At 49.2% G+C, this 129,508-nt stretch overlaps 1 protein-coding gene and 1 non-coding gene across 2 annotated transcripts; one reads left to right on the top strand and one right to left on the bottom strand.

Annotated features, from left to right (window-relative positions):
* Positions 1 to 10,706: 10,706 nt before the first annotated feature.
* LOC113930031 lies at positions 10,707 to 10,811 on the bottom strand. The gene has a single exon (XR_003522410.2). It is a non-coding gene; the product is annotated as a U6 spliceosomal RNA (small nuclear RNA).
* Positions 10,812 to 50,822: 40,011 nt separating this feature from the next.
* Positions 50,823 to 97,418, top strand: TENT4A (terminal nucleotidyltransferase 4A). Its single transcript, XM_035727687.1, is given in 16 exon segments — positions 50,823 to 51,189; positions 51,192 to 51,283; positions 51,285 to 51,329; positions 51,331 to 51,536; positions 78,293 to 78,416; positions 79,475 to 79,521; positions 80,430 to 80,550; positions 82,674 to 82,781; positions 83,918 to 84,046; positions 86,431 to 86,644; positions 88,598 to 88,724; positions 89,704 to 89,804; positions 90,662 to 90,834; positions 91,259 to 91,417; positions 93,423 to 93,587; positions 95,076 to 97,418. Coding segments are annotated over 16 exon segments (2,373 nt in total). The 3' UTR covers positions 95,271 to 97,418.
* Positions 97,419 to 129,508: the final 32,090 nt, after the last annotated feature.

The following is a 129,508-nucleotide window of genomic DNA, read 5'->3' as shown; positions in this document are numbered from 1 at the left end:
AGTTTAGCTGAATTTCTCTCGAAACTTAGGAGGTTTTAGCTATAAACAATCATTGCATTTAAAAAAATTTTTTTGCATATTCTTCGAAGAACATTCAGTGTGAATTTAGTAAGTGCACCATTGCAAATTTTAGGAATTACATTTCTGATATTCATCATCCCTGGACTTATTATTACTGAAAGCTTTGCTTTATTGTCAAAACTCAGAAATGTTTATCCCATGGACTGAATTACAAGTGTGTTATTGGAGGATTTGGAGACAGTTTATCACACACTAAGTATAGACTGTAATACCGTAAGAAATTCCGGTTCAAGTTGGCAGGCAAAACATAACTCAGGCTTAAGAGTTCTGTATTTAAAAAGAAAGTAAAACTCAATTTGAATAAATAATAATAATTTCAGTAATGAATAAGTATTTTCATTCATAATATAATATTTGATGAATATTATATTTATGAGTAATATTTTTGTGATATATTTGAAAATATATCTGAAATACATTTGAAAATATGGGTATTTTCATTCATAAATTTCATTTATGAAAACATAATAATTTCATTCATAAAATAATGATTTCATTTTCAAAGGCTTGGCCCTGCAAAGAACAGAAGGCACACATGAGAACAATTCCTACACTGTTGTCCCACTTGGCTCTTTCTAGAGATGTCAAGCCATGAAGACATTCAATAATTCATAGCCCAAGAGTTCACAGGCTCCTACATCAGCCAGCTTTGCACAAAGCTCTTTGATGTGAAAAGTTGAAACCTATAAAATTTCATTCAAAATATGGTAGTCACCAAAATATGAACATTTTCCCAGTAACACTCAAAATTCATAAAATTCTATTATTCTACTATGTATACTGTAAGTTATACTACTGTACTATGTACATATACTACAGTTATATATGTGATACTAAGTTACAATACTTCATTAAATATTGTCACATTTACATCCAACATTTAAAAACTACAGATTTGCTCAAAGTGGAGGTTCTCCAGGTACAGTGCAAACTGGTTGGACCAAAAAAAAGCGACTATTATTAACTAAAAATACCATTTTTATTCACAAAATTTTAACCCAATTTTTTTCATTAAAAAAAAAAAAAACTAGTCCAAAAGTGGCCTCGTCCTATAAAGATGCACCTTTGCCTGACCACAGTGAGAGACGTGAGTGATTTCCTCTTTTATTTCCTACGGCCTGCCTTAGGATTCCTCACACCATTGCTCTGACACACCAGCACCACGTCTTGGGACACGTTACAGGGACGACACCGTGCGAGACTATCAGACACATACTCAACACAAGCAGGAGGTTGATTGTTAACGTGTTCAATTGTTCAGATGTTGAATGGTTCTCTGCTAATTATTTATTTATTGCCATTTCCCCAAGCTATTGCTAGCGGCTGTCCTGAATGGCTGATCCCCCAGAGTGTTCCATTCACGAGGGTTGGTCAGCGCCCAGGAGGCCGGGCGCCAAGGATCCGAGGTGAGCGCCGCACGACCTTGGTGGTTCACGCTTCATCCCACTGTCCACCGCAGTCCACATGAAGACCTAGCAGGGAGCCTGGAATAATGGGCAGGGCGCGTGAAACACTTGTTAAATACAGAAAATGACTTTCACTTTGCTTCTCAATGGAGTGAGAAGACCAAGGTAGAACAGCCCCGTGCTTCGGTGGAAGCCGGGACAGGGCACCAAAGCCCGAGGGTCTGGATCCCGAAGGAAGCATCGTGCAGAGGGTGGTGGCTTTCAGGAGGAGGGTCTGGAGCACCTCTATGGCTAGAGGCCCTCCAGTGTGCCGCCAAATACCACTAGCCAGTGTATTTTCAAACGCGTCACAGTCTTGGAACTCTGTCCCCTTGGAAGCAAGTTAGTGGTGTCTGTGGGCAGTGGCTTCCTCGGGGCAGAAGCAACTTCCAGAAGCTACAGCCCCTCCCTACATCTGCCTCTGGTCTGTTACCTGACCTCTTTCTCAAAGCTCTGCTCAAACCTGACTAGCTTCACCGAGGATGAGATTTGGGGAATCCCCAGGCTATCATGAAGTCCAAGATTGCCAAACAAATCATGACTTTAGAACCGGTAGTGTGAGTCAGTGGTTGCTGGTCCCTCCAGCTTCCTTCTACGCCCCTGGGGAGGACCCACTTCTTTTGTTTTTTCCTGTGTGTGAACATGGGTCCCCCACCCCACTGTGAGCAGCTCTTAGCTAGGATTCAGCATGGGACGCCGGCCCTGTCCACCAGTGCCCGCCGGGCAGGAGGCTGCTCTGCAGGGAAACAGCCCTGCTGCTGGGGCCACAGCCTCTCCTTGGGGAACCTGTGTTCCAGCCTTAATTGGTCAGGGTGGTGGCCCCTGGCCCTCTCCGCCCGGCCGCAGCCCTCCCTTGTGGTTGGGGATCCTCGGGGAAGCAGGCGCATCCAGGCACCCTGCTCACTGCTCTGCTCCCTTCAGAGCCACCCCTTCGAGTCTGGAGGCCCCTGTGAGCTCCTACGTCCCCACCCCTGGACTCCCTTAGCTGAAACTGCCAAGGCAATGGGCAGAGGCAAAGCCCTTTCCTACAGTGCTCTCCTGGCTTGTGTGCCCCTCTCCCCACTTGGAGCCAGGGTTTGAGAGCCACTTCTTCCCCAGTTCAGTGTCCCCAGCGTTGGAAGAGGCAGGCTCCCACGCTTATCCCCTGCAGCCCAGCCTGTCTCCAACCTCAGCCTTGAGATTTGGATGGCACCCAGGCTGCAGGGCAGAGAGAGGGGCTGGCCTGGCAGGAAGGGGTTGGAGTCAGGGGGCATTCCGCTGTCTTAACAACCACCACGGGAGCCTGCCTCTTCCAACTGGGCTTTTGCCCAGTTTTCCCATCGGGCCCTATGGCCTATCATCCACTGACTCAGAATCCCCTCCAGCATCCCTAGGGCTCACTTCTGAAGCCTCTCCCCACTTGACTTTGTGGCATCTGGCACTCTTCCTGGCCAGGGACTCCCCTCCCACCTTTCACCTGCTTTTTACAGAACCATCTGTGTCCCAGCTTCTCCCTCAGCAAGGCCGCCAGGCACAGCCTCCATCACACGTGATCTGGGAATGCTCGGTGGCTGCCAGCTGTGGGAAGACTATGCCCACTGGCCAACTTGCTTAAAATGGAAATGCACCGAGGCAGAGAACTTCTTGTACCCTTCTCAAAGGACGCTTCGCAGGGTCAGGTGTGCCTTCCAAACTGTTGAATGAGCTCGGACGGTGCCAAGCACAGTCAGAGGTGCGTCAGCTGCAGCTGAACCAGTCCCCACCCAGGTGCCGAGAAAGGCAGGAAACAGGTAAGTAGCTAAAATAACAGTGACAAAAATACACACAAGGCCATGTGAAGGGATTAGGACCCCTGGAGGGGCCGAGCCTCCATCCTGGGCCATCGTGGCGGCCAAACCCTGATTAGTCTGCTCCAGCCCTCTCCTGCTGTTGCCCTCCTGGGGACACCCTTCCCTGTGCCCGGCCGCAGCGAGCACAGGCTTCGTCCTGGTGCAGTCCTTTTTAAAATCCTCCAGCACTCTCCGTCTCTACTGGCTCCAGGGGCATTTTCTGCTCTGGGTTCCAAGGCGCTGCAGTCTGGGTGACTCTGCCGCACTGATTCCATCTGAGAATCAGGACCCTACATGACAGCACAGAGAAGAGAAATGTAGGAGGGGCTCAGCTCTACAGGGAAGCCTCACCCTCCCCTGGCCAGCCTGAAGGGGATGCAGACCAGTGGATCGAGCCCACCTCCCAGGCACACTTAGACCCTGTGCTCAGACTTGCAGTCACTGCTGGAAGTCAGGAAAAGCACTTTCAGCTCTAAAAAACTCAATTGAATGACATTTTTATACAATTTAGATTCAAATCCGTGGTTGAGAAGTCCAATTATATTTTAGAACAATTGGAGGGAAAAAAAACATGCAATATGATGCAAAGAGATGGAGAATTCATGAGAGCTTCTAACACAGGTTGTACCTCTTTATGTCGTTCCTCACTCCGGCTCAGCTGCCTCTCTCCCTGCCCTGATGTCAGCCCTCCCCTTCCCCCCGGATCCCTGCCTCGACTTCCATCATGGTCTGACCTGCCGGGTGAGTGTGAGTCTCAACGGGCATGAATGAGCTGATCACTAGAGGACACCTCTCCCCAGGCCAGGGCCCCAGCTCCAACTTAGGGAAGACTGGTAGGTGGACACACAGAGCAGTAGAAATCACTGGGCTGATTCCTGGCTCCACAGTTACCTACCCCTGTGACCTTGAACAAGTCACCCAAATTTTATGCCTCCACTTCCTCACTTGCAAAACAAGGGTGATAATAGCATTGGCCACCTGGCACAGGTGTGAGCATGAAGTGAAATAACATTTGGAAAGCTCTCAGACAGTCTGGCACATGGATGTATTTAAAAATATTAAAAAATAATGTTTGCATTATTGGAAGGTATCAATATGGTGCCTTCAGCTCTGTACCCAAATACTATTGAAATCACCTATTTATGAGAAAGACACTCTGCTGCCCCATGGTCTTAACTAGATTCCTTAAGTCCATGAGCACCGTCACCTCCTTGTGTTCTGAAAGTGACATTTTTCTATACAGGATTACAATATTTAATAACTTCAGAAGGTGTATGATTGTAGCAGAATGCATCTGCAGTGGTCCCCGAGGTCCCTCCTTCCTGGGGTTCACAGTCTAATAGGATCATAGGTATATAATTTATTACATGGAATTGGCTTAGGCAGTTATGAAGGCTGAGAAGTCCCACGACCAGCCTCTGCCAAACTGGGACTCAGAAAGTCAGGGGTGTAGTTCTAAGGAGTTTGAGTCCAAAGGCCTGAGAGCCAGGCAAGCCAATAGCAAGAGAGCCAGTCCAAGGGCAGGAGAAGACCCACATCCCAGCTCGAAAACAGCAGAGAAAAATACTTCCTTACTCTGCCTTTTGTTCTGCTCAGATCTCTGCCTGATTAGAAGAGGCCCACCTGCACTGGGGAGGAAAGTCTGCTTTGCTCCGTCCTTCGTTCAAATACTATCTCACCCAGGGACACCCTCATAGACATGCCCAGAATCATGTTTAACCAGATATCTCGGTACTCCATGTCCTAGGCCAGTTACCACAGAGAATTAACCATGACATCTCCAAGCAAAGGTTGCAGGGAGGTTGTGATTACATGTTTGTGGTTATGATACGCAAGATTGCAACACCCACACAGCTGGTGCTCCCCAGCTGGCTTCTTCCAAGCCACGAATGGAAACCCCCAGCCCCACGCCCGCCGGTACTGAACGCTGCCAACAACCACATGAGCTTAGAAGCGGATGCTTCCCGGTGGAGTCTCCAGTGGGAGCCCAGCCCCACTGACACCTTGTCTGCAGCCTGGAGAGACCCGTGCAGGGGCCCCTGCTCAGCTGTGCCCAGACTCCTGGCCCCAGAAGCCCCGAGGTCATAAACGTGCAGCGTTTTTCCACCTCTGCCTTTGTGGTCCCAGCACAAGGCGGCAACAGACACCTAATGCAATTGTAAGGCATAGGACGGTTCGCTTTTTTCGGAAACCACAACTGACTGGGGACGGGAAACTCAAAACGGCTAATAAGACAAATACGCATGTGTCGGGATGTCGGTTTTACCTGGCAAGGAACCAGACCTTTCCTATTAGAAGATGCCCTTTGGTCTGTCTGTCTGTCCTGACCCCACTCTCAGTAGAATGCCCTGGTCACCCTGCTCTAGCTGTTCTGGGTCATTTCCTTTTTTTTTTTTTTAAAGATTTTATTTATTTATGTGACAGAGAAAGACACAGTGAGAGAGGGAACACAAGCACGACGAGTGCGAGAGGGAGAAGCAGGCTTCCCGCTGAGCAGGGAGCCCGATGCGGGGCTCGATCCCAGGACCCCGGGATCATGACCTGAGCCGAAGGCAGACGCTTAACCGACTGAGCCACCCAGGCGCCCCTTTGTTTTGGGTCATTTCAACACCCAACGTGTCAGAAGAAAATAAACGGATTGCTAAGTCAGCAGAACCACTTCCCTGGACTCCTGGGGCCTCACTGCGGGGTGCTAGGATCTGATGAACACCGTCAGTCAACTGTGCTCCAGCCGAGACGTTGCTGGAAGTAGACCATTTTCCTGGGGCTTTATTTTTTTTTAATGACATTCTCCCCTTTTCCTTGAAGAAAATGGGGCTGGAAAGTCATATTTTTATCATTGCTGACTAAAGGAATCCAAGGATACTATGTCAGTGTTCACCTTTCATTTATAAAAGCCTCAATGCAGTCAAATATATAAACAAAACATTATATTGTTATTTCTTCAATGCCCGTTTCTGCTAAAGAAGTCAGTGTTTCTGTAAAATGAACAGATACCTAATGGAGCAGTGCAACAATCCCTCCCCGGGGGTGTGTCTGGACATCTGCGGGCAAATAGACAGGTATCCATCTGTGGGGCAGAGCATGAAGGCTTAGACAGCTTTCACCTGCATTCTGGAAGGATGGTGGGCCTCCTTCTCCCACCAGGGCGGAGACGAGACTGCCCACCTGGCCTGGAGCATAGATGCTTGAGGGAGGGTCTTGGGGAGACCGGACGTCCACACTGTCCATGCACTAGTCCTGTGATGAGCATTGTTTCTGCTCCAAGTGGGAAGGGGAAGGTGGAACCCACATCCTCCGAAGGCTGATGCAGCCCTCCCAGGAGGAGAAGAGCCCTGCCGTCGGTCGACCCTTTGCCAGAGTACCTCTCTAACTTGACATCTCATTTAGGAGGATGCTGGAAACCAGGTTGCTTTATGGGTCACACTGGAAGAATCGCTTCTTCACTATGTACAAAAGAGCTGGTGAAGAAAGAATGACTGAGATTGTTGAAACTCTATGCTCTGAAGAGAATATTTGGGAAAACTTTGTGTGATGCTCAGAGCTGATTGCAAAGCACCATCAGTGAAGGGTCCTTGGGTCAGACATGAACCCCAGACGACATGAAAAGACGTGTCACTTCCCCATCTTGCTTCTCAGAGCGATGCTCATCAGAGCTTGGCCAGGATGGCGCTGAGGAGCAGGAAGCTCATGGTCAAGCTGCACAAGTCCAGGTGTGCTAAGAAGAGTCGGGCCTGGATTCCTGGGCATAATGAATTAAAGAGAAATTTCAGAAAGCTAAGGGTTCATTAATTCCCAGTGCTCAAGGAGGAAAATAATCGAAGTCTCTAGGACCAGTGCTGCCTGCACACTGACTGTTGCAGGATCCCATTAAGGATCGTGGACCAACAGCCACTCAGCTGTCAGGCTGTCCCACATCGGGGGGTAAACCTGAGAGCACACAGTGTCAACGACCAATGTCCAACTAGAGATTGCTCCAGCCAAGCATCATAGTCAAGCCAGACACCGATACTCCCGGCTGTCATGTTCTTATCTGTAGACATTCGCTATCCCTGCTGATGTCTGCGTGTTATTGCTGTGCCCCATGATGGTGAGGACAGGGCCACCCCTCTGTGCATCCCTCACTGTAGCTGACAGGGTGGTCTTCAATGTTGCTGTCCTAGGAAGTAGCAGCCTATGGAGAGTATGCGGGAGCAAGCTCAGACACTAAACTTCCTCTGTTTGATAGAATTAAAAGCAAGCTGGTTCTGTCAGAGATAATGCTTTTCTTTCTCTCTTAAAATCCAGCTGGCCTGGCCTAAATTACGTATGTGGGAGGCAGGAATGTAGAAACAGCTCAAATCTATTAGTATCTTACTCTTTGTCAAGTATTCAACAGTCTGGATTGGTTACTTTCCTTCCATTGCAAAGCAGCAAAATCTGTTCTCCAAGGATCCATGTGTCTGAGACAGCTCCATCCCCAACCAGGACCCCCTAAAGCGGGCCCCAATTATTCCCTATTTTAGCGCTGATTGTCTAATTTGAAAGCATCTACAAAAGGAAATGATACTTGGTACTAGTACCCTTCTCCATCACTTTCCAAAAGATGTGTTAAGGGAATGTTTAGCCCAACCAGTCTAGAAACGTTTTTCCCCTCATAATGATAAACCAGTTCTTTCTGCTTGAAGGAAGAAATGTCTGCATTAGGCCCATGAAGGAAAAAAACACCTGGTAACAGGCATATGAAAAAATGCTCCATATCATATGTCATCAGGGAATCGCCAATTAAAACCACCACAAGATGCCATTACACTCCTATCAGAGTAGGCAAGTCCAGAACACTGACAACTCCAAATGCTGGCAAGGATGTGGAGCAGAAAGAACCCTCGTACATTGCTGGGGGGAAGGCAACATGATCACTTTGGGAGGCAGCGTGACAGTTTCTTACGGAATGAAACTCACTTTTAACCAAACGATCCAACATGTGTACGCACCTGATTGAAATGAGTTGAACATTTATTTATGTCCACACAAAAGCCTGCACATGAATGTCCATAGCAGCTTTACTTACAATTGCCAAAACAGACGCAACCAAGATGTCTTCCAATAGGCGAGTGGATAAAGAAACCGTGGCCCATCCAGACAGTGTGGTATTGTTCCGAGCTAAGAAGAAATGAGCTATGAAGCTGCAAACAGACCAGGAAGAAACTTGAAGGCATATCACTCAGTGAAAGGAGCCAAACCGAAAAGGCCACATGCTATATGATTCCAACTACACGACATTCTGGATCATTCTGGATAGCAGAACTATGAAGACAGTAAAAAGATCAGTTTGCTAGGGGTTGGGGGCAGGGGAAGGGATGAACAGGTGGAGCACAGAGGATTTTCAGGACAGGGAAACTACTCTGTATGGTACTAGAATGATGGATACACATCATTATGCGTTTGTCAAACCCATACAGGGTACAACATCAAGAGTGACCGCTAGTGTAAACCATGAACTTCAGTTAAGAATAATGTATTATTATAATAATATTAGGGCGCCTGGGTGGCTCAGTTGGTTCAGCGACTGCCTTCGGCTCAGGTCATGATCCCGGGGTCCTGGGATCGAGTCCCACATCGGGCTCCCTGCTTGGCGGAGAGCCTGCTTCTCCCTCTGACCTTCTCCCCTTCCGTGCTGTTTCTCTCTCGCTCGCTCTCTAATAAATAAACAAAATCTTTTAAAAAAATAAAAATAAAAAATATTATAATAATATTATTTCATTATAATCATTTCTTTTTATTCATCGTTTAAATATTAACCCATTTTAGTTATTCAATTTAAATGCTATTTACATTTTACTCTATTTGAATTATTACTGTATTATTAATATCTCCAATTATTACAAATGTAGCACGCTAACGGAAGACGTTAATAGTAGGGAAACCATGTCCAGGGAGGGAAAGGTAGATGGGAACCCTACTGTCCACTCAATTTCTGATGCTCTGGTTTTCATGGGGCTGTGTTCCAGTGCCCTCCTGTTAAAGGCAGCCAGGAAAGCGGCCAGGTGACTCTGTGAGCTCTTCAGAGAGCCGTCGTGCTGGACAGACTTCTCAAAGGCAGGTGTGTGAACGCCAGCCAGGGGCCAGGACAAGCGTGCCACCCATTTGCACAGCTAGTCCCTTCTGCAAACCAGGCACTGTGGAGGGAGAGTTAAGGAGAGGTGGGACGAGCCTGTCCCACGTGGCCACAGCTAGCTCAGGTGGCACTTTGGGGCAAGTTATAAAAAGGTGCCCTTCTTCAAGACACTTCACATCTACCTGTCAGAAAATTGTCACAACGTGCTGATTGTTTCAGAACAAGACACTTCCATCTGCTAGAAAACTGTTTTGAGAAATACAAGCCTGTACTGTTCACACCTCTGAGGGTGTCCCCTAAATGTGGTGCCCCGACACAGCCACCACCCATCAGCTCCTGGCACATCCTTCCCGGTGATGGGCTCCCTGGATGACAGACCAGGACCCTGAGAAGCTTCCTTCTCCACACTCAACACACCCCAGCCTAGGAGCAAGAGACATTTCAGATGATGGTCAGAATCCCTTTGTGCAGCCTCATCAGGGGCCCTTTGTTCTTAGATTAATAGCAAACAAATGGGCTATTGTTCCGTATTTCTGTGTATTTCAATCAGTTAGTTTAACTCAGTTCTGCCTGACTAGGAAGGTTTTCTACTTTGAGCTCCTTAAATAGAGAAGTCTTGGGGCACAATCCTAAATCTCCAGGGGACAGACTCCCCACACATCTCCCTCCAATACTGAGTGGCAACTTGAATCCTGAGAAAGTCCTGTGGCATATCTTATGTGCTTTTTTTTTTTCTTCATATTAGAAGTAACAGTTTAGTTTAGGACAAGAGATACTATTCAAAGAAATATAAATAATAGCCTCTACTGAGAGCTTTCATTGTGTTGAGACTAATCCGTTGGGAAATGCAAAATTACCAAGTGAATGCCCAGAAAGAGAAGGGGAAACAAGTTGCCCACTTAAATAAAAAAGAACATGATATTACATTCATTTTTATTAGGAAATATGTCTTATGATAGCCTCCGATTTTTCCCTTTCTACTAGAGCAACCCCAACCTGCTCTACAAGGAGGAACATCCTTTCAACATTTTCTCCTAGCCTGGCCTCCCTCTGGTCTCCTCATTCTCTTGACAAGCACTCAGCACCTGCGTGTGCCAGCCTCAGGTGCTTCGGAGATGTATACAGGACTTTCTTTCTTTCTTTCTTTCTTTCTTTCTTTCTTTCTTTCTTTCTTTCTTTCTTTCTTTCTTTCTTTCTTTCTTTCTTTCTTTCTCTTTCTTTCTTTCTTTCTTTCTTTCTTTCTTTCTTTCTTTCTTTCTTTCTTTCTTTCTTTCTTTCAACATGGAACGCTTCACGAATTTGCATGTCATCCTTGCATGGGGCCTCGCTCATCTTCTCTGTATCATTCCTGTTTTAGTACGTGTGCTGCCGAAAGAGCACTACGGGACAGTTCTTAACCTCAAGGCACTCCTTACCTGGCAGGGCTACAGACAATAAAATAATTTTTAATCAAAGTGGCAGGTGCAAATTAAGTACAAGACACAGTGTCAGTGGAGGAGAAATGCCTGATTCTGCAGAGATATCAGGTGACGTTTCAGACCAGTCTTTGTGCCAGAAATAATTCTAATTATTTTCAACCATTTAATTATCTTCCTGGACACCCAGGTGGATGACATTAACCATCCCTCTGTACCTGAGGCCGTAAAACTAATTCCGACTGACAGAATGCAGGCAGATGTGATGTATGACACATCCAGGCTGGCCCATAAAATATGTTGGACACCTGATCCCTTCCTCTCTTCTCCTGTGGCAAGGTGGAGCCCCATACTCGAAACAGCAGCATCCCAAGATGGAAGGCTCTGGATCACTGAGTCATTGTCAGAAGGAGGGTGCCCTACCTGGAGAATCCTCAGTGGATATGGGGAAGGTGGGAAATGAATTTATTTTGTGGAGCCACTGGAATTGGGGGTTGTTTGCAACAACTAGCATGATTTATTGAATGCTTTGGAAAGTGGTATCTTGCAGGAAGTTGCTACTGTAACAAAACTATGTGGCCATTTTCTTAGCAGTTGGGCAGGAGGCGAGGAAGACACATGGCTTGCTGGTGGCAGAACATCGATGCTTTGTATTGACAAAACATGGCAAGATGGCTGTCTGTGGGATCTGAGAAGGCAGACCCCATCACTGCAGGCTCATAGGAGTCCTTGGAAAATGGAATATTAGAAAGGTGTTTTAACTGGAAGTGGATCTGTTTGGAAAGGCAGTACAAGAAAGAGATGAACTCAGGAAGTAAATGGCTATTTGGTAAGCAGAAAATGAAAGGTAATAGGGTCCAGAAATTCAGGGCCTTGTAGGGTTGCAAAAGGTAACCTGCTTCTAGTCCCCAACCAGTAAGTATGGGAATAAAAAATAATTTGAACTGGTTAAGTGCTGGTGAACTTTCTAAGGTCCATAGAGTGACTCAGGGCCGACGTGTGAGTAAGCGCACGGACCTCCCACTCATTCCGGTGGCCTCGGACAGCTGCTGTTAAGTTGAGAGACAGATTGACAGCAGTGAGGAGGCAGGGAAATGAAGTAGGTTCCAGAATGACATCCAAGAAAGGGGTATAGTTACTGGTACAAATAGATCAGAAGTCAGTACGTTTTTGAGACGACTGCACTGCCAAGAATACCATGAGTCTGGACCCAGAAAATCCTTCAGTTGTTTGGGACTTAAAAACAAACTTTGAGTCCCCATCTTTGCTAAACAGGAAGTGAGCTCCCAAAGCTGTGTTGCCAACAGGAGAATGCACTCCCCGAAGCCCATTCTTATGTGGCCTTGCATAATAAGGAGCAAGGAGGAGCCCCCAGAAGGTGAGGTCTGTCACGGTGGGGTCTCAGCATCCAGAGCGGAGAAAATCACCACATCCATCCTGCAGGACTAAAGTACATCTATGGGCTAGTGATGGGTGTGAGACTTGCCTACTTCCTTTCTCCAAGAGGGAAGGGTCCATGCAGTTCCCTGGCCATGATCCACCACTATTGATTGGAAATCAGGGAAACCAGTGGCAAATCAAGTATCCCTCAGGTCACAGGAGACCAGACCAAAAGGGCTGTCCCTGTTCTTCACGGAGAGGCCAGATCCATTCAGAGATCCTGGGCCCTGAGTTGGCTACTGTAACTGAACGGGTGTGCGCATTCTCTCTCGGGAAGAGTGTGAGCAAGCTGTAGCATGTGGGAAGAAAAAGAAAGCTGTTGATGACCAGAAGGCTGGTCAGTGGCGGAGACAGTGGTCTAACTTGAATACCCTGCCTCATTTCCCTCCTGGGATACAGTAAACGGCATTTCCCTTTCTCCTGCATCTGGATTCACTCTGACCAATGTAACATGGGCAGCAGTGATGCAAGCCTGTGTTGGCTTGTGCTATTTAAAGAAACAATGAAAGCTTCCGCACATACTTCTCCTCTTTCTTCCTTTCTGTGCTGATCTTAGAGGCCACGAGGTGGGGACGGCAGTGTCCTAAGATGTCCCTACCACATGGAGGAGAGCTTCTCAGGAGAGTCACCCAACCTGGGACATCCACACAGGACTTGAGTAAGTGAGAGTGAATTGCTATTATGTTGAGGCACTGAGGCTTAGCATTACGTACCTAAATGATATTTTCTGGAGTACTGATTAGGAGTTCACATGGTAGATGAGGGGAAGGAAACAGGGTATTCAGCTATAGTGAGGACAGAGGCTGAAGTGCGTTCACCGGAGGGGGCCTGGGTTGGAGGTCATGAAAGACAAGACTGAGGATCTGTCATAGGCTGGAGGAGACGAAGGACACAACAAATTAAAAATGATGTGGGATCCTGGACAGTAAAAGGACGTTCGAAGAAAAACTGGTACAATTTCACAAGATCTATAGTTTAGTGTTGGTTTCCTGGTTTGACAATTGTATGAAGGGCATATGGGAACTATTTACCATTTTGCAACTTTTCTATGATTATCTAAACCTATGACAAAGTAAAAGAATTAAAAAATACATTTCAGGACATGGCATCAGATTGAACAGCTAAGCAGGAATTCAGGAGTTCTGTCAAAAGGGCCTCTGGAAAGAGGTGGGGGGGTGGGACAGCTGGTAAGGTAAGTAAGGCAGGTGGAGGAGGCAAATGGAACCCCCAGCCATCCACACAGACATTATTCTGTCAATGGCTCGGACTCGGATACCAGATGTCCATGAACGTGGCTGGGTCCTAACTCAAATGGATGTCCAGGGTGACTTGATACTCAGTCTCAGAGACTGAGCTGTTGTTTCATCCATCTTTTTCTGTCCAGCCAAGATTCATCCTTGGAGCTGAAACCTGGGTATGCCTGGAGGTGGAGAAAAGTGAAACAAGTAGGGAAAAGAGGTTATCTCCATCCAAAAAAAGAGGCTATCTCCAGTTGAGAGACAACTCAAGATTCAGTATTCTAATGCCTAGAACCCAAACTTTCCATTATGGACACGGTGCTACCTGACCCAGCAGCAAGTTGGGGTGAACGTATCTGCATTCATCATCAGGTGGGGGTTGCGTCGTATCACTGGCCTCCAGCAGGTACAGAAGGTATAAGCGAGTTGCACAAGCACGTGCTTCAGAGCCTGACACATGTGCCGGCTATGTTGCCTCTTTTTCCTTGTGGGGAGTTCTTCATGTCTCGTTGACTGGGGGAGAAAAGCCCTCATGTGTGTGCTTTATGGATGGTCTTGCACAACACGGAAGAGCCAACTGGAGGGGGTTGACTGCAGCATATCAACCCCATCAGGAAAGTTCCAGGAAGACCATACTGGAGGGAGAACTCCCCAAAAGCCAGAGGGCCAAGCAGTTCATTAGCTCTTCCACTCTGTCAGGACTGAGATTGACCAGGACAGATCTACACTCAGTGACGGGTGGCAGCTACTGATTTGTGCGGTTGCTCAGAGACTTACAAGGTCCTGGACTGGAAGACTGGTAACAAGGACGTGGGAGGGAGAGGTACATGCACGGTCCTCTCAGCATTTTATGTGAAATCTTTGGATTTCCAAATGTAACCAATTTAGAAGTTTCATAAACACTGCACAGCCCAAACAATGCATGTCCTTGGGCTTAACTTCAGCCTTGGGACACTTGTAAATTATAAAAACAAAATTGAACAAAACAAGTGTTAGAGACCTGCCATGTTCCTGCACTTCCCAACAAATCGGGACAAACAAAAAAATCAGAGATGAAAGGAGAAATGTGTAAGTCTCTTCATTTTGGGCTCCAAAGATTGAGGTTGGGAATTCAGGTGAGCAGAGGATGCTGTGCAATGTCCTTCATTATCAACGGAGCAGGGCAGCCACGCCCGACTATATCAGGGACACGATACATGGCGGATTTCTATGACGTCAGATGCAGCCCGAACTCGCTATTCACGTTATGTCTGCAAAGCTGCACCACACACCAAATTAGCGAATCCTGAACCGTGGCTCCTAAAGAAGATGCAGGGTTAGTTTCCTCTGAGTCTCTTGTCATAACATTTTCATCAACCAATCAATACATAATTCTGTTTTATTGTTAATTAATGAATTATGAAGACACCTTATTTAATGTATATAATTGATCAATTAACATTGGATTCACTGTCAATAGCACTACAGCGTATGCCTGAACCCGCACCTTCTCTGTAGGGGACAACACAGCCTTCTTGCCCTCAGGATCACTAGACAGCGCATGGGCACTGTTTGAGCCACTTGAAGCCGGGAAATCAACAAGAGGCCCCCAAGTGAGGAAAACATGGTACTATGTAGACTTGCATAAGGGACACTTGTTTGCAGTAGGGGGTGTTGAAACAAGAAGGCAGAGTCTGGCTTTGTTCTCTCTCAGCTGGAAATGAGCACATTGGGTGACATTTTTTCCCTCACTCTACACGTGCCCGTGATTGACCATGGCAGTGTTGCAAGTGCTGATTTGTGGGGGGGGGGGGGGGGATATACATTTTAGCAAGCAGGTGAATCGGGAATATGGAGTCCCTGAGCAAGGAGGATCGACTCTGTATGTGTATGTCCACATATGTGAAAATTCCTTGTGTATGAGATGGGGAGAGATCAGGAAGGCAGCACAGACAGGTAGCAAGAGTGGGGCGACAGACCTCTACCCTCCATGCCAGCTCCAGCACACCCATTACTCCAGCGCTGTTTGCAGACAGGGCTGGGAGGGCACAAGGTGTCACTGAAGTCAGGGACCACAAATCTCGGAAGCTTCCATCTTGTGACAATCCCAGGGGCTCCATGTGGTGTGTAGAACGTCCCAGGGGAAAAATGCTGGCTGACTGGAGATGGGTGACAGGTGCTGGGGAGCCAGGACAGCAGGTGTTTTTCCTTGCGGAGAGTTCTTCATGTCTCGTTGACTGGGGGAGAAAAGCCCTCATGTATGCTTTATGGATGGTCTTGCACAACACGGAAGAGCCAACTGGAGGTGGTTTCCAGTTGGCTCGGAGCAGGGCCACCATGCTGCCCACCCCGGGTGGGCAGCTCTGCGGCTACCCTCACCAGCCCTCCGGGTGGGTTCCTACCGCTCAGCGCAGGATCTGTGAAAGTAAGGATTTGATTTTGAAGGTCAGATGGCATTTCATTTGTCAATGGTCACTAAAGACAAACCTTTTAAGCATAAAAGTAAATAATGAAGTTTTTTTGTTATTTTGTTTCCACTTTTTGAAAAGAAGAAATCAATGTCTTTAATGGATAGAAAGCAGTGAAAAACAACCTCCCCCCCCCCCCTTAGGAGGAGTAATTCAGAAAAAGTACAAAGGTTCTTGCAATGCATGTTTCTATTCAGAGCAAAAAACAGTTTTAAGTCCCCCAGGAGTAAAATGCAGATTCCTGCAAACACATTGTCTATTCAGTGAATGTAAGAATATCACTGACCAAATAGCCAGTACATTTTAACTACAATATTTCTTGTTTAAGCACAATCGAGAAGTCACCAGAAAGAAGCAGGGTTCTAGGCTTTTGCCCTCCTGTTTGTCCCGTGTTTTATATGCTATCCGGTGTATGCACTATGCTTAGAAGTCTGCATGAGCTCAGTCTTGAACAGTGTGCCTCTGTATTTCAAACCTAGAAACCCGCCAGAACTGAGCCTTAAATAAACTTTCTTCTCTTCTTATTCTTCAAACCTCAGCAATATTTATATAACTGAGAACACTGCATTTTAGATGTGATAATTAAATATTAAACTATCATGCATAATATTAGGACTATCTTAGGATGAGTAATTCATGATAATGGTGAGAGCTTTCCCTGAAAATTAAATATAAAGAGAGGTTTGGAGTAATTATGATGAAAGAAGATGAAATGGAGGGAAAAGAGGAAAACTCTGTCTGACCACCCACGGCAGGGTTTGGCAAGCTTTTTCTAGCAAGATAGTAAATATTTTCAGCTTTGTGGGCCATAGGGTCTCAGTCACGATGACTCAACTCTGATGTGATAGCGCAAAAGCAGCCACAAACAGTATGGACCAAATAGACACGGACGTGTCCCAATAAAACTTTATTTATAAAGAAAGAGGGCTAGAACGGACAAGGGCGAAAGTTTTTGACCCCCAATCTATGGTAGACAGACTATGAAATTAATGATGAATAAGATGACTCACTGGCCATCACAGACCCTCCATAACTGCTCAGAGAATATTAAAAACCCCTTTGGGATTTAATAATATGCCTGAGGCATTTATTTGCTATGAATTATTTCATACCTGCACTTAAAAGGAAAACTCCAATTTACTTTTCATTTCTAAAAGGACTTTAAAAGACACGGAAGATATATTTTATTACAAGGTAAATTAGTATGCAGGATATTCACAGTAAATTGAACAGTAATTGTTCTCAAGGAATAAGTAATTCTGTGCTTTCCAAAAGAAATTGCTTTTGAATTTCTTTTAAATATTTATATCCCTTGTTGAATTTACTGTGTTGGATCTAGAAACTGGAATTTCCAATCAAGGTGATAAGTGGTGGGGGAACATTTTTAACCTGATGAGATATGATAGCTGATTTGTTTTAAAATAGTAGAAGGAGAGGACCAACCAGTGGAAGTGGGTGTGCTTGGCCCTGGAGTTGTGTGTGCACTTGTGTGCATGTCCTCGTGTGTGTTCACTCTTCCTCCCTCTGGCGTGTGTGGAGCCACGCGTCAAAGGGCCACAGGCCACTCCCCGTCCTGGATCTGGCCTTGGGTGCTGCTGCAGGCCATGCAGTGGGCCACAGACCCCTCTCCTGGGGAAGGGCGGCCACTAGTTAGAGCATCTGTGCTCCAGGCCCTGTTAGAACCCCTGGAGGAGGCCTGTGTCGTGCTGCAGAAAGAGCTAGAGCTCTGGACCGACTCCCAACCACCCCTCACCGGCTATGTGACTTCTCCTGCCCCTTACTGCTCCGAGCCTCGGTTTCTTTACCTGCAAGGTGAGAGCAGTTGAGTGTCCCTTGCAGAGGTGTTGCTCTGATTAAATGAGACTGTGTTTAAGCCCCCAAGATGGGGCCCCCAGGCAAGGCTTGCTCTTGGCCCAGCTCAGGGTCTGCGTCCTGCATTCCTTCTGCCTTCTTCGGTAAACAGGAGCTCGGGTCAACTTGCCTTCGTTAACACAACAGCACTTGTCCTTAGACAGGTGCACTTGTTTTGATACCAGCATCACATTTTAAATATGTACCTTGTCACTCAGAGTTTTCCAGAGAAATAGGACCAATGGGATGGATAGATGGATGGGTGGATCAATAGATAGATATTAAAGATATATTTTAAGTAATTAGCACACATGATTGTGAGGCTGGCAAGTCGACAATCCGTAGGGCAGACCCCCTGATACAATCAGCTGGAAGGCAGGCTGGAGACTCAGGCAGGAGTTGATCCTGCCACCTTGAGGCAGAATTCCTTATTCTCTGGGAAACTTTAGTGTTTGCTCTTAAGGCCTTCATCTGATTAGATGAGGCCCACCCACGTTATCAAGCATTCTCTCTTTGACTTAGTCCATTGAAGATAAACGTTCATGATATATACAAAATATTTTCACAGAACACCGGCAGTAGTGTTTGCCCAAACCACTGGACACCATGGCTTAGCCAGGTTAACCCATAAAGCCAACCATCCCTGTACCCTTTACAGGCAAGGGGACCACTCTTTTCAGAAAATTCCACCCTTGAAAATATCACCATACATGCAAAAGAAAAAAAAAATTACTAAGTTTTACTCAAGAGGGATTCATTAGAAGAGCTGATAACACTCTGGGGCAGGTTAAGGGCTCGGGCTGTGGAGGCTGCCCGGGAAGGCAAGCCCCGTTCCTCAAGCAGAGAAAAGTGCACAAGGCGCAGGCCTGCTCTGCTGTGTTCACCCCAGAGGCCCCAGGCTGCCGTCAAGCACGCAGGCTTTCCTGGGTTCTCACCTGCTGCCCATGTGCTTGGGGTCAGATCCCAGGGGAGCCAGGATGGCAGGCTCTTGCCCTCAAAACCCCTGCCTGTGTTGCCCTGCCTTTCACAGGGGATTTGTTCCAACCTTCATAGTCATCGAGGGCCCCTGGCCCTGCAGGACCAGGAAGCCACAACTCAGTCAGAGCGGGGAGGCTGCCAGGCTGACTGTGGAGGGGATAGGTTCACTGTGGGGTTGTCACGGGAGCTCGAGGTTGGGGGGAGGTAGGAGGGACGTTTCTACATCTTGAGAAGGTCAGGGAAGGATTCTTGGAAAAGGTGACCCTGAGCGGTCTTGAAAATCCTGTAACAATTTTGTAAAGATCGAAACCCAAACAGCCTGAGCCTGTTTGTTAGGATCAAAATGAAAGGGCAATGTCTTGAGAGAGATTTAAAACTTTCTCTATGACATGAATTATATAAATGGTCCGAGCTGAGTGTCACAAATTCCATATTCCCACCGCATACTCCTCTCCAATTCCTGTACGTCTGAATTGGGCTTATCAGAAGTTATCCCCAGGAATTTCATACAAATCTCTTCAAAACAACTTAAGCTCCTTTATATGCAGTGTATAAGGCAGCTTAAACCAGAGCAAGGTGGGAGAAAGTGACCAAAAACCAAACAAGCAACAATGGCCTTGAATGTTTCCAAAAAGGTTGACGATCCATTATAGGAGTAAAGCGGGTTGGAGGCCACCTAAATGAGCCGAGTGTCTTTGAAAAATCAATCCGGACAAATTCAGGAACCAGAGAACTGACAAACCCACAGGGACATCTGAATGTCCGTTTATGGTGTGAGCCTTTCTGCTTGCTGGACAATTAATGACTCATTAATATGCAACAGTGATTTATTGAGGGCCTTCTTCGCAGCAGTGGCCCCTATTCAGTGGAGTTCTTGGAGGGGAAAGTGAGCACAGAACCAAATGTGTGCTTAGAAGTCTAATTTATACGTTAATGAAAGTCAGGGGCTCAAGGGCAGGAAGAGCAGGGGTGACTGCTGTGAGCTTGGCCCCCAGAACAGTGCGCCACAGGCGGGGCTCACAGGCACTTATGGATGTGGGGCTGGTGAGCAAACAGTCAAGAAAGAATGCTTGAGAGGGCTTTGGTGCAAAAAAGTGCCTTTATTTAGGCACAGGGGCTGGAGCGTGGGTAGGAGGAGCTGCGCTGGGGCTGAGACGAGCAGCTGATTCTCTACTTTGTCGTTAGTGGGCGTCAGGGACGGCAAAGTCTCTGAGGAATTTGTGTCTGTTGAAAGTGAGGCTTGTAGGACCTGAGAGGGTTAGCTCTTGTCAAGACAGGTTACCCTTCATTATCTAGTAAAACGTTAGCCGTGAGACCCTTTAGCAATGCCACATCTGTATGTCTCAGATGCGCATCAGTGGGCCACATGTAACATGACTTTTTCTTTCTTTCTTCTTCTTCTTCTTCTTCTTTTTTTTTTTTTTTTTGGTTACATTTCTCTTGCCTTTGTTCTCCTCATTTCCCCCTGAACAATTCTGACCCTTAAACCTTTAGGGTTGCTGAGGGTGGAAGGTTTCATCTTCTCTAACCTCTTCTTGCTGAGTGAGGAGGGTAGAGACATCCTTTCTTATGGGTCAGCGTTGGTCAGTTGGGAATTTATATGTAGGAATTTTGAAAGAAAGAGGCAGCTGAATCCAAGGTAGACAACATATATGAATCTCCTTGAGTAGAAAGGATCATCCATCTGCTTGAAGTTATGGCAATGAAGGAGGCTAGGCACCAGGTGGAGAGATGTTGGAAAAAACAGCAAAACATGATTACAATTATTATGCAAAAGAAGCCCCAATAAGAGTCCTTTGATGACCAAAATCCCCCTCCAGTCCAGGAGTTTAATTATGAAAGGATTGGGAGGGATCCTTTGAAGCGCCAATTTGAGTATTCATATCTTTTAGCAACCCTGTTACATTTTTGTGATAATCTGGAATATATACACAACGTTCCATTTTAATAATGGCGCATGCACCTCCTTGTGCCACTGTCAAAACATCGAATGCCATTCTATTTTGTAGGACGGCTTTATGCATCTGTGTTACTTCAGTATCTAACAGGGCAACGCTATTTTGGGAGTCATTTAGGGTTTTGACCGTGTACTTATTAAGAGCTTCCGTGTGCCAAGCGACATCCCCCAGTCCTAAAGAGGGAACAAAGGTGGATGCTAGGTGGTCATACCAATGAAACATGGGATGTGTCCATGGTTGTTTTGGAATTTGGCTGCGTTAGTAATGGCTTTCATAGTGCGTTGGTGCATCCAGGCAAAACCCAGAGTACGGTGACCTAGCCAGCCTGGGGGAAGCCATGGCCATAGGTTAGAGCCGTGTAGCCATTGGGTCCCATTAGGAGCCAGCTGCCTAGTTCTGGGCCTCCCTGTCTAATCAGTAGCAAACTATTTGGTGGCCTGAAGAACAATGATTTGTGAACCTATTTCTGATGACAGGCATCTTAATTGCCCTGTGCTGTTGCCCACGTATCATAAGTATGGTTTTTCTGTTCCCAGCATAGAATTGTTTTCTGACTCAGCCATCCTATTGTGGGGGTGAGCCATACATATCTGTCCCAGATCTGATATATTCCATCCTGTGTATACCGATAAGTTGGGGTTTATCATTTAGGCATTCTCTGGTGTGTATTTATTTGTGGACGAGTAGATTCAGTCAGAACTTTACTGGTTTGGGATCTGATTATGGCCTGGGAGATTCCAGGTGGCACTGATCATAGGCCAGAGGGTAACATTTTGCTTTGTGATCGAGCTATCACGAAATATAGTAGTACTTGGGCCACAGGTCATATCTGAGACATAAGTACACGAGGAATGCCCCATGATGGGGGGGCCCACCAAGGCAGACCAGACATGACGAATACAGGCAGAATCCCATGTATCCAGCACGCCGTTTGATTTTGAAGTTCAGCATAATGCTGTGCCCATGTTACGAAGGAATTATCAGTATAAACTGGAAGAAAGAGAATGAGAAAGGGAGGTACAATGTTCGCTGTCATTTGAGGGGAAGTCTGAGGTCTTCTACATGATCGTGGAAGTAAGATAGCGTGTAAGCTGGTACCCTGGGGTCCTGTGAGGAAGATAGAGTTTGAATTCTTGATATACGCATCCACGAGGAACGTCCTTCTGATTGTGGCAGTGATACATGATATGACCAGTAGGGGCCCTTCCGTTGTGGAGTCAATCCCCTGCTGTATTAGACTTGAAATCCTTTATATAAACCACATGTCCTAGGTGGGTTATTAGTAACTGTCAGATCAGGTTTAAGGAGGATATGGTCTGCATATTGGTGTAGAGATTTATGGATTAACCCAGCCTCAAGTGAATAATTCAACAAAGCATTATCGTCTCCATCTCTTGACAGGTCTATAGTGAGAACCGGCATCTAGATAGTAATTCAAAGGGGCTTACCCCTGTTGGTTGCTCTGGGGCAATTCTCATTCTGAGAAGTCCTACTGGTAAACGAGTAACCCAGTTTTCTTGAGTGGCAATATTTACTTTGGCAAGATGTCGTTTTAAGGTGTGGTTGGCCTTTTCCACCTTTCCGGAACATTGTGGATGCCAGGCCGAATGCAAATAGTAGTTAATTTTTAAGTCCGGAGCTATTTACTCAGTTATTTGTACAATAGAAAATGGTCCAATGTCACTTTGTGTGGACCAAGGGAGTCCAGATCTAGGGGTAATTTCCCTTAATAAACTTTTTGTCATTTCAGTGGCCTTTTCCGTTTCGCAAGGGAAGGTTTCTATCCATCCAGGAAAGGTGTCTACATAGACCAGTAAATATTTATATCCTTTATAAGATGACATTTGTAAAATCCATCTTATGGGAGCTGCCAGTCCTCCCCAGGATATGCCCCCCCACTTTGGACTGGTTTTAAAGGGGGCGATAATTGCGCCCTCTGCATTTACTTGGGTGCAAACAGCACATGATTGGTAATGGTTAAGTTAATCCCATCAAAGTTGTTCATAATCATCTATCCCAGGGCCTTTTTACCCAAATGAGTAGCCTGATATATACCCTGCGTTGGTTTCCATTGGTTGCCTTTGGGTATAAAGGTTTTTCCTCTATCATTTATCAACCAGTCTTGTGCATTTTTGGAAAATCCCCATTCTGGGGCTACCTGGATTTCTTGGTCCGAGTAGACCGGGGCTATATTTGTTACTGGTGTTGACACTGGTACAGGACTTGCAGGCTCTGCACAGCTTGCTTGGCAGCTCCTCCGCCAAGTGATTCTCTTTAGAGTCCCTAGACGTGTCCTTCTGACGTCCCCTGAGGTGAACAACAGCCTCCGTCTTAGGTTTGTGTACAGCCTCTAAAAGGGCTATTATTTCAGATCCATATTTAATGGGAGAGTTATGACTTGTTATTAACCCTCTCTCTCTCCAAACTGCCCTGTGCGTGTAGGACTAGGAAAGCATATTTAGAGTCAGTATAGATATTTATCCTAAGACCTTTTGCCAATTGTAAAGCACGAAGGAGCGCTATTAGCTCCGCTTTCTGGGCAAATGTATTTGCTGGGAGGGCTGTGACCTCGATAGTCCGGGTTAGATGGGCCATAGCACACCCTTCACCATGAAATTGCTGCCATCTGTAAACCCATTGTCATCTGCATTACCAGTAGGAGAATCTTCTGAGTCCGATCTGCTGGAATAAACAAGATCAATAACTTCTGAACAGTTATGTTCTATAGGAGTACGATGGTCAAGTCTGGGCATAAGGGCAGCTGGGTTTGAAGTCTGGCGGGTCTCAAGGACCTCTGCAGGTATGTCTAAAAGCCTGACCTGGTACTTAGTAAGTCGGCATCCCCATCATCCATCGGTGGCCTTTAGTTTCTAAAACACGTGGACCTGATGTGACGTCATCACAGGAGACTGTCCCATAGGAAATTTTGAGGTCCTCTCCCAGGAGGGCGGTCCCAGCAGCTACCACTCGAAGACAAGCCGGCCACCCTTGTGCTACATTGTCAAGTGACTTTGAAAAATAGACCACCGGTCTCATTTCATTTCCTCATTTTTGGGTCAGAACTCGCAAAATTTGACCCTGTTTTTTTGCCACACGTAAAGCAAAAGGGTTTTTTCTAAGTTAGGTAGAACCAAAGCTGGGGCTGATAAAAGCTTAGCTTTTAATGCTTTGAAGGCTGTCTGCTGGGCTTTAGTCCAGAGTAAAGGCTCTTACCTTTAATTGAATCGTACAATCGCTTGGCTAAGAGCCCAAATCCAGGAATCCACAGGCGGCAAAAGCCTGCCATGCCTAGGAAAGTGTGGAGTTCTTTAGTTGGGGGCTCAAGATCGAATAGAATCTTTTTTCTAACAGTAGATAGAGTTCCATGACCTGGCGTTAGTTCATACCCCAAATATTGTACTTTCTGCTTAGATATTTGTGCCTTTTTAGGGGAGATGTGATAACCTCTTTCTGCCGAGAAAGTAAGTGAGGTTATAGAATTGCTATCCGACATTTCCTCTGTGGGACTACGGATTAAAATATCATCCACATATTGAATTATAGTCCCTTGAGGCAAGGATCCCTCATGGAGGTCTTTACTAAGGTCAGCCCCAAATAAGTGAGGATGGTCTCTAAATCCCTGTGGCAAGAGACTGTCCGAGTCATTTGGCAACCTGTGGGCTTAAAGGTGAGGCCCATTCAAAAGCAAATAGTGGCTGTGTTTCCTCACTTAGAGGGATTTTGTAAAGGAAGGTGTCTTTTAAATCAAGTAGTGTTATACTTAACCAATGAATCATTGAACACTACATCAAAAACTAATGATGTATGTTGGCTAATTGGATTTAAATAAAAAAAATAGATCACATACTGTAAACCAGTTGTCATCCCCAGGAACCTGGGTGAGAAAACTATATGGACTTGGTACCTTGGGATGAATACGGACCACTGCCTCATTTACAGCTCTTAAATCTTATGCCTTTTGACAGTTCCCATTTGGCTTCTGGTAAAATTGAAGTATTATAAGGAAATTGACAAGGCCCTAAAATACCATGTTTGAGAGACTTGTCTATAAGTGGTTGTAACCCAGCTTTTACTTTGCCTCTGGTTTTAAGGGATAGTGTCTCTGATGAGATATAGTGATTGGGTGTTTTAAGGTCCCTTTAACTGGTTGGGCTTTAAGAGTCCATCCTGGGACATCCCAATCCCAGACCTGTGGGTTTGCTACATTCCAGATACGAAAAGGGATATCAGGGTAAGGGTCTGGTTCTCCAGGTGCTAAAGAGGACAAGCTATACTTTTCTTTAGTAAGAGCAAACCTGCTCCCTAGTTTATATATTAAGTCTCATCCAGGGAATGGAGTGGAACAAGATGGAAGGACCAGAAAAACTAAACTTCAGCAGATGTAAGGTGCCGATTGATTTATGAAGTGCACGGTTAAAATAGTTAATCCCCCCTGTGTCTTAGGTCCAGGTTTGTGTATTTACAAATAGCTCCTATTAAGCCACCCTGAAACAGAGCCGGCTTGTCATCAGCAATTTGAGGGACTTTCCGAATTTTGTTCAAATTTACAGGTTTAGAAGATCCTTTTTTCATTCTTTCTATCAGGCAAGTGATCATAGGATCCCGTCCCTCTCTTCCTCCATTTTCCTGGTGGTTTCAGTGCGGCTCAGTCATTGGGACCGCAGTGCCCCCTACCAGATGACGTTCTCTATCTCTCGTGGCCAGTTGGACAGCAAACTCTGGAGCCCCTGTCCAGACATGGTTCCTTTCCTCCAGGGTGCAACAAAGAGTTAGCATGTATATATATAATATCATCCATATATACATATATATGTGTGTGCATAAATATATATATGACCTTGTCAGGTCAAATCAAACATAATGGCTCCTTGCTGAAAACCCTAACTAAATTGAGAAAGGTTCCGAGAATATCGACCTAAGAGTTGTTTTACGGAGAACTGGACATGGACTCTGATAGTGCCTATTTCTCCATTAGCAACCTCCCTCAGGGGATATTTAGGGGGAACTCCCAGGAGATAGGGAGTTCTGCTCCTGGTCTGTCCAGCTGGGCTGGGAGCAGAGGGGTCTTGAGGCTTATAAGGAGGAGGGATGGTGACCACATCAATGTCCTCTTTATGCGGAGAGGCTTGTGATTCCTCTGTTAGCCTAGGTTTATTAGGAGGAATGGGCCTATTGAGATAATCATCATCCAATATATCAGGAGGGGTTTATTCGCCTGGTTAGTGGCCAAACACATTCTGCAAGAGGCCCTTAGGTTGGGATCCTGCCCATTTGCCCTGTTTCCTGCAGAAGAGATCTAACTGATAGATCATATTCAAGTCTAATGTCCCATTAATGGGCCATTTTTCCTCATCTCCTAGGGAGTACCAAGGCGATGTAGTGTTACAGAAGAAGATCAGGCTTTTCTTTCTTATATCTTGCCATCTGAATTGATTCTAGTGGGTTAAAAGGCATCCCAAGAGAGAATCCTTGGGGACTGAAGAAGAACCCAAGTTCCTAGAAAAGTAGAGCAGGTCCATTACCAAGAAAATCCCCCCTGCCGGCTTCTGGGTGGAGTCCCATGCAGGATATGTCAGAGGCTCCTAGTGTCAAAGCAACCAGAGACATCCTCCAGCAAAGTTGCTATGAACACAGCTTTTCTGTGCCAGGATCCCTCCACTTCTCTAGTACGTCCTACGCTACAAACGGGGGCCAGTGAATGGACCTAAATAAGGTGTTGTGCCGGGAAGAACCCGCTGTTTTTAACCCAGGAAAACACTAGAAAAGTTTTACAAGGGGAAATTACCCAATGTTGTAAGCAGCTAGTAGAGAACATTGACAGAAAGCGGTAAAGATAGAAATCCATCATGATCTAAGCGATATTCCAACACATGTGGTCTTTCACAGCCAGCTTCCCTTGGAAACAGGTCCCTGCTTGGGTTTTAATTCAATCGGATATTGGTTTTGGCTGGCTCCAAGCGGAGGTCCCACGGCCAGAAGCGGCTAGAACAGGGATGTGTAGGGGATCACATTAGACCAATGAGGAGGAAACATCATCTGGGACTCTTAAGACTGGCAGCCGTCCTGGTGACTTAGGTGACTGTCTCTTGCCCTAAGATGGACAGCTTTGTAATAAGGATGGGAATAAAGAGAGGGCATCAAGTTTCTGGGTCTCATTACCATTCTGGCCAGGGCACTAATTTCCAGCCAAAAGGTAGGCTCTTGTTCCTCCCTGTAGACTAGCCCGGGCTAGGGGATTGCAGCCTGAGCAATCCATGTGAACGTGTGCCACTAAGACCACATTCCTTGAAGAGCCGCTGGAGTGAGAGTAAAGAGAGGGAGTCACTGACCAAGTTTAAAACGTGGCTCGGGGTCCAGATGAGAAGATAGGCCCAACATTGGGAGCCGAAATATGATGTGGGGTAGTGAGCGAATGGTCAAGAAAGAATTCTGGAGACATTTTCGGTGCAAAAGGGGCCTTTATTTAGGCACAGGGGCTGGAGCGTGGGTAGGAGGAGCTGCGCCGGGGCTGAGACGAGCAGCTGATTCTCTACTTTGTAGTTAGTGGGCGTCAGGGACGGCAAAGTCTCTGAGGAATTTGTGTCTGTTGAAAGTGAGGCTTGTAGGACCTGAGAGGGTTAGCTCTTGTCAAGACAGGTTACCCTTCATTATCTAGTAAAACTTTAGCCGTGAGACCCTTTAGCAATGCCACATCTGTATGTCTCAGATGCGCATCAGTGGGCCACACATAAGATGGTTCCGTTTTGGTTACATTTCTCCGGCTTTTGTTCTCCTCCTCGTTTATGTCTCCCAGTTCTGGAGACTCGAAGTCCAAGATCAAGATGTGGGCAGGTTCAGTTTCTCCTGAGGCCTCTGTCCGTGGTCTGCACAGAGCCGCTTTGCACTGTGGCCACCCATGGTCTTTTCTCTGTGGCGACATGCCATGTGTGTCCTAATCTCTTATAAGGACACCAGTCCTGTTGGACTAGGGCCACTCCAGTGGCCTCATTTTAGCTCAATCCCCTCTTTCAAGGCCCTACTTCCAAATATAGTCACATTCTGAGGTTCTGGGATTAGGGTTCAATGTAGGAATCTAGAGGGACACCCTTCATCCCACAGCACTTCTTTAGATGGTGGGGAAAGGGGGGGGTGGATATCCACCACCATCTCTCCAAGAAGATGATATGAAGGTGAAGGCAGGACAGGTGGGGAGTCAGCCATGGGGGGGGGGTGCTTCCAGACGCAGGAACTGGCCAGGCGCTCCAAGCATGGCCAGGAGGCCAAAGTGGCTGCAGATGGGTAGAGCGGGGTCAGAGTGGCTGGATGGGCTGGAGAGGGACCCAGGCTAGACCTGCAGGACCCAGGAAGAGGGTGGGCTTGATAGAAATGTAGAGACACGCTGGTATGATTTTAACCTGCAAATTGTCTTTACCTTCCTGGTAGCTAGTTGTCAGAGCTGGAGACCTGGAATGTTTTCTTCGTCAAGTAGTTTGGATAGGAATTCCTTTCTGTCCTCGGGGTCAGCCTCTATGCCCTCCCCCCATCACCCCCAAGGCCAGGTCAGCCTGACCAGTGCATTCAACTACTTGGCCCAACTATTTCCACCAAATTAAATTTCCGATTTGCAAAGGCTTTGCTCTGTCTTTCTGGCAGTTCTCTCTGAGCGGACAGCCCAGCGGGTGTATCACACCTGTGTCCTGACGGAGGGAGGAAAGTGGCTCTGAGGGCTCAGGGGTTCCCGACAGGAGTTATGTGTTAGAATCCCGACAGACATTAAGATGTTTGTATAAAGGGCCAGGACCACATGCAAACCTCCTTCCTGGGCTGTCCTGTCTCCAGCTGCCCTGCTCAAGCCCTGGTGTGTATAAAGAGAAGGGCCAAGGTCAACCAACATTGTACACCGACAGATGGCCAGATTTCTTCTAGGATACTAGACCGTTTCTTTTTTTTTTTTTTTTCTGGGAGTCTCAAATTATAAGCTGGAAGTTGTTCCGTGCTGTTCCCACACAGCCATTCTGAAAAGCAGAACTGTCTCAAGTGTCCAGCGAGGTGCTCTGACACATGGGCAGTGAGGCTGTGTCTGTGACCGGGAAAAGCCACCCGATAAAACCGTGTGACAGACTCTACAAAGCATTCAGTGGGATGGGATCAGTAAAAACCAAATTCAAGAGAATTGCTATTTTATGTGCCTACACTTGAGAACAGACCACACAGACTAACGACTGAAGTGCAGGGAACGGATGAAAGTGTGACCTTCACTTTTAAGTGCCATCCTCTGAGGCATTCATCCGCACACTCAGCACAGCTGAACAGCGCACAGCGAGCAGGGACTGCGCCTGGGGCACGGTGGCCGGGGGTCCCCCCGGCGCGGGAAACACACAGCCCACGCGGAGGCCACGCTGCAGAGGGGCAAGGAGTAGGCTTTGGGCTCAGACCGCCCAAGACTGGAATCTTGGGAAGGGTATTTAAGCCCTGAACCTCACTTTCTTACCTGTGAAATGGAGACGTTCCCATTATGGAGTTAGAGGTGACCAGGGACGCTGCATGTAAAGGCCTTTGCAGATGGGCCCCTGTGGCATCCGATCTTCCCTTCGCCACTCTGTTCCCGCTTTCTAAAAATAGAATGCTTCTCAGGGCACCTGGGTGGCTCAGTCGTTAAGCGTCTGCCTTCGGCTCATGTCATGGTCCCAGGGTCCTGGGATCGAGCCCCGCATCGGGCTCCCTGCTCCGTGGGGAGCCTGCTTCTCCCCCTGCTTGTGTTCCTGCTCTCACTTTCTCTCTCTCTCTCTGTCAAATAAAAATAAAATGCTTCTCAAAAGGCGGTTTCCTATGCTCCACAGACAACTGCATCCCCAAATACACACACACACACACACACACACACACACACTTATACACCACACCCCCCCACACACATTCACTCACACACCACACACTCCTACACATACGCTCACACACAATCGCTCACACACACTCACAAACTCATACACATTCACTCACACACCACACACTCACACAATTCACTCACACACCACACACACCACACGTTCATTCCACACACACACCACACATTCCCTCCCACACATATTCACGGCACCACAGACACACACGCAGTCTTGCACATGTGCCCACCCCACCACAGGCTCAGATAAGTGTTAACTGTGACTCTAACGCACCCGCTTCTCAGGGACCAAGCATAGAGCTGCCTGCATTGATGTTTCTGAAATCTGAGAACTCTCTGCTTCAAAGCCACATTTTTATCTTTTTTTTCCTCTAGGAAAAGCCAATGCTTCGTCTTTTCCCCAGGCATTTGAAATACCACATCTTTTCATTCACTAGACTCTACATCTGCCTGGCTCTGTTTTGGTGTTTGCTATTTTGCTTATTAATTTATTAGACACAAGATACTATGTTGTTGGAATATATTTAGTATTCAATATACTATACATGTGTGAATACTGTCCTCTTACATTATTGTTTGATATCTGGAAGGACAAGTTTCCTCCAATTGTTTTTCTTTCAAAATGTTTCACTTTTTAAAAATGTTAATGCTTTCAGACATTTTCCTCCTATTATTTCATGTCATTTTTACTTTATCCCACTTGAACTTTTAGTCAATGGAAGTGGCCAAAACAACCCATAATACACTTCGTCAAAGTATAGTGAAGACTCAAGTTTTTCCTAGCTCCAAACCCTGGGGTGCGTTAGGCGAAGATGTGTTCCTCCCAGCTAAGATGTAAGGCAAAAGCTGGGCCTGAAAAGAAAAGTTACCACATGGCTGATAGTGAGCACAGGACTCTTAGAACGTAAATAATGCATTTATTCATAAAAAAAGAGGATTTAGAATGTAAAAAACAGTGAAATTAAATGAGTGCATATAAGATGCCAGATTATATTTAAAATGTAGAAAAGCGGATAGAAGATAGTACTGCAATCACTGTGGGGGGTGTGTGTGAGTGTGTGTGTACTGGGAGGCTTGGGTGAGATGCGACAATAGATGATAAATCAAAAAGTCACATGTAGGGGCGCCTGGGTGGTTCAGTTGGTTAAGCATCTGACTTTGGCTCAGGTCATGATCTCAGGGTCCTGGGATGGAGCCGAGCTGTTTTTGTTCCATGCTCAGTGGGGCATTCATTTCTTCTTCCCTCTCTGCCCCTCCCCTGCTTGTGCTCTATTTTTCTCAAATAAATAAATAAATAAAATCTTTAAAAAAAGTGATATTCAAACCTTCACCCTGAGAATTAGAAAGGCTAGCACATAAGCTTGTATTAAAAATAATCAATATAATCATTGCTAGAATTAAAAAAGAGGATATGTAACTTTCAAAGACCAGAGAATATTATAAAGCACCTCCTCCATACCAGCCAAAAAATTAAGTTAAAGTAAATTAAATTTAAAAAACTAAAATGAAAAAACAACAAAGAAGTGGAAGATAAATCCAAAGAACAAGATAAGAGAAGTAAGCAGCAATGTAGCAACCGGAATAAAAAAATATAAATGATGTAATACCCCAGAGTGAGAAAGAAAACTTTCAGAAAGTTCCTTAAAACAAAATACAAGCATGTGCTCTTTATGAGTCGTGCCTACAAAAAGCTGATGTGCTTAGGTTAGACATTGAAGGAAGTCTTAGAGCAGAAGGAAGCCAACTTTGTTCTAATTCAAGATCCTCTCGGCTATTTTAGCATTTTGCATTTCCACTTTTGGAATCAGCTTGCCAAGCTTCAGGATGTTGGAATTTTGCTTAGGATTGGGTTCAACCCACAGATCAATCTGAGAAAATTGGCATCCTTACAATGCTGGAAATCTATGGAGATGAAAAGCCCTCCACTCACAGAGCACTTTTTTCTCCCAAGGATGCTTTGTAGCTTTCATGTAAAGGTCTTGCACATATTTTGATGTATCTATTTCTAGGTATTTGATTTTTACACTGTTGTAAATGATGCGTCTTTGAAATTTCATGTTCTCCTTGTTTATTGCTGGCATTTAGAAATACAATGGATGTTTTGGAGTTTTGGTTTTACATTCAGTGACCTCTCTAAATTTACTAATGTGAATACATTATGTAGATCTCATTGGCTTATCCAGGTACACAATCATGTCCTTGGCAAATAATGAGTTTTATATCTTTCTTTATAATTCTTCTGCCTTTTTTCCCCTTGGCTTGTCACACACATAGGACCCACAATATAATGGTGAATTGTGTGTTATCATTGGCTCATTCCTGATCTATGGGGAAAGCTTCAATATTCCATCATTAAGAGGTTTACTTAAAGTTCTTGTTTATGTTTTGTATTAGATCAAAGATGGGCCATTCTATTCCAGGTTTTCAAGAGTTTCGGTGTTTTTTAAAATGCATTAAATCTCATAAAATGTTTTACTTTTCTGCATCTATCTAGATGATATGGTTTTTATACTCTTGATGTTAATGTGGCAAATTACATAGACTTTTAAGTGTTAAATCAATCTTACATTGTAATAAACCCAAATTTGACCTGATGTATTATGATTTGTATATGTTGTTAAATTTCACTTATGTTTTATCTAGGATTTTTGCATTTGCCTTCAAAAGACTGGCCTACCATTTTCCTTTCTGTGACGTCCTTGATGGGTTTTGGTAATAATGTTAATGCTGGCCTCAAATCTGAGTGGGAAGCCATCCCTTTTTCATTCTTTGAAAGAGTGTGTAAAATGGATGGTTATGGGATGTGTAGTCATTTCCCTTTTTCCATTTATAATATTGGTTATACATATAGTCTTTCTTTTTTCTTTCCCTTTCCTTTTTTCAGTTAAAATTTTTTTGGTTTTATTTAAATTCAAGTTAGTTAACATCTAGTGTATTATTAATTTCGGGATAGTCTTTTTCCTTTTTTTGATCAATTTTATTGAGGTCTTCAAAGAAAGAGCTTTTTGCTTTTTCTCTATTGTAAATTTGTTTTCTATTTCGTGGATCTCTGCCCTTGTTTTTATTCATTCTTTCTTCTACATTTTCGATTTGTTATTCTTTTCCCAGTTTCTTGAGAGACCGACTTTCAGCTTGTCTTCTTTGTCAATAATTTCAGGCTTTGAATTTTTCTTTCACACTCAGCTTTAGCTTTCCAGCACAGGTTTTAATAGGTCATATCTTCATTATCCCTTACTTCCAGATATTCTTTAATATATTTTCTGATCTCTTCTTTTACCCATGGGTTATTTAGAATTGTATAGTTTAATTTTCAAACAGCCGGGGGATTTTCTAGATTCCCCCCACCCCACTTTACTTCCACTGTGGGAAGAATATTCTCTTTACTATTTTAACTTTGAAAAGTTTTTGGAGACTGGCTTTATTGCCCAGCCATGATCAGTTTTGGTAAATGCTTCATGTGTGATTCAAAACAATGTGCATATTGTGGGTTTAGAGGGCAGTACTCTATATATGTCAATTAAGTCATTTGCTAATTGTATTATTCACCTTTTTCCTTTTAATCATTTTGTAACACATTTGAAATGTGTTAAAATCTACCATTATAATTGTGAATTCATCTATCCTCTATGTCTTGTCAGTTTTTCTTTACATATATTTTAAAGCTGTGTTATCAGATGCATAGATTAAGATTTGTGATATCTTCTTAGTGAATTGACCCCTTTATCATATTCAGATGTTCATCTCTGGTAACACTCTTGCCTTAACATTGACTTTGTCTCGCATCAGTGTCGGTATATCAACTTCTTTTGGTTTGGTTACCTAGCATATCATTTTCCATCCTTTTACATTCAACCTTCCTGTGTCTTGATGTTTAAAGTCTGTTTTTTGTAAATGGTGTATAGTTGGGTTTTAAAAGCTATGAGTCACAGTCTTCATCTTTTTTCATGGAATATCTAGCTTGTTTACATTTAATGTAATTACTGATAGAGTTGTGTTTGTATCTACCATTTCACTGTTTGCCTTTTATTCCATCCCCCTGCTTTATGTTCCTTTTTTCTCTTTTCATGACTTCTTATGAATTAATCAATATTTGCATCATTTTATTTTCCCCACATTAATATCGGTTATACATTCTTGCAATATTCTTATAGTGGTTACCTAGAGAACTTTTTATTTTAAAATCAGGAAAAAAATCTATTTAAACAAGTGTCAAAGTATGCTTCAGAGTATATTGGGAAAATATATCAAAATGAAAATAGCAATTATAAATTAATGCCAGATAAACTATAACTCAATGTATGTTGGTTTGTATTATATAAACCGGGTGAAGACTAATGAAACCACATTTCCCAGAACCCCCTTTTCTGTATGGTTCTGTTTAGAGTTGAAAGGAGAAATGCACAAAACTTGGAAGGTGGGAATGCTCAGCCTTAGCCGCAGAAGTCATTAATCAGAGAAGGTTGTCATGGTCAGCTATAGTGATAGGCAAATGCAAAAACAACTGGTAGACCCTAGCTGTCTTTACTTTCCCCTGCTCTGGGTCCAACTCATCCTTCTGACTGCTGGCCCTGCTAACCAACCATGTCCCCAGGCCACCACCAGGCACCTGTAAGACAGGTGGCAGTTACTCAGAGGCAGTATCTCCCTTGAGGCAGAAGTTTTCCTAGATTTCACCACGGGCACTGCCCTTTGTGGTCCCACTGTGGAGGCTAGACCTGCAAGCTACCTTATGTCCACTAGCTCTGGGGCTTCAGTGAGCTGGTGAATAACTCCTCTGATCCTCCCCTTCCCTTTCTAGACCTTCATTCAATGAGCTCCTCCCACACCTGTAAGCCCTAATTCCCGGGATAAGTCCCTTATTCTCCTATTCTCATAGTACTAACAGCGGCTCTGTTTTTCTGATAGAATGCTGACTTCCATACAAGACAAAGAGGATTGACTAGAGACAGATGGCCATTTTATACTGTTAGATTGTACAGTTCAGAAAGATTACATAACTTTAATGAATCTTCAACTACCAAACAACAATACTTAAAAACAAAAGGCAAAACTATTCAGAAATACAAAAAAGAAATTGCTAGAAACGTGGCTTCATGCTATATCAACTTGAAAACACTGATGTTTTGCTAGAAAGATGCAAATAACTCAAGAGGACTTGATAAATAGGAAACCAGGAAAGAGCTCTTGAAATTTTAGAAGTTATAAAAAATCTGTCTTCAGCAGTGTTGTTGTGGTCAGATAATTTTACAAACCATTATCATGAAATCTTTAGGGAACAAATGCCAATATTTAAAATACATAAGACTCACAGATGCAAAAACTTCAATAAAATATTAATGCATATTGTCTAGTAGTCTATTCCAGTAATAATCCCCCCAGCCTAAGCATATCTTATTGCTGGAATGTAAAAATAATTTACATAAATGAAGCCATTTTATAATTCTTGAATGAATAACTAGGTCAAGGGAAAAGGCTAGAGGCATTCTTGATAAATATAAAATATAATGTATATTTAATACAAATATATAAAATATTTGATAATATGCATTTCTGAATTTTAAAAAACTTCTAGAAAAAGGAATATAATGCAATTTTCTTGTACTCTAATAACCTATTGGAAACCATCAATTAAAGTATATTTAGCCATTAAAAAATATGGGCACTCCCCTTAAAATCAAGAACACAAAATCCTGCAATCATTGGTATGGTTCATCATTGATTTGAAATTTTAGACAATGAAATAAGACGAGAAAAACATGAAGCTGCATACTGCAAAGTAGTAAAGCAGCATTATCTGTCTTTACAGACAATTTGATTGTTGACCTGAAGAGCCCAAAGGAATCAACTTCTTAAAACTGCTTTAATTAATAACAAGCTCAGATGGAGTGGCCGGTTAACAATCCCACATACAGACATCAGTATCTTTCTGACATAGTAGCAGTAACAAGGAAAGTTTAAAAAACCGTCTCTATATTTTTAATTAAAAAAAATTCCAGTGATAAACTTACAGAGACTCCGTAAAGTCACTAATAACATTTTATTCAGAGACACAATTTCTGAATAAGTGAAGTGACAAAATATCCTTCTGGGTAGGAAGACTTATATTAATTTTTATATATACTTAATACAATTTAGTAGAACTAATTCATAGAATCTAAAAATGTAATAGTTAATACATTTGAATCTATAGAATTCTATTTTTTAACCTTGAAAAATTATTCTAAGATTTACCTAGAACAACACATCTACTGGAATACAACGGTAATTTGTTTCTTGTAAAATAACATTCGCTTTTGGAGGAGGGAAACCAGCCCCCCTTACCAGACATTAAACAGATCAATTTACAATCTAATAATTAAAATGGTATTTTTCTGGTCACGGAATGGATAGACCATTGATGATCAGAGCAGAAAAAAACCTTTAGAAACACGCAAGTGTTTGTAAGAATTTAGTATGTCATAATCTCAATAATCAGAGAAATAGTAATTGGACTGAATGATTGTTTGAAAAAAAGTAAATTAGATTTCCTATCTCACATTTTATAGGAAAATCAATTCAAAATGCACTAAAGTTTTAAATGTAGGATATAAAGGCAGATGGTGGAAATATATGTATTTGACTGGGGGAGGAAATGCTAAGCATGACTCACAAAAAAAGCGTCCTATAAATAGCTCTTCTCTTTGCTTTGGTTGATCATTATTCTTAAAGTTTGGGCTATATTTTATTCTATATTTATTTATTTATTTTTAAGGAATTTCTACACCCAACATGGGGCTCGAACTCATGACCCTGATATCAGGAGTCGCATGCTCCGTAGACTGAGCCAGCCTGGTGCCTTCAATCATCGTTCTTAAAATATTATACTAACCCATCAAACTGTCATTTTATGTTTCATGACCCACTAGTTGAAAATAGTATATATGTTTTTCTCTCAAATTATTCTCCCATAAAAAAAAAAAAAAAAAAAAAAAAACCAAACCTCACAGAAGTAGAAAATATTGTCCAGTGCTGGGCTTAAATTTACCATAAATATTTTTTCTCCCATGAAATTATGTGTCACATTTTAGACATCAGGAGACTGGGTCCTAAGCTGTCCCAATTTGAATTTTAACTTTTCTACCTTTTAAAAACTAACCAGTAGACCGTAAAGAATGTAGCAGTGTTGGCAATAAGAGTTCACAGCTAGCTTCAAATCTCGGATTCTGGAAACGCCTTTGCCTGGCTGGAATGTTTCGTTTGCTTTGGGCATTCTGCAAATAAGATGCTTTGGGAACACCACTTTCTATCTCCCCCAAAATAATTTGAAAACACTCTTGACTAGCTCAATGGCACAGGCCACCAAACTGGTTTGTCATTTCATTGTTTAGACATGAAATAGATTCATCTGTCCATCACCAATCAAGCCTGTATTAACCTCCAACATAATTACAGCAATTATTTCCTATGACACTTCAAATTTCACTAACTCGCTCTTAGAAATCAGTGGTAACAATGGAATATTATGCAGCCATCAAAAGGAATGAGATCTTGCCATTTGCAACGACGTGGATGGAACTGGAGGGTGTTATGCTGAGTGAAACAAGTTAATCAGAGAAAGACATGTATCATATGACCTCACTGATATGAGGAATTCTTAATCTCAGGGTTGCTGGAGTAGTGGGGGGGTGGGAGGGATGAGGTGGCTGGGTGATAGACATTGGGGAGGGTATGTGCTATGGTGAGTGCTGTGAATTGTGCAAGTGTTGAATCACAGATCTGTACTTCTGAAACAAGTAATGCAATATATGTTAAGAAAAAAAAAAGAAGAAGAAGACAGCAGGAGGGGAAGAATGAAGGAGGGGAAATTCGAGGGGGAGACCAATCATGAGAGAGGATGGACTCTGAAAAACAAGCTGAGGGCTCTAGAGGGGAGGGGGGGTGGGGGGATGAGTTAGCCTGGTGATGGGTATTAAAGAGGGCACGTTCTGCGTGGAGCACTGGGTGTTATGCACAAACAATGAATCATGGAACACTACATCCAGAACTAATGACGTAGTGTATGGTGATTAACATAACAATAAAAAATAAAAAAAAAAAAGAAATCAGTGGTAAAAAAACACCACCAAAGTTCCTCCCATCCCTCTCCAACAGCTGTGTCTTGTGGAGAACACGAACTACGTTCTCTGTCTCTAAAATCGGCTGAGAGCATTGTCCTAAAAAGAGCCAGCTTCTCTGGGGAGAAAGCTTAGCTGACTCCAACTGTATGATAAAATGTAGTGTTCCAATTAATAAAGCACACCTTCCATTACAAAAAGAATGGAAGCGAATTTTAACCAACTGAGCCACCCAGGGGCCCCAGGAAGGGAATTTTAGAAATACTATTTGATGGAGCCAGAGAGGAAGACAAAATAAATTGCATATTTCCTTTTACCGTAAGTGACATTTTCTCTGCAAGTCCGCGCACCCAGATAATCCAACGGGTCAGCAATTGTGTTGAGTTCCTAAATATCACTTGACGAATTAAGCAAAGCGCTTCAGCCTCACAATGTTTACTTAGGAAGCGCTTCTACTTCCAGACCAGTGTCAAACCTGTGTCTCGTCCCCTTACTTGGGGTCTCCCGAGGACGGTGGCCGGCGCAGAGGCCGGCAGGCACCCCGGGGCTTGGGAGGGGAGACTCCTGAAACGTTTACAGATTCCAGTGCGGTTCTGCCCCCAGACTTATCCGTCCTGGCCTCGGTCCGGGGCGTCGGGAAGTGAATAGTGCGGGATTTTTCGGGTTCTTTGAAAAGACCAAGCGCAATCGCCTTGGGCCGGCGCGGAGCGGGGGTCCTAGGACGCCCCCTGTCCTTCGGTGAATCACACAGGCCAGGCGCGGAGGCGGCCGGCGGCTCCGGGTGGTCACCCACGGGCGCAGAGCGCCTCCCGCCGGCGGGCCTCGGGGCTGGGGCCGGCCAAGAGCTCTGATTCCCCGGGAGGTGAGGCTGGAATGAAAACACTCCTCCAATTCAAGGAAATCAGTGGGTGGACAAGAGCAGAGAAGAGCGTCTCCGCCTGGACTGTGTTCTTCGACATCAGTACTTGCCATTTCTTTGCTGCTGGGGAACCGCACGCCCTTTGCACAACCAGTGATCTGTTTACGGAGGCGGATTGCAGCATCTTTGACGGATTCGCAGCCTCAGAAATGGGTGCCCTTGATCACAGGCACACCCTCAGGGGTGCTGCCCTGGGTTTTTGCAGACTGTGGCCATCCCGTGCTTCTGCCCCCCCCCCCCCCCCCCCCCCCCCCCCCCCCCCGCCACGGCACCACACCGCCACCTTCGGCCGGCTGTGCCCCGCCCCCTTTGCGGAGGCCGTGGCTGGGGGGGAGGGGTTGCTCTGGCCACCGTCCTGCTGTGGCTCACATTCAGAAGGAAGGAGGCATTCCGATGAGCACTTTTTCTCAACACACGGCAGATTGGTGGGCTGGAGACAGCCCAGGCATCACTCCATCTGTTTTTCTGGCGGCACGGATTTCGCTGGAAAGCTCTCTGCCAGCAGGTCTCCGGGTCCAGCCTCTGACTGCGCTTGTAGAGGGGGCCCGCGCCTCCCCCGCGCTGCCTGGCTGGGCCCCGGAGGCCTCGCTGTCATGAGAAAAGAATCCACCGGTCCCGAAACTCGCTATTTTTAGGTGTTGGTGGATTTGAGCCAGTTTCCTGAGTGTAGTAATTACTCAAATATTTTTTTGAAAAGGCCTTGTAAAATTACAACACACATCTTAACTGTACTCGGAAATTCAAACGGGTTTAAAATGCCATGCAGCTAACTGGCGAAGACAAGTGATAGACGTCCTTGCGCTGCTCTCTTGGGCTGGCCCTGCCCCCTCCTCTGCTCCTGTCCATGCGCCCCCCTGATTCCTCAGCAGTGCCAGGGTCGCGCCCAGGCACGCCTTTCCAGAGCAGCTTCTCTACTAGATGCAGGACTTGTGTGTCCCACGGCTTCCTGGACATTTCCTCAGACCTGACCTTTCCAAAAGGGAATGCCTCCTGCTCCCGGCAAGGTGCTCCTCTGGGGAGAAAACTTGGTCAATGGCTCCCGCCACCGAACTGGGACCCGCCCTTTGCCCTGCCCTTTGCCCCACTCCCTATTGACCTTGATGATGCTACTTTCAGACTCTATGATGAATCGGCTTCTGGGTCCCCTGTGCCCCCACCAGTCTGGTCTCACTGTGTCTCTTCCCGTGGAACCAGTGCACCGACTGGCCCCCCAGCCTAGTTCACATAAACACAGACATAAACACGTACATCCACTTCGATAGCTCGCCTCAGAGCCCTGCAGGTCTCCACCTCTCCCCAGGGCCTGTGACAGTTGAGTCATGTGCCTGTGTGTCCTGAGGTGGATCCTATCTCTGGTTGCTTAATGTCGGGTACAGAAGCTCCTGACACCAGTGGTTTAGCAATGATGGCAAAGAGAGACGCCTCCAGCCGACCCACCCCCAAGTTTGTTCAACGGAACAAAACACTCACCCCAAAGTTCGGCTAGGAATGGAGAACGGTCAGAGAAACCGAAAAATTAATGAGGTCATTAGAATGGGGGGCAGTGAGCGGTTCCCTTCCATCAACAGGGAAGTTGGAGCCTGCCCACGAGCAGAAAGCAGGGAGCAGTGCTCCCTAGGCCACATCATCCCCTCATTAGAGAACCGAGCTCCAAGAAACAAAATTGAAAAGGAAATTCTAGCTTCTCTAAGAACCTCAGAGGGATGACATCATGAGCACACATCGGGCAGGTGCAACATACAGGTTGCTCTGGCAAGCATTTCATGTGTGCTGATCCTTTTAATCTTCACACAGTCTGAAGCCTACGTTACAACTCTTGTCCCCCTTCTGCAGGTGAGCAAACTGAGGCCACTGAGGTTAATCAGCTTGCCAGAGACCCCACAGTCAGGAAATGGCAGAGCCATTGCAAAGAAAACTGGCTCCATAGTCCCTGTTCCTAACCAAGGAACAGATCTGAGTTTGGGAGTGGGCTGTACGCCCTGCTGCAAGTCCTAAAACCGGGAAATTTCAGCAAATTCCATAGGCTAGACTGTCTCGGACTCATGTACCCAGAATGGCTGCCCCTTACAGAGCCACTGCTTCTGGCCATGGCAGTAAGGTTCGGACAGGACTGCCTCTGACCTCAGCCGGAGGGGGGCACGGCAGCGAGGGGCAACTCAGCTGCAGGTGTCCGGGATGAAGGAAGTAAGGATCTGGAGTATAACAGACACAGGAAGTGCTTCTTGTTGTAAAGGTTATAGCCAGGGAGCAAGGGGAATCAGGAAGTGGAGGGGCCTGCAGGAGGTAAGAATGATGCACAGAAACGGGAACATTCCTGTTTCACATTCCGGTTGTCTTTTTACACCCCAGTTTCGTATCCATTTATATATACATATGTATATACATATATATATACACAAGGAAGCACTGGTCCTATAAATGGAATGCAGGTCCCACTGTAAGACACGTGCACCATGTGAAGTGTCCTGAGGTGCCTTTAGAATAGACCCATTGTTTCACTTGCTAAGGCAGTGGCTTCTGTGTGCAGCACCAAAGCATCCACCCCAAGCTCCTTGGTGGGAACCTAGAAGCGCTCCCTTCCTCCATATGGGATCAATTATGAGGCCCGATGATGATTTTACCTCTGAAACATCCTGTGGCAGAGTCAGTACTGTCTGTTGGCCAGACCCGTTTCCTTTCTGCTCTGGGCTCAGCTTGACTACACTTTGGAGACTCCCTCATATGTGCTCGGACCACAGGCCCGAGTTCTGACAGCCGGGACGTGGGCAGGAGTCCCGTGTGGGCCACCGCAGGCCTGGCCCCCAACCTCCTGCAGGATCTCCCATCCTCTATGATCCCTCCCCGGCCGGCACTCTGCAGAGGACAGCCAGCCCCAGGGGAATGGACGGAGGGAGGCTGGGTCCCTGAATGACTACATGGAGTGGACCCACCCTGCCCCAGCCAGGCCCCATCGCAGACCCACACTGGGCTGGGATGTGAATAAGAAATAAACTGACTATTCCACGCACTGAGGTTTGAGGTTGCTTCCTACAGCAATGACAGCTACTTGACTAATCTCTCTTCTCCTAGGTAATCCTTCCAAAGCTGAGGCTGTACCCATCACTGCCTTTCTGCCTCTCTCCATGCCCTCCCCGCCTCCAGCCAGGCTCTCCAACACAATCCCAGCTGCTAAGGCAGAGTGAGCCTCCTAAAGCCCAAGTCGGTCCATCTGCTCCTTGGTGTATACCTGACAATGACACCTCCAAATGCAGCCTTTGAGGGGCTCTAATATGGCAGGTGATCTTCGCAGGCCTGCTTTTGTCTATGGTGCCCGCCTCAGGTTAGCTCTCTGTTGCCACTCACAGGGCTGGCCACAGGAGCTCTGGGCGTTTCTGTCCTCTGGGCTATTTCTCTCTCCACACTCTTCCTGGAATCTCCTTCCATCTCTCTGCTCTCTACTTCCCTCTGTCGGCTTAACTCCTCTGCATCTTGTGGGATCAGTCTGGCAACACCCCATCCGTGTCCCCCCAGGAACCTGCACACCACGCAGGTCACTGTGTTTTCTGCACGAGGACACTTGGCACAGGGACTGTGTTGCTTGTCTGTGTCGCTGACACACAGCAGGGCCTCAACAACTACCCCTCAGTGAGGACAATAAAAAATGTCTCCAGACATTGCCAAATGTCCCCCAGGAAACAAAATGGGCCCCACGTGAGAAGCCCTGCTCCAGGGTCATGTCAGAGGAGGAATCGTCTGCTAACCCTAACAAGAAATCAGAGGGCACATTATCTTGATGAGGTCACCCTAGTCAACGTTGATTCGAAACCAGATTTTGTCCAAACTGGCTCACAGAAACAGAGTTGTGGGGACCAAATTCAGAACAGATTCAGGGTGGCAGACATGGGGCCTACCGAATACCCGCCAGCTGCTGCTTCTTTGCTGACAGACCCAGGCTTTTTCAAGTTGGCAATATGCCCAGCACAAGCAGTATCTTGAGACTGGTCTAGGCCATTCTGGATCATTCCATATCTTCATATCCCAGCCTCTCATGCCGGTAAGGGTAGCCTTATAACCAGTTCTAGTCAAGGAACTACAAGGGGAAGTCTGGTGCGAGGGTTTCTTAGACATTTGTGCTTTTCTGATAGAAAGGGTCACAAGCAGCAGACACCACCCTCCTTCCACCTCCCTCCTTCCTTGACTGTAGGCATGAGGGCTAGTGCTGGGGGCAGGGCGGTGGGGGGGTGGTGGAGAGTCACAGATGGGCCAACTCAGGCCTCCTGGAGCGCATGCCAAGGCCCTCTACCAGCCGCTTCCTTATTATGAGAGGGAAAGAACACTTGGCTTTTGTTCGAGTTCCTGTAGTAGGTTGAATACTGGCCCCCCCATTCATGTCCACCTAGAACTTCAGAATATGACCTTATCTAGAAGTAAGGTCTTTGCAGATATAACTGATTAGGGATCTTGAGACGAAGTCATCCTGGATTTGGGGTGGGCCCGCAATCCCAAGACTGGGGTCCTTACAAGAAGAGAGGGCACAGAGATAGTCCTGGGGAGAAGGCCACATGAGGGCAAGAGGCACTGAGTGGAACCCCGCGGCCACATGCCCAGGGATGCCAGGAGCCACCAGGAGCCGCAGGAGGGACCCTCCCCTGGGGGCTCTGCAGGGCAGCTGGGCCTGCTGACAACTTGATCTCAGGCTTCTGGCCTCCAGAACCGTGAGTCAATTTCTATTGTTTTAATCCATCCAGTTTGTGGTCATTTGTTATGGGCAGCCCCAGGAAACAAATATAGCCACTTTTAGGAAGTCTTCTGTTCCTTTAGAAAAGAACCGACTCATGAGGACATGAACGGAGAGCCAGCTCAGAACGCAGATTGGGGGTTTTTATTTCCAGGTGCCCTCCTCTGAGGATAAGGTAAGGCAGCCAGTTTGAAGGTCACTGTGGGGAGAAATGAAGGCTGTCTCTTCTATTTCTTGGTGGGACCTTTTTTTTTTTTTTTTTTAATTTGGCTCCTAATATTTACCACTCATTTATTCTTTATTTTTTATCATTGAGATGTTTATAAGGTGGAAGATTTATACAATCTGAAGAGAAACCAGAGTATCATTGAGACTTTTAAAGTGGAGAATATGCATGATACTTCATTTATCTTATACTGTGAGGAAACACGACGTTCCACACAAATTGGTATCACAGAGAACGGAGGCTTACCATTTTCTGTGTTCACAAACTTCTAATATACTCTACTTTATACCTATTTAAAATTTAATATTAATTTGAAGCACTTTGAAATATCTATTTTCTGCTTTCTCAAACCAATATTTTTAAATGTGCTGTAATTTATGTAAGAATTTTTTAAAAATTCCATCTCATTTATATTAATAAAAATTGTATATATTTAAGGTATACAAGATGGTGACTTAATACACATATACACAGCAACAGGATTACTACAGTGAAGCTAATTAACATATCCACCTTGTCACATAGTTTACCCGCCTTTTTTTTTTTTAGGTGGGGCCTTTTGAAATCTGCCCCCTCCCACAGAGCTCACCTTCGAGTGAAGGACCATGTATGCCTACCAGGGTCAGGGAGTACCTCTTTGGACAAAAAGAGTCCAAGCATAATTTGGGGGCCCCTCTCTGTCTAGATTCCCTACAGACCATTTCCCCAATTCTTCCATGTTCCATTAGGTCATATTCCGTGTGACATACCAAAGTTAATGTTTTATGGGGTCTAATTCGTAGGATTTGCTTTCCTGAGCCCCCAACTTGGTCATCCCTATTGGGCCTTGGTTGTGGGCCAGCCTCAGAATCCTCATCTGAAAAGCAAAGAGTCTGACCTGACCATCTGCAGGACATCTGCTTCTCAAGTTCTGTGAGAGGGGCAGTCCTGGGATCCTGTGCTGTTTGAAGGGGACAATTCCACAGAAACACTGGAGTAGGGCTGGAGACAGTGCTCATCAAAGGAGGTCACACTCACGTCACCAAAGAGAGCACCAGAAGCTGGGAAAGGGACACAGCAGTACCTCGGCAGTGGGCTTGCCAATAAAAGACCGAACGAACCCGAATTCGATCAAGACCTTAGATTCAACGGCCAATTTACAGAAGAATATAGATGACAGGGAATGTGTTAAATGATACCACAGGGAGACATAAATGGCAAGATCCAGACTGTGGGACAAATGAACCATGTTCTTCAACAATAGATTCCCCGCCCCCCGCCAAAAAAAAAAAAAAAAAAAGATGACAGAGAAATCACAGATTAAAAGCATTAGAAGATACAAATCAATACATAGACCTTTTTTTTTTTGACAAAATCACCAATAAAAAACTTTATAAGATAATCAAAGATATTTATTATGGATCAGATATTTGGTGATATTAAGACATTAGTACTACTTTGATGTGGAAATATTGTAGTTATGTTTCAAAACACATATACTTATAACTTACTAATGCATACTGACTTATTTGTGGGTGAAAGGACATATTATCAGGGATTTGCTTCAAAATGATTGGAGAAGGAGAAAGCAGGAGAGGACACTGGTGAACAAGTTTGACCTTGAGTTGATAGTTATTGAAGGGGTTCGATATAGTCTCTCCAATGTTGTCAAGTTTGAAACTTTCCATAATTAAGGATAAAAGGAAGATAGTGTTGCAGAGAAACTCACTCTCAAGATTTCCTTTGAGTGGCACTGGTGCCTGAAACTTTCAAAGAGCTCAGCATCCGCCTTGCAGGCAGGCAGGAAAACTTCCTTCACGAATGAACACAGAATCAGTAGGGCACCACCTGCTGCACCCCATCATATTATTTGCCTTCTGGTGACCAGAGATTACCCACAAGGTAGACATTACTCACAGAGCCTTACAGGCTGCCCTCCATGGTACGTTAGCATTTTCTGAGTTGGTTGCAGTACCGGATGCTTTCTGCAGCAAATGACAGTGACCTGCCCAGAACACGAAGCAATTCGGGAGCGGTTATCACTGCAGATGCCGGGGCGGGGGGAGGGGGGCTGGATAAGGGCCTACGGTGTAGTATTGCTGGGGTTTGGGGCCATCTTTCCCATATTTGTCCTGGTTCCCAGGGCACTGGTCCCATCTCTCTTCTGGTCTCAAGGTGGCTGCAGTGGTACCAGGCATCCTACGCACATAGAACTGTGTCCGCTGGTGACACAGGAAGTGTATTCTGGTAGGTCTCTTCTTCTTCACCTGGAAGACTTTCCCAAGAGGGTCCTGGCAGCCTTCTTCTCTAGAATGGAGGTGTGTATGGAGCTTATGTTGGTACTGGCAGACAGAATGACAGCACCGGGAGCGACAGAGACCCTTTCTGCATACGTGGCCATGCAAATACCTGAGCAGGACCAGGGCTCCGCCAGCCAGAGCAGAAAGGTGCAGTGGGGACAAAGAACTTGCGTGGGCAACCAGCAGCATCTGCCTAGAGGTTGACATTTCAAACCAGGAGAATTCAGGCTCACGTCTGCATGTCCAAGTTCTCATGAGAATTGACATCGCTGGCCACCTGGGAGGGTCCTGCATTCCTGCTAGCTGTGGGGGAGTGCCCTTACACTCCTTCACACCAGGCAGGTGCTCTCCCGGACCCTACAGTTCCCACCACTCCTCATTCAGGTCACAGTGGGGCCCCCGTTATTCTCCTCCCAGCATCCCACGCCCCCTGCACTGTGACTGCGGCTTCTTCCATCAGGAGGTGGGGGCTATTTCCCCACCTCTTGAATCTTGTCAGTGCCTCATCACTTACTTGGGCTCACAGAATGGTGAGGAAATGAAGGCGTGCCAGTTCTTACTTCAGGCATGTCTGCTCGCTTTCTTGAAACCCTGTTCAGCCGCCCTGAGAACAAGCTGGGGCTAGCCTGCTGGATAATGAGAAACACATGGGCCAGTCAACCCTGGTGTCCCAGCTGCCAGCCAGCCGACTGCCTGCCATGTGAGTGTGGCCCAACTCTAGACCACCCAGCCTCAGCTCACCTGCTAGCTGACTGGAGCCTAGAAGTGATCTGTAAGCCAAGATCCGCTGTGTCTGACACAGCTCAGCAGAACCACACAGTTGATCTGCAGACTTGTGAGCAATACTAAACACTTTGAGCCTCTGTGTTTGGGAGTGGTTTGTTAGCCCGCAGTAGCTGACTAATGCACACACACCCTGATTTTTTTCATTTACTTACATAACCTATTCAGTTCCTGTGAGCAATTGAGTTTGGGAACACTGAATTAGGCAAAAATTTTCAAGCTTTACTGTGCTTGAAATTGCCCAGGGGATTTACTTAAGATACAGATTCCTGGACCTCACTCTGCGTAAGCTTCAGATCGGGTTAGTCCTGGCTATCTGCCTTTTAACCAGCATATCTGATTCTGGACCAGGAAGTCCGTGGTAGTCAAAGCTTCGGAAACTATTTGTTCGTGAGAATGAATCGCTAAAACCGTAGTATAATCTCTAATATTACCCCTCCTCTAACATCATGAGAGAGAGAGAGAGAAGAGCTGGTTTTGGCCACAGAAGGAAAAAGCTGGGCTTATCTGTGAAAACTGATAAGCAGTGAGAAAGACCTCCTCTGCCCAGAGTCACAGGGACTGCAACAGGAACTACATTTGACTTAGTATTAATTCTTTTTTTGCAGAAAGAAACATATTGCTTCTAATTTACATAAAAACCTATGATCAAATACGTACATAATGAAACCCTGGATCTAATTATAAACAGTTGGCTATGGCTGATGAATCAAGTTAGAGGGATTACCTAGAGACAAGCTGCAAAGATAGAGCAGGAGGCCATAGGGAAAAACAAACTTAAAATGTTGGAAAGAAGTAAACAGCAATCTGTGGATAGATCCTGGAAGCCAGGCAAGGCTTTCGTTCCATTGAGTTGGTCAACCGACTGTTGGTCATTTCACCGATGTCCATCCAGGACCTACCATGTGCCAGTCACAGTCTTCAAGGTCGCACACAGCAGGGAAAAGTACAGGTAAAAAGCCCTCTCCTTGTAGAACTTAGATTCTAATGGGGTGAGAGGACACAGATGATAAGCAAGGTAAATAGAATTCATGAGATGGCACAGTGGATTGAATTGTGCTCCCCGGCCCCTCCCACCGTATGAATTTCAAGTCTTAACCCAGGATATCAATAGAATATTAGCCTTATTTGGAAATAGGGTCTCGGCAGATGTCATCAAGGGAACATGAGGCCATTAGGGTGAACCCTAATGCAGTATGACAAGAAGAGGAGACAGACATGGGGAAAGCTCCATGCAATGATGGAAGCAAAGAATGGAGTGAGGCACCTACAGGCCAAAGAAGGCCAAGGAAAACAGCAGAAGCTAAGAGAAAGCTGTGGAGCAGATCCTCCCCTAGAGACCTCGGAGAGAGAGCACGGCCTGCCAACACCTTGATTTCAGGCATTAAGGCTCTAGAGAAAGAAAGAGAATACATTTCTGCTGTTATAAGCCACCTAGTTTGTGGTCCTAGGAAACCAACGGAGATAAATGCTAAGAGAACAATAAAGCAGGGAATGGAAGTGGGGAGTGCTGAGGGTTAAGTTTGTAGTTTAGATAGAATAACATCCTTACTAACGTGTGAGAGTGGGTAAGGTGTCACCCATGTGGGCATGTGGGGGAGGAGCATCCAAGCAGCTAGAACAGCAAGTGCGAAGGCCCTGAGGCCCATCTGCGCCTGCTTATGCTTCTGGCTGGAGCAGGCTGGGTTAGGGGATGAGCTGGAAGATGAAGTGGGAGAAAAAGGGAGAAGGACCAGACAGTGGAGGGACTTGCAGGTCATATTAAGCCTGAGTTTGAGAAAGGAAGCCACTGGAGAGTTTTGAGCAGGAGAATGACATAATCTGACTTTTTTTTTTTTTTTTTAAGTATCACTCACAAGCTCCTCTGTGGGGAAAATGCCAAAGAGGGCAAGAATGGAATGTGGGAAACTAGCTAGGAGGCACTGTTTTAAAATATGCTAGAAATAGTGGTGGCTTGAAAGGGCTATAGGTGAGAAGGTGGGAGTGTGGGGTAGCTGTGGGGTTTTGGATATTTCTGTTGGTTATGGAGAGGGGAGGCTGGGATGACCCCAGGGATTTTGGCCCTAGGCACTGGAAGATCCAGAGTAACCACTGTTTTGACTGGTTTGTGTGTGATTTTCTCCGGTTTATTTAATGCACACGTTCTAATAATTGCTCTAATATCCACATGTACAGTACAAAACGCCTGAACCAAAACAGTCATTTGTAGTTTTGTTACCACTTGCCAAAAAGCCTTAGTAGGCAAAACACGGATCCTTGTTACAAGGTCTTGAAGTGTCAAGCGCTTAGTAACGTGTACTCACCCATGATACAGTGAAGCCGGAGAGCACATTGAAAGGGTTTGTTTCAATGTTTAAAATGAACGCTGGCCCCAAGCACTGAGCTTCCTTAAGTTGCCTGGCCAGGGAGTGCATCCGCTGGGCAGGGACCAGGGCAGGCGGGGGCTCCCTCTGGGGCCTGGGCACTGGAGGGGCCGCGGTGTCCATCACCCTGGCTAGGCTCATGGGGCACACGCAGGTTTATATAATGACACTCTGGCATTTGCTCCGGACTTCATAGAACGCGTGGTTAGCGGCATAGTCCTGACAACACCATTGTCAATCCAGGCTTGGGGCATTCTCTGGACACCAGGGGACTCGCCCAGTGGACAGGATCGCTATGGAATCCTGCCAACCTTGTGCCAGCCGCGAGCCCAGACACCCAAGCACGTGGGCCGCTGCTCTGATGGGCAGCACTGCTGAGTCGGCCTCCGTAAGTCGCGCCAGCGAGCTAACTGTAAAGTTTTAACCTCATTCTATACATAGAAATCACTTTTAAAAAGGTAACAAAAATGCCTGTAAGAAGACCCACCAAGGAGGGTCCTGCTCCGGCCGGGGCAGCAGCTTAGCCGGCAGCGCCGCCCCGGCAGCGGGTGAGCGACCCCGCTCCTCCGGGAGGACGCGGGCGAGCACGTGGGGGGGGGGGCGCGGGCACGAGTGACCGCAGCGCGACCGGCTGCGCAGGGGCCCCCGAGGTTGGACAGCAGGGAGCTTGGGGCACTTTTGTCCTTTTCCTGGGAGAGCGGCCGGACCGCAGTCCGTGCTGGCCCGGCCCACACGTACCGCGAGCTGGCGGCCGCCGGGCCAGGCCCGGGGCGGGATCCCAGACCTCGCCCGGCGGTGCGGAAACTTCCACCCAGCCGCAGCGGCGGCGGCGGCGCGGACGCCGCCTCATCTCTGCGCACGCGCAGCGCGACCGGGCGCCTGCCGCGAACCCCGGTCCCAGCGCGCATGTCTTCACGCCTAGGCCTGCTCCCGGCGGCAGGAGGTGGGGCCAGCGGAGGAAGCCGTGGCGAAGGTGGCGGCGCAGCGGCCCCCGCACTTCTTCCTCGCCCCATCGCAGCCAAGTCTAGTCTAGAAGGACCCACGCCGCCGCCGCCGCCGCCGCCTCCCCTTCAGCCCCTCCCAGTCGCGTCTCCTTCCGACGCGGTGCCCTCCGGGGGAGCGTCCCACTGCGCAGGCGCGGTAACCAAGGCGGCGGTGTCTAGTGAGGATTTGAAATCGGCCGCGCGTGCGCACTGACGTCCCGGCCCCGGCGAGGGAGGCCGCGCTTCCTCCCCGCCCCGCTCCCTCCCCGCCCCTCATTGGAGCGGAGGCGGCGGCGCCCCCTCCTTCCCCCGCGCCCTGTCGCCGCCGAGAGTGTCTTTTCGCTGCCGCCGCCACCGCTGCAGGAGCAGGGAGCGAGCGGCGCGAGCGTGACCGAGGGCCCGGCGCACGGCGGCGGCCCTCCCGCGGGTCCCGGGCCGCGCGGCGCCTGGGCCCGCCCCCTCCGCCCGGCCGCCCGCCCCTCTCCGATGGCCTCTCCCCCCGGCCCGTGTGGAACGCCGCCGCCGCCGCGGCCCCCGCGCCCGCCCCGCGCCGCCTGAAGGGAGCCCGACAGGCCCGAGCCGCCCGCCGCGGCCTGTCCCGGGCCGGTCCCGCGCCGCGCCGGGACCCCGACGGGAGCCGCCGCCGCGAGCCGGCCGGAGTCGCGGGCTCAGGCCCGCGCTCCCCGTCTGCCCGTCCGCCCGCGGCCCGTCCGTCCGTCCGTCCGTCCGTCCGTGCGCCGCGCGGCCGGGGCTCGGGGCGCGGCGGGGGCGGGGCCGCGGCGGGGCGGGCGGGCGCGCGGGCCCGCGGGGCGGCGCGTGGATGGATCCGCGCGTGGCCTGGATCCAGCCGGAGCAGAAGGGGCCGGCCAATGCCCTGTGGATGCAGATCTGGGAGACCTCGCAGGGCGTGGGCCGCGGCGGCTCGGGCTTCGCGTCCTACTTCTGCCTCAACTCGCCCGCGCTGGACACGGCGGTCGCGGCGGGGGCGGCGGGGTTGGGCGGCGGCGGCCTGGCGGGGCCCGCGCTGCCCGCCGCGTCGCCCCCACCGCCCGCGCCCGGCCCCGCCGCGCTGCCCCCCGCGCTGCTGACGGCGCTCGGGCCCGCGGCCGAGGGCGCCCGGCGGCTGCACAAGTCGCCGTCGCTGTCGTCGTCGTCGTCGTCCTCGTCTAACGCCGAGTCGGGCACCGAGAGCCCGGCTGCTCGTCGTCGTCCTCGAGCAGCGCCTCGCTCGGCCGGGCGGGCGGCGGCCGCGGCGGCGCCTTCTTCCACTTCGCCGACGGCCCCGCCGAGCGCCCCCGGCGCGGCCAACGGGCATCCCGGGCCGCGCGGGCCCCGCGCCCGCCGGCTCCCCGCCGCAGCACCAGTTCCACCCGGGCCGCCGGAAACGCGAGAACAAGGCCAGCACCTATGGCCTCAACTACCTGCTGTCGGGCAGCCGCGCGGCCGCGCTGAGCGGAGGGGGCGGCCCCGGAGCCCAGGCGCCGCGGCCCGGCACGCCGTGGAAGAGCCGCGCGTACAGCCCCGGCATCCAGGGGTGAGTGCGGGCCCCGCGCGGGGCGGGCCGGGCTCCGGCTCCGGGCCGGAAGGCTTCCCCTGTTACCAAAAACGAAATCCCTCTTGGGAAGGAGCGATCCGCTGCTCGGATCCCCAAACTGACAGTGCAGCCACGGGGCCGCTGAACCCGACCTGTAATCCTGGAAGGGGGTGTCAGATGCTTCACCCTTTTCCCGCTCCCCAAGCTCTGTCAGGGACCCTTTGTCAAAGTGGGGTGCAGATGGGTGTGGAGGTTTATGTCAGCGGCAGACGGTTTTACTATTGCCGGGAACTTGAATCAAGTGGAAGGCAAATCTGGTGAAATAATAACTTTTTTCTTTTTGAGAAAATCTTTTTGGGAGATGATTCGTTTTTGTTTTTGTTTTGTGGGGTTTTTTTTTTTTTTTTTTTTTTTGGTACTGATGAACTTTAACCAACAGTGAATTTAGAAGTAATTTTTTTGGGTGAGGGCTTTAGGATTTAATTTTTTTGCAGAAATTAACATAGAATATCTTTTTCAGTTTTTAAAAAGTAGTTGATAGCCTTCAAAGAAGACAAAAACGTTTGTAGCATGTGTTCTTTGAAAGATGTTTATTTTAAATGCTTCCACGTTGGCCTAGAGGGGATTAGAAGTTCTGTTTTAAGTTTAGTGCAGTTACAAATGACAGGGACTGGTTGAAAGAACAAAAGGTGAGGGGTGGGGCGGGAGTGTGGGTTGAAGCACTCCCAGGTGAGGCTGCTCCGGTGGGAGAGCTACCTACCCAGCCCTTTGCCTTCCTGTGCTTTTCTGAGCACCTGGAAACAAAGCATTTGTACATAGATTTTATGTCAGTATTTCAAGACTTAAATCATAAACTTTCTTTGCAAGTTGCATCCTGATTTAAAAGCTGCCTAAGCATTTTCCAGGGTAGTAGGGTTGTTTACAAATACTATAGTTTTTCAAATCCAGCAATTGCTAGATACTGAGATGACTTCTTAAAGTAACTCATTTTTCTTATAAATCTGTTTATTCGACTTGGAAAATACTAAGTTGATACTGCTTTAAAGCAAGTGAGATACACCCTAAGAGCTTCTTGTCCTACAATTTGTTTCACCTGGTTTGGGTTAGAAGCGTTACTTTCTTAAATGTCCCGAAGCCCCAGAGTGTGCATTTCCGCCCCAGGTAGGAGTCTTCCTCTTCTTGCTTCTCTCCCTCCAGTCCCTACTTGTCTGGCTGTCCGAGACGAGGTGGTGGGGAGCTATTTCTGGATGTATAGCATCATACCTGAGTTCCTTGGTGGGGAGGCCGGGGGGTGGGGTGAGGCCTGCAGGTTTCCAGCCTGTCACGTCCCTGGGACTGACTGTGTCTTAGCACTAGGAAGATTGGAAGACATGTGGTCTTCACTTGTGGAGCATTTTGGGGTCCAGACGGTCCCAAGTCTTGCTTCCTCCGTGAGCGAGCGGCTGGCAGCGGCGGAACCATGCCCTTTTGCAGATTACTCAGGCCCTGGAGCCTGTTTTCAGTAAGCTTCAGTATGTACGTTACTCTTGTTTTTTTTTTTTTTTTTCTTTTTTTAAGATTTTATTTATTTGGGAGAGAGAGCGTGCATGCCCACGCCGGGGGGGGGGGGGGGGGAAGGACAGGGAGCTGAGGGAGAGGGAGAAGCAGGCTCCCCACTGAGCAGGGAGCCCAACTTGGTTGGGCTTGGTCCTAGGAGCCTGAGACCCTGACCTGAGCCCCCAGGCACCCCAGCTGCTGCTGCTTTTATTGAAGAATGAGCCCGCTAAGTACCAGTTCTTTGTTAGGGTCTGAGGCAGTGATTGCCTGCAACACGCCTGTCTCTTGATCCTGGCTCTGAACCCTGGAGCTCCATGTGAGTGCCCCTGCCCAGCACACACTAGCACAGCGTCCTGTCCAGCTGTGCAGACCTTCCCTCCTCCGCGTGCATCTCCCCAGTCTGGTCTTTCATCAGATCCTCTGCCCTTTCTCTTTACCCTCATGCAGATTTGTCACCTCTAGTGGAGATTGCTCCAGTGGCCCGAGGTGGTTCTCTTACACACACTGTTGCCGGCCTCTGGGCCTCTCCCAGAACTGCCAGTTGGGATAATCTCCTCCATCAGCAGGTTTGGTCAGGTCTGAGGCCTTTAGAACCATGTGATGGTGTCTGTGGGGTCCTTCTGAGGTTAAAGACTGAAGCCTGAGACTCTCAGCATGCCTCCAGGCGCTACTGTTCTGGGCCTTGCCCCTCGGAGGGTCCTCCCCCGCCACCCCCTGCTGGCCTGTGAGATTTCTGCTCGGAGGCCACGTGTAGGGTTCAAGAGTAGCTTCTGAAGCAGCGGGTTCCACATCATACCTTACCTGACTAGGAGCCGGTGCAGTCGTGCTCCTGGTAATGCTCCTTTTTTTCTCCTTGGCTGCCCACCCTTCCTCGCCTGCCTCTGTGGGTGATGTGTACCCCTCGGGGTCTGTCCACTTATTGCCGTTTCTGCCTGGAGGAGGCTGCTGGGATTGCCTGCCGGGCACCTAGAAGGGTGGGGTGCCTCTGCTTGGTTTGCTGCTCTGAATGCTTCTTGCAGGCTGTAGTTTCAGGAGGGACAGGGCAGAGGAGTAGTAAGCCAGAGGAGCACTTAACTGTGGAGCTCAGCCTGTGGTCAGAGGAGGGAGATGTTCCTCCTCGTGATCCTTTCCATGGAGGTCCGCTGGGCTTCTAGCAGCTACCTTTTTGGTATCAAGAAATTAGCCTGTCTAGAAGTTGGTGCTGTCCACCAGCTTACTCAGAGTGATGAGGAAGGCCACCACCATGTGTTTCATCTGTAGCTCAGAAGGGAAAAGAACTGTGATAAGACAGCCCTTGGCCTGGTCAGTAGAAAAGAGCCTTGTTGAAGAGCAGTGGCTCAGGCTTACTGTGCAGGCCCAGGACGGGCATTTCTGGAAGGACCGTGTCTGTAGTCCTTAAGAAAGGGTGAGCGGTTGCCTGATGCTGTGGGAGTGTGAGTAGTATCAGCCGAAGCCAGTCGGGCGTTTGCGTGGTAGCCCGTGGAGCAGCCTGTGCTGTTTGCTCTTTTCTGGGACGGAGGACTCTGCCCTTGGAAAGTGTACTGGTGGCCTGGCCCCACAAGGGTGCCAGTCTGCTTTCAGCCCTGAGCAAGGTGAAGAAGCTAGCCAGTGGAGGAGGGTGGGGGTCAGAACGGGAACCCTCAAAGCCTGGAAGGGAAGTGCTCGTTTTGGAGCTGCTCTACTTCTTGTTCCATGTTTCCGTTGAACTCTCAAACTTTTGTTTTGGGAACGGTATAAAATGTGCCCTCTACCTGGGCTTCTGACTTAGAGACGCCGGCAGCTGTGGACGGGCTTCTGGGCCCTGTGCTTCCCAGCCTCCGGTGCCTGTCACCTTCACATGCCCTCACCTCCACCCCCCTGGCCCAGCAAGCTGTTGATACTTTGCCCTGGTCAGTCCTGACAGCTTCAGAAACCTCGTCAGCTTACAGGCAGAGAAAAGTCCCAGGTGAGGAAGGGTGGGAGCTTGGAGCCCAGGTGCGTCGCTGCATCCTTTCTGGTGCCCTGTAGGGTCCCAGGGAGAGCGTAATGGAATGAGGGAAGGCCCCCAGCCTTGGGCAGGCACTTGAAGGCGGGCACTTGCAGGCTGGACCCTGGCCAGGCTTCCATGTGGGCTTTTGGCCTGCCTGCATCGCGCAGCCGTCATGCAGCATCCTTTCTGCAGGGCCCTCGACAGTGTTGAATTTTTTGACATCTTCTGTTCACTCAAAGTTCAGCTCTTCATCTGAAGTTGGTGAGAAACGGACCCGTGTCGTTCATAGGATGGTTAGCCACATCCCGCAGGACTCCATGTGTGTTGTCTTCACTTTGTTCGGAGAGTCAGAGCCTGGAGGGGTATCTGGGATTCCTCCTCTCCCTCCGCTTGCGGCCTGACTTGGCACAAAGTGGCGCACAGGTGACCCCCCTGCCCCAGCGCGTCCTGGTGGGGACCCAGCGGCAGGGCGCAGGTGAGAGCCCAGCGGGGCCCACGGCAGATGACAGCATGGTCACTCCTGTTGCCTCACTCTCAGTCCCGTCTCCGCCTGTACACGTCACGGGACACGTGGGAGAGGTTAGTGCAAGACCTGCGCTGCAAGGTGATGGTGGCACACACGGGCCTTGTTTCCTCAGTGTTCATCATCTGCAACCCCCCAGCTATAAGGTTGTTGTGGACGGAAGCTGTGCACATTTGTTGCTGCGCTGACCATATGAAATTAGCTCCTCCTCAAAGGTCCCCCCCCCCCCCCGCCCCGCCCCGGAACAGTATCGCTTGTTCCTGCCTGGTATGAGTGAGATCGAAAATCTAGTGTGGGTTGCAGGCCGTGATGAAGTTGGGGAAATTTGCGCCTGGTCGCTGAGAAGTGAAGCTGGACACAGTGAGGACTGCCGACACTCAAGGAGGGGTTGCCGAGGAGGAGGGCAGGACAGAGGCTCTGGGGAAGGATTGGAATATGAAGCAGGCCGCAGGAGTCCTTGAGGAAGACAGAGAAAGTGGCCTTGGTAATGCTCATGCTGCAAAAGTCACAGTGGGGTGGAGTGGACCCCAACTTGCTGCCGGCAGCTTGTGAAGGAAAAGCAGTACCACAGCAATGCCATTTGCTTCTTAGAAATAACATGGTTGTGATTGAGTGCCTTGGAAGGTAATTTTTCAGTAAATATTTTAAAGTACCAATTTTTCATAACTTTAGGATTTTCCAGACCTCCTTTGGGTCGCTATTTAGTAAGAAATTTTGGTCCCCATTGTAAATGGAGTCATGTACGTCCAATGGGAGGAGGCATCATGGTTATCCTGGAAATGAGGACTTTTTTATGTTGTTTAGGATCTGGTTTTTTTTTTTTAGTTACCGGATAAAGAGGGCTGTAAAAAACCAAGACAAAACAAGCGGCAGCCTGTGATGTTGAAGTTGAGAAACCTGGTGTTGATGCTGCACCAGAGCGCAGGCTGACAGGTGAGGGGTCACGGTGTCATGCTCACTGGCTCCCGAGGAGATTGCTGCTGGCCGTGGCTCTGGAGAGGCCCCTCTGGATGCTCTGTTCTTCTCCTAAGGCTGCTGAGTGAGTGTGGCACTGGAGTAAAGGCAGATAGGTGACCTTGGTGATTGAGACAGTTGCGCGAGACACCTGTCCCCCATGTCAGCATGTGTCCCAGGTGAGGTGGTCAGGGTGCATCTTCCTACAGTGTGGGATTTGCACTGCCAGTTAAATCTCTTACCCTAAGATTTCCATGCCACTGTTGTTCTTTGTTGCTGTGTGACATATGAGCACAAACTTAGCGGCTTAAACCAATACTCATTTACTGTCTCATGGACTGCGTGTCGGAGGTTGGGATGGCTGGGTTGGCTTCCTGTTCAGGCTCTCCACTAGGCTGCACGCAAGGTGTTGGCTGCTGCGTTCTTGGCTGCAGCTCAGGCTCCTCTTACAAACTTACTCCTATTGGCAGAATTCAGTTCCTTGCTGTTGCAGGACTTAGGTCCCCAGTTCCTTGCTAGCTGCCAGCCGGGTCCCTGTCTCAGCTCCTTAAAGCCGACTCTGCCTTCCTTGACTTGTGCTCCCTCCATCTTCACACAGGCCACAGAGCTTTGAATCTCTGACCATGGCTCTGCCCGCTGGAGGAAGCCCTCTGCTTTAAGGGCTTGTGTGTTTGGTTCAGGCCCACCCAGTAATTGTCTCTCTTAAGGGCATGTGATGATACGGCACGATCACAGGAGTGATGATTTCGTCTCAGCCACAGGTTCTGAGGATCGGGGCGTGGGATCTTCTGGAGGCTTCCTTCCATGTCTGGAGGCATGCTCCTGTAGGTAGACTTAACCATCTTAGGTGATGAGGAGGATGTGCTTTTCTTTTCCAGCACTTCTCTCCCTTGACTGGATTCCAGCCCATCGTGATGACTCTGATTAGATTGCTGGTCCTGTCCTGGCTCGGTTGTCACGACTGAACTCAGGCAACCAGAGTGACTAGCTCTCAGTGCCTTTCTGTGCCTCTCTCGTATGTCACGTAAGAGATGTGTATGTGAAAGCCATGCGAACGAATACACGAGAGCTACAGCGATTGAAAAGTTCTGTTCACAAGGCCCCCTGCGTTGGCCAGCTTAGGAAAGCTGCCATCCCTCTGGGGGAGGGGGCGTGGCGGGGAGGTGGGGACGCCAGGTGATTCACTCAAGTTGCCTCTGGAACTTAGGTCTAAGGATGTAGCAGTCCATCTTCACTTTGCACAGGACCCCGCACCACTTGTACGGCAGCTCAAGTTACTGGGAGTGGGCCCCCCCCCATGGGCTGTGACCCTCACTTCAGAGCAAGCATACGCCCATGCCGTTCATCCCTGGCCCTTCCTGTGGGGCGACCGCTGCTCTTCCAGAGCTGACCACTGACCGCTGGTCTCCCACATCCGCCTGGGGAGGAGGGCTTGGGTCGTGGCTGTATTCCCAGGCCCAGCTGGGTGCTACTAGCCACCTCCGAATGAGGGTCTGATGAATGGGTGAGGGAAAGAGTGAAAGCTTACATGAACAAATGAGGGCCAGTTAGATAGTTTAAATCAAATGCTAAAGGTAATCTTTCTTGTCTTAGAATCTTTGATGATTTGATTGTCAACTTTCAAGTTATTTAAACGCAGAATATTAAAGTAAAATTGATTGTAGTTTTCTTACCTTCCCCAAGAGTGTGGTTAAACCAGTTTTATAGCTTGTAATGTAGAACTGGAAAGCAGAAAGGTTTCAAAAAATTCTCTATTTGAAAGGCATCGCCACTTAGATTTAGCTGGTTTCTTGTTATAAAATTAATACCTCACCGTGGCAAAGTTGGAAGACTCAGGAAAGTATGGAGAGACATTGCCTGTCCCTCAGCCACCTGGTGAGTGTCCTGTGATCAGGCTGGGCCTGTCCTGAGCTTCGGGGCGCGTGCTCCGTGCACCGGCGGCAGAGAGGAGGTACGGGGTCTCGCTCCTGGCGCACCAGGTGTCTGCGCAGACCTTAGTCCGTCTGCACACCAACGGGGCGGACTTGGTGGGAGAGGCTCTGAGGTTCCCGTTGGCAGGGAGTGTCTTTCGTTGTCAGCAACATGCCTTTTTTGTTGTGGGTTTGTGCTCTTTTATTTCCCAGATCAGCTGCTCTGTGGAACCATTTAGCCCCTCCTGTGGTCTAAGATTGGAGTTAATTTCCTGAGTGATAACATGTGGATGTAGGTGGTTTCTATCTTTTCGTATTTGAGAGAGATTTCAGATGACCATCGTGTTCCTGGACTCCTGTGGATCTGCAGCAGTGGCTAGGATGCAGGAATGGAAGGGAAGTGAAAAAAATCCTTTCATTTTTGCTTGGAACCCTTTGGTTGGGATCTGTCTCTACCATTGGGAAGCATGTCTGTGGCCTTGAGCTCGCTCGGTTAGCCTGCGGCCTGCACACCTGGAGGCTCATTCACAGGCCTGGTTTCATCGTGGGTTCTGACTTCTGAGCCTCAGTTTCCCCACCCCATGAAGCTAGGTCTATGACATCCCCCTGGCAGGACGTGCTAAATAAAGGAGACTTGCAAGTGCTGTGTGAATTGTGACGTGGAGGATTGAGAAGGCCACTCCTTTCCTTCCCTTTTCTCCTCTCTTCTCTGAGGAAATTGAAACCAAAAATTAGGCGGGGCTCGTTGCCAACTGGACAGAAAAAGCCTTTGCTCCGGGTTTGAAAATACAAGTTTCTCTCTCAGGCCAGAACTTTTTTTCAGAGAAACTGCTAAAGCCTGAAGTTCCAAGTCTTCAGGGACCCATGTGATGTTGTGGAGACGCTTCTCCCTTTGAGTCAAGGCATTCTTTTCTGATTTTAAAAATTCACTTATTTTTAAAGATTTTATTTATTTGACAGAGAGACACAACGAGAGAGGGAACACAAGCAGGGGGAGTGGGAGAGGGAGAAGCAGGCTTCCCGTGGAGCGGGGAGCCCGACGCGGGGCTCGATCCCAGGACCCTGGGACCATGACCTGAGCCAAAGGCAGATGCTTAACAACTGAGCCACCCAGGTGCCCCTGATTCTAAAAATTTAAACAGCGCCTAAGTAATGTGTTCTGTAGGTTTTAAATTAAGCAGTTTTCCAGAGCTTTACGGGCACTGCTGTTCTGTTGTATCAGCTGTGTCTCCACATGAGACTTGTGGAAAGTTGTTTAGGGTTTTTAGTTCTGTGCACATAGTAGGAGTGGATGTTCTTTCTCTGAGCTCTTCGCAGCTTCTAACTTCGTCTGTGAACAGTGAAGAAAGCAAAGGTGAGGGGCGGGGCACTGTGGTGCTAGAGCGGACCGTCCAGTGGTCCCCTCTGGGAAAGATGGGAGGGCTCTGGTTTTGTGTGGCCCAGTGCAGTAGCTGCTGGCCCTGTGTGGCCACGGAGCGCTTGCCATGTGACTAATGCAACTGTGGAACTGAATTTTAATTGCATTTAATTTTAATGAAAACTTAAATAGCCTTATGTTTGGACAGCACCAACCTAGAGTAACTTTAGGCTCTTTATTCAAAACACAGTGTTTGATTCAGTAACTGCTGCCTAAATAAATCCAAAGTGGAACAACAGCAAAAGCTGTGGTGCTCAGCAAGCCACCACTGGAAAGCTCTAGAAATGGTGTTTCTGAGTTTCTGGCGGATATCCTTTTCAAAGGGCTGCCGTTTCAATAGCATACAAAGCATGATCTCGGTTCATGGCAGAGTGCACCACGGAACAGCTTGGTAAGGCTCCGAGCTTCTAGTCCAGCCTGGGGGTGGTGGTCTAGCGCTTCTGCTTGCTGGGTTAGTGACAGAAGTGGGCTGGTCTCTAGGCATGCAGTGGCCGCCGCGGCTCCCAGTACAGGGGCTTTGCGGGGCTCGGCTCTGTGCACGAGTTTCCACGGGTTTCGTGTGTTCTCAGAGCAGGCCTGGGAAATGGGTAACACCATTCCTCTTCAACAGACAGAAAACTGAAGCCTAGCCAGGCTAACATCTTTCCAGCGTTCATGTCAGGGAGCCCCCGACAGTGTTCTGTGAAGGAGACCTCTTCAAGACGGGCGGGAGAGGGCTTACTTAGCAGCTCACCCTGTGAACCCGGCTTCAGTGCGTCTGTAGAGGGCCATTTCCTTCTTTGCCCTTCTGAAGAGAGGGAGCAGATTGAGGGAGAGGGAGAGCCCAGGTCCTCCTGTAAGGACTTGGACAGTCAAATGACAGATGACAAAGATGCTGGAGGTGGGCTTGGGGGAGCTTTGGGGGGTAGGGCTTGGGAACCAGAAACCAGTCCTGCTGCTATAGTATGCTGAAAGTCCTGCTTTCTGCAGACACTCCAGGACTGGCCTGGAGGGAGGTTGTGCTGGAGGCAGCAGGGCTCCTCCCATCTGGATTTTTCTGGCAAGTTGCTGTCTAGGAGAAATGGAGCAGTGGATGAGTTGCTGTCTTAACTGAAGACTCCCGAAAGCCAGAAGCAGGACCAGTGAACCATTTGTTGACTCCCTCCCATTTCTTCTTGTCGGTAATTCATTTTGAAGAGAGTAAGCTTTAGTAGATGAAGCATCTTGCCCGTGTTGCAACGAGAAAATGGAGGAGAGCTGCAACCTCCCAGCAGGCGTGCTGGACAGGAAAGCCTGTGCACTTCACCCCTGCCTCCCCAGGAGGGGAACAGGTGTCTTCAAATCAAGAGCAAGAAGCAGGAACATAGTGAACTGGCAGAGATGGGAGCCATAGTGCAGTGCTACTGCACTCTAACTATTTTGGTTATAGACATTCTCTGTAAATTTAAGCAAACAGATTTTTAAAAATTGAAGACAACTCTGAAGTGACGGGATACCTTCCACATCCTGTGAAATGCGGAGGTCCTAAAGTATTGTGATAAGTTATCTCATGGAAGGAAGCTGATGATGAATCAGTCTAGAGAGCTTGTGGCTCCATCAAAGACTGACTCACAAGAGACTGATGTACAGCCCTACGTGCAAGCATCATGTAAACAAGAACACGGAACGGAGACCAAATTCCAAGCAATGGGAACCTGTGAGAACTGTCACAGGTTAAGGTTTGGAATGAACTGAAGCTTGCAAAATTGTTAAAGAGTAAAAATGGCCTTTTAGGAGTACTTTTGGGGTAAGACCATCGGAACTGAGAAGGTTGAGGTTGGGGAAGATGCCCCTTGTTCTCTGGACCTTCCTTCACAGGTGGGTGCTTCAGCTTTTGCTTTGCCCCCGTCAAGCAAGTGGTCTTCAGCACCTGTCACTGTAACGATCATCACTGGCGCTGTTGAGCCCTCATCCCTTCCTGCAGCGCCCCCAGCCACCGCTCAGGCCGGGAGGAGGGGTACAGCTGAGAGCGTAGGGGCCCGCTGGCTCACGGCCTGGTAGTGCAGTGCCGGCTTTGGGTCCCAGGCAGTCTGATTCCGCAGCACATCTTTTTAACCACTAGACATGCAGAGCAAAGACAAAGACGGGATTGTTCAAAGAGGTATGGTAATAGGAAGAAAAGAATTACATCGAGTTCCAGTCTCTGGGTAGAGAGACATGAGCTCCCAGGTTGCAGAGAGCATCATGAAACTCTGCCCGGGCTCTGAACGGTGCAGGCACCCCGAGATGGACATCTTTGTCTCGATCTCCCCAAAAGGAGTTGGAAGTAGTTTCCAGCCTGGTGCTGTCACCCTCCATTGCAGGAGTGACTCCTTGAAGTGGCCAGTGCCGCGTGTGACGCCGAGCCTCTTGCACTTCTCTGTGCTGATTGCTTTAGTTAGAGGCAGTGTCTAAGAGTGCTTTCTGCTGACTTCTAAATAATTAATTTTATTAAGTGGGTTTGCGTATGTGTGTGTGTTTTTTAAAAAAAGGAAGCTTAAAAATCATGAGTGCACCCCACAGAAATAACCAAAGTACAGTTAGGTGATTGCTGCTGCTCTCAGCCCATGGTGGACCGACATGTGGATTCATCAATGGAGTACTTCCAGTATAATTCACTTTAAACACACTTCTCTTTAAATACAGTTTACTAAGTTTTTAATTTTGCTTGAAAGTGAAAATAACGTGGAACCTCTCAGATGGAAATACTAGTTTCCAGGAGGTATTGCTGAGACCAAGAACATAAAAAAAATGATGAGGGACGGCTGGGGGGCTCAGTCAGTTAAGTGACCAACTCTTGGTTTCAGCTCAGGTCATGATCTCAGGGTGGTGAGACTGAGCCCCGCGTCCGGCTCTGCTCTGGGTGTGGAGTCGGAGAATCTCTCTCTCCCTCTGCCCCTCCCCCCCTTAAAAAAATGATGAAAACCTTAAGTGGCTGAGTGTAAAAAAAAGTAAAAGTTTTGATGAAATCTTGTCTGTTTGCTTACTGCTATGTAGGGTAGAGTTGTTAGTCCTTGCTGCGGACTGAATTGTGTCCCCCCAAATTCATCTGTTGAAGCTCCAGACCCCAATGGGATGATACTTGGGGAAAGGGCCCCTTGGGAGGTGATTAGGGTCAGATGAGGTCGTGAGGGCAGGGTCTTGTCCTGGGATTAGTGTCTTTCTGAGAAGAGGCCAGATTGCTCACTGGCTCTCACTGCACATAGAAGACAGCCATCTGCAAGCCAGGAGGAGGGCTCTCACCAGAACCTGACTGCGCCAGGGCCCTGATCTTGGACTTGTAGCCTCCAGAACTGTGAGAAATAAATGTCTGTTGTTGAAATTGCCCATTCTGTGGTGTCCTGTTACAGCGGCCTGAGCGGACTAAAATAGCCCTTTTATATGTCTTTACCTCTTGATTTGCATTGCATTATTTGTCACCATGAGTTAAGCGTCTGTATTTTGTTCTGTAATTATAATTGCTGCCATTTATTGAGCCTTTACAGAGTGCCAGGTCCTATTCTAAGTACTTTGGAGTCATTAAATCTTCATGACAACGCCATGCGGGGGCACCGTCCGCATCCTGCAAGTTCTGGTCGCTGGAAAGCAGCAGGGCCTCTGACCCCAGGTGGTCTGGGTTCCTGGTGACACTGCAGTCCTGCCTGGATGCGGGAGACCACAGTTTGCAGTAGATGAGTCTTGGTTTTTTATTTACGGAGACATCCCGCTCCCCACCAGCACTCTTCCCAGGACTCCTTCAGATTTCGGAGTTCTTTGCGTGGTCGCTGTGTCTGGTGGGCTTCGTGGAGGGTGTGTCCTTGCTGGCAGAACTTGCGGGAGCGGGGCCATCTTCCTGGCCCGTGTGTCCCGGAATGAGCTTTGCAGGAGCAGACTGTGCTCCTCTGGCCGTTACCCTGGCCTTACTCCCCATGGTGCTGGCCCTGAGCTCCGCTGAGCGCCCCGGGCCCCGGCGCCTGCCCTTGTGCTTATTCACCAGCTCTGCACATGGAAGCCTGTGTCAGTATCTTGTTGTTGTGTGTGTTCAGTCAGGTTTTTAAAGAGAGCTAATTGGTGTCACGTTCCCTGAGGCCTGCTGTGTGCCTGAATACCCGTCTCTCGGCCTCAGAACTGCCCCATGTCTCTGGCTGTGAATGTTGTCAGAAATTGGAGGCGAGACTCATTCCCCCTTTGGTGAAGGTGGTTCACGTTGGTTAATTTATTAGTTGCCTTTCCAAAGCTGCCTTCTGGTCCACGCGTGTCGGTCGGTGCAGCATCTGGCTCGGTGTGGGCCCCCAGCATCCGTCCTGCCCTTCCACCCACAGGACGGGCTCTGCCTTTGCTTTATGAGGGAGACCATCTCTTCCACGTGACTCTGCCAGGCTTTCTGGGTTCCTCTTCCCGTGGTTCGCAGCACCTCTGTCCCTCCAGGGAGACCTTTTCCGCTTGGATGACTTGAATCATTTTCTTTTTCCTCTGTGTTCATTTTGTTGAACTCGGCTTTTCTTGCTCTGGCTCTCAGTGTGTGTCCTTAGCACGGTAGCTCCCCTGTGCCCTCATTCTGCTCTTTGTCGTCGGGTCCGACGTTATTGACACGTTCTTACCAAGGTTGCTTTTCTTTTTTTGATTGTTTTTTTTTTTTTTTAAAGATTTTATTTATTTGACAGAGAAAGACACAGTGAGAGAGGGAACATAAGTGGGGGAGTGGGAGAGGGAGAAGCGGGCCTCCACCGAGCAGGGAGCCGGATGCGGGGCTCGATCCCAGGACCCTGAGATCATGACCTGAGCCGAAGGTAGACGCTTAACAACTGAGCCACCCAGGCGCCCCACCAAGGTTGCTTTTCTGTAGAACAAGGCCCCGGAGCAGGCTTTTCCCTATCTGAGCCTGTGTGTTCTTCGGTGCTGGGTGTTGGGTGTTGTTTCTTTGACAGACTGGGTTCCTCTCTGTCCTGTTTCTTTTTGTTTTCTGTGGCCTGTTGATGGGGTAGCTGCCAGGGCCGACCTCACAGGCTGCCTTTCTGCTGATGTGGGTATGTGTGTTCCTGCTGTGCCCTTTCCACCTCACTGAGAAATTTCCGCGCAGGCTGCAGGCTTGAAAGGCTGGCCGTGTTCTGGGCTGGTCTTTCTGACCTGGCAGCCCCGTGGGGAGAGGGGACAGCCTTGGGGCAGTCGGCGGGCACCTCTGTCAGGGCCCAAGTCTTCCCGAAGGACTCTGGCTTTCTCAGCCCTCTTCGGTCCTCTTCTTTCTGGCCACTGGGTTTCTTCCAAAGCCTGGCAGTCTTGTTTGCCCCAAAGTCGGCCCAGGGTTGCTGTGCCCCAGACTCAGGGTGTCTCTGTTCCCTAGGCCACGCAGGCTTCTTCCTGGTTCCCGAAGCCTCCCAAGCTCATCCTTGCTGTGGGGGGCCTTGGCCTGCTCTTCCTTTTCCCAGGATGCTGTCCCCTGACCTGTGCGAGTCTGGCTGCTGCTTGCTCTTCTGTCCAGGCTCCAGTACTGGCCCCTCACCATCCAACCTGGGGTAGCCACAGGGATGGCCCTGGGTCACCATTTGGAAGCTGCAGAGTGCACTCTACTTTTTCTGGTTTATTTTGGTTATCATGCCCCTCTCCATGCTGCCCTCGCCCTGCTCCCAACTCAGAGTGCGGGCCTTACTTACCTGGTCGCGCTCACTGCTCCCTAGCCAGTTATCAGGGGAGTGCCGGCTGTGTAGTAGGGCTGCAGGAAATACCTGTAGAAAGAAGGGTTGCGTCTGCTTTCCGCGCTTCCATACTGACTGCAACCTTTGGATCCGTTAAGTACTTTCTTTTCCTTTCAGTTTTTGGCAGTGTTCCAGTGGTGGTGTCCCTTTTTCTTAAAATATTTTTCTGGTCATCTTGGTGGGGCCTTGGGAGTCTGGTGAGTGCTGAACCCCTCTCCTGAGCCCTTCAGAAGTTGCCATGTCTAGTATGGGCCCAGGAGAATTGGTGCAAATGACTTGTTTCCTCCTTTAAACTAAATGGCGCCTGAGTGGCTCAGTTGGTTGGGCGACTGCCTTCGGCTCAGGTCATGATCCTGGAGTCCCGGGATCGAGTCCCGCATCGGGCTTCCTGCTTGGCGGGGAGTCTGCTTCTCCCTCTGACCCTCTTCCCTCTCGTGCTCTCTCTCTCTCATTCTCTCTCTCTCTCAAATAAATAAATAAAACCTTAAAAAAAAATAAACTAAATGGAAACAATCCTGGCTGATTGAATGAAAAGTAAGTGCATGAGAGTTAAAAGCTGTATTAGTTTTTACTCTTCTGATGGTGTAAATTGAACTTTATACACATTCTGGATACAGCGAAGTGAGATAGCTTCATTACAGTAGACTTCCCAGGTGTGTCAAGGCACCAGCGAGTGGGATGGCTGGCCCTGGCTTTTGTGAGGCGTCGGCGTCTGGCAGGTGATGAGTGCCTACCGTGTGCATGTCTGCGGATCCCACGGAACTGGCCACGGGTTCTCCAGGTGCTTTTCCAGTCTGGGTGATCTTCACGTCCTCTATCAGGGGCACTGGGACGACTTGTCCCGTTAGGACAACAGCACCGGAAGTGAGACTCCTCGTGTCTGGCATTGGATACCTACTGAGTGGTCAGGGCGAGGCAGGCAGCCGGTGGGAACGGAGCAGCTTGAGGAGGTGGCGGTGGAGTGTGGAGGTTCCAGAGGTCTGCAGGAAGCCCCCAGGGCGGGGTGGTTGGTGGGAAGTGGGAGGCTCTGGGGAGTGCTTTGAGCAGCGTGGGCAGACAGTAGAGGTGCTGCCCTGCCTGAGCTCTTCATGCAAGACTCACACCTCTGACTGGTGGTTTAACTGCTGAGCCTTCCATAAGAAGGGGTGGTGATGGTGCTTATCAGGGTCATGCTTGGTGAGGTGTGTCCTACAGTGCCTGGACGGAGCCAGCAGGTGGTAAATGTCAGCTAATAAGAAGAATACTGATATGATACACTCACCAACGAATCGTGGGCTTTTCCCTGTCGAGTTTAAATGTAGCCTCAGAATCTTAGCCCAGCTCTTTGGCAGCAGGGCCTATGATGAGAGCAGGCACCATAGAGAAGGTCTGTTCGCTGTACCTGGTGTGGTGTGGCCAGAGAGAGCTTGACAGAACACCCCCTTCCTCAGACAAGTCTCTGGGCTCATTCTTCCCCATCGTCAGAGGATTTTCTTGGATTGTGGGGGTAGTGTTTCTAGGAACCCTGTCTGGTGGGGGGGAGCATATGCCGCAGTCTGGAGTCACTTCCTGAACCAGTGGCTTGGGTGGCACTAGGGTCAGAACTTCAGGGCTGAAGGGGCCTGTAGCCTGCTAGACCTCGATGCTGAGCCGTCAGTAGGGTCCCCCAGGCCTCCACGGTGTGGGGCCTGGCTCACTCGTGGGCTGGGACGGAGCCAGAAGAAAATGCCCCTGCTGGTGTGCCCCTAATGTAGAGGCAGGAGACCAGAGACTTAACACAAGCATGGAGAGGTCTGCCCTGTGACCTTTGGAGGTAAAGTTGGTGTCAATTAACAAAGCTGAAGTGATGCTTTTTTTTGGGGGGGGGGGTTATGATTATAAAAGCAGTAATGTACTTATTGAAGAAATTTGGAAAATACAGAAGAGAAGTTACCCATAATTTTCCTGCTAACATTTGAGCATATTTCTTTCTATGGTTTTTAATGCTACTCTAAATAAAATTCACGGTTAGTGGTTTCTCTGGTCATTGAAAAGCTCTTTTAAACAATTTAAAAATATTATATGGATATACATGATTCTCTAAATAGAGTTCTATTTACAACTTTCCACTCTTTGTAAAGGGACCCACAATGAGTTTCTGCACATATTTCTTTATGTTGGGTCACTTGAGTGTGGCTTCCCAGCTTTGTGGCTAAACACTCAAGTTCCGGAGCTACACAGCTCTGGGTCTGAGTCTTGGCTACGTGATACTGGGCTGGTTACCATCTGCCTAAAGAATACTTAAGTTTTCTCATCTGCAAAATGGAGACAGTAGTATTTGCTTTGAAGACTGTTTGGGAGGCTCTAATGAAAATGCTGGTAATGTGGATATGGTACTGTTTAGCAGTCCCTAGAACATTAATGTTTTCAGACTCTTATTTTTTTTTATTTTTTTTAAAGATTTTATTTATTTATTTGAGAGAGAGAGAATGAGAGATAGAGAGCACGAGAGGGAAGAGGGTCAGAGGGAGAAGCAGACTCCCCGCTGAGCAGGGAGCCCGATGTGGGACTCGATCCCAGGACTCCAGGATCATGACCTGAGCCGAAGGCAGTCGCTTAACCAACTGAGCCACCCAGGCGCCCTCAGACTCTTATTAATCTTCCTCACAAGATTATCCCAGCTCACCTTCCCATCGAGGGTAGGGATCTCTGGAAAGATGACAGAACATACAGTTATTTTTATTTTGAAAATGATTCAGCTACTTGAGCTAGCAAACAAGGCTGGGGACCCTGGCTTTTCGATGTAGCCATGCGATTCCTGCTGAGCACCCTCCAGGTGGCTGCAGTGGTTGGTAGTTGTGCTGTGGCTGCCATGTGTGGCTTGGTGGCAGGTGGCCTGAGCCAGCGCAGGAGAGAGCATAGTGAAGTACCTTCTTGGCCCTTCCTTGCCCAAGCAGCTCTCCTGGCTGTGAGCTCATCCATAGGCTTGAAGGTTCTAGATTGCATTGTGGGCTCTCTAGGACGCCAGTGTCAGGAGACTGAGTCCTTTGGTCACTTTGCTTTGGTCATTTTGCCCCCTTGGTCGTGGGTTGTGGACGTGCTAAGCAAGCTGTTTTTCTCCAGCTGGTCCTTGCATCATGGGGTGGTTTTGGGGGTTATAATGCAAAATGGTTCTGAGTAGTACTAACTCCACCACTGGACTATTGACTCAGGTTGTGAAATGCTGGGTTAGGTTCATTCTGGTCTGTAGGATGCTCCCAGGTGCTTCACTAGAGTTTCTCTAGAAGCCATGTGTGAACGTCCTTTCTTCTCTAGCAGTAGATTCAGAAGAAATGAATTAAATTAAGGACGTTTGTTATAACTTTATTATAAGCTTCTTGTATCTAGTTCTTTCTGTTCTGAGTGGAAGAGAAGACTGCTGTGGTTCTCTGGCTTCTGAGTGGCCCCAGGGCCTTTTCTTGCACTTGCAGTGTGATTGGGTTTGCCTTGCTAAGGCAGAAGAGTGTCATTTCCTTTGCTGTCCTTCAGTTTAGGTTCTGAAACTCTCAAACATCTACCTGCACCAGGGTTCAAAGTGACTGATCCCAGGAGGGGTCTTAGAGGGAAGGGGACAGAGAGCTCACTTTTACTGGGAGCTGATTGTGCGTGGACCAGAGTTACAGTAGCATTGATGATTCCAAACTGTAGAGCCCTTCTGACCTGGCTGTTTTGTGAATGTTCAGATGGCTTTAGCCTCTTCAGCCCAGGTTGGCCTTGGCCTGCCCCACAGCAACTGTGCCCCCCCCCCGCCCAGCCCACCTTGCCTACTCCTCCCCCAAGGAGGTACCCTCCTCTTCCTCTCTGTGGCTCTCAGCCTCCTCCCCTTGTAGCAGCTTCTCCCAAGGGCCTCACTCTTCCAGTGACATGTTAAAAGCACTTGCAAGGGTAGCTTTGTTCAAAGCCTTCTGGAGGGAAACCTACACAGGGTCTCTGGAGCGGAGAGCTGCTCATGGGTAGGCCCTTAAAGCAGGCTGATGGGAGCCTGGCGGGGCAGCTGCCACATTAACAACATGAGGGAACTTTCTGGAAACACACTGGGTTCTAATTTACAGTTTCAGTTGTTTTCCTTCCATTTTTGGGCTTTTACTTAAAAAAAAAAAAAAAAACTTTTGAAGGTCTTCCTCAAGGTTTTCTAAGTAATTGGTGCAGGTATTAATTTCCTTGTAACATAATTAAAAATAAAGTGATTTGTAATTAGTTCATTAACTGTATCAATACATGGGTAATTTAAAGAGGATCGTTCATGCCTGAAAATAGAAATATCCTGCCATTCCCGCATGGATGTCTGCACTTGCCGTGGGCTTAGGACCCCATTCTTTCTAGTTAGGGTCTGAATCCGCACCTGCCTCTTCACAGTCTGTGCCTGTACCTCAGGGTGGGGTCTGAGTCCTTCGTCCCCCTGCACATCCATCAGCATGTGCCTTAATGTCCATACCACTCCAGTGGTTAACTCCGAAGGGTTTGACTAAGGCATTGTTTTGGGCAAAAATTTAGACTGTGAACATTGTGGAACCAAGGGGAAGAAGCTCCAATTTCTGAGAAACCACTGGCTTTTTAAGGCTTTTGAAAGGTTTTAAGAAGAGTGTGTGTGTGTGTGGGGGGGGAGGGATGGAATAAATTAACAGTGGAAGATAGTTTCTAGTATTTTCTATCGCATTTTGCATTGTAATGGAAAGCTTGGTTTTCCCCTAGCATTTGGAATTGACCAAGCTCCTGGGGGATGTTACAGATAAACTGGGACCTGTGGTTAATAGTGCGGACAGGGACCATGGGGACAGAGGCCCTGGGAACCAGTGTTTAGGGTTTACGATCTCAGGGAGCTGGGAAAGTCCAACATGGTGACTCTTCAGAGCACAGGTCGTATTTAGAGGTTCAGGTGCTGAAAACTGGAGGCTGTGTTGGAGGCCATGCACGTGTTCATCTGCCTTCCCTGTTCCTCTAAGAAAATGATGCATAAAATCTGCCCTATCACTTTCCTTAGAAGAAACAATGGGATTTAAAATCTAGGGGAGCAGACACGCACCTGTGCTTCTCCCCTCAGGACAGCATCATTCACCGTCAGGCGTGTTTCCTCTGCCCCCTTTCTTCCCACGCTATGTTATTTAAAGTACATTTCATTGTCTTCGCTTTGGGCCCCTTGTCTCTTTGTATCCCTTTCCCTGCTATAGCTCATCCTCCCGTCTTCCTTGGTGAGTGCAGAGAAGTCACCTTTGGGCCACTTGCAGATGGTTCTGGGGCTGGGAGAAGGGTAGGGGGCCGGCTCTACCTAGGGCTGGACACCCAAGTCCTGCGCTCACCTGTGGCGCCTGCAGAACCAGCCCCCCCTCCCTGGCTCTGATTCAGAGTTAGACAAAGTTGAGACCCGTGGAAGTCCACCAGCTCAGCTTCTAAAATCAAAAATCATCCTCCTGCAGTGTATTCATCAATAGCTCTATTCGCTGTGAATCAGATAGTTTGGTTTGCTAACTGAATAATACATCTTTCACCTTCTAAAATAGCCCATGGAGTTGGGTTTCATAAATATTTATAGCAACCATATACCGGGTGCTGGTATAGACACTGAAATGTTGCTGACCTTCATTATTTGATACTAAAAGCAGAAATTAATTTGGGAAATGTACTAAAAATTGAGCTGTCATTACCTTTTGAATGGGATTGGGCTCTTGTAAGAGCAATTGTAGATGAGAAACGTCTTTCTCATTTATCACAGAGCTTTAGTATTCTATTTAGTTTAAAGATACACTGGGAAATAATGCTTCAGAAGTCCGGTACTTTCATGATTAAAACTGAAATTTACTGCAAACTGGTCTCACCATTTCCATCTTAAAATACCCAGAAAATGAATCATTCAGGGCTTGCTCCACTGTGATGTGTCAATGGGAGATTCTCCTAGATCGAATCTGAGTTGCACCTGATCTGTACCGGCCGTCACCTTGCTGGAGTGTCTGCATTCCGCTTCTCCGAAGACAGGCCGTCCGAGGTGTGCCGTGTCCGCTCCCCCATGGCTCGCAGCCCTCCTCTTGCACACACAGGGCAGCAGACCTCTTTCCCCACTGCGCGTGCCCAAGTGGGTGACCTACTTAAGATGAGAAATGCCTCCCCAAAGCAGCATTCTCTCTCCCCAGCAGTGTGTACACTTGGCTTCTTGGCTTAGTAGGAGGTTTGTGCCGTGCAGAGGTTCCTGACTTGATTCACGGCTCTGTGGCTGGAGAGTGGCTGAGTGGGCCTCACATTTTCATGGGTCCTGGCTGTATACTCTTGATGCCTCCCCAACATGCCGTGGGGTGAACTTCTAATCCCTTTTTTTGTTGAATCTGAGGTACCATTGCATGCAAAAGTTGAACCATTTAAAATTGTCATTTCTGTGAGTCAGAAATACATACTTTGTATAGACAACTTCCTGTAGAGATCAGCTGACCTAAAAAGATGCACCATTGTGAAATGTACCATGAAGGAAGAAAAACGTTTAATTTTGAACTGATCTGATGCCCAGCCATTGATTGAAAATTGCGTCCCAATTTCAGACGTATTAGTGCCTTCTAGTGAAGATAGAAAAACAATCTTTGCTCAATTCCATAATTAAATCAGTTTCTTTGGAAAATGCCCTAATCAGGCATCATTGTTACTAACCTCTTGTTAAGCCATTAAAGCATAGTTTTGTAAATGTAGCAGTAGGTATGCGTTTAAATTACATCAAGAACTGTTACATTTAGCTTTGACAAGACATGGCTCTTTTTGTCCACATTTAGCCCCAAGATTTTAAAATGTTTATTTTAGAGGAAGTTTGGAAAAGAGAGTCCCAAGACCTATTAGAAGGTGTTTGTTTTTAATTGAGGTATAGTTGTCATCTGTGTCACGTTGCTTTCAGGCGTAGGGCACACTGATGGAGCTGTTCCGTACGTCACCCAGCGCTCCCCGCAGAGGAATGTAATCACCGTCTTTCCCTGAACAGCACAGCGTTACTAAGGTATCATGGACCGCATTCCCCATGTTGTACTTTTCATCTCGGTGACGTATTTTATAATTTGGAAGTTTGTATCTTTTAATCCCCTTGGCTTATTATTTGCTCAGTCCTCTACCCCTTGCCCCTCTGGCAACCATGTTTCTTCTCTGTGTTTATGAGTCCATTTTTGGGCTTTTTTGTTGTTTGCTTGTTCTTTAGATTCAACTGTAAGTGAAATCATATGCTGTTTGTCTTTATCTGACTTCTTTCACTTTACATAATACCCTTTAGGTCCATCCATGTGGTTATAAATAGCAAGTTTCATTCTTTTCTATGGCTGAGATTCCATTGTATACGTGTGCTGCAGCCTTATCCGTTCATCTATCAGTGGACACTTGAGTTGCTTCCATATGTTGTCTGTACACAGGGCCAAGAGACACATGAAAAGATGCTCAAGATCACTCCTCATCAGGGACACGCAAATCAAAACCACGATGAGATGGGACCTCACGCCTGTCAGAATGGCTAGTATCAAAAAGATAAGAAATAATAGGTGTTGGCGAGAATGTGCAGAAAAAAACCCTTGTGCACTTTTGGTGGGAACGTGAATTGGTGCAACCACTATAGAATAGTACGGAGGTTCCTCAGAAAATTAAATACAGAACTACCATATCCAGTAATTTTACTGGGTATTTACCCAAAGCAAATGAAAACAGTACTTTGAAAAGATACGTGCACCCCTATGTTTATTGCGGCATTATTTGCAGTAGTGTGTTTTTAATCCACTTGGCCTCCTGTTTGGGGGTGGGGTGTGTGCCTTATCCACAGCGGGCCGCTTCTGTTGTTGTGGGCTCCCACGCCTGCAGGATGAGAAGAGGAAGGACCTGGGGGAGGGGACAGGGCCCTTGCATCCGGTTCTGGAGAAGCTCGAGAGGTGTTCTCTCGTGGGGCTGCCCCTGCTTGCTTTCTGTTAGGTTTGGCCTGTCTTGGGTGAAGTTGAGGAAAGCAGCAGCCAGAGCTGCCTTTCTCAGATGGACCACTAGTCACACATGGCTATTTAGATGTAAATTAAGTCAGATGAAAAATCCACATCCTCAGCTGCAGTAACACATTTCAGGTGCTCACTAGCCCCAAGCACAGAACATGTCCATCCCCACGGCAAGTTGTGTCGGCTGCACCCTGCTTACCTCTCCTCTCCCTGCGGCCGACCTGCTACCTGTGCACCCCTCAGCTGTCTGTGCTCAGGACCTGCTCAGTGAACCCAGACCTGCACAAGCCAGCTTTGCTCTGGGAGCTCACTGCCTTGGGTGAGGCAGATGGGAAGAGGCATCGGGGTTTGGAAGCCTGACTAACTCGATCTTCTTTTTTTTTTTTTTTTTAAGGAACCTATATTCATCATTAAAATTAGAAAATGCACACCAGCAAAAACAATATAAAAATCACAGTCTCGTCATCTAAAATGCAGTTGACTTCTTCCTGTTTATTTTTTTAATTTATATGATGAGCACGTTCTTGTAAAGAACAAACAAGCCTCAAGCAGTCTAAAAGTATCTGTAGTAGAAAGTGGAGTGTTCTCATGCCGGCCCGTCCGGCTCTCCTGGGTGGGAAACGCCATGGGCATTGGCATGTGGCCTTTTAGGCCTTTTCATGTATTTGGTGCATATATGGGCCAGACATCCACATGGAGGTGGGGCCATGTCTTTGTCTCTGCACCAGTCATCTGTCGTGGGGGTCATTCCTTATCAGCGCATACACATCTTCCTCGTTCTTAGTGGACAGTATCTCACGTGGGACTATGTCTTACTGCCGGAGGTCCTGCACTGAGCATGCGCTGGGGATTCCTGTGTGTGTTTCATGGTCTCCCATCAGAGGGTCCTGGAAGTGATAAATTATCAGCTTACCCCAGAGTAGGCCAGGGCCTGGTCTTTGTGCAGAGTCAAATTTGTCATATTTCTGCCATGTGCCGTTGTCATTTGCTTTTTAATTTGTTTACACTCAGCATGTTTTTGGATAAAGTTCTTCAGTCTTTGTGTTGTGATTGTCATTTTATATTGGAGTCTGGAAAAGCCTCCTCCAAGTCCAAAATAGTGGATGGTTTCCTGTGGTTTTTAGCTTCTCTTTGATTTTTTTCACCTGAAAAATTCAACTCTGCATCTGTATTGTATTTTCAAGTGTAGAACAAGGTAGGAGTCTCACACTGTGTTCTTCAGTTTCCTGCATCAGGATTTGGTTTGGCTACAGAGAACAGAAGTAATGGAGCATTGGTGGTCCAGTCTAGGTGATGGGCTTATCCCTCTTTCTTGCCTGCCTTCCTTGCTCCACACTGGGGGCCTTTCTCAGGGTCATGTGGGCCTCTCTTCCCTTAAGAAACCTTCTGAGAAAATATGTTGCCAGCACCCTCCAGGGCTCGCTGGCCACCTGAGGCTGGGGGAGGAGCCCCTCAGCATCCTGGTGGACAGCCAGCTTCTGCCACATGAGGCCGTGTCCCAGGGCCTCCCATTAAATAATCGTTTCCTGCTGGTTTTGAGGTGCCACCTCTGTGATCTGTTGTAGAGATTTTTCTGTGATGGTCACAGCATAGAAATTGTCATGGTAGACTTGGAGACCAACTGCTGGTGGGCTGACATTGAGCTCTATGAGGTAGCAGCTAATTGTGGAGAAGCCGACTTCAGTGTGGTTTTATGTAGATCTCCTGTCAGCTGTGAAGTGCCTTTGAGGTTTTGATAAATGTAAGAAGAGTGAGCTTCCTTGTGTTTGTTTCTGAGCAGTAATGATCGTGTGGACATAAATGATTATGGACATAACTATGAACCGCTTTGGAGAATTGAACATGTGGGTGTGTTCAGGATTGGAAGTCATAGACTCATAAAATGACCTGTGTTGTAGCTGATGCCTGCAGTTGGGCATGTGGTTGATAGTGCTTAATTGTGAAAGTATGTTGTCAGAAACATAAAATGCAGCTTCTTAAAGTGATGAGAACTACATGTAACATTTGTGTTGAGTAAAATAATGCAAACTGTTTAGCACCGTTTGGGATGTGAAGTTGGAATGTAGATCTTAAATGACAGGCTCATGGTGAAATATTTATTTAACCAAGACGTGCTTTGATGCATCCATTCACATTGGTCAGATGCTGTCCATGAGCAAGCACTGTTCTGGTGCTGGGATCAAGCAGTGAGCCGTGAGCCCCGCACCGTGCTCGGGAAGGGTGTGGGGGGCAGCGGTGCTGCCTCCCCTGTCCGGTGTGGGTTCTGTTGAAGTGCTCTGATTCCGCCGTTCTTCCCAGGGTGGGCAGCCGTCCCCTTCCTGCTCGAGTCCGCTGCCCATCACCCAGTCCTTGGTGCTTCCTCACTTATTAGAGGGTTCCCTGAGGAGCCCACTGAGTAGGAGCAGCCAGCTGAGGGGGCTCTTGGGGTTCGCCCAGATGTCACGATGTTTAGACCCTCCTGTATCTTTCTGGGCTGATGGTGCCCTCACACCCCAGAGCGCCGTGGTCTTGGGGCAGCTCCTGGAGTCACGCAGTGCCTCGTCGAGCTTTGCTCGCCTCGAGGAAGGGCCAGCAGAGGGGGCTTCTTGTCCAGCCAGTCGGCCGGCAGTGTCCCTTCTAGTCCCAGAAGGCAAAGCAAAAATACGCTTCCTATCTAATATTTGTTAACAGCAGGTCACTTTTAGGCCCGATTTAATACACATTTCAGATAGGTACGTGTTGTTAGCACATCTTACTGGCGGAACGGGACACTTGAAAGCAGGAGGCCTGTGTGTGCCACTTGGCACCATTTCCTGCTCTGGGAATGTGGGCATGCCTCGACCTCGTTGTTCATCTCTCCTGAAATACGGGCAGGGGAGAAATGCTCGGCAGCCCCTCCTTGTGTCCCAAGCCAGTCAACAGACATCAGATAAAACTGACACTGTGTCCCACTGGTGGGGTTGTGTCTGCAGACTGGCAGCAAGCCCCCCCTTCATGTTCCTTCCTTTCCTGGTGTGTTGAGGGTGACTGAGCTCAGGAGTCCTGCCTGGGAGGCTGTGGGGGTGGGTGGGCAGCTTAAAAGTAAGTTGATGGTATATTCTATTCTGCAGGTGCTGACCTGCAGTGACAGTTGGGCAAATTGGTATGCCCTGTTTACAAGGTGTTTTAATGTATTAAATTTGTGGGTTGTGGATAGAATTTTAGCATGCTAGCTCTGGTAGTCTTTGATGACTTTAGGCCGATTGTTTAATTAATTAGGCCTATATCTTTGATATTTTGCTTCTAAACTTTATACTTCTGTTGCCAGAACAGTACTAAGAGCTGTAGGAGAGCATGCGCTCCTTGTGCTCCCCATGAACCAACTTCTCGCCTAAGGCGATGGCTGTTTAGCGTCACAGACTCTTCTCTGGAGGAGCCCCTTCTGCCTTCCAGACAGTTCTCCACCATGACAGTGACTGACACAGGAGACCCCTAAGATGTCCTTGCTAACAGGGAGGGTCGCCTGTGGCTCTTCCCTGGTGTGGGCACTAACCCGCTAACCTGATGTATTGAGTCCTGCTAACAACATGGCCAATCGATGGCAAATTTTAGGTAATGTCACAAACGTAAACAGACTTGCTGAGCTGCCGGCAGGGCCATGGTTCCATGCTTTATGGTGTCGTTGGTGCTTACTAACTGTTGAAGTGATGGAAGCTTTACTCCCCAAACCTTGGAGGTTTTGGAAAAATTGCGGCATTTTAATGTTGTATGACTTAAAAACCTTTTTGGATTTATAAAAATTGGACTCGTGGCTGGCTGAATCACCATCATGGTTGAGTGAGATTTTCTTTTCTGGATTTTCTAAAAAATTAAACATGATAAACTTAATTTTAAGTTCCAATGATAGCCTGATTGTATTGCACATGTACCAAGAACAAGTGTGTTGAGGATTGATTTCCTCCCAGAGTCCCATGTGTGCTTTCAGGGGCCTCCAGGCGCCTTCAGACCTGCTGCAGGGTGTTAGGAATGGTCACTCCGTGTGACTTTTGGGGGTGCGGGCAGCACTTCAGGTGAGACAGAGAAGGGCCGATAGAATATGTGAGGTGATTTCATGCCCCTTGCCTTTGACACTGGACACTAATCAGTCCTGTTGAGAAGTCTTCCATTCTGGTATGTGGACTATTTTGATAGCTTTTGAGCTAACATTATGTTATTATTGAGCAAATTTTATTTTGTCTTTGTTTTATTAATCAAACTTTAGAGTGGAAGCAGGTGAATTTGATTTGTTTTAATTCCCAGGATTAGATTACTTGGCCCCCTAGAATTCATCCTTCAGACTGACCAAGGATGACGGTCTTTCCCCAGAAGGAGTCTTTGGTGTTGATCCTTGGCCCTGAAAGTGACCTCCCCAAGCCCTGGCCCACCCTAGGCCGGGCTTTTTTGCCCAGGGTGGGCAGAAGTTCTGAGAGGTGGCTCCTGACGCGGAGGTGTGAGCGAGGTGGCGCTCGGAGCTCCCTCTTCTACTGGGAATGCTACAGTTCTGTCTCTGTTAGGAGGGCTGGACACGTTGCGCCCTATCCACATTGGCTCGGGGACCTCCTGGGTGGCTGGCACCTTCAGGGGAGGACAGCTGAGTGGCCTCCAGGGATGGGCTTCCCTCGGCCTCCTAGCCCTGGCCCCACAGCGACTGTCGTGGACGCGGCCTTCAGTGCCCAGAGGAAGTGTCCGACCTCGTGCTGGCGGGATTTGCCCGCCGTCTGGGCCACGGCAGCGAGCCGCGACATCCGCTACAGGGCTTCCATTTTACCCGGTGCTCGCGGAGGAGAGAAGAGCGCAATGCGCCGGCTTGACTACAGCGGTAACTCGAGTGTGTTTTCTCTTTTGTCCACCAGACTTCATGAGGAAATCATTGACTTTTATAACTTCATGTCCCCTTGTCCTGAAGAAGCAGCCATGCGACGGGAGGTGGTGAAGCGGATCGAAACCGTGGTTAAAGACCTTTGGCCAGCGGCTGACGTGGGTTCACTCTTTACTGTACTTGTGTCACTCCAGGGACGGCGCGTGCCCAGGGTCGTAGTGGCCCTGGCCCTGCTCCCCCCCCCACCCCCATACACACCGGGCCTGGCCCTTGTGGCGCCAAGGCAGGGCTTCTGCAGGCGTGGCCCCGGGGAGGGCGTGAGGGCGGCACCTGGGAGTTCGTGAGACCTGCACTTTCCCAGGCCCTGCCCCGCACCTTCCGGAGCAGCGCCTCTGGGGTGGGGCCCGTGCCCCGTGCTTCACATGCCTGCCGGGTGAGTGTGGGGACCAGGGGCCAAAGGAAATTTGTTTCTGGAGTGTGATTATCATTCTTCTTTTCAACTCGCCTTGAGGTTAGAAATCCTACCCCTTGCCCTCATTATGCAACACGCAGCATATATTCCTTTTTGTGGAACTGGAAAGAATTTCCTCACCTAGCACTTTTACCGTGCACTAATGTGTGTTCCTTGAGATGGGGGCCATGGGCACTTGGGGTGCTTGGCATAGGCAGTGACATATGTCCTGTGACCCAAGTTGATGATGGCCCCAGGGCGCCTATCCTGACCAGTCAACCTCCCCCTACTGGTGATGGTGACTGGAGACCACCCAGTGATGGATGGATGAGCTGGGCTGGGGAAGGCATGAGTGCTCCCAGGGGACAGGGGAAGCCCCTCCATTCCCTTCCTCTTCTGTGGTGCCATTCCACATTTTTGTCTTTAAACGTGAGTGCCCTGGGGCAAAGCCCCACCTCTGAGACTTGGCTGCAGGTTTGAAAATTGTTGTCAGCTTTGAGCAGTTGTGGGAAAGGCCAATAATTGTCTCATCTCCTAATTCGAGTTGTTAAACGTTCTTTTTTGGGGTAGGTCTTTGACATAAAGGTGAAGAGGATTTTGTTTGATGGTGCTTTGCTGCACCCCCGGCCCCCGCCCTGTGCCCCAACTTGCAGGGAAGGTCTGTTTTGCCCCAGAGTTGGAGTGAGGCCTTTCAGTGAGCAGCGGGGGGGGGGGCAGACTGTTTGAATTGTCCCTTGTTGTGAGACAGCCGCTCTTCTCTTCCAGGTCCAGATATTTGGCAGCTTTAGTACAGGCCTTTATCTCCCAACCAGGTGAGTACCAGATCCGAACCGCTCAGGTTAGTGCTGGCGCATGTTTAGTTGGGCTGGGCCGTGTCTGCATGCGTGTTAAACGTTAAAAGTAGAATTCTCAGGCCAGAAATGTAAGCTAAAGGGAAAATTGCAGGAAATAAAATTTAATCTAGTGTTATGGTAATTGAGTGTATTTTTCCTTTTGCACTTTGTTGGGTATGTTGCAAAAATGCGGGACACCAGAAGCATAAGACCGGTGGGAGGGTCATGGGAAGAAAATGCAGTAGAAGATATTCTGAAAGTTTTGGATATGTTTTGGAAAATTGATTTTCTCTTTTAATGAAGATTCATGCAAAATTCTATTTAAGCAGTATTTTATAAGTATTTTGTATTCTTTAATTGAAAAATGTCCAATAAGTTTGCATCGTAAAATTGTTCTCCAGTGTTTCCTCATCAGGAACTATCTCAGTACCCAAATCAGTTTTACGTGCATTGCTTCCTTAAGAGCTTACTCTCTCCTGACCCACTGTTAACATTTGGACTGTGAAGAGGCTGTGCTCTCAGAATTTGGGGTTGGCATTGGCAGGGCCAGGCGGGAATTGCCCAGATTCCAGGTGCTGGGAAGCCCAGGTTGGCAAGAGCGTGGCAGGGTAGACGCACAGGAGGAAGAGCCGGGAGGCCTCAGGGGGCGGGCATTTTCGTTTCAACCTCCTCGGTTACTGGGGATGCTGTAACCCGACATCCTTGTGTTACGATAGCTCATAAAGTGCATCTTCCCTCCCTCAGAGGGTTCGGCTTCATGGGGGTGTGTGTGTGGCCCTGGAAGGAGATGGGAGTGTGCACGCTATGGCCCTGGTCTGCCCCAGATGCGTGTGTTCTTGGAGAGTGATGTGAACCGGGGCTTCACGCTCACTTGTTCTTCTGTCCAGTGACATCGACTTAGTGGTCTTTGGAAAGTGGGAGCGTCCTCCTCTGCAGCTGTTGGAGCAAGCTCTGCGGAAGCACAATGTGGCCGAGCCGTGCTCCATCAAAGTACTTGACAAAGCTACAGTAAGTGTGGGGCCCCTGCGGAGGCTTTCGCACCCTCCACAGCAGTTGTGATTCCCCTGTAGCTTTAGCTTAGGCTGTTGACAGGGGTTACAACTTACACTTCGGAAGACTCCTCTCCTTCTGATATAAATGTACTTGTGTTTATTTAGAATATTAGAATTACCAGCTGAGAACCTATTTCATGACAATCCGAAGGACTGCTGGTTGTGAGAGCATCACGCTGCACTTGGCACTAAAATATGATTGGTCAGCTTTCGTTAGGACGTAAGAAAAGGACGCTTTCAGGTGCTGCCCGTTCAGGCGCACGTAGTTGATGATGAAAGCATGGTATCGGCACAGGAAGTGATTACCATTTGCCAAGTTATATTTAAGAAACAAAAGTCGCCTATTCCTTTCATTGTTCAAAATTGTATCGATATAAAGACCTTTGACCATGGGGAGAAGTTGGAAGATGAGGGTGCTTTGATGTGTGCTCATCAGGGTTTACCTGAGTCCCAAGATTAGAGGTGGCTCAGGAACTGAAGTCACCTGCCGGCTGTGTGGTCGTGATTAGAGCCATTTGTCCTGTGGTGTTGGCTCCTCGATGAGAACGAGGTGGTGGCAGTGCCGGTGACCAGGTATCCTGGTTTAGATGTAGAGAGGAGCTGGAGAGGCCAGGTCTGGTTGTCCTGGGCTCCAGAGCATTCTGGGGGACAGACCGTGTCGAGTAGTAACTGCTTTCACACATGGTCTCCTCTGCTGCTAGGGGTCCAGCATAGACTTAAGGGGAACTGAGCCCCACAGGTCTTCCACTGTCCCTTTCTGTCATCGCGAGCTCGTGCGAGGCAGCCCCACCATCATCTCATCTGGGGCCCCGGGGCCCAGTGGGAGGGCTGTGTTTAAGAAGAAAGCTTGTGTATATTGAACAACCACCGAAAAGTAAGTATTTTGGTGCTGTTACTAATCTCTAGGATCTGGGGTTCAACCTGTGAGTGTATAGGAAAGTGTGGGGGGGGAGGTGCAGGCGAGCACCAGGAGTGGTTTCGGGAAAGCATTCTATGAGTGTAGAGAGGAAGGTGCTTCGTAGCCATGCCCAGTGGTGGTGGGGAGCAGGAATTCTTCATGAGGGAGATAGTATATTGTAGAGGCATGGGCTCCTTCTGAAATAGTTTGTGGTAAGTTCTTTGGGAAAGCCTTTTGTTTTCTGCCTTCCTGGACCACACTGGCTGTGGCTCACTGTGCCTGGCAGTCCTGGCGGTTTTGATGATCTCCAGGAGTCGTCGTCACCACCGGCCGCCCATCCCTGTGTCCTTGGCAGTTTGTGGCCAGATTAGGTGTGCACCCTGGACTCTGTGAGGTGTCCTAAACCTTTCATTAGACCTCACGTGTTTTGGTCAGGGAACATCCTTTTCCATTCCTTAGAGGCTGAAGGAAACAAAGGCTTGCCTTCTGTTCCTGGAAGAACACAGTTTGGGGGGGGGCGGGGGGGAGTGTGGTCTGTGTGGCTGTTGGGGCAGCTCTGATGAGGCTGCTTTTGAGCACCTCGTGGTGGTGCGTCTTTTTGATGAGAATATTTCCAAAATAGCCTCTTACTCTCTGGTTTTACAGGGAAGTGGTTTTTTGGTTTGGTTTTGTTTTTTATTTAAATTGTCTTTGTGAATACCCAAAGTAGAATTGTCTGGAGAAACAACATCAGCACAAAACAGAATTGAAAAACTGGCTTTGAAGTTACTCTGACTGTTTTCAGAAATTCTTGCAAATGTGATTTGGGGACCTGGAGCCCCCTCTGCATCATCAGGCACTCCCAGGGGGACAGGGACTTGGTCGACTTCTCCTCCTGTAGCCCGGGCCTTCCCGGAAGTAGTGGCTGAGGCTGAGTCAGGCCAGGAGGGCTGGGCGGAGGTGAGCTCTGGCCGTTTTCGGGGGAGGGGGGGGCAGGGGGGCCTGCATTGCAGGGACTGATGACGTTGACACTGGCAAAAATCCCTTTTCTTCTCGTTTTTTAATGTCTGAGGTTCATGATCTCTCAGCTCTTTTGTGAGTTAGGGAAAAAACCTCTCTGTACAACATAGGAAACATTTTGATGCCAGACTGCAGTGAATGTTGGCCATTAAGGTATAGTTTTTTCAATTAAATCTTTGCAGGTACCTATAATAAAACTCACAGACCAGGAGACTGAAGTTAAAGTCGACATCAGCTTTAACATGGAGACCGGGGTCCGGGCCGCAGAGCTCATCAAGAATTACATGAAGGTGCTGCCGTCGGCGAGCTAGGACTGTCAAAACGGGGGACCGGTTATGTTGGGCATCTTACGGAACTTTATCCTGAGTGATAGTCTTTAATGATAAAGACTGTACAGTTGAATTATTTATTCTACAATATTATTTTTAGAGATACTTGGAAATTAATATAGCTGTTTTGTAGATTTACTTTCCTATTGTGTTGAGTGTTTTAGAGAGCTTTGTGAAAATGTTTTCTCATGATTACAAAATGACTAACCCTGGAGCTTAGCGCGCCTGATTTGCGAGTTTAGTTTATTGGAAGTAGAATACATCATGATATAGTTTGCTTACTTTGGATCGCCTCAGTGCCTAACGATGGGCTAGCAGACTTGTTCCTTGAGCTGACCAGGTGTGTGGTCTAGTTAAACCGATGGTCTTTCCCTCCTATTTTAGGGAAAGGGGTGAGATCCTTTATAGAAGCAACCCCAGCATCGTAATCTGGATACTGCCTCTTCCCACAGGTTCAGGGACCTTGTTCCTTCAGTTTTTTTTCCCTTAACTCTGCAGCAGGAGGCCTGTCTGCCTTAACTGCTTCCCTTAACTTCTGTGCCCAGGAGAACATGATAACAGAGAAGCTTCCACTGTCCCCGCACCCTCTTCTCCAGCCTCTCTCCATTTCCTTGTTACCTTCGCCCTGCTTTCCCTATTCTTCTGCTCTTGTCTTCGTGCCTCATGAGCTGCCCTCACCCTGACTCCTCCTTTCGTGGGGGCCTCCGGGCCTTGGAGTTTTGCACATCAGTTTCAGGACCTTCCTGGCCGCATCCCCTCCTCTCCTTCCTGCCCCCGACCTGCACCTGTCGTGGAGCAAGCTAGACCAATGGGAGTAGTCTGAAGGAACACACTCACTCATTCTCCCTGAGCTCTTCTTTCTTGGAGGAGCTGCTCCAAACTCATACCTGCAGAACCATGACCTGGGATGTGGCTCCCAATGGGGATCTTAGCAAGCCCCTCACATAATTCTTAGGCCCCTAAAAATTGAGGATGATTGGCCTAGAGCCTTCCAAGTGACAAGAGGACTGAGTAAGCTTTTCTTTCTACTATGTGAAATTTGCTATGTGACAAATCTTTAAAGGTATGTTAACTAATTTTTTTTTTTGAATTTACAGAAATATTCATTGCTGCCTTACTTGATTTTAGTATTGAAACAGTTCCTCCTGCAGAGGGACCTGAATGAAGTTTTTACAGGTGGAATTAGCTCCTACAGCCTAATTTTAATGGCCATTAGCTTTCTACAGGTGAGTGTGCGTTCTCTCTAGAGACTTACATAGGAGCACATTCTCCCTTGATGTGAAGCCGTTGCTTTGTGGATTCCAGCCGCCCTTGCTCTCCCTACACTATTCTGCTTTGGTTTAGTAGAAATTGACTTCTGATTGTCATAATAAAACCATTTTGATTAATACTTCTTTCCTTTTTCTCCTTTATAGCTCATTTTTGTAGTTGATTGAATGGTTCGCGGGAGGGCGGTCTACCCTGGTCCCGTCCGTCAGGTGTAGGTCAGTCTGGACTTGAGGACCCCGTCCATGTAGAGACTTTCATGCCTTGATGGACAATAAAAAGCTGATTTTCTTGGTTATTGACTGTGATTTATGAAAAATTTGTCTCAGAAAAAAAATTGGGAACCATATATGGTAAAAAAAATTGAAGAGAGAGCCTTTCTTCTTAGATTGACAAGACAGATATTTTGTTCTAAATGTTATGTTGCTCTTATTTTGTTTAGTACCGTGGAACAATCTGTCAATAGAAAACCTACCTATACGTGTTAAAGGCGGTGATGTTGATACTTATTTAACATATAAAATAGTTTCATTTAATATGTAAACTTATTTATATGTTATTTATTTAACATATAAAATAGTTTGAGTTAATGGAAACATTAATGTTTTCGTGAATGAAGGATACTCTGTTCTTCACAAAATCTTTCCTGTGTATTCTGGCTGTTCCTCCATGTTTATCATTAATTTTGTATTTGTGATTGTGCTTATTAGGCTTTTATATCCAAAATTTGGCCATTTTTCTCATTAATATGGCTGACGGAAGTATTGGTTACACCACCTTTCATTATTTTGACTTCCATGGCACATCTTTGCCAGAGATACTTGAAGAATAGTGAAAACGGAATTCCACACCTGTTTTCTCACAGTTTAATCACATTGCTTTGCTGTCCACATTTTCTTCTCTGATGCTACCCTTGGAGTCATTTTCCCTAGTTTCTGGACATTATTTTGAACTAAATACAACCTGCTGCTCTTGACTTACTGCCTCATGTTTTTCCTGATTTGAACTATTTCAGTAGGCTTATTATCATGCCTGCTATTTGTTTTTATGGTGCTGGGCACTGGGCTCGGCACCTCCTGCCCTCTTACTCCATGGGGTCCTGGCAGCAGTCCGGTGACCCCAGGAAGGTCACACATAGAGTGGATGGCTGGCCACGCCCTTTGGCGCCTTGCCCACCCTGCCTCAAAGCTGAGCCTCTCGTGGCGTCGGAGTGCCTTTCTTGCCCTCCGGAGGTCCGAGGGCCCAGCCTTGCACCGGCTAGCTCTCAGGTGTTTGACTTTGTGGAAGGCAGAGATGAGACTGTGCTCTTGGGCCTCTCTAGCATGGGCAGATCCTCAGAAGCCAAGTGCTGGTGAGCCCTCGAAAGCCTCCTGAGTGTCAGGAGATGCCTCTCCTCGGGGAGTCGTGTGTTCTCAGTTTTTGCCCTCCTGCTTCTGCCAGGAACTGTGCTTTCCCTTGGACGTGACCGTCAGGATGCAGAACGGCGCCGTTCCTTAGAACTTCCTGCTCAGCTGGCCTGCCCGCGGTCTGCATAGGCCGGCAGGGGAGCCCCAAGCCACACATGTCGACTGAGCACTTGCCTTATGCCAGCAGACTAAGTTCTTAATGAATTTGTTTTCATTAAGTAGAAATAGCCACCTATGGCTGGTGGCTGTCCTCACGGGCCGCGCAGGTCTGCCCTGAGACTCTTCGATCGGGAGGGTGTCAGTAGACAGCAGCTGAGGTTCAGTACGGGCCCATTTCCTGCTTGAAGGAAACGTGGCACTGAACCGAGGCTGGTACTAATCGGTGTGACAAGCAGGGATGTAAATTTGGTGTAAATATTATGACACAATACTAATCACCTCTACACAGTTAAAATTAATCTTTCCACAGTCCGTTCTGTCACACTATTCGGTCTGATACTGCCCTCTATGGGTTGTCTTTTGGAATAATGGGACTAAGGTTAGAATCTGTAACATGACATTCACCATCTAGATGACTCTAAGTTGTGGAGAATATGGTCTACTTATTGGGCAGTTATTGTTAACTTGAGGTTAATCAGATGTCTGTGTTAGTAGGAAGACCCTCTATGGGTTATGAATTTCAGAGAATTAAAATATAATAAAAAATTCAGTTTAGAAGGTTTTTTTTCTTTTGAACACTCTGTATTGACAAAGGCTATCCAGGCTCTGTTGGTGCCCCCCCCCCCCCCGCCACCCGGAGCATCCTCCTGGAGTTGGTGTGTGAGCAGCTGTCACTGATAGTGTGTCCTTGGAGAGACCACGAGGTAGCGGACTTCATTGCATGCGGTCTTCTGTAGAAAATGACTTGAATCCAAATGGTGGATCTGTTGCTTTTACAGTTGCATCCGAGAATTGATGCCCGGAGAGCTGATGAAAACCTTGGAATGCTTCTTGTAGAATTTTTTGAACTCTACGGAAGAAATTTTAATTACTTGAAAACTGGTATTAGAATAAAAGAAGGAGGTGCCTATATCGCCAAAGAAGAGATCATGAAAGCCATGACCAGTGGGTACAGACCATCAATGCTGTGCATTGAGGACCCTCTCCTACCTGGTAAGTGCCTTGCTCCTCACTGGCCGTGAGCCTGGGAGCGTGGCTGGCGCCCGCAGTAAGGGGTGGGCAGCATCTGCAGCCCCTGCAGCCAAGGGTGGCCCCTCTGTCCTGACAGGTAATGGGGACACCTTCAGAAGTCTGTCTTTAATGCCATCTAATTCACTTCTTATAAAATTGGAATGTGTTTACATTCTGTAATTTACCAGATAAATGTAGAAAGTGAAAATTAAGGAAAAAAAGTTTATGTTTTCTGATTGGGAAAGTATTTGTTACATATTCATCACAAACCATTCACTTCCAAGAAGTATGTCACATAGAAAAGCAAAGTGTGCCACAACCCCCTTCCATTCTGGTGTGTATTTCTCCATTTTTTTCCTACACGGATATTAATATTTATTGCAAGCTTATTAATTAAGCAGATCACGTAATTCAAACCGTTGTGCGACTTGTGTTTTTAATTAACAAATCCTAGAACCCTTCCCTGTGTGTGTAAGGTGTGTTCCACTGTGAGGATTGCTGCATTGACCATCCGAGGTGGCGTCCGGTTTCCCCGGTTTTATTCCCTTGAGCATAGTGAAGGGTGCTCGTTCCCCCTTCTGTTAGGGACAGTCCAATCTCTGCCGATCTGATGGAACACGCAACTTACATGTGCATTGAGTTTGCATTTTTTTAATGATGAGTGAGGTAAAGCAAATTTTTATTTATCGATTCCACAAATGTTTATTGAGCATCTATTAGATGAGACACTGTTGTTACTGTTGGTGATAAAGTCAGTGACGGACAGGTGACAGGTGGTGGAGAAAGTCCGCTCCAGGTACACTGCCCCCTCTTCCTGTTGTGCACGTTCACGTGCTTTGTCCATCTGTCTGCCGGGCTGTGTTCCTAGTGACTTTGTGAGATCCTGCCTCTTCTTTGTCATCATGCTGTACTTTTTTTTCTCCCTAGTTTGTCCCATTGCATCTGTATTTGGTGTCTTTTGTTACTCAGTTCCCATATATATTTTTTAATGTCCTCAAATTTAATGATTTTCTTATTTCGTTTCATGGCTGCTGGAGTGTGAAATTCACTTCTTAAAAACCCTGTGACAGGAAGCCTGCTGACTGTTCTGTTGTTTACATATGACAGGACTGATGCCATGCTTTTTCAGTATGGCTTTTCCCGGCAGCAGAGGAACATATTTTCACATCTGTTTGTGTTCGATCAGTTAAATTGCAGGGATTTCCAGTGTCTTTGATGTCTTGTTTAAATGTACTTGAAATGAAAGCCTGCATTATCACTGGATATATTATCCAACTTGAAGAAGAAAATTCCAATACTTAGAATGGCTCCTAAAACATACTGCTTACTTGCATTGTGAAGAATGAGTACATGTGAATTAAAACTCCAAACTGTGCTGTTATTAAAAGTTAAGTTCCTTGACTGTGGCTCACTTGGTGACTTCATTGATGGTTTCATCTGATCTGCCACCGTCTGGTCCTTAAAACTGGAGAGGGGAGACCTGGCCCCTTCTACCTTGAAGGACTTGCTTCCTGCAGGTCCCGCAGGTGCTGACTGAACTGCGGCGTGCCTGGTCCGGGTGCCCGCCACAGCGCATGCTCTGTCAGCACGGCTGCGGTCTGACTGAAGCCGCTGCCTCGGCTCTGTGGGGTGGGTGCCACCTGGGGAGTCACTGGACTTCTTCGTGGACTGTCACTCTGTCTCTGTGAATGACATCTCACGGAGGTGGCCCCGGATCTGAGGCTGCAGGTCAGGCCCTTCAGCCCGTGCCTGTCGTGGGACGGGCGTGGGTGATGAGCAGTGTGCTTGCACGTGCCCGCTGTGGCTCTGCTGGTGTGGTCCGGGAGTGTGTCCGTGGTGAGGGCCTGCTGCGGAAGACCTGACGTGACACGATCATGCGCGTCCGGATAAAGGGCCCGCTGTTGGCAGGGTCCTACAGCCACCTTTCTGTTTCAGGAAACGATGTTGGCCGCAGTTCGTACGGGGCCATGCAGGTGAAGCAGGTGTTTGACTACGCCTACATTGTTCTCAGTCACGCTGTGTCGCCCCTCGCGAGGTCCTATCCCAACAGAGACTCTGAAAGGTAACACAAGTCACGCGTCACTGTCCTGGGCTCACAGCCTTGGCCTGGCAGCTCCCTGCGGCAGGCACCGCTGGCCTCTGTCCTTGGCTTCCATGAGGTTTCTTAATGGGTATGCCGGCGCAGTCTAGTAGAACTTGAAATTATGAGGAGGACCACGTTGGGTTCATCCGTGGCTGAGCACTGTGAAAATTTCGTATTTGGGGAGTTGACAGTTTCTTCAGGGCATTTTATTTTGGGGAACTGATTTCTGGCCTTTTCACACTTTGGAATGTGATGCTTTCTCTTCAGGCTGTCCTCAAAATGCACATGCTGAGCTCGAAGGGAGTGTGCCTGGGGGTCCACGGGCTTCCCCCCTCCCTCTCTTCTGCAAACTCACCCCTCATTCTGCATTTCAGCACACTTTTGCAGTGTACGCTTTTACTGGTAGAGAGAAATACTTTCTGAGTGGTTGGGAGGCGGTGGGATTGGGGGTGGAGGGAGGGGGTGAAGGGGCAGTGGAAGGAAGGAACAGCGCTGTGGCATGGGGGCTCTGAGGCCTGGCGCCGGTGCTGATTGGCTTGCCGTGGGTTCTGCGCCTCTGCCCGCTCACGGTGCCTTCTGGCAGGGCTTTGGCCCTGTGCTGGGTGCTTAGAGTCTTGGTGCCGTCTGCTTGTGCCAGACCTTCGTGCGTGCTGGGCCAGGGCAGGGGCGCTCCCCTGCTTAGGCACTGGGTTGAAACAGTCTTTTGTAGTAGCTAGCTGTAGGTTCAAGGGTGTCTACATAAGTGAACTCACTTTTTCGATACTGTGATCTCAGAGCACGTTTGGGCTCAAGCATCGGAAATCATAACACAATTCATAAAATTATTTTAGCTTTCTTCCTCTGTCTTTCACTTGGCAAAGTGATATGTTATTAAAAATATAAAATAGCTAGTCTGCAGGGTTTGTGGCCCCCGACGTCACTCTGCAGTACGCTGATTCCCCGTGGTGTCCCTTTGCAGTACTCTAGGAAGAATCATCAAAGTGACTCAGGAAGTGATCGACTACCGGAGGTGGATCAAGGAGAAGTGGGGCGGCAAGGCCCCCCCAGCGCCCGAGCTTGGTGAGAGCTCGTCCAGTCACGTTACTCTTAAACTTCTGACGCCTTGAAGCAGGAGTGTCTCTTTGTCCCTCGGTGCTAATTGTTCCCACTGAGGAAACACCTCATTTTCTGTAAGAGTTTACAGCGGTGAGATTTAGGCCAGCAGGAATACAATGCATGCCACACACAGACCTTTAAAGTTTCTTCTAGTAAGTGCATTAAAAATGTGAAAAGAAACAGGTGAAGTTCCATTTATTTATTTATTTTTTAAAAGATTTGATTTATTTGACAGACAGAGAGGGGACACAAGCCAGGGGGAGTGGGGGAGGGAGAAGCAGGCTTCCCGCTGAGCAGGGAGCCCGATGTGGGGCTCGATCCCAGGACCCTGGGATCATGACCTGAGCCGAAGGCAGATGCTTAACGACTGAGCCACCCAGGCGCCCCTGAAGTTCCATTTAATAATGTACTTTATTCAGCGTAGTATTTATAGGAACATGTCGTCATGTAATCACTATAAAGAGTCTCGGAGAGATTCTGGCCCCGGGCTGGTGCTGTACCCTTGAGACCCGGTGGGTACTGGCAGCTCACCCTGCCCCAGCCTCCCCAGAGACGCGCGCTCTGTGTTTAGATTCCGTAAGATTTACAGTAGAAACCTGTTCACACATCCAAGTCGTTCCAGACATATTTTAATGTTGTCTAATAACTGAAACCATAATTTAAAAAAATTAAGTAAATTAAGTAAAATGAGAAATTAGTTTGTGAGTCTCGTTAGCAACATGTCAAGGCTGGGTGGCACCTGTGGCTGGAGGCTGTTGTGGTGGGGTGTGAGCTTCCATCCTCTTACTAAGTGGCTCAGCCAGGCTGTGTTGCTCCCACAGACAACAGAATTAAGATAAAGGAGCGAATAAATTCATGTGATGGGGATCCGCCCCAGCGCCGAGACCCGGAGTCCCCCTACAGCCAGCGCCTGACCTTGTCTCTGCCCAGCCCCCAGCTACTCTCGTCCGGCTCGTCCGCCTCCTCTGTGTCTTCACTTTCCGGGAGTGACATTGTGAGTGTGCCTGCAGGGGATCGTCTGTGGCGGGGTGTTTAGCCTCCGCCAGCCCGGGATTCCTCTCCCTTCCATGTGTGTCTGTGCCGCCACCCCAAGATGGCCCCGAGGGCTCCCCGCTCTGCCACGAGCCTCCGCCGGCAGTCGGGGACCCCAGCCCTGCCGCTCATGGCCCAGCTGTAGCGGACATCCTCAAAAGCGTTTTAGACGCTTGTGTGGGGAGGAAACATTTAAGTGAGGTGTCTGTCCCGTGTGACCGGAACGTTCTTCGGTTCTGAGAGGACTTGAAGGGAGGGCGGGCGGCTCGGCAGATCGGGCCGTTGCGCTCGAGTCCATCTGTGGCTGGCCGCACCACGGGTCCTGCTTCCGTCGCCGAGAAGCGGTGTGCCTCTCTACGGCCGTCCTTGTTGTCTTTTCTACATAGGATTCTGACACGCCGCCCTGCACAACGCCCAACGTTTACCAGTTCAGTCTGCAGGCACCTACTCCTTTGCTGGCCAGCCTACCCACCGCCTTGCCCGTGCCGAGCGGCAAAGCTCAGTCCGCTCCTTCCAGAACGTTGGTCATGACGACTAACACTCAGGTATGCAGCCGGTTGGCACCCTTCCCACAGCCGGGCCCCTGGGAACCACGTCTGAGCTGCTGCAGGTACTCTAGCAGCGGCTGGCACTTTGGAATTAGAAACAGGTCTTCGGAAGTCTCTGGAAGGTACACTTCTATCTTGTAGGACATCCTTGTCCTTTGTGGACGGATAGAATGTAACTCCTGTCATTCTATAGAAGACCGTGTCCTCGGGGCCCACCCTGTGTGATGTGTGCAGCAAGGGGACTCCTGGCCATCGAGCACCGAGGGGGCTTTAGACAAGGTCCAGGTTGAGCGTCTGTCTGAAAATGACTGACACCCAGCCTGAGACTGTGGTCCTGGGCCTGCGTCATTTGGACTCTGGTGCTTACCGCCGCCTGGGCGCAAAGGGACCACCGTCCCTGCTTCCTCTCAGAATCACCCCATTTACACTCTTAAGAAGTTTTAGTATAAACTTTGACTTTCTCACGTTATTTTTAGGCAGTATTTGTAGAGCTTTTTCTGTTAGAATATGTCCTCTGTTGGTTGTTTTTTTAGATTAGATGAAATTAGAAGCCTGAAAGATAATTTCAAAAATATTCAGTTTGGTATCCATTTGACAGTTACACACAACTGAACACGTATTTGTAAAAACCCATCGCATTAATTCCCCTTTAAAGGAAGGTCCTCTCTGCAGTGAGGGCTGTGATTTGAGCATAGAGACGTGGGCATGTGCAGACACGTGGACTCATCTGTCTGTCGTCTGGCTCTCTGCCCTGGGCCGTGGGGAGGGTGGAGCGCAGTGCGCCCCTGTCATGCACTGGCGGCAATGGCAGGCAGAACAGCCCCACCAGACACTTGTGGGTCCTGCCTGAGGGCACGATGCTGAGGCACTTGGCTGCAGTGTCCCCCAATCCGTCATTGGTCCTAACCTCACCCGGGGGCTCAGGTCCCCTGAGAGCCAGCGTGGCCGCCACGCAGTGGTCCAGCTGATGCAGTGTGTGGTTTTGGCAGGAAGTCCAGGATGTTCTGGGGACAGGTCGCAGGCCGCTGCTGGTGCCCTGGTCTCGTCTGTTCACTTTGCTAACAGAAGTTGAGGCTGAAGCTAAGATCGTTCACATTTTAAGCCAAGGCTCAAGGCCCACTTTCTTGTTTTATTTCTAAACTGCAAACCTGACTTCTACTGGAGCAACTCAGTAACCCCCTGTACACATCACGAGCACTCTCTCCAGGGAAGCTCACGGGCTGATGAAGTGCCCCGCTCGGGATGAAGTGGGCCCTGAGAGCCGGGGACGTGAGTCTGGCAGACCCCGGGGACGCGTGCCCCCAGGGGAGCACAGGCCCCACTGAGGAGAGGGTCTGAGTGTGCTCCAGCCCCCGGTGAGGACCTTTGGTAAAGCGTAAGGAAGGCTCTGCATGTGCTCTGGAGCACCATCTGGGAGACAGACCCCAGCTCCTGTTCCATCCACTGCCTCGGGGTAGAGGACTACAGTCAGTCTCCAGCGGGGCAGATGCATAGGATTCCTCGATGTGAGCAGTGCAGTTCTTGGAGGTCTGAGAGAGGTTCCCATTGGCACCCCTGTGATGCAGAAATACAAGTAGTCCAGGGACCAGAGGGGCAGGGGGAGCAGGGAGGAGGCCAGCCTTCCCCAGCACACCTCTGCGGGCCAGCATCCCTCCACAGGCCATCGCTTGGACCAGCGTCGGGCCTCCCATCCTGGGTCGAAGGACAGGTGTTACTCTGAGGACAGATTTGTTGAGTTGTTGCTTCGTCTTCAATGAATAACGAGATTTTATGACTTGGGCTACTGGGCATACTTTCTTTTGTAGTTGCTGTTTCAGAATGTAGAATATTTCTGATGCAAAACAAATCCTGTTGGGTTATAGTAAAACACAAACTATGTGAATGAGCCTATTTGCAAATGGCTGTTCCAAAGCAGCGCCCTCCCTTCTCGGGCTCAGCATGAGAACTGGTGACCTCTGTCGGCCTGGTGCCTCATGGAAGTCTCTGGTCGGTGTGTTCCTAGACCAGGTTTACGATACCTCCACCGACCCTGGGGGCGGCCCCCGTCCCGTGCAGACAAGTTGGCGTTGAAGGAACTCCGGCGTTGAAAGCTGTTCATCACATGTCTTCCGCGGCCATTCCGTCCGCATCTCCCAACCCGCTCTCAAGCCCTCACCTGTATCACAAGGTAGGCCTCCCCCCTGGCCGGGGCCTGGTGCCCGGAGCCCAGGGCTTTCTGCTCTTTCCACCAGAGACAGGGTTCCACAGGGATGTGGTTTAAAACGGAATTTCTTTTCTCATCATTCAGCTTCATGTTTGCTTTTCTTTGTGGTGACTGAAACTTTATAAAAGTGTTATTTTCAAATATAATATAGTTTAAGCATCTGTCTTCATTCTTTCATTGAACTTGTTAGCATAAAACTGAAGTTGGAAATAAGATTCAAAGTGAAAAATATTTTGTTTCCCATTTATCTGTTGAATTAATTTATATGCCAAATACTTTGGTTTTCAAGAACCAGATGATACCATCAGGAACAGATGCCGGTGTGACCTGGGGCAGGGGGGGGCCTGCATGGGGTTTGCTTTCTCGGTTCCAGTGGGGTCCCTGTGAATGCGCTGGTTGGTGCCCCTGTGGCTTCTCTTAAGTCCAGATTCCGTACGTGAGAAACTGTTCGGTGGTAGGAAAGCAGGTCGGTATTCATTCCCTGTGCCCTTGTAGGGCTGGAATGTTTCTGAGGGCTGTGACGGACGTCTGCCTATAGGGGTCAAGGTGCAGTGTCTGAAGGCAGGTGTTTTCCCTTGGGCTCTGGCGATATTGGGGACACCCCCTCGATGACTCAGTCAGCTCCTCTGTTGCTTATCTGATCATATTTTGCCAGTAAATTTTCAGTGCTTAAGGGTTGGTTCTCTGAAGCTGCGTCATTAAGGTCGGATTGTTATATTTATTTGGAGCTATGTAATAGAGAGTTCCTCCTTGGGGTCGCCCCTCCAGGCATGATGGGGTCTTCCGTGCACTCCAGGTGTCTCACGTTGGCCTGTGGGAAGTACTCACGGGGGAGCAATGACTTCTCGAAGGGAAAAGCACCTCATTAATCGCATTTTGGCTTTCCCTCTCAGTCCCCCTGTGCTGCTTGTTTGCATGCTTCCTGAAAGTGGCTGTGTTTTCTGCTGGCCTGCCTCGCGTGGGGCTGTGGGCACAGGAGCCCCGGCGCATACAGTGTCCTCCCCAGCCCCCGGGAGCTCGAGCGCCAGCCTGCTGGGCCATGGAACTCCTGCTTGTGTTTGCAGAATGTCACAGCTGCGGTGGGGGAAAGAAAACCAGGGCCCCTCTTTGTTCGTGGACGCATAGACCAGTTAGAAGTGTGATGCTCATGTCTTCGGATGTGAATGTGCGTGTGTGTGTGCGTGCTCTGATCCTCGGGGGTGGGGGGCGGCCTGTCTGTCTCCCAGGTGTAGTGGTCACTGTGACATGGAAGCATGGCTCTCTCTGCTCTTTCCTGCTCACGGTCACGTGGACACTGCACATGGCAGTGGCGTGCAGCCTTTGTGCGCTTTCACTGTCCTCGGGCCCGGTCTCTGGTGGGGGGGTGGTGCGCTGCCCCCGACTGGGCCCCACAGCAGCGGTGTCTGGGGTCTCCGGGGCAGCCTCCCACGTTGCGTCTCTCTGTCTCTCCAGCAGCACAGCGGCATGAAGCTGTCCATGAAAGGCTCGCACAGCCACAGCCAGCCTGGCACGTACAGCTCTGTGGGCAGTGGAGGCGTGCGGCCCCCCGTGGGCAACCGGGGACACCACCAGTACAACCGCACCGGCTGGAGGAGGAAAAAACACACACATACGAGGGACAGCCTGCCCGTCAGCCTGAGCAGATAATAGCCCCTGATGGCGCCTCCCGGCCCGCCCCCCCCGCCCCCCCCCCGCCCCCCCCCCCCCCCCCCCCTCGCTCTTGCACAGACTCGCGCCGGGTGGCCTCGGCGCCCAGCCCGGAACTGAGACCAGCATCCAGCACGTCGGCCTGGGCCCCGCGGACCGCCCGCCGCTGATCACTCTGCATGTTCCTTGTGTGGTGGTCACGTCCATCTTCAAGAACAGCTCCTTGTGCTCATCTGTGAAGCCTTATTAAACGTGGACGCTGTGTCTGCCTTCCTGGGATCCTTCCCTCCAGTGCCGGACGGAGCAGGTCTGGGCCAGGGACTGCGGGGACGGACGCGACGCCGGCCGTGGCACTTCTCGGCAGCCCGTCTGGGTCCTTCGCGGTTGGGGTGTTTGCGTGGCGTGTCTGCCAGAGCAACAGAGATCAGCCCCCGTTCTCGTTCCTTCCCCAGCGGGTAGGGTTGGGAGGTCGCCATTGTGTCACTGCCCTCACCTTTTGTTTCAAATTTCAGAACTGTTTTTCTATGTAAATATTGAAAACTTATGATTTGTGCAATAACTCAGATATTTTTATTTAATTCATATTTTCACATAAGTTATATTTAAGGGAGGAGGTTTTTTAAACAAGCTTAGGTCCTTTCCCGAGTCGCATTTTCTAAGTTGGGTTCATCGTGTCGGCTGGTTGTCTGAGGAGCACTGCTACCAACACCGTGATTGAGGGGCTCGGGGTTTTATTTTTGTGTTTTCCTTTGGGTCAGACACGAGGCCTCTCCGTCCGTGGCGGGGGAGCCGAGCGGCCCCGCGCTTCCCTGCAGGGGCTCGGCTCCTGAGCCTTCTGACCAGCTGCCCGCCGGCCCTGCCGTCCGGCCTGTTGTCTCGCTCTGACCGCAGAGCTTTAATGTTTCGGTTTTCGGTTCTTTTAAAGTAGACGACAAATCCAGCATTTAAAGTGCCAGAAGTAAAACTTTCTAAGGGGAGAAAGGGTTGTCACGTTATAAAATATTAAAAAAAAAAAAAAAAAAAAAAAAAAAAAAGAACTCTGAAGTGCTTCAGTCCGTTTTAGTCACATAGCCTGTCAGGATGGGTCCGGTGAATATCAGTACGGACGAGGGCACCCAGTTTTAGGAATGTGGAGAAAGGAATTATGTTGATTCCGTGGAGGAATCTGTATAGCGGTATGCATTCGTTCTGTTAAGAGCAAATCTACGAGAAGTACTTGAGCTGCTCAGTGCACCGTGGGGAGTGTTTGTGACGCATCGCAGGAGAGCCCGGCGCGGGGTGGGGCCGGAGCAGCGGGTGCCCCACTTGAGAAGCATCCAGGTATACTATGCAAGTGCTGTCCGCCATGGCAACCTCTGTCCTACACCCATCCTGCCTGTCCCTGAGTTTTCGGAGCGCCACAGTTGTCCTGGTGTTAGTTGCATCTCATAGGTCATCTGACCTCCCGTTTTTAAAATGGGGGGTTTTGGCCTTCCTGAACACTACAGGTAGGTTGGTCTTTGAAGTCCACTAGTGGAGAAGGTCGAATCGAGAGACTATCTACCATGACACCTGATGGAAGTGCAGAGCGGGGAGCTCTGGAGTGCGGTCTGGGGGCGGTGTCCCGGCCGGGCCGGACCTCCAGTGTCCTCGGCCGTCCTCTGCCCCCGGGACCTGGCCCCCCCACCCCCCCCCAGCACTGTCGCGGCTGGCGGCCGCGGCTTCTCTGGGGGGCCTTCCAAAAGAGAGTAGCACATGTTGTCTGCAGTTCTTGATGATCGAAAGTTATCAAAAATATTTAAAGATATTTAAATTGTGAATCTATTGATAAAGAAATATTTATAAAAACTGATAAGTAGGCCTGTACTAATCTCCACACATTAGCAATATTGACTGTCACCCTACATTTAGGAACCACTGCGGGGCGCGGGTCCCGTGGGGGTGCATTTTAAAGCTCGATTCACAGACACAGGCGCCATGCTCCATCCCCGTCATGGTGAACCGGATGAATTGGCCTGGCTACCACGGTGGTCACGCACTACAGGTTGAACAAAACGATATCATGTTTCGATTTTTTTGTGTGTGTGGACAACAATGTGGAAGCTAAAATTGACATATTTTTATGTAAAGTTTTTCTATTCTTTGATTTTTAATAAACTTTGGAAACCAGTTGGTGTTTGTGTTGGAGTGTGTGCTTTCCTTTCCAGAGAAGGGCCGCTTCTGCCATTTCGTATTCTTGAACTTTCTAAGTAGAGCAGTGAGAAATCTGGTTCTCATTGGTTCGGGAACTTCAGAATGCAGGTGACGTCCCGGTGCCGTGTACAGAAGAACGGCAGCTGAAGCACAGTGTTCGCCCGTGTTCTGGGCCAGGGGCGCAGGGGGGGCGGGGGTCCTCGCACCGCTGACTAGCCCTGCGCCACATCCCACAAGCCAGGTGTGTGACCCTTGGCGCCAATGACACTTTCCGGGGAAACCATTCCTTCTACATCTCTCTTCCGTCGAAGTAGATCACTTTTTTTTTTTTTTTTTTTAATTCGAGGGCAGGAGCAGGGGGAGGGGCAGAGGGAGAGGCTGGCTCCCCGCTGAGCAGGGAGCCTGGCATTGGGCTCCATCCCAGGATCCTGACCCTAAGAAGAACACATCCTAAACAGCCACACAATCAAAATGTAACTTAAAATGTAACCTATTAGAATTTTTAAGGAGGTATCTAAAAAGCCCTGCAGTGCAGTGAGTGACAGAACGACGTGTCTCGGCCTGCAGGGCGCGGGGGGTGTGCTAGAATGCTCCACCCTGCAGCCTGGCACAGCCCAGCCCTCATTCATCTGCTCCTTCCACAAGGGTTTCCGGAAGGCTGCAAGCAGGTGCTGTCCCAAGGACACAAGGCCCTCTGCACACAGCGCCTATGTTCTGACAAGGCTGCAGAGGACCTCAGAAAGCAACTCATGTGCCCGATGTCAGTGCTGTGACCAGTGGCTTGAGGCGGAGTGACAGGTGTGTCTATGGCTAGGACCACTGCAAAGGCCGTGGGCTGGCACGCTGGTGGCACAGCAAGGAGGCCCGACGGCTGGAAGCAGGTGCAGAAGCAGAGACTGGAGGGAGGGGAGCCGTGACAGGAAGCCGCAGGGTTTCTACGTCCCTATGGCCACTCATTGGAGAACGGGCTGGAGGCAGGTGCTGAGGTGGCCCAGGTGAGCGATGACCGCTGCGGGAGGGCCCTGGGCGGGTGGGAGGGGGCCGGCAAGGCCATGCTGATGGATAGGGGGGTGCGGGGAGGGCAATGGCCCTGGGCTCCCTGTGGGTTGCCGCCCACAGCTCTCGGAATGGCACGATCCGCAGGAGCCCCGGGGAGGGGGAGACCCCCACGCCCCACTGCTGGCTCAGGGCAGGTGAGAGGAGGCTGTGTTCCCTGGGGTTCCCTGGGCCTCCCTGGGCCGTGGAGAGGTGCCAGCGGCCGCTCACGGCTCACACCGTCCGTGCTACTCAGTTTCGGTTTGATCACTTGCAGGTCAGTCACCACAGTCATCCCCGTTCCCCAGAAGTCCTAGTATTCCGAATTTGCTCCCTTGTGGCCGGGTCTCTGTGACTTCCCCTTCACGTTGTGCAGGGTCATGCCCCATCTTTATCCGTGTTCGAGGTACCTGGGGTTCCCGTGCACGGCGTGTGGGGCCTGGGCTCCCAGCAGCAGGTGCACGTGGGAGGCGGTGACATCCGCAGCGCAGACACGGCCGCTCACGTGCACACATCTTTGTGTCAATCACCCTGTGATGATCCATCTGAAATTTTGACAGGGGTGTGTAGTTTATTCTCAGCTTTTCTAACTTGTGAAGTCCCTGCCAGTCCTTAGGTAGCTTAGATGACCAGGGGAAGCTGATCTAGGAAGGGGAGTGGCCAGCAGCCCCGAACATCCCACACTCGGGGCTAATTCTTACTAAGAATGGCTGGAAAACAGGTTTCGCTGTGGTGTTTCCATGGCCCCCCGGGGGTGGGGCAGTTCCTAGGTGATCTGTCACGAGGGCCCTTGGACAGAGCTGGTGGTGCCGACGCCCCGTAGTCTCCCAGCATAACTGGGTCCTGGAGCAGGGCAGGCCCATGACTTTTGAGGCCCTGGCGTGAATTCCAGGCAAGGTCAATAAACCCGCCTTGGATTCTTACAGACGCTGTGCTCTCTGTCCATAACCTCTGACCCTGGACGTTTAAAGCACTGACAGTGTTAAAGGTCGTACAGAGGTGCTGTGGGTCACTTAGAGGTTTGGGAGCAAGTGTGTGAGGAGGCAGATTTGAGGCCTTCCTCCTGGTGTTTCCTGAAGTCTTGAGTGTCTTCGTGGTGATGGCTATTGACAGCCGTGGCCAAAGCCAAGCCCATGCAGCAGGCGAGTCCTCAGCCCCGACGGAAGCATGAGGGAACTGTAAAGGTGGCAGGGCTCTGGAGCCCCACGGGGCCGCTCTGCCCTGGGGTGAGCAGTGTCTCGGGGCCGAGTGTGCAGCACCCCTGCCCCCACCTGGGACCAGAGTGATCGCGCATCCTGACTGCGGGGGCTGCTCTGGTTCTCCAGTGGTCTGGGAGCCGCTGCTCAGTTTGGGCAGGAAACCTCCACCTTCCATTGCTGTTGAGTCCCGTGAGCTTCCCATCTGTGGCCTGGTCCGTGGCTCCCCGGAACTCGGAAATTCTCCCGCGGCCACCATGGGGAGCGGAGAGCCACCTGGCTCGGCGGTTTAAGGGGTTAGGATAAAACCTCTTGGCTCACGAACTGTGGAGCTTTGCTGCTGGCCTTGGCTTTCATGGTCACGATACTGCTCCTCGGAAAGGCGGGTTCTGGAAAAGCACGCTGGGACTGCTTCAGACACACTCTCTAGTCCCAACCGGGGAGTTGGTTTAGCTCCCTCTGGACTTGCCCTGCTTCTGCCCCTGGGCTTCGTGCAAGAGAGAGTCCTCGTGGTTCGACCCCTCAGCGGGCTGTTCCGGTTGCATTCTCCAGGCCAGACCCCACCCCTGCATCCACAGCCCTGCATGCAGGGTGACGGTGTGAGCGCTCAGTGGGCCGGCCCGGCTGCAGCACTGGGCGGGGACCATTCCACAGGGTGTGAGCTGATGACCTCAGGGCCTGGGCCGACCATGAGCACTGTGCACACCACCACCACCACCACCAGGGCGCAGGGACCCTTCCCAGCCCCAGAGGAATAAACTGAGGCACAGAGAGGGTAAGCATCCTCTGCGGCAGTTGGAGAGAGACTCAGATGGGCAGGGTCCACAGTGCTTGGCCCTTTGTGAAGCACCTCGAGTGGTCAAAGTATAATGGATGGTGCTGAAGTCTGCCTTGAATCTGTGGAACAAAGGGAACAAAATTCATGTCCTGAATTTTCAGCTCATTGCGAAGTTTTTGAAGGCCCCAGGGATAGGTCTGGTGCAGGGAAGGGGGTCTTGCCTGAGTTGGGTCTCCACCTCTGTGTGTCCCATGTCCTTTGGAGCACAAAGTGAGTGCTGGCCATCCTTGGGGGTAACCCCATCGTCCTTGATTTTTTGTTCTCCCTTCTGGGGACCGGCCCCTTCATCCCATGTCATGTGGGTCCCTCCTCCCTCAGAACAGTCCAGAGGATTGTTTTTCTCTCTTCTAGTGTTGGGTCCTGGCATCACCACTGGTCAATAATTAGTCATGTCCGCCTTTTGACATCCGCTACATCATGGTCAGCAAGTAAGTTTACCGTCTTTACCGCGTCGATGGTGAGCTTTCTGGAGTGTGTGCCTGCGCGAGTGTGCCTCTGCGTGTGCGAGCACTCTGTGCAGGGTCGGCGCCGGGCCGCACACCCCGAACTTGCCCGACACACTCACGGTGCACGGGTATGTGCTCATGCTTCCCTTGCTTCTGTTACTGCATGCCAAAGAAAGTCTGGAACAAAAAAACAGCAAAACTTCAGTGAATGAAAACCTTTTCTCATGGTAAGAAAAGAAGCAGCAACTAGGTTTAAGACTCGAGGTGTCTTTTTGTTCCTGTAGGAAAATTCGAATCTGGATACATAGCAGAATTTTTTAAATGTCACAGCTCCTTGCGGGCTGTGCCTGGAGGGTTTGTTTGGCGCTGTGATAGAGAGCCCCGGGGCTATCAGCCAGGGAAGGAGGAAGCCTCAGGGAAGCCAGTCCTTGCCCACATTTTGTTTTGCTGTCTGGCTCCTGGATGGAGTGTGTCTGTGGACGGATCCGTCTCCCACCTCCCTTCCTGCTGCTGACCGCTCGGCGCGGGGGTATCCGTGGGCATCGAGGTCCACCCCACGTCCTCCGACTGGGGTCTGATGGAGGGCTCCCTCCCCACGGGAGCCCTGGGCCCTTCCAGAAGTTCTGGCTGCTGGGAGAGGCTCACCACAGGGAAGAGAGGGGGCGCTCCTGCCTCACTAGCTGGTTTCCTCAGCCCTGTGCGCCTCCACGCGGGTCCTTTGTCCGCACCACCCCCTCGGCAGAGCTCGCACACCTGCGTGTCACCGCCTGGGCTGGAGAGGGTCCCCTGAGGGTGGGTGGTCTCCCAGGTAGGCTGTGAATTAAGTTAATATTTGAACTGGAAACCTTGGGCTCCGGTTAAAAGGAAGGACAGAGAAATAAGGCTGCCCCTTTCTCTTCTACCAAGAAAAGGGACGATCCATCGCATCTGAACAGTGGCATCATGGCTGAAGCGGGGGACCTGGGATGGGGGAGGGGCGGGGGCTGGGGCCACGTTTGCCACCTCGGGTCGGGGGCTGCTGTGGGTTCTGAGCGGGGGACCGCTGCGAAGAGCTGAAATCGGACTCCGGCTCTCTGTGCAGAAGCTGGTGTGTTCGGGTCTCAGCAGGGGGTGAGGGGCCCCTCTGGTCATCCCGGCCCCGCAGCGCGCTGGGAGGGAGCCTGCAGCACCTGACCCCCAAGCTGCCACTTTCCTGAGGGACGCTGGGGTGTTGGAGGATGGGAACCAGAGCAGGAGCTGCTTGCAGGGCTGAGGATGCGCCTGTCCCATCTCCCTCCCTCGGGAGCCCTGTGAGCCCCACAAGGCCGGTGAGTGACCTCTGTCTCAGCCCCTCTGTCCCTGGACCGGGACACTGCAGCCCCTACCTGGAACGGGGGAGCGAGCCCACCTGTGAACTTCTCCACAAAAGCGCTTTGCGAAGTCCAGCTGCCCTGCACAGCCTTTCCTGCCTGGGCTTCTTGATCACAGCGCCCCCCGCCCCACCCCGCCCGGCTGACTTGGCACCGAGTCACTGGGCAGGCCTCATGGCAGAGGCTCGAGGTTGCTGCAGAAGAGCAGCGGGCCTCAGGGAAAGTTGGGCAGGGAGAACAGTGCCCAGTCCCGGGAGCAGAGGAGGGAGCACACCCCACGGCAGGGACCCGCGCGGCTTCCCACAGGGAGGCCACTTGAGTCCTGGGGGGGATGGGCCTCTGCGGGGGTGGGGGGGCAGGGAGCAGTGCCCCTAGAGCTACCAGCACCTTGGGGACAGGAAGGGCCACTCACCTCCGAGCCTGTCACCCCCACGAGAACAACAATTTTGCTGAACAGTCACTAGGCACCGAGAAGCTATGTGCTGACGAATAAATACGACTTCTTTGGTCAGGGCAAAAATCCGACACTTGCTTCAAAGTCCCTCTCTGCCTTTCCTTGGGCACCTGCCACCTCCCTCTGCCTGCTTAGGTCCCGGAGAGGGGGCGCCCCAGGGCTGGGTGAGCTGCCGCTCTGGCTCCCACAGGCCCAGCTGTCCATGGTGCCCTGCCTTTTTGACCTGCCCTCCCCTTTGGTGGCAGGTGACAGGCCAGGACGCCATGGGGATGGAACACCACACAGCTCAGCTCCCTCCCTTCCCCGGTGGATGTCCCCCGATGTCCCCCAGGGATCCTGTAAATTCCTGCTTTTCCTCAGAAGCCCAGCTTGTCCCCAGAATCCAGTTTTTTCGTGTTTCTGACAATTTGAACCCAATGATCGTGAAAGCTATTTCAATTCAGGAATGTCCAGCTTTAACCTTGCTTCTGGTGATAGAATGCAAGTCACACATCACACAGGGTTCCTGGTGTCTCCCCGCACCCCTGCCAACCTCGTTCGCCCCTCCCCCACATCAGGACAAAGGTGGAGGCAACACCGAGCTCCCCCCCACCTGCCCCTGCCCCCACCGGGCAGAGGGGGCTGCATAGCAGTTGGGAGGGTGACCCAGGAGGGCAGGCATGAGGAAGTTCTGGTTGGACAGGAGAGTGGGCTTTCCTGAATATGGAGAATTAGGGAATCGGTGACAAGATTTCAGCAGGGGACACCAAGATCTAAGACCTTGGACCCGGAAAGTGTTTGGGGGGAGTGAGCCTGGCCTGACCCTCTGCCCCAGCCAGGAAGGCCTCCCCCACTCCCGTAAGCACCTCCCTGAGTGATCAAGGGTGCTAGGGGCACTTGGGTATTCAGCTCACAGGGGCACACGAGAATTTGAACATGCCATCAAAACATCTTGATCTGGGATCACACACTCACATAAAAAAATTGACGTTCACAGAAGTTAGCTCAAACTTCCTCCTTTTTTTTTCAAGTTTCATTTATTTTAGAGAGACAGTGTACATGAGTAGGGAGGAGGGGGGGCGGGGAGGGAGAGGCAGAGGGAGAAGGCCGAGCAGACTCCACGTTGAGTGCAGAGCAGGATGTGGGGTTCAATCTCATGACCCTGAAATCGTGACCCCGAGATCATGACCTGAGCTGAAACCAGGAGTCAGACACTCAACTGACTGTGCCCCCCCAGGCGCCCCAGCTCAAACTTATGAACATGGCATAAGGTTATACTTGGAAATTTTATACAAATTCAACTTGTAACATCTCCATATGTTGTATTTCATTATAAAATTGTAATATACGAAATGGGATTTTTAACCAAGCTTTAGCTATTTTTAACCAAATTCCTTCCAGTTTACCCCAATGTACTATAAAAATGCAATACATATTTTCTGGGGACTCAGAATCCACTCTGTCGCGAAGACTGGCCATTCAGTCCTGGGAGACTGGGCTTTGTGGCCACAGCATCATCACTGTTCATTATGCTGCCCTTATATTTATTCTGCTCTTATTATAAAAATCTACAAATGATTTGTCATAAAAAACTAGAGAAATTATAAAATTTATGGGAGAGACTTCCTTTTTACTCCTCGTGCTCTTGCTGTTCAAGTCCCTCAAACCGGGCCTGTGGACTCAGATGCAGAGACCTTGGTGGGGAAGGGCTTCTCCTCCACTGAGAGGAGGGATCTGGTGCGATTCCATCAGGTTAGGAGTCCAGTTGTGGACTCAGGTCCACAGAAGGTTAAATCCAGCAAGCTCCAGGCCTGGGATCTTGTCTGGGTCATGGATCCCAGAGGCTGGGTTCAGAGGTCTGCAGAGAGAATCTGCCTGTGCCCCCCAGGAGATCCCAGCAGGATCAGCAGTGACTGGGCGTTCAGAACCGCAGTCTTGGTGGACAGGGAAGCGTTAACTCAGCAGGCCTGGCTTGTCCAAATCCTGCACACTACAAAGAAAGGTGTGGTCCTTAACCATCCCTGGAGGTCTCCTCTAAGCCCTTGGAATGTCCTGCCTGATGAGCATGTCTTTGTTCACCTGGGGCTTTGGGCCATGACGATGGCATCCCTTGGCTTAGAGACACATCCCCTTGTCTGTCTTCATCTTCACATGGCCTTCTCCCTGTGTGCATGAGTCTGTGTCCACATTTCCCCTTTTATAAAGGACCCCTGTAAGATTAGGGGGCCTCCCCGGCTCCAGCATGACCGTGTTATTAGCTAGCTACATCTGCAACAGCGCTATTTCCAAAGAAGGCCACAGTCTGAGGTCCTGGGGGTCAGAGCTCCAACAGAAGAATTTTGAAGGGACACAGTTCAGGCCCTAGCGGATGCCCATGTCCCAATCCCCCAAACCTGCGATGTGACCATGCAAAGGGGATTTTGCCGAGGTGAGTAAATTAAGGATCTTAAAATGGGGAGATCATTTTGGACTATCTGGGGGAGCCCTCAGGACGATCACAGGTAGCTCCTGAGAGGCAGGCAGAGGGAGGTTGGACCACAGACAGAGGCCCATGTTAGAAGCAGAGACTGGAGCGGTGCGGCCCCCACAGCGGGCAGAGGCCAGGCGCAGATCCTCCCCCCGAAGGCCTCCAGAAGGAGCTGGTCCTACCTCCGCGTTAGCCTGCAACACTTTCAGTTTGACGCCCGGCCCTCCAAACCATACGGGAATAAACCTGCTTTATTTGAAGCCACAGGCCTGGAGGCAACTGCGAGGGCAGCGGGAGCGAGCCGCCGGGCACCGCTCCCCCTTCCCGAGGCCTGAGGCGGGCACCAGGAGCCGCACTCCTGCCCCGAGGCTGCGGTTCTCGTGGGATTGGGACACAGGAGGACGCGGGGGCTGACGGAGGCAGTGATACGAGTGCTTCCTTCAGTCGGGGCCACGTTGCTCCGCGGCCTGCAGGGCGATTAGGCCAGAGCCCGTGGGGAGGCTTGCTTTCTACCTCACGGAAAACACGACTTGTCAGCATTCACGAGTCAGCATTTAGCTGGCCCGGCCCGCCCAGCAGGCAAACGAGGCCGGTGTGCACCTGACGGGAGGGCCAGGCCTCCCCCGGCTCTGAGCTGACGGAAGGGACCCTCGGGCCCGCTTCTGCCTCGCTTCCAGGCCTCCCGCGGTTTCCTCCCGCGCTTAGATGTCTCACGTCACCACGTGAAGCGTTTGCAACCTCGGGTGCTCGGGGACGGATCCCAGCGGGGCTCAGAAAGCAGCGTGCCTCTGGCAGCCACTTGGACGTCTCCGGAGAGGGTCCTGGTACCCGACTTGGCCTCCGCAGAGAGCACAGGAATCACCTGCGTGTCTAGAATGGCTCTTCAAGCCAAGGTCTTAGAGACGCTTCTAGGTGGGTGGCAGTGAGCGTGCTACGGGCTTGGTGATGCCGACATTTCTCAGCGCGCACCCCGAGGAACAGACCTCGGCACACGTTCTCCCCGACGTCCCTCTGACTCCACGGTGGGGGACCCAGCCCATCTCACTTATCCGAGCACACAGCCTCCCGTGCGGGGCTGCAAGCCCACAGACGCGTCCTCACAGCCAACCGCTCCGCTAGGTGGGCGGCTAATACTGGATGCTCTCACGGGGTTTGGTGGGGTGTGTGGGGGCGGTTCACAAGCCCATCCCATCCAGTGGTCTGCTGAGAGGGCCCCAGGCTGCAGCAATGTAGTCATCCTGACGGCTAAGATCGATTCCAGCAAAGGATTCAAAGCAACACCAGCAAAGGGAAGAGGTTCGTGGAGGGAAGTCCTGGGGAGACCAGACGGGAGCTGCCGAGAGCTCTCTCCGCTGGACTCATACAGGATGGGCTTAGTTCCTTCGCGAGAAGCTGAGGCAGCACATGTGAGATGCCGTCTACCAGGGAAGTCGTTAGAGCTTCAGTGCCTGGGGTTTCCACGAAGATCTGGCACCTTCTGCTCAGCAGGGACCAAAATTCCAGAGCCCCGGAAGGAAGCAGTTGCCAGTATTAACCACACAGTTCATTTAGCTTGGGCACAGCAGGTCCCTCTGATCAGTCAGGGAATGGAGGGCGCCCTACAGCCCACGACTCAGGGAGAAGCGAGCGCTGAGCCTCATCCCTTGACAAAGGAGGGCACTTTATCTGCAGGAGCAGAGTGGGGAGGCGAGCACCTTGAGGCCCTTCTGATGTCCGCAGGTGTCGAGGTGGCATTTAGTGTTGAATCTGAATTGAAGGCCTCAGCCCAGCACACAGCGGATGCTCAGCAGATGTTGCTCAAGGGAGGGAAGGAATGTGTGGTGTGGCTTCCTGAACACTCCCTGGGGACCGCTCCTCCACCCCTAGCAGCTTGGCAGGAATCCCACAGCCCCACCAAGCCCAGCTCTGGCCTAGCCTTGGCTGGATGGGGAATCTCAGACCACACTCGACTCACTGGCCCCATTGACCTGATAGGGGAGCCATGAGGGCAGGACTTCTAATCCTTTTACTTTGCTTTTTGCTGTGTTCCTGGAGTCCTGAGTGGTGCCTGATACACGGATGCTCAGGAAGTATCTGCTTGTTGGGAAGGCCCAACCCCTAAACCAACCTCTGCGGCTGGGGGAGAGTATGGCCCAGCTGGCTCAGTCCAGCCCCCTGACCCCCCAGCCCTGGAGGCCGGGGGAGCAGGGAGAGTCCCCTTGAGCACCAGAGATTCCCATGGAGGGGGTGGGGGCTGCCCCTGGGAAAAAATCTGCCCTCCGCAAGCACATCTGCACTCCCTCTGCTGTCCGCACACTCTGGGCTGATGCCTGCCCTGCCCCTTCATCTCTGTCCCGGAAGGAGGGAACCAGGGGTCCTGGGAGCAGGTGATGAGGGAATGATGGAGGAGGTTGGCATCGATAAGAGGGCCGGGCTGTCATCACCTCTGCAAGCCGGCAACTCGAAGTCCCATCTTCCTTGGTCCTTGGCCAAACGCCATGCCTGGGGTCTGTCCTTGCTGGAGCAGGTGCTGCTTCTGTCCTGTGAGCTTGAAGGCGGGGCCAGACTCAGCCTCCCCATCTGCCCTTCTGCTTCTCTGCGGCCCCACTTGATGGACTTTGACCCCAGAAGGCTTCTCTGGCCCCTTGGGCGACTGCCCTGGTCTGCTAGGGTGACACTGACCCTCACTGGGGCAGGGCCCCAATGTGCCTGCCCCAAGAACCTCGAACACCTGGGAGTTTGGTGGGCTTCCCGGGCCACTTTGGGCTGTGCGGGTGGTTCGTGCACAAGGGGCCTGGCTTAGGAGCACCCTGGACTGAGCGGTACCTGCCTGGAGGAAGGAGTACCTCCTCCTAATTCTCACGATGGCCCCGTGGACTAGCTGGGCAGGGGCAGCGGGGAGCCGGGCACGGCCACGGTGAGGTTTGCCTCTGAGGCACCGGAGGTAAGCCCTGCCCGGTGCCCTGCTGTTCCTCCACCCCGGCTGCAGCTGTAGTGTGAAGGCCTCCGGGAACAGGATGGGATCCTTGGGGCTGCTGGGGCCCTTGGAGCTTTTCCTCAGCACTTGCCAGCCCAGGGGAGACAGGCCCACAGTTCCTGATATTGCCAAGGGTGGTGACTGGGGGCCCCCAAAGAGATGAGAAGGTCAAGCATGGCGGTTTGTTGTGGCCAAGTGAATTGGTGAGGGGCCTGGCGCGTGCGGACGCTGGTCCGGGCGGGGCTGTGGGAGCACTCCTCTCCACTCCACCCCGAGGTCCGTGGTCTTTCTCTGTGACCGACAGGAGCTCTTCTCCTTGTCCATCTGGAAGCTCTACCGAATCTCCAAGACCCACCCAATGCCACCTTCTCCGTGCAGCCTCCCAGCTCCCAGCCTCACTCTCAAAGGCAGGATCAATAACTCCTAGAAGAAACGCATGCTTGTTCCCACCTGCCTGGGACAGCATCTTGCTGCAGTGACGGAGTCTGGGAAGGGCTCGGATGATGGAATTCGATGGAATGGGTGTTAGTGCTCAGCATGTGCGTGTGTGTGCACACCTATACGGGGGTGCACGTATGTGGCAGGAAAATACACAGTCAAACTCTGTGGGGAGCCTGTCAGTCACCCAGCGGCTCACGATGGGCCCTGGTGATTCCACCTTCCTATAATTACATTTTCTCCCTGAAACAAGTTCAGTTAAATTTCTGTTTGACAAGGGACCGGGTGGAACCCATCTGACCTAGAAAATGACAGGAACGCTTTTAATCTTTCCAACGTAACCTTTTCATCCTGACTTAACCTTTCCCTCCTTGACGTAAATGAAAAAATGAGGGCTCCTGCGGAGATTCCGCAGGCCCTGCTCAGGAGGACGCCCACCTCGGTGGCTGAAGGCAGATGCTCCATATGTGGGGTCTCAGGCCTCTGAGAAGAAGCTGTTCAGCCAGAGGCACAGCCCTGCCCTTGGCCCCACAGAGAACAGCCTAGCCCTCTGGGCGCCAGGCACCGCTGAGCACTCGGCTCTGTCTATGTCTTTAAATGCCCGCTGCAACCCCAGGAGACGGCGCTCCTAGTAACAGCAGTTTGGCACGGGGCTAGGAGGTGGGAGCTGTGCGTGACCCTCCTGGTCCCCGAGACCCCCAGCTGCGGTGAGCAGTGTGGGGATTCCAGCTCAGCGGCTCCAGGCCCGCCTCCCGCCTCTGCCCCCAAGGCCTCCTGGCTTGCCTCTTCTGTTCCGTTAGCACAGCACATGCCCTGGGCCGTGAGGACTGCTGTGCGCCCGGGCAGGTGCTCCAACCCCACGGAAGACCCAGGGCGTGAAAGGCCAGGCACATACAGTTGTCCTGCATAGTCACTTGCTGGAGGATGGATTAGCGGCCTCGGGCTGCCCTGACAGAGCACCGCAGACCGGGAGGGCCAACAAAGCCTTCGCCCCTCACACTTCCGGAGGCCAGAAATCTGAAATCCAGGTGTCGTGGGGCAGTGCTCTTTCTGGGGGGGCGTCCTTCCTTGCCTCTTCCAGCCTGTCATGGTGGCCTGGCAGGCCCTGGCAGGCTCGGCTCGGTGAGCACCTGCCTGCAATCACCGTCTTCGTCTCCCACGGCCCCCTCCCTCTGTGTCTGTGTCCCAATTTCCCCCCCTCTATCGGGACATCGGTGTTGTGTTAGGGCCCACCGTAATTCAGGATAACCTCGTTTTAATTTACCTAATTACATCTGCAAAGAGCCTATTTCCAATCCACGTCATATTTTGAGGTTCCTGGGCATGAATTTTTGGAGGACAGTGTTCAACTCTGTACCCCAACCCGCTGCTCACTCTCCCTGTCCCAGTCAGCTTGGCTCCTGTAACACACGCCACGTGCTGGGGGCTTCCTTGGCAGACATGTATTTCTCACAGTTCTGGAGGCTGCAAGTCCAACATCAGGGTGCCGGTGGACTTGGGGCCCGGCTGGAGCATGGCTCCCTTCGTCCTTGCCACAACTCCCCACAGAGGGATCGAGCTCCTAGAAGTAATGGCAGTTGGGTTCCTGCGTGAGAAAGAGCTGCTGATGGAAATCAGCCACTTGTGGCCATGCCAGACGCCACCTAAGAGCTTGATGATTGTTGGCCAAAAAATAGAACTTCTGGAGAAACAGGGCTGGCATGTCAAATCGACAGGCAGCTTCAATCTTGGGGTCCCCGGAACCCGTGCACAGGGCCTGCAAATGCAGCATGACTTGCAAAACCCTTCCAGAAGTGCCCCTTTGCTTATTTACACGAGAGGCAAAGCTTTTCACCAGCTAACATGTTGGCAAATGTTGAGCGAAGCATATGCACAGGAAATATCAACTGGATGGAATGGGATCCAGGAGAAAGATGGCGAAAATGTCTCCAGAAAGACATGAGGGCTGGGGGCTGGGGACTGGGCTACAGCATTGAACTGGCCTGACATTGGGGAGAGGGCAGGCATTGCTCTGCATGAGCTCCCACAGGGCTGGGGGTGCTCAGGGGGCCCTGGGGGGCCCTGGAATCGGGGTGGGGGTGGGGACAGAAGCCCCTCTGCCTTACTGAGGACTCCCCCCACCCCCGAGGCCTGGGAGCAAGGGCGCCACTCAGTGGCTGGGGGGTTCCAGGGCCAGATCCCTCTGCCTTTAAAATAGGAAAACCTTGGGAACAACCTAGAGGCACTTCCAGGGGGCAGTGGTGAAATACACTGAGGCGCCCCTAACCCTGGGACTATTTTGCAGCCCTTAGGGACAAGGAAAAATACCCAGGATCTGTTTATTGTTAAAAAAAAAAAGTCATAAAATGGCACATTGGGACATGGAGAGGGCATGGGTGGATGCTTTATTTTTTTAAATAATGTGAATGTATTCTTGTATTAGTCCTGTAATAAAACTGTAGTTAAGGACAACTACGCATTAGGTGCTTTTATTCCCCCCCCAAAGAGTTTTATTTTTATCGTATGTGGTTACCAGCTTTATGTCTATGTATGAAAAGTGAGCAGCCCCACCCTCCCTTGCCTTCACAGGTAGTCACCGAACCACCTTCTTCCCTTCTCTTCCTAAGTGGGGTGGGGTTGGCAGCCCAGAGAGGTCTCTGCCTTCCCTGGAGAACACACAGCAGGGGAGCAGGGCTAGAGGAAGAGGACCTGGGCGGCCAGGCAGCCCCACACTGTCTCCGGGAGTCCTCCTGCATAGGAGAACTGCCCCCCACTGCCGGGCCATGGGTGCCTTCTGTCTGCCCCTTCTCCGGGAGTTTCCACGCCAGCCCCGCCAGCCCCAGGGGGGCAGGCACGAGAAGACCATGAGGATGGATGGAGTGGTGGCCCCACGACACTGCTCTCAGGGGTCCAGGGTGTGCCCCAGGCCTAGCCCTCACGGGCCGGGAGCAGCCCTGGGTGAGGCAACGGGCTGGTGGCCCCCAGGAACCTGGCTTCCAGTGCACACTGTTAGGACCGCATCTGGGCCTGGTACATTTGACCCCTTTGACCCTGCAGCTGGGAGTGAATGTCCGGCTTGTGTGCCTGAGCCCAGATGGGTGGAGCCAAGTGGGGCCCGGAAGGGGGGGGCGCAGCCTGGGGTGGGGGTGAGGTGGGGTGGGGCGCACCCCTGTAACAGGAACCCAATCCTGTAGTAGGGAGGGAGCACACTGAAGTGCTCTTCAAGGGACTTCTCGAGTTTTCGGTGAGCATGTAACAATGCAGCATGAAATGTTTTGTGATTGTGCCAAACGGCGTGCAAAACCAAAGTCATGTCAAATGTTAAGTCACCGTCAACGACATTTGGAGAATGCTAGTGGAAAAGAACACAGGCCACAGAGGAAACTGCCCTGCTTTGTATGCTGTGTGACGTCGGCCAAGTTACTAAACCACTCTGTGCCGCCTGAACTCCTTGTCTGTAAGATGAGCATAGTACTTACCACTGTGGATTTGCGTGAGGACCTTGAGCCAATCTGTACAAAGCTCTCAGATGCTTCCTGGCTCACAGGACAAGCCCCGTAACACAGCAGAGAGAGAGATCTTGGGACAATCCTGGAATCTCTCTCTTCTCTGATGGAAGAGCTGACTGTGACGTGTCCCTGTCACACGAATTGCAGACAAAGTGCCACGGCCAACCCCTTCCACGGGTGAGGCTGGTGACGGGTCTGCCAGGCGATGAGGTGGAGGAAGGGACACAGGGTGGCGGCTGCCTGGCACGTGTGTGGCAGAGATGCTGGCTCCCATGGGCAGCGTGGGGCACAGTCCAGTGTCCAGTCCCCCCTCGTGGGTGCTGGGGATTCTCCCCTGCAGAAGTCCTTCTCGTGGCTGAGTGTTACCCCTGACTCTCTGTTTCTGGGGTGTAACATGCGAGCTTGGCTCTCTGGCCCTCCTGGGAATTCTGAAGGCCCCCCCCTAAGCACCTTATAATAAATCCCTTGTTGCCCAGTCTGGCTGGACTAGAGCATCACCCCCTTGCCATGCAGGGGACAATATGCAGCCATCGCGGGAACCCAGGAGGGGCCTGCAGCTCCACTTCTCATCCTACAGGACAGTTTCATTGGTAATATTGGCAGCATACTACCAGCCCAATAATATCTGCCTTTTAAAATGGAAAGATGATTATTTTTAGAATAAAGGTAAGGTATACAACCTTTCAGACAGCTTGTGATATACAAAAGCTTGATAAATATTACACCACACCAGCAAAGCAAAAAAAAAAAAAAAAGCAGAGCCCATGCCAGAAAGCATAAAAGAAGATAATAGAAGACATCAGTTACAATAGCAAATGTGAATTACTGAGCTCTCCATGTTAAGAAAGATTAAGATATAGCTTTACAAAAGATGTTAAAGAACTTTATATTATTCATGAGAGACAGATATAAAATAAAATGATTTATATTAAATATTTCCTGGGGAGGTGTCAACAAAAGGAAAGTGGCAACATAATGATCAAAGAATTCAAGGAGAAACACTTTAAATAGGAGAGAAGGGGCTAAAATGGGAAGGAGATTTGACAAAGAAATCACAAGAGATTTGTAAAGGGCCAGTCAACATGTGAAAGTTGAAATATCTCTAAAAATCAAATGAAAATTACTCCTATCCTGAGACCACATTTTCACCATCAATATGGCAAAGATAATGCCCGGTATTTCTACACATGCTTCCCTAAACATGTGCCCTCAAATCTCCTACCCATCCACGGGTGAATTGATGCAATCTTCTTGGAAGGCACTTTTTAAAATATATTCTGGAGGCAAAGTTTCATTTAACCTTCGACACAAAAGTGTTTCTTGGAAGTAATCTGAAGAAAATTCACATCAGTTTTACAGCCAAATTTCAATGATTAATTTACAAATTTTGTGTTCATCAATAACTGGCTGTAATATAACTTAGCCTATATAACTTAGCCTAAACATAAAAATCTCAGTTAGAGTCTAGTCAGGAGGCAAGACCCACACTGCTTCTTTGAACAGGGAAACTCTGATATAAAGAATTACTAACTAGCAGGAAGTGACTAAGTACTAGAAGGGATAAAGGGAATTCTAACGGCTCCGAAGCAGCAGATACAAAGAGCAGCTACCCCCTCTAGACCGATGGCTCTCTCCCAACCGGGGCAATTTTGCCCCACAGAGATATTTGGCAATGGCTGGAGACATTTTTGGTTGTCTCAGGTGGGAGGGGTTTGGTACTGCAACCTGGAAGGCAGAGGCCAGGGGTAGAGCTAACATCCTGCAATGCACAGGACAGTCCCACCACAAAGAATCTTCCAGCCCCCAATGGCAGGGGTGCCTTCGCTGAGAAACCTGTGTGTGTGTGTGTGTGTGTGTGTGTGTGTGTGTGTAGTGTGTGTGATATGTCTATGATGTGGTGTATGTGTGATATGTGTGTGGTGTGGTGCGTGTGTGATGTGTGTGGTGTGGTGCGTGTGTGATATGTGTGTGGTGTGTGCGTGTGTGATATGTGTGTGGTGCGGTGCGTGTGTGATGTGTGTGGTGTGGTGCGTGTGATGTGTGTGTGGTGTGGTGTGTGTGTGATGTGTGTGTGGTGTGGTGCGTGTGTGATGTGTGTGGTGTGGTGCGTGTGTGATATGTGTGTGGTGTGTGCGTGTGATATGTGTGTGGTGTGTGCGTGTGATGTGTGTGTGGTGTGTGCGTGTGTGATATGTGTGTGGTGCGGTGCGTGTGTGATGTGTGTGGTGTGGTGCGTGTGATGTGTGTGTGGTGTGGTGTGTGTGTGATGTGTGTGTGGTGTGTGTGGGTGATATGTGTGTGATGTGGTGTGTGTGTGTGTGATATGTGTGTGGTGTGGTGCGTGTGTGATGTGTTGGTGTGGTGCGTGTGTGATATGTGTGTGGTGTGGTGTGTGCGTGTGTGATATGTGTGTGGTGTGGTGTGTGTGTGTGATATGTGTTGGTGTGTGCGTGTGTGATATGTGTGTGGTGTGGTGTGTGTGTGTGATATGTGTTGGTGTGGTGCGTGTGTGATGTGTGTGGTGTGGTGTGTGTGTGATGTGTATGTGGTGTGTGTGGGTGATATGTGTGTGATGTGGTGTGTGTGTGTGATATGTGTGTGGTGTGGTGCGTGTGTGATGTGTTGGTATGGTGCGTGTGTGATATGTGTGTGGTGCGTGTGTGATATGTGTGTGGTGCGTGTGTGATATGTGTGTGGTGTGGTGCGTGTGTGATGTGTTGGTGTGGTGCGTGTGTGATATGTGTGTGGTGTGGTGTGGTGTGTGTGTGATATGTGTCCTGCCGATCACGCCAACAAATGCCGCTCTGTCTTGTCTAGAGACACTCAGTGGCTGTTGTCACCTTGGCTACAAGCCAGTTGTTTCTGATCTTAGAAAAATCAAAGAGAATTACAAAAACAGTCCATATGCAGCATAAAGTGGGCACGATTATTCACCTTTCTACTTCTGGATGGAAAGCTGCACACATAAAATACTGCCAAGAAGAGGTTGATTAGGGAGACGAACAATCCAGAAACTAGTAAGAGCTGGTTGTGATGTGGTCTGCAGGCCCTAGATGAAGAAGAGGCAGGGTCAAAACTGCCCTTGCAGGTGCCCTGGTTCTGCTGTCATTCTCAATGGGATGGCACCCCCCACACGCTCCCTGGGGACCTTTGGCAATGTCTGGAGATACAACTGTTACAACCGGGGGGCCGCCAGTGGCATCTCGTGGGTGGAGCCTACAATGTACAGGACAGACCCCTATCACAAAGAATGATCACCCCGAAACATCAGCAGTGCCCGGCTTGAGAAGCCCTGAACCAGCAATGACCTAGACACCCCGTCGTTACACAGCCAGGTGCCCAAAGTGACACAGCCGTTAGCATTCATCGGAAAGTGCGGTGAGCCTGAGCATGGTGCGGGCTCTCGAGGTCCTTCAATTCACTGCTCCGTAGCCTCCTGCGAGGAACGATGTCCACCTGCCAGGGAGGTTGGGAGAGCTAGCAGGTCCTGATGCCAAATGATGGCACTGGGGAACTGGCCTCTGAGCAGTGTTGACATTTACTTCTCCGAAGAGAAAGTCCATTATTTTAAAGGATTTGCTTAAACTTTATATGTGAAAGCAATTACCTTGCGGGATCCAATTGGTTGACAGCAAAAGCAGCAAACAATTAAATGAATATAAATTGCTTTTTCCATGTGTCAGAACATCGGAAGACAGGATTAGATGCTCTCCGGCCTTGTATTTCATTGGGGGCTTTGTGACCCCCGAGCCCTGTCGGGGGGACTCACCTCCATGCCGTGCGAGGCAGGATATCTATGGAGAGGAGGAAGAACATTTCAATTTGTCTCATTTTTCTGTTCCTGACTTTGTGGTGTAAGACATAAAAATAGGTTTTTTTTTTTTTTTTGATTTATACTGCCAATAAGACAAGGAAGTCATCTGAGGAAAATGTACTGGAAAAGAGAATTTCATCCACTTCCCTGAGAAAATCACTCGTGTGTGTGCGTGCGCGCGCGTGTTCGTGAGTGCCCACACACATGCATTTGCCTGCACAGATTAAGGACAAGAAGTGAAATAAATAAAAATCAAAGGAGGCAAGTATTAATCAATAAATTCCTGGCTACTTGTAAAGACTGTTTGGTTTCTACAAAAGCAGTCTCTGAACCGGGGAGTAAGCCTTAGTCAATACAGTTGATCAAGGTATCAGCCACCAATTATTGATAGTAACTTACATCCTTTTTCTGATTATAAATATGACGTGCATGTTCATTGTAACATACTTGAAAAATATAGAACAATATAAAGTTGTCAAAACCATTTGGCATTTCAACACCCGTAGATAACCATGTTAACTACTGGGGCCTTTTAGGGCGTGGCTCAGTGAACTATGGCCATTGGCCACATCCAGGCGGGTGCCTGTTTTTATAAATATGGCTTTATTGGGAACAGCCATGTTGCTTACCTATCCTCTAGAGCTGTTTGCGCGGGACAATGGCGGAGTCCGGCAGCTGTGACAGATACCAAGTGGCCTGCCAATCTTGCAATATTTACTGTCTCGCCATTTATAGAAAAAAGTTTGCAAAGCCTGTTTAGGGCCATCTTTATCCTGTGTGTGTGTGTTGAGTGCCCATGGGACAGACCCGTCAGACTGACACCAGGTGGGTCTTAGTGAGGGGACTCTCAGAACTAGTTTCAAGATTTCTGAGCACATCATGAGCTTAGTCTGGCCATGCTGAGCGCGAGGTAGACTCAGGGGGGAGAGCCAAGGGATGTTCTCAGGGGAGGTGAGGAGAGTCGTCCGGGATGAGAGGGAGGGTCTTGATCGCCATGGAAGCCAGGGGCACAAATGAGGACAAATGTCCAGAGTGAGGGGAAAGACCAGTGATGGGCTGGACGGGGTAGGGGGGAGATGCTGTGGTGAGTGGTCCTTATGGGGGCAAGGGGCTTAGAAAGGAAGCAAACAGGAGCCTGTTGCCTGGGGAGGACACCGTCCCCAGCAGGGACAATCGCTGCAGACATGGTGACGGAGCTGAGTGTGTAGGACCCATCAGACTGGAAAAAGGGCAGGTAGTTAGTGAGATGTATGCTCACACATGCCGCACAGAAAGGGGTGGGGGAGAGGGCTGCCCAGATGATACCCGAGTGTTCTAGAAGATCGATGTTATATGGAATAAAAACGTGCACTAACAATTTTGTGCACAGAAACATAACAATCCACCTGTAAAAGATTACTTCCATGGGGCTAAAAATTCTATAATTATATAAGACCCCGAGCTGGTGACACTAGTTACTGGAAAGTTCTTTTTTTCTATTATTTGAATATAGATCGGAGAATAATCTTATCAGTGATTTATAGATTTTTTTGAATAAAGATGCTGCTTCATATATGTAAGAAATTTTAATACGGTGTGGTTCATCAATTTATGTATAGGTTATGCTGCCTCAATGTATATATAAATTTAATCTACATATGTAATAGTCATAAGGAATCGCAAGCCCTAGGGAGAGAAATTATAGTATGAATCATTTTACAAAGTCAATAACTGCAACCCAATTTTGTGTGAATCTGCATCTTCGAACGTAGGTTGGCTTAAAGAGATGCATTTATTAAACATCTTAAAGTTTAGATAGTAAATGCTTACTTTCAAGAAGACTTAGGAAATAGTTTAGAATGTAATGAAAAATTACCCTCCATTTTCAATAAACTAGAACTGAATGCCAGTATTTCGGCTGTCATATACTTTAGGGTCATCTAATCAGGAGTTGTGTGATTTTTAACTGGGAGGGGGTGAGGGAAACGGAGTGAGAGATGTGGGCATTGTGGGGATGGGGTGGCGGGATGGGGGATGGCGACATGTTGGGTGGGGGAGAGGGGTAAGGGGGGACGGGAGGCAGGGAGCAGCGACGGAGACCGAGGACACGCGGTCACACTGACGAGGGCTGTGCTGTTCTACAGACATCCAACGTCAGGGACGTCCTCGGAGGTGCTCCCGGAGGGAGGAGTGGGGACGGAAGGGAAGGGCTCTGTGTGGTGGCGGGAGCCCCACGGGGAGGCAGAGTGGGGACCCAGGATGGTGACCCTGTGGCGCGCAGGCTGCACGGGTGAGTGAGGCACCTGGGAAGGTGGCGCAGGCAGAAGCCGGGAGGTCTGAGATGGCTCAGAATCCCCACCCCATCCCTCCCGATTCCCCGCTCTCGAGTCCAGGCCCCCCGTCTCTCTGCTGTCCTCGGCTCATAGATAAGCTGTGCTCCTTGCGCTCCTTGGTTTCAGGTGAAAAGGCCATCCCTACCTGACAATCCAGTCCATGACCCCCTGAAATCAGCCCACGGAAAGGGGAGCCAAGGACTCTCAGCTGGACGGGGAAGGGTTTCTCCTGGCAGGCTTTTATTGGGGAGGAGAAGATACTCCAGAGGCTTTTCCCTCACGTCCCCTTGGCCAGCACTGGTCACCCGCTGCCAGCCTGCCAGGGACGATCCCACCTCCTTGGCCACTCAGGGGCCTCTGCCTGAAAGCTGGACCTGACTAGGGCTCAGTACCTGAGGACGGAGGTGGGAATTGTCGGGGGCCCGCAAGGAACGGTGTGTGGCTCAGACGGGAAACCCTGCCCCGTGTCTGACGCACGGGCCTTGTCTTCACTAACTGTGGGCATGGAACAGATCCCCCGCCTGATCACACGACCGACCTGAGGGGTTGTCCTCACGCGGCGCACGCGTCCAATCTCACTTTGGGACCGAGGGACCCCAGTCCTCCAGCAGGGGAGGCAAACAGCAGCAATAAACAGACAAGGGAGAGCTTTGGATAAAGCGTCAGGAGCAGAGGGCCTGCCGGGGGCCGAGCCGGCCTGTCTGCTGTGTGGGCTGGGAAGACAGGCCGGCAGGGCCGCCCCGACCCAGGGCCACCCCGCCACATTCGGCTCTGCGTGTGGACGCGCGGAGTGCGCTCCAGCGTATTGGACCCTGCTTGCGGTTTTGTGACTTTGATAGAGGGAGAAAGCCTCTGTGGAGTGGAAATACCGGACGCTGGACAAGGAAGAAGCGAGGACCCAGCGGTGAGGGTCGGAGTGTAGAAGCATCGCTGGAGACGGAAGTAGGGGAGCGGGCTGACGGTAGGAGGTGGCCCGCAGAGCAGCCGACGCCTGCGAAGGAGACCCCGGGAGGAGGATGTGGTCATTCTCAGGCAAGGCCCTGGCTGTGGGGCTGAGGCGGGGCTGGGGGCAAAGCCTCCCCTCCTGCCCTGGGCACTGACCCCATCGTGACCGCTGGGAGTGCCCAGCCCCGCTTCCACCTCTCCTGGAGGAAGTTCCCTCAGCAAGCAGCCCTGCTGCCTCTGCCCCCTCCTTGCTCTGACTGCTCCCCAGGGGAGACAGGGACTTGGCGGGCCTTGGGCATGCATGCCTCAACCCCCGGCCTTGGCTTCTCTCTCCTCAGGTCCCGCAGAGAAGGTGTGTGCTTCCCTGCTCACTCCTCTGCTCCTTGGTGGGGTAAGGGTGGATGCACCCTGGTGGGGCAGGCTTGCGGATGCTGGGCTCCGTCTGGGAGAGGCTCAGCAAGCTCCCTGGGTCCTCTCCCGGGACGCCTGCTTTCTCCAGTTTTCCCAGCTGTAGTTGGTGTTTGCATCATCATCAGTCTGACACCTGGACCTCTTTCCCAGTTGAGCAATCTCTTTCCAAACGGAGGAGGTAAAAGTGGGTGTTGTTATGTCCAGTGACCCCAACACCTTAGTACTTCATACGTGACGGGTGCTCATTGGAAGCTGGTTGAAGAAGGAAGGAAGGAGTTAAATAAAACAATGTTTAATTAATCTTAAAGTTCTAATGAAAGACTATGTAGGAAGCAGCGGAACATTCAAGAAAACACCCAGTTTCCGTAACCCAAAGATGTGAATCCAAATCCAGATGCTGTCACTAATCTCTGGGTAATTTCTCAGTGGGTTTGAGACTTTGGTAAAGTATTAGCAAATGGCTTGCAAGAGTCTCAGTTACAAACCTGACGGCTGCCTCCCCAATCCTGCTTGAGCACGTGCCTGCCGGGGGAAGGGGGCCCCCCCACCCCAAAAGGCATTTGTTGGTGGTGTCTTCGTACTGGCAGAGAAAACCTGGAGATGGTGTCTGAGGACAGGGCCAGCCCTTCCCTGCCTGGGCGGGGTGGAAATGGCCCAGACGTTGGGCTGAAGTCATGTATTTGGGTGTGAACCTCCCGCTCGGGAATTGTGTGTGTATTTGTAGAGCACAGCTGAGTTGGAGCCGAGCCTCTGCTGAGAGAGACAGAGAGAGAGATGCAGATCTTCACTATATTTAAACTGAATTTCCTGCTGTGCCAGATCCATTTAGACTTTGAACTTTAAGAAAGCTGCTCCTCGGGTTATGTAACTGGCACCACACTGGATGTGAGTCGGAAGGAAGTGACGGGAAACCTCACACCCGGCACGGAAGAATTCTGCTCCTGCACCCAGGCAGCTGGTGCTCAGGGGGTGCGGGCCAGGCGCGGGGTGTGGGGTGCCTTCCCTCTGGAGCCTCTCTTGGCGGCCGGGCCCCACACTTTGGGCTCTCCCTCTTCCCCATCCCATGCAAACCCAAAGGAACTTACCCATCCGGAACCCACTGCTTCTGGGCTCTGCAAGGGGCCCGGCAGATTGGCCCAAAGTGAACAGAAAGTGCGGGCACTGTGAGAATGCCTCATGGTCCTTCACCAGCCCTGGCTGCTCACACACTTACCTGGGAGCTTGTGAAACTATTATGGCTGGGGCCTCATTCCCAGAGATCAGGATTGAATTGGGTTGGGGTCGAGCCTGGACCTCCGTGTTTTAAAGTTCTCAACATTCTTGGCGTTTAGCCAGATTTGGGCTCCAGTGACTGAAGGTGTCGATTTCGCAGGTAACAGGTGTTGATTCACAGAAGCGTGGCTTCCGAAGCCATAAATGGAGGGGTTTGACTTACATCATCGCTTAGATCTGTGGGTCCCAGTGTTTTATGATCCTGCGGGATCCCTAATGGTGCCTGCAGCCACAAAAGCTTCCCCAAATGGCATTGTAATTTTGGCTGCATGATACCTGCCTCCTGGGGGGGTTGCCTGCATGGAATTTCAAAATTCCTGATGAGCTCATTTATTCATTGTCTATTTCCCTGGCCATCGAGTGTGCAGACCCATGAATTTTCAGATGCTGAGCACATCCACGTAACGAAGCACCAGCCAGAGCAAGTCACGGAGTTGGCCAGCCCCCTGGAATTCCTCCTCATACTCCTTTTCAGTCACTACCCTCTGTGCTCCAAGAGGAATGTCTGTCTTGACCTCCATCACCATATATTGACTTTGCCCGGTCCTGGACTTGGGGTCGCTGTCATCACACCGTATCTTTTCTGTTTGGTTTCTTTTCACTTCACTATGTCTCTATGAAACTCATCCACACTGTTGTGGCTCAGTAGTTCTTGTTCATTCCTGGGTGCTGTGGACTGAATGTGTCCCCCTCCCCAGTTCGTATGCTTAAGCCTAAATCCCCAATGTGATGGTCATCAGGGGCCTTTGGGAGGCGATTAGGTTATAAGAATGGAGCCCTATAAATGGGATTAGTGACCTTACCAAGGGATGGAGGGACCAGAGATCCCTCTCTCTGCTCTCCGCCATGTGAGCACACAATGAAAAGTCAGCCATCTGCAAACCAGGAAGCAGGGCATGGCTGGACACCCCCTCTCCTGTCACCTTGATCTTGGATGTCCAGGCTCCAGAACTGTGAGAGATACAGGCTTGTTGTTTAAGCCACCAGTCCTTGCTATTCTGTTACTAGCCTGAGCTGACAAAGGCATCGTGTTATATTCCGTTGTCTGAATCTACCAGAACAGATTAATCTTTTCTCTTGATGTACATTTGCGGTGCTTCCAGTTTGGGGCTATTTTAAAGCTACCAGGAACATTTCTGCATTCAATCCTGATTTTTAGCAAATAGTATTAACTTGGATCTGTGTCATCAGACCTTTGAGATGCTGGTGAGGACCTTTAGGAGGAAAGGGATGCAGGAAATATGCCCACAAGAAATCTGTTTGGTTTTGATGTGATGTGCAGAATGACATGGTTCTTGGATTCAGATGTAACTGAGCTGTTTGATTTTATTTGTTTTTTATCTATTTTTTTAGGTTTTTATTTATTTATTTGACAGAGAGAGACACAGCGAGAGAGGGCACATGACAAATAAGATCTGTTCTGGGCAAATGGTATATGTGGCATTGGTTGGGGACAAGCCGAGTGTATTACAAAGGATGAAGAGTGGGGGTTTTATTTGTTTTGTTTCCTGCTGTATCCCTAGTGTCTAGAACAGAAGTGGCATATGACAGGGGTTTAGTAAATATTTGTGTGAGTGAATACACTCAGCTGTAAAACTGTCAACTCTAGTACCCCTCCCCCCCCTTTTTTTAGTTAGAGCACTTTAATGGACTACATACGTATTCTAATTCTTCCTGGGTCGATTTTTATTTTTGTGTTTGACCAGAAAAACATCAGTTTCCTCCAGTGTTCAAATTTGTTCGACACAGAGTTTGTGTGCAACACAAACTTACACTTCTTTCTCTATGGGGGTGACTTCTTTTTATACTGAATCTTTTATTTTTTATTTAGTGAGCCAGTCCTTATACATCCCGATCCTTTGCAGATCCTTTGTACACTTCTTACAAAATTCTTCTAGTTTTTGTCAATCCAAGGTCCTTTGCAAATCTTTACAAGTAGACGACTTCTGTCCCTTAAGTGACTTCATCTGACTTCTTTCCTAGCATAAGATCCAAACCCTCCTCGATTTGGGCTCCTGGTTTGATCTCTGATGCTCCTACTTTCATGACCAGATCTGTCACCCTGTGCATCGGGGCTAACCTCTTTAGAGCCTTTCTTGACTTCACCAGGCCAGTTACATTTCTGATCATCATTTTGTCCATATTGTCCCAGGCAACCCCAGGATGGATATGTCAATCAGTCCACCGACGTATCTTATTTCCCACCCTCCCTACCACGTAGAGTAATGGGTGAACTCCAACAAAACAGGCACAAACCTTGTTTCCCATTAGATTCTTTCTGTCAAGACTTGACCTCGATGTGCAGAAACTGTAAGGCAGCTCAAGCAATCCCAAATGCTGGCAGGACATTCCGGCAACCTGGAAGAGAAGGGGACTCCATGTAACAGAAGAGGCACGAGGAGAACCGCAGAATCAGGTCTGCAGTTTGTGTCTCTAATCAGAGGAAGCTCCAGGCCTCAGAGAGGTCTCTCCAGTTCCAGAGCCTGAGCAGCACCTGAGGCCGAGAGCGTGGTGGATCTGCCAACACCCTGTTCTTAGACACTACGCTGTTCTGCTTGATGCTGAGAGAGCTTTTTCAGTAGCTACGAGACAATGCTGACTCACATTAGTGCTGTCTGCATATCACACCCCTTTCCGTCTTGGTCTCCTTACTCACAAAGTGGGGTTGATACAATCTCTCTTTCAATGCGATGGTAAATGTGATTTATTAAGTACGAGGGGCTCTGCAAAAGCGAGTTCTTGTTATTTAAGCAGGAAATCCATCAGTCCATCCTCCGTCCTGCCCTGGGTGCTCTCTCATCTGGTTGTACACGTGTGGTAGTGTGGTGCTTTCAGAAAAGCAATCTGGCAACGTGATCAGGTCTCCCGAGTGCTCGTAACCTCTGACCTACTTGTTAAGCCTAGATTTAAGAATCTAACATCAGGCAAAATAAACTGAAACATGGAAAAAACCTTACATGAAGCAGATCACTAGTATTATTTTAAATGACAAAAGGGAAAAATAATCCAAATGCTCCCCTGAAAAGAAGAATAGACTAACTAGCCTATATTCAGATATAACATCAAACCTTTATAATCATGTTTTACTTAGTTTTAGACACCTCAGAAATTCTTGCTTTCAAAGTGTACATGAAAATATCAGAATCAAAAGTGTTATATAATGTACGATGACAAATATGTTAAAACACACACACAGGCCAAAAAAAAAAAAAACCCAAAAACATTAATTGGCTATTTTTGGGTTATGAAAGGAATATTTTTCTTCTTTCTACTTTTCCAGATTTTGTTAGTTCATATCAACACATTTATAATTGGAAAAGAGTGAACTTCTTTCTCCAGGGAAATCAGCAACATGTGTAGACGGACCCCGGGCAGGGCCGAATGCTGTTTCGGTTCTAGCTCGCTGGACGGCGGTCTGGTGTTTTGTCCATGCACCTTGCTTCCTTGTGTCTAAAAGGCCTACATGCTATTTGCCAGACAAACATACTACTTATCAAGTGTTTGGGGGTTTTTATTTCATAAGAGATTGACAAGAAAACTGACATGGTTCACCCAGATTGTGCTGACTCGTTTTCCTACCATAGCCGATCTTTTGTAAATGCTACTTAAATAGACAGGTGGTGTTTGTTCACTGGTTGTTCCAATCAGGTCTCCTCCCCTTGGACTGGCGATTTCATGAGCCTGGTGCCCCTGTGTTAGGACATGTCTGAAAGTCACAGTGGCCTGTAGAAGAGACTCGTGTTGAGATGAACCTACCACAGTCGTATCTACACCCACACACAATACATACCACATATTAGATACACTCCACACACACAATCCAACAGAACGCCACACACACTGCATATTATACCTCACCCCACACATAACACACACACAGACATTCCTTACATGTTGCACGATTCATACATACCACACATAAAATGCAACACACACACACATACCACAAAAAATGCATACACCATGCACACACTCACCACACAGTACACACGCACCACAATATAATGCAACACAGACATGCTGTGCAACACCACACATAAAACCCAGTACCCACATACCACACAGACACACACTGCACAATACACATGCAACACACATATACACACACACCCCCCCAAATACATATTATGCACACACACACATAGTAACACAGATCTATCAAAAAATTACAGGGTCAAGTGACAACATCAAGGATAACATAAGACTATACTGTAATCAGGCACATACATTTATGATGTTAATATTTAGTTCACATGAATAGGAGCTGAAATTTAAAAAACTGTTCTCTAAAAAGACAAACAAAAACCAAAACAAACAAAACAAAACAAAACAAAACAAAACACTGTTCTCTGCATAAGAAGTCATTTCTTGGCCTGGAAATCAGTATAGCTTTGGCAGAGTTAGGTATTCATTTTTTATATTCTTCTTACATGAAAATGTTCTGAAAAGTGTTCTTTGTCTCCACAGGTGATATTACAGATGTCTTGCCGTTGGCTACCACGACGTCCTTACTGGAAATAAGAGTCTTTAGGTGGCAAGGGCGTCGCTATCCGTGTCTTACTTTCTTTTCTTTCTTTCTTTCTTTTTTGGGGGGGGGATTTTATTTATTTATTTGACAGAGAGAGACACAGCGAGAGAGGGAACATAAGCAGGGGGAGTGGGAGAGGGAGAAGCAGGCTTCCCGCCGAGCAGGGAGCCCGATGCGGGGCTCGATCCCAGGACCCTGGGACCATGAACCGAGCCGAAGGCAGATGCGTAACCGACTGAGCCACCCAGGCGCCCCCCGTGTCCTACTTTCATGATGGGTTGGAATATATTTGAGAAAAACTTAGATTAATAGAAGTTTTGAGCAGACAGTTTTGCCAAAACTTAAAATGACTCTATATTCCATCATCTTCATGGAGGTGAAGAGATTTTCTATCTCCTCTGGAAAATACCAAATTCATATTAAAATCTTATTTGTTCTGCAATTCAGGCACACAACTGAAGGATGTAACACTTTTTCTTTTGCCTACTAAATCAATTCATCATTTAGATAGTCATTTTTGCAAAATAAGATTTCATAAGTGTTGTTTTGCTTAACTGTAAAGGTAACGTAGGACACATGGGTGAATTTCTGAACACGGGAGGAAACACATCATCACAGTCTGGAGGAAGTTCTTAATGGGATTCATGATATTCAGGTTACCTTGCTAACTTCTTACTTTTTTAAAAATACTTTTTTAGATTCGTGAGTTATTTGAAGTTAAAAACCCTTGCAACGATCACCCACATTAGGAAACAGGATTTTGTCAACCTCCCAGAAGAATCGCATATATCTTGTCCCTATCGCTGGTTTGAGTTATTTAAAAGCATACATCAGTTTAAATTGTGTCGAATGCTGTCATTGCTTGCATCCGTTGAATTAAAAATATGATTTTTTTTCTCCCTAGTTTAATTTATGATAACATTGTGAATTGGATTGGTTGCTCTTTGTATATATAACTGTTGTTCTATTCCTGGAATACACCCCACTTTTTCAAGGTATCATATGTTTTGTATCTATTTCTTAATTTAAATTGATCATATTTATTTAGGATATTTGAATATATATATTCTGAGAGAGATTTACTCACCAATGTTGGGAAGTATTCCTTCACCTTATTTTCTTTTGATGGTGTAATGCAACATTTCTTCCTATGAAATGAAAGAATTTACTTATCTACCTGGGTCTGGGGTTTGCTTTGCGGGAAGATTATTAAGAATAAATTCACTTTCTTTAACAGACATCAGATGGTATTTTCTATGTATTCTGTTAGAATTGGTATGTTGTATATTTTGGGAAATTTGTGGATGTCTCCCAGACTGGTAAATCTTCGGGAGTAAACTTGTTCATAATATCCTTTTATCTTAAAGTTTGTAAGATCTGTAGTTACAGCTTATTTTTTTTCTTATTTGGCAATTTGTGTTTTATTCTTGTTCTATTTGGCTGAGACTTATTTCAAAGAACTACCTGTTCATTTTGTTCTCTTTTTATTGGATTCGAAGAATTTCATTGAAATTCAGCCCTTATTGATTTTAAAATTTTTTTACTTTTTTTTTTAGTAATCTCTACACCCAACATGGGCCTCGAACCCCCAACTCTGAGATGAAGAGTCGCATGGCTCTTATCTTTTTTCTTCTCTCTTTCCTAAGTGCGATTTGTTCTCCGTCCCCCCCGCCCCAGCTTCTTGCAATGGAAACTTATAATCGATTTTCCAGCCTTTATTCTTCTTTTAATACATGCACTTAAAGTCATACATTTCCCATTGTTTTCTGTTTCTACCATTTCTCTTGAGAAGTCAGATATTAGTCTTATTTTTGTTTAAAGATAAAGTATTATTTCTTTGGCTGCTTTTAAGCTTTTCTTTTTTCCCTTGATTTTTAGCAGTCTGATACTGATGTGGTGCCTACGCACAATATTCCGTGTATTTGCTTATCTTGAAGTTTGCTGAATTTCTTGAATGTGTGGGTTGATGTCTTTTGTCAGGCTGGATGGTTCTCAGTCGTTAATCTCTCTGGATACGGTTTCTGCCTCATCCTCTCTCCTGTCTTTCTGGTAATGCAATTATATTAATTTAGACCTTTTGGTTATATCCTGCATGTCCCTCAGTTTTTAAAATATTTTTTCTTCCTTTTTAATCTCGATCTTTCGGGTCGGGTATCTTTCTAGCCTGCTGCCTTCCAGTTCATTCATTCTGGGGGTTTTCAGTGTCCCAGCTGCTGTTAAGACTATTCGTTGAATTCCTAATTTTGGATTTTGTAGTTTTAAATTCTGCAATACCGATTATTTTTTAAAACTAAATTCCAATTCTCAACGGCAGTTTGCCACCATTCCATTCATACTGTCTCTTATGTCCTCTGTTGTCTTGTGCATATTGATCGTGGTTATTTTAAAGTAATTGTTTGCTACTTCTAGCCTCTGGGTCATCTGCAAATTTAATTCTTTGTGGGTTTTTTTGGATTATTTAGCATTTTTGTCTTCGCTTTTCACATGGCTAGTAAATTTTTGAGTGTGTGAGCTGAACATTGTATATAAAAGTCTGTAGGGAAACCTACCATGTTATGTTCCAGTAAAGAATGCTCCCTGTCTTGTCTGCGAGAGGAATGATTGACAGGGGAGGATGGTTACCCAAATCCAATCAAGGCCTGAGCTTCAGGGCCGATGGCGAGGGCATTGGGGTCTGGAGAGTTAGACTGCATCACCCACAAACCCTCAGGACTGAGGAAGCAAAGATTTTCCATGCTCTCAGTCCAAGCCCTGGGCGCAGAGGTAGGTTGAGTCTGATCGGCCAAACAGCCCTGATGGAGTGAATGGCTGTTTGGGGCTCTCCAGTCTCCAGTTTGGTCCCTCCTGAACACCAAAATCTTTGCTGATTTTCCTGCTTCCCAGCAGCAGCTTTTGCCAATGGCCAAGCCTGATCTCAGCGTCTAGTTATACCCGAATTTGTCTAGTGCCTAGTAGAGTGGCCCTGGGTCCTGGTGTCCGTTCAGCACAGGCTTGCACCTTGAGCCTGTTCTCTTTATAAGCCCCTTCCCTTAGAGGCTCTTTGTCTCACCTAGAGATTGGTGCAATTTGACTCTCACTTCCAGAAACCGTTAGCCTTACCCTAACCCCTCACTCCCCTGATCACTGAGCCAGAGAAGTCTGCCAGTGTTGGGTGGATGAAAGACCCCTCATCTGAAGTGTGATTTACCACTGTAGCCAACCTCTTCCTCCCCTTCCCCTGACAGCTTTTCTGGATTCTCTTTCCCAGCAGCATCCACTACCTGGCTCAAGTTGGATTAGCAGGCTTGTATCTAGAGCTGGGAAGATGTTTCCGGTGAGGAGTGGGTACGGGTTCTCCATTTTCCTCTCTCTTGGACCTCAGTTCATATAGTCTGTGTTGATTCCACAGCTCTCCAATGCTTTAAAAATGATTTTGGTAATTTATCCTTTCTTTCTTTTAGGATTTTGAGAGCAGGAACATTGTCGGTGACCTACAATATCCCAATTATAAGTGGAAGTTTGGGCACAAGCTTTGACTTTCTTTCCCCATCATGCGATGACCTGATTACACAACAGCACTCTCCATCACGTATGGTAGTCCTTGGACTCCATACTTGTACTTGTAAAACTCTTGCATTAGAAGCATTTTCACTGGTCACAGGCTGGGATTTTCTTTGTGAAGCTGGGTAGTCTTGAAAAGAATGGAATCTGTGAAACAAACTTTGTCAGAATTGTGACATAATTCTCCAACTTTTGGACCAATATGGCTCCCATCGGGTTCAATTTCTTAAAGATTCTCTGCTTCCCTGTAAAGTTAGGGCATGGCTGAATTATTCTATGAGGGAAGTGCCCTTTGATGACTGCTATTCCCATAAATGCTCCCTTTTAAAGTTTTCCCTTGTAAGGCATGAAGGTGAAGGAGGGATTTTACTGGAATTTGGGGCTTTGGGTGTGTGTAATTTATTGAGGTTGGAGGAGTAAGTATCAGACTAGGGAGTGTACAGATAGAGTTAGATCCGAGCCTAATAGATTCAATCTGTTTTTTGCATTGATTCAATCAGAGTTCTTTTCCTTTTTCCTTCTTCAAGCTGCCTGGTCATTGAACCCACCGCATATACAAGTCTTGAGGGTCAGATTAATTGGATATTTTTTCAATGTT

The sequence above is a fragment of the Zalophus californianus genome, chromosome 5, assembly GCF_009762305.2.
Source record: "Zalophus californianus isolate mZalCal1 chromosome 5, mZalCal1.pri.v2, whole genome shotgun sequence".
Classification (NCBI taxonomy): domain Eukaryota; kingdom Metazoa; phylum Chordata; class Mammalia; order Carnivora; family Otariidae; genus Zalophus; species Zalophus californianus.
Note: the sequence above shows the minus strand (reverse complement) of the source record. Positions and strands in the feature narration are given on the sequence as shown.